We start from the raw sequence: 132,765 nt of genomic DNA, 5'->3' as shown, positions 1-132,765 counted from the left end.
AAAAATGCCACCCGATTCGACAAGAGGTATCAAAATTTCTCCATCAATCCATCCATTTTCTAACCACTTCTTCCAATTCAGAACCACGTGGGAGCTGGACCCTATCCGGGTAAGCAATGGGCTCAAGGCAGAGTACACCCTGGATGGGACACCAGTCCATCGGAGAGCAGATGGCCAGAAACATTGTACATTGTACCTGCCATGTGAACTGAGCTTACCACATCCTTGCCAACATGAATACCTCACTATTTATGGAAATAATCTTCTTTTCTAACTGTTTCATCCAATTCAGGGTCGCAGAGGAGCCGGAGTCAATCCTGAAAAACAACAGGCGCAAGGCAAGGTACACCCTCACAGGACGCCAGTCCATCACAGAACAAACATGCACTCACACCGGCACCACTTAACCTACAAGTATTAACCTACACAGTCTTCGGACTGTGGGAGGAAACCAACACAAGCGTGGGGAGAACATGCAAACTCCCCACAGTTAGCACCCCAGGTCCAGAATTCAACCCGGGGCCCCTACAAGGCAGCAATGCTGACCACTGCGTTTCACTTCAGATTGTGAAGTGACAGCATATAATTCTAAGGGGTCCGTATGTATCGGACTCCATGAAAAGGTAAGATATGGGTCTGCTTGAGACCCCATGTTATTGTCATTTGTTTTTTAGCTTGTAAAACTATTCTTTTTATTGTTACTACAACTAAAGGGTTTTGTACCACGGCTCAGACGATCATCAAATGTAGGAATTGAATGCCATTTTGAGAACTTTTTTGATATGCTGCTCCGATTTTCACCAGCCGTGCTTTCAGCAACTGCACCATGTTGTTTAGGTTTTAATAATGTTCGGAAATGATTGCATATTAAGTTGCTCAATGAAATCAGTTAGCAGAAAAGGTCTTGAAAGTGAGGGGGAAGTACCTGTAACTGTAGAATGCTAGCTGTTTCAGCCTACAATACCAGTACATTTTTATCTCAATAATCTCATTGTGCCAACGCTTTATTGCACTTACAGAATCAGGAACTGGAATAGTAAAAAAGAGCCTGGGGTTTGCACCACAGGTGAACTTATCATTGAAGGAGATCTGCGTTTTTTTCCAGTGCATCAATTCTAATCATGTTATATTGGGTTCGTTAAAAAAACATAAATGCAATTTCTTTCAAATATAGAAAAAGCTTTGTTCTCTGTAGTTAGGATTTGTTTAGGATTCACAAAAGCCCTTTGTTGCTGATTTTTAAATAGAGAATTACACTGGGTTTATGCAGTAAGCATGATACACAGCAATCACTCCTCAGAGAACTGGATTCAAAATAGAGCTCCTACGTTTTGCAGCAAGAGTGGGATTACCCTTTCATGTTTAATATATTTTTTATTATCTTGATCACATCTTGGGGTGAGGTTCACCGCCATTATCCACAAGAAAATGTCTTCAAACTGCCCAAGGACATAATTATGGAGGACAGATACAGAGCCTGGAGTTTGTATGTTCGCATGGGTTTCCTCCAAGTGCTCCGGTTTCCTCCTGTTTCCACAGTCCAAAGACACATTCTGGTAGGATAATTGGGAAAACTGGCCCTGGTGTGAGTGTGCGTTTGTCTGCCCTGTGATAGACTGGTGTCCGGTCCAGGCTGTACCCTGCCTTGTGCCTGTTGCTTGCTGGGATAGGCTCCGGCTCCATTGTGACCCTGAATTGGATGATGCAGTTAGAAAATGGATGGATGGATGGATGCAGAACCCATAGCACATCCTTTCCATAAACATTTTAATTATTCATGTTAGCAAGGGTGTAGTTCACACGGTAGGTACAATGCAAAAACAGTTTCAAAGTTTACTGCAGCTCTGAAACTCCGCAAATCTGAAAGGCTTGCTTTCGGTATCTTGCTTGTGAAATGGTTCCAATTTTTGGGTTGTTTTTTTTTAAAGGAAAACATTTTTCTTCCCTTCCACTGTTTTTGTAACTTTGAAGCTTTGCAGCAGGTCCACCTGATTGAGGTTTCAATGTAAACTGCATCTAAGAACTACTCTTTGTTATAGGACAGCAAATTTAAAGAAAAACTTTTTAATTCAAACTTTTACCCTTTTATTTACACAAACAAATTGACTGCAAAGGTTTGAACAAATTGCCAATTCACTCTCCAACACCACATGCAATAGTGCCATGCCAATCCTAGATATATCATTATAATTTACTGAAATAAACTGTGACCAGGATATAAAAGTACTTACAGCTACTTAAACTGCCCTTAAAATTTTATTATACCATAACTAAAACTGCATTCTGAGGCAATAAAGCCGTGTGCATTGTTCTGTCACTGCACTTTTGCACAGACTTGCATTCCAAAACAGAGAAACACAGACGCACTCACACAAACACACAAGACACAAAATGATGCTGAGCCCCCCAGTCAGAAATTGTATATCTGGTGCACAAATACTAAAGGAAGCCGCTTGTCACACCCTGGTAGCCTAGTATTAACACACAGCTACACACTGATACAGAGTGGCTCTCACACACTCACACACGGTGGCACAGCTGTGTTTCGAGCTTCAGTGTGAAGTTTTCCCCCAGGAGTTACACCCTGACAGCTCACCGCTGCTCCTGTCACTGCAAACGGTGACCCCCCCCCCCTCCGGCCGTTTGTCTGCTGGCTCGCCTCCCTCTCTCTGTCTCCCTCTCCCCCCTGGAGTCTCCTTTACCTCCCTAAATAACTGTCTCGGCTCCAACTTTCATCCCCACCCTCCTCCTACCCATCCTAAATTCTAAGATTTCACCATTATTTTAACGGTTAGTAATTTAATTAATATTGGCATGAAAGGTTAAATACAATACTGCTCAAGCAGTAACAATGAAACAATGAGAAAAAAAACATTTAACATACAGTTATGTATGAGAGAGGCTCATTCCCTGTTTCTGCTGTCAGCCTCTGACAGGAAATCACATACTGGCTAGCTCTATTGAGTTCCAACCCCAGGAGCAGGATTAAGAGCTGCTCTGACTCGGCCTGTTGTGAAGCTCTGCTTCTCCCTGCTGGCATTGGGAGCACAGTCTGTGTCCTCTGAGTAGCCAGGTCTGCCTGTGTCCAGTTTCTATGGCCAGGCTGTGGTCACTGAACTTGTGTTTTTTCTGGGTAGCCAATTCTGCCTGTGTCTAGTTTTTATGGCCAGGCTGTGGTTACTGAGCCTGTGTCCTCTCTGGGCGGCCAGGTCTACATGTGTCCAGTTTCTGTTATTGTATGCTAATCCACATTGCTGCACTGCATATTAACGTTGATTTTTCTCAGGCGTGGTGCTAGTGATGCAAAAAGATATAAAGCTACAAAAGAGTCACAGAAGACTGCAGTACAGACAGAGAACATGTTAATTGTACCCTTTAAGTATAGCAATATTAAGGGATTATCTGCTGTTTTAAACGAGCAAATCGCCAGATTATCAAACACAGCCTCAGGACAGAGGGAAACAGGAAGGCCAAACAGTTTCCTGTCGGAGGGATTTTTTTAAAGAAGTTTGCCGATCTCACAGCTGTGTGGTCGAACAAAAGCAAATCCGTACAACGGGCCACCACAAGGCAAGAAATGGAACGAAAAACTCAAATCGGTCAACGGGCGCACTGCAAGTGGGGCTGCAGTAGCAGCAGGGGTGACAAACACTCCAGTATGTTTTTCACTGGGAACTGGGCACTGCAAGTCCGTTATAAATCACGACAGACATGATAGCTGCCTTGTGTCCAAAGGAAGACACTGGGGGCCACTACCTCAAGAGGGCTGAGGATCTCCCCCTGCATGGAGCAGCTATCCCTCTGCCCTCCATAAATCCCTCATACTCGCACTCGGGGAAGCTTCTCCGCTGTGAACGTTGCCTTTTACAGTGCTGTGGTTCGCGCGGGCTGTATAAATATCTCCTCACCTGCTGTTGCCAGTGCTCAAGAGGGTCCCAACCTTCCAGGCAGCGTCTCTCACCCCCACCCCCTCTCCTGCACGTGAGAGGGTTTCGGGAGGTGGGCCGTCCCGGCACCTAGACCAGCTCCGCCACGATCCCGGGTGTTCCCTTTCCCAGAGCCGTGACAGTCGGGCTCTGCCTGCCTGTGCCGGGAAGAATGATGTGCGGTTCTGAAACCAGAAAGCCCCTTCAAGGAGATGTCCTGACCCATGTTTAGCTCAGCAGCAGCTGGAGAAGGCAACTTTCCACATAAATCATCCCGTGAGCTCTGAGACGGCAGTGGCCAATGGGAGCATCTGGATCCCAGTCAGACAACATGATCGACCCCTTCTTCCACACAGACAGCCTTTCATTTCACAAGAGCAGGGAAATCAGGAATGGTATCATACTGTAGCCCACCAGGTAGGAAATAAAAGCTCACTAATGCATTTCCTAGTGGGCTGGTGGAGCACACAGCAAGAGTGCTCTTGAAAACTCTGTACCATGGCTGTATTTGGAGTGCCCTGTGGCTCAGCTCTACTTAAAAGAACAGGTTATTACGTCCAAAAGCTGTCCTCTGTGGGGTGAATGAAGGAGTGTTCATACTGATTAAAATGTGGAGAGCTGTTTAATGAGGAAGGGTTTTACATCTGACCCTTGAATGGCTCCTTTCCATTTGTCTACCTGCAGGCAAAGGGTAAGTCCCAGTACACCTCTGACCTTTAACCCTGTGAGGCTGTTTATTGACAGCACCTGAGCTACCAGCCCCTCCTAGGTCATGCATCGTTCTTCTGTTTTGACATCATGATACTTGCCTAGGGGCTCTAACGGAAACCATATTGCATTCATGATTACCACTGACAATCACCGTTTTATTAGCATGCTGCTCGGATGCCATTTGCTAAATGCTGCCGCTGCCCCCATCCGTACTACAGGTCAATCAGCTAGCGCTAAAAGGAAGGAGCAGAGCACGTCATGAATACATGGCATCCCCATGGGCCTGGAAGCCAAAACAGCTGGTGGGCAAACTTTAAAAACAGAGTTACTATGGTACAAAAAACAAAAATCAGAAAAAACAAGAACATTTTGACCAAACTATCATTACTGTATTTTCTCCAGCAGACACTTCCCCATTACAAGCCCATGTGAGGTTGTGCCAGGCTTCCAAATAGTACTGTGGGACAATATTCCAACTGCAGCAGAAAGGAGATGCTTGAAATCCAGGTGACGAACCACAGCAGCATCTGAGGATTGGGGAAAAATACAGACGGACTTCATTCCCTCATCAACGCCTTCATTAATACGTTTTCTCAAATTAGCATAAGTTTCTTTATAATGGTGACAAACATTGCATATCTGTTATAAGATGTACCTACAAAGATAACTTTTTAGCCTCTTCTTTTAAGAGTATGAATAACATACACATTTGAATCTGGTAGCCTTTCTGCACCTCTGTTCAATAAACACAGCAGTTTTCCAGCAGACTTGTTATTTCAGCTGGTTAAGTGAGAGTAAAAGAGGCAGGTGATGACTTTATTCACAGGCTTTGCATAATTAAGTGAAGTATAATACTGAGAACATTTTGCAAATGTGGTGGAAATAGAAAAGTTAACTTCCAGAACAATATTTAACTCCGTTAGCTGGCATTTCACAGACAAAGATTCAGCTTCCAAACAAAGATACAGGTCTGACTCAGGTGTCCGCTCAGTCTAAATGATTAAACCAAGACAACATGAGAAAAAATATTCAGACTTCAAATTTTAACTGATGTTTTCTGCACTTCTTTCAAATTAAATAAATAATTTATATTACAAAGCATAAGCTTTATACTTGCAAATACAGTCGGGTCCAGCAGTACTGCAGATGTCAGATGGCCTCAATAAAGAGGTGGGCTGGATCGGAGCACGAAGAAGTGAAACACAGTGGTCTGTGCTTTTCCAGGAAGACGTACCTTGCTGTGACGCATCCATGGGATGTTAAAGAGAAAATCGGTTATTCTAGGGCCATGTCAAGATATTTGTCTCCTGACGCCCCCCTGTGTCTCAACGCGCTGCCCTGATCGGAATTCAAACCCCCACAGCATTGATTGGGTCCTGAAGCTCTGTGAAAAAAAAAATGGCATGAGGGTGTTTCATACTCCGCAGGTGTTAGGGGAATGACTGACTGCCCGCTGTGCACATGAGCACAAGAGCTAGCACAGTCACACAGACGCTCCTGCAGACTCAGCCCAGAGGAATTCTCTCGGAGAGCTGTCGGGGCTGTAAGTAGCTCCTGTGTTCATCCATCATCCCCCTGTGCCGGTCCTGGCACCCTTTACTTTGAACTTTCAATTATTTACACTGCTCCTCTGTCTGCCAGCAGCTCAGGGGCTATTAATCAACTACTGAAACCCCTACCTCCCCCCCTCCTCCTCCCATATGCCTGTCACCTTCCCTCCACTGCGGCCCCTCCCCCACGCCAGTCCGGACGGCAGGAATCCCACAGCTGGAGTGGCGGTGAGCCTGTCACTACAGCCCTGGCCCGATCAGAGGCAGGAAGGCCCAGAGTGAGTAGTGATGGAGGTGCTTCGCTGATGGGTTTCATTTGTTGTGTCTGGGGGGGGGGTTATTTCCACAATCCAGTGCTGAATCGCTTGCTTCCCAGTGTTCCAGTGCCATCAGCGGGAAGCCCCCCCGGCTGACCAGCGGATTCTGACTCAGCAGAGATGCTAAGACAGAGGAAGCTTGCAAGATCCTGGCTCGTCACAGTAGCAGCAGCAGGCAGGAGCTGGGAAGCCGCAAGCCCTCCTCGTGTTATAGCGCAATAGTGCTCAGTCCTTGTGCGCTGGCTGAGTGCACATTGCCGTTCAGGCTCACTGTGTTTTTGCCCTGCCTACCCTCCTGTGCCCCCAAGCCCGCTGCACAAATCCCAATGCACGCCACATCCTCGGAGAAGCAACGGCAGGCAAGCTAGGACTGGGTATGACAGTTCTGCCTCACCCTTTTTCCCTCCTGCTTCACTGCATTTTAACCATGCAAAACACAAAAACGTTTTCTGAATTTGCCGCGTGATGTATTGGAATGAAAGCCCAGGGGCTATTTTAGGAAATTGGGCTGGGCTGCACATAATTCAAAACTACTGTACCAGTCTGAGTTGTACATACAGTACGAACATAAGTTCTAGTGTAACATAGGAGAAAATCAATTTTATGTGCTGCCTGAAGGAGGCTGCTGTACCGTAAGTGAGAGTTCACTGTACAGATGACTATATAATGCTTTCTGATTCAACAGAAGACAAAAGACAGGTGGAACTCTTTGTGCTGATATACGGAAATCACACCATACAAGACAGGTTCAACTCTGTGATAAAAGACACGTTCCACTGTACGAAGCAGAGCACAAGAGCTAATAACTCCCGACAAAAGCATGACCGTGGCTGACGCATTAACACACTTGAGGGGATCAGGACAAGAAACACCGTTTTGACTTTGCTGAGACTTGCCAAGTGCGTGGCAGCTCCTACATCAGACATCAGCCGGGCGAGTAGTGGGTAGGGCACGGTGAGGAAGGGCCATGTGTAACAGCGCACACTTTCTAACAGCGGGAGTGATCACATTTGTCATTTTCAGGAAAAAAAAGGTAGCTCATGGTCACATGGCTCGAGGAAAATCCCTGCTTTATTACTGCTGTCGGTCCGCATTTCATTACAGCCTCTCTCTTTAACATTTTAGTGCAGCTCTTCGCCAGACCCCTCTGCCAGCCAATCTGTACTCGCAAAAGGGCAGGCCAGCTGTGCTCCACAGCTGGATTTCCAGAACACAGAGCCATCGGCATTCCGGGAGGAAAGCACAATGAATCAACATTCCATAATCGATTAGCTGACGAATGGGAAGCCGATGCAGATTAGGGAGGCTCTACAGGCAGAGTATCATAATTCACCCCTCTGCTGGGCTCACATCCTACGCTGTCTATTGACGGATGGTTTCCTCTGGCCAGGCCTTGCTGACGACACCACTCTGGAAATGCACTAATGGGAAGAGGTTAGGTCTCTGTGGACCCGCCGCGATAAATATTTTATTGCACACTGTATAACGTAATGCCCACTCCTTTCTGTCAGCTACCACCAGTAGCGAAGTAGCAAAGTATTTATTTGGGTTTAATTTTTCAGTTTATGTAAGGTCTAAATTAAGTCTTTGAAGCACTCTGCTGCTATATTCTGTATTGCATGCTTATGTTAGTCTAGGGCAGTTCAGAGTCTGTATATTGTGTATGCGACGATACAAAACAAATACAAATGGCTCAAATTTCCTTCGCTATCCTATTCCAAATCCTGGGCCTGTAATTTAGATAGAATCCCGGCAACTAGCAAATACTTTGCGCAACTCTTTCACTCGTGCAACAATGTGACAATTTCTTGATTAACATTCTTCCTTCAACCCAACAGGAAACGGCTGTAACAAGGGAAACAGACAAATACAACACCAAAAATAAAGAGTGCACAGAAATTCAATCAAAACCTACAACTGGACCTTAAAGCTTTGTTTACTTTGTCTGCTTTCCCACAAATTTGCTTTCAAAGGACGTGAAGGATATAGGATGGTAATATTTCAGAGTTTTAAGATATATTTCCAAAGCTTGGTTTTACCCTTCTGTATTAATGTTTCTTAAACATCTCACCCTGCGCAGACTGATCCAAGTGCACAAAGCACATAATGTCACTCTCATATTGGCCAGGCTGTCCTCTGGCTCGATAAGTCAGTCCACACTCTGACATCTCAGATTTTGAAACTCACTTCTAAAACACAAATCTGTTTTGTTCGGCAACGTGAGAACTGCATGGAATTTCTTTATCTGCTCTGTAATCAGTAAATTTCCATCACCCTTTACGATCTGAAATGTCTGCGCCAGCAGGTGTCTGATATGTTCCTGAACAGAACCAAACCAGTCCAAAAACTTCAAGAAACAGAAGTTGACCATACAACATAAAACAGCTAAATCTTCAACATTTAGAATTAAAATCCCAGCACCTTTCCTATTCATTATCTTATTATTAAAATATTTTCTTCCATTTCCCTTGTGCACAAAACCCCCTGCTCCTGTTACTTCATCTCTCTCTGCCTGGAATGCATACGATTTCCTTGCGTTTGGTGTACAGCGCCACTGTATGTGCCTGCTTTTTAAAAACACTACCCTGGCCTTTGAACCAGCACTCTTAACAATGGGGTGGTGCTAATAAAAACTATTAATTGAATGCATCAAACTCCTTTGTTGCGCCAGTTACCTGCACGCCTTTAAAAAGAATAATTGTACCTCCTGGATCTTTCCAGCTGAAAGCCACTGGCATGCTTTTGCAATCCAATAATAAAACAATGATTAGAAGATACTCCGAAGCAATGCAAGCTGTGCCAAGCAAAGTGTGGGGCCGGATTATTCTGGCCTAAGATATGAGGGCAGACATATCTGCTCTGGTTAGGGACCCATAAATCCATAGAATGGCTGCAGTGTTGATGTGGTTTTGTGCATTCTGTTAGCCATCAGTGCCCACGTTGCTGACAACCTCCTGCGCATGCTGGCTAGGATGTTAGAAGACCACCGCCCCTCTGTTTTTCTTCTGCTATCACCTGACACTGCCAGCGGCCCTGAAAAGCTCCCAGACACCCACTTATTACATTCACAAAAACATGGAATGCGATTCCATTCATCGCTGAAACATCACCGCCACCTTAAACATGCTCTGACTGCATGGGCAGAGCTCCTAGACTGACCCCGATCAATTTCAGCTTCAGTGAGGAACAGAAAAGAAATGGACCAAAAACTGCACAAGTTCGAGTGCGATAGGCCTTTGGGCAAATCTGGTCGTGACCAAAAACCTCTAAAAGTCGTTGCAGTCAACCTGCAAAAAGGTCAGAGTTCTCGCCTTTCTTGGATTTGTGGAACTGTGGGACCTGGCATCGACCACACGAGCGCCAACACTTCAAATGCTTCTGAAGAGTCGGCACCCTCGTTCCGCCCACGTTTAATCCCTTCTCCCCCCCTTCCGCAGACACAACCCCCGAGTCACTGCAGCCAGGGGCCCCCGCTTTGATACAGAGCGGCGCTGACGTCGCCGACGCGCAGAGAGGAGCAGAGAGGCGCGGGGAGGAATGTGGCTCCACGCTAAACAACGCACCGACCAACGCCCCTCCCCTCCCGGCTGGCGTAGGCCACACCAGGCTGGCTCTAGGCACAGGCAACGAGGGCTGTGTTTTACATTTTCCGTGCTGTTTTTTCAGTTGTCGAGTCAGGAGCAAGGAGGAAAAGCTAGGCCGCAGGCTGTCCATCGACTCAACCCCAGGCCATAGGCCGACATGGGGGGGAGGGGTAGACAGGTAGTCAATCACAGCACAAAGGCTGCAGCAGGAGACCTGATGTGCTGTGTTTTCATGTTTAAACACCATTACGGGGTTCCAGAACAAGTTTTTTTTTATCTGTCTTACTGTTTGGTCCTTCTCGGAAAACCTTTTGTCCGCAGACACTCTCAAGGGCGTGCATGGCTCTGTGGACTGAGAGTGGCGCAGGTGAGAGAGAGGGAGCACATCGGGTGGCTGCGTGCTTGGGCACAGTCAAAGCGACTGTGTGTGCACGCGCACATGTGTGTCCAACATGTTCTAGCCCTTGCATCTGCGTGTGCCCATGTCCTACTGTCATCTGCCACTCACTCCTTCCTGATAAACACTGACAGGAGAAGGATCTCATGTTAAATTAGGTAAATTGGAAGAAACCGTACCAAAAAAAACCTGCAGTGCAGGGTCTTGGAACATTACTGTGTGCTAATAATTTTTATCATTTTTTTTCCTTAATAGATAGCAGCAATCACTGTACAAATTACTGCACAGTAGTGGGCACATGCGGTTCCCATGGTAACAGGAAGGCACATGCAGATGATGGAAACCCTGCGACAGGGTCCTTTGTCATCTTGAAGAAGTTGCCTGAAAACAATAACAGAAAAAAACTGGCTTCTACCGCTTTCTGCTCCCCACTGCCCTTCAGGGAAAACCCAAGGACACCCTATTTTGCTCCCAGTCCCTCAGCAGTAACCACCAGGCCACGATGCCTCCATCTGTCACAGATTCAAGTGCTGCCCTCAGTGCCACAGCTTCAGCCACAAGGCCATGCAGTTGTCTGTCGTCATGGGGACAAGGCTATGTTTCTTACTTAAGGTGTTGGCCATCTTGCCTCCCATCTCCGTAAACCCAGCTCAAAACTACACTTAACTTATTGTTGTGTTAAAATATAAAAAAAAATATTCCACCGCCTCTTAATGGAAGTTCCTCTTCCAGCATTGCCCTCACAACACACTTCCAGAAAAAGGCTCAGCGAACAAGTTCGGGTTCGTAGGCCCGGGCACCATAAACATTGCTGTATTTATATGTACTGTATGTATTTATATGTGAAGCGTGTTTGTCCTTTGTTTTTTTAAAGAAAGAAGTAGGTGGTGGCTGCTGATAAATTCCTGTGCTTAAAAAATTGTGCTGATCCACAAGACAGCTTCGATGTAATGGGTCTCTGAATAGAAAACTACTTGAGAAAGAGCTGTTTCTGCATCAGGGCTTGACTCACAGCAGGCTAGCCTCTCCTAAACCCTGGGGTAGAGTTGTTATGACATTCAGGACACTCTAACCCTCACAGCTCCACAGGTTTAAATGCTACCTTTTCATGCGTTTCGGGGACTCTCTCGGACATCAAAACGAGAGGAAAAGGCAAATTTTGCAGAGTGGATGAATAGGTGAAGGACAGTAATCATAATAATAATAGAAAGAATAAAAAACAGCTTGACTTTGAAAACCTTTCACTACTACAATATATTCCTTCTTGCTCCTTTTAGCAAAAAAGTTCTACTTAAGGTTCATTACCAAATAATCTGTATGGTCTACGATAATCATCAATGAAAATTACTAGTTGTCTAGAATACCACAAGAATGTAGAAAACCTAAATTCGCCGTCCATGCCCCCATCCTGCTTAGTTTTATTCAATAACTCTGAACTTTCCTGGCTGCAACAGAGAACTAGATCAGTTTGCAACTCTCCGATCATGACTACAAATAAAGAGTTCAGGATCATGACTTGGACGTATTGCAGGAGGCTGGATTTAAGTGTAACAAATGAAATACCAAAGATATTCTCAAATTACTAAACAATAACAGGAAAGAGGCTGCAAAAGACCAATTCTGTGAGGTTCACAACGGTTCGGAAGAGAGGCCGCCTCAGAGCATCAACAGTATGATCTTCTCCCTCCCTCTTTCATTTTTCACCTGTTACTTACAAATCGCATCGCCGCGGCCTGACACCATCTCTCTCATAACCTGTCAGGAAGACTTCTTTAATGAGAACGCGTGTTTGACAAGGAGCCAGCGTGCTTCATTAACATGCCTGTGGATGGGGGTAGGGGGGGTGCTGGGTTCTCCAGAGACCATCAGGCGAAGCTGCAGTCTCGCTAATTTATCTGTTCATTTATTAACCTTTACTTAACCGGGATAAAAATCTAATTGAGACAAATCGTCCCTTCGTTTTTACTGTAAACCCCAAAACCAAAACCAAAATGCACGGCAGCCAGGCCAGCTAGCAGTTCTCAGCGGGGGCACATCAGACACTCTCTACCAACATCCAAAGGCTGTTTTGCTCCAGAAAAGAAAAGCAGAGAGTATCCTGGCAGAATAGGCTATTTGCAAGTGCTCTTCTTGGCACACACGTACTTGTACTTGCATCTTGAATGAATGCTTTGAAACTACAAAAAAATGGAAACGCCAAACAAGTGAGGACAGATTTTAAAACGAACCAGGAAGCTGAGGCAGATAATGAGACTCAATTTTGGATTTTTTCAAGGGGAGATATTCACAAATCCCTTAAGCTCATTGCATGTACTGACTGTTTAATCCTACATTCAGGGAGCTCCTTACCCCTTTCAATGTGCTTTCTGAGCCTGTTTCTTTCTCCAAACCCATGAACCTCAGCCTGAAGGGGGGGAGTACAAGATGGTGAGCTTTGCTCTGTATACAGTTGTGGTCATTACTTTGCCTCTGTCATTATTTTTTGTAAGAACAATAAAAAAAACTGCTGATTAGGGAAAGAAAAGACATCAGTCCAAGACCTGGAAGCATCAAAATAATGATGCCTTTAAGGCGTTTTACAGTACCTTAAGAAAACGCCAGAAAAACAGAACAACATAATTTAGCACGAGAAAAACAGCTGACTAACCGCTTTGGAGACAGAAGGGGAGGGAGTGGTGTTACAGCAGCTTCCTAACACCTGTGTTCTGGGACAGCAGCCTCGGGAGACCCCATCCTAGAATTCCGCTGTGTGATCTTGTCAGTGTAATGAAGGTCCTGGCTGCGTGTTGCTGCTCAAGCTGCGTGGTTTTCCTGACAACAATCACTGCTCTAGGGCCTGGCAGACGCCTACCCCTCTGCCCCCACCTCAAGCCCCATATCTGCAAGATCCCCTGCCCAAGCACACACAGGAGTACGGCGAGGCACGCTTTATTGTAAATGCAAAAAGCTGTCCGTCAAAGGATCCGCTAGCTGCCAAACTGATGAATTGGCTCACTCCTAAACCCGCACTGCTTACAGCCATTGTGCTCAGCAGATAAACTGCCTTAACATGGTCCCGTCGCTGCACGCAACTTTAATTGCTTGCAAGAGGAAGCCATTAAAGCACTAATGTCAATCTGTTATTCATACTTTAAAAAAAAAATTAAAGGTGATGAAATGCTACAGATTCTTGAGATGTGCAGTATATACATGTATATTTATGAACAGGAACAAACTTGCATGTCTACTCACTTCACTAGAATTTTGAAGTCGGAACTGTTGGGGCGGCACATGTTCAGAACTGTGCAGCTGAATTTCAGCACAGCTTGACAACTGCCACCCATAGGCTCACAGACCCTCCTTGACATCCTCACTGCATGTGACAACGGCATGGCTAACCCACTGCGAAGCACAGGTCAGCCTGCTCCCCGACTGCAGAACGGACGGCATTCCTGTCAGCCTTAGGATCAGCCTTAGGATCAGCCTTAGGATCAAAGAGCTGACAAAACGCCACACTTTAAAAAAATACAGTATTAAATGCACAGAAAACAAATCAGAAAGGGTTTGGCTGTTACACATGTTTTTCAGGTGTCTTCTTCACTCCTGAAGAAGACTCGGCAGCTGAAACATCACGTTTCCTCTTTCTGCTTTTCAGTGTGGAATTAACTTCTACAGTACTTGTTTCCTTGCAGCAAACACTCTGCTCCCCACTGGAGCACAAACCATGACACATCAAATCGCAGAGGACATTTTTCTGGCTCACCTTTTGCTTATATGACTGTATAAGTGTATTAGGAAATGAGGTAAAAGCACCCTTAATGACCTCAATGAATTATGCAACAACAGAAATGTATACAAATTTTTAGAACTCTAAACCTCTGATGGCTGTGTTTAGGTATCATCATTTTCTGAGCTTAGCCAGGATATAAATAATTCTGCCTCTTTGCCAAAATCAATCAAGGCAGCCAAAATACTGTACTTTATGGATAAGAAATCTATTATTGCAGGTGTACAGAACAGTTTCTTGGCCATGTTTGATGGCAATAAACACTGGTAATTACTAAATTTGTGATAGAGCCTTCCAACTTTAAATTCCTCAACCGCATGGTTCTTACACGTACTGTATGTCCAAACACTCCCCCAAGTGCTAGTGTACTTTGCATAAGAACACTCTTGCTCAAATGTCCCAGTATCCAAGATCAGAATCTGAAAACAGACACTTTTACCACCTTTCAGAAAGGTTAGATTCCAAATCAATACTCTCACCTACCATCCTTCACATTTTGTACAACAGTTTTAAATATTCATTTCTGCTCTGACAGCATGATATTTTACTAAAGGATTTCCTTTACCAGGGCCTGTCATTTTGACAACCGTGGCGCGAGCAGAACAGTGCAATCTGGATGCCAAAAGCATTATAGTTAACCACAGTAAAGCCCCTGGTAAAATACTCTGAAAGCTCTTGCAAAACTTCAATAATACAGAGAGTATGTTAAGGTAAGGCTCCAAAATGCGGATGCCTGAAAGTTTTTGATAACCCTAAAAATGTTCGATCAGTAAAGGACAAACACAACAACTGATCTACCTGGGTAAAAGCTTCTGAATTCCTGACAGTGGGCTGCTGTAAGGGACAGGCAGGTGTGGTATGTCTGTTAGATAGAAGGCGAGCAAGAGAGGTGATGAATGAGGGACAAGAGCCTTAGGGAGGGATAAACAATGTTCTGTGGCCCGGGAGTGATAACAGTCATTGTGTGGCTCTTCAGGTATTTCAAAAGGGGGTTTCAAGAACACCACCACCAAAAAAAAAACTGACAAGAAGGAACACAATAAGATTTTCATAATCGACAAAACAAAAAGACCCTCAACACGCCCTAACCCCTCCTCCCATTTCTCAACTTCCTCCCTGGAAAGAAAAACAGCCATTGTGAGAACACAGGTGTGCATGACGCCCCCCTCCCCCCAAGGCTCCAGGGATGACAGACAAATGAAACCTGTTTGTGGCCGAGCCGGCCTCCTGTTCCCTTCTCCCTCTCTGCCAGGCTTGCCCGCGGCCCTATTTTGAGCTGGTTCTGCGTTTACAGGGGGCCCTGCGCACGGCACTGGCCAGTGGTTGGACTTGAACGACTGGGGTTTGAGTCATGCAGGATGTGGGTTACAGCAAGAAAGAGTTGTTCAACGAAATTGCAGGAGCAGATGGTTAGCTCAGAAACAATGGGACACAAAATACCCAGCAGGCCGGCTAAAGACTGAGCGGTAATAAAAAGGGAACTAGGAAGAAGGATGTTGCTTTGTTTTTAATTTAGAGAACTAAAAAGCCCTTTAGGAAGTTGCTTTCAAAGGATATTGAGGCAGGACTGTAAATTGAGGAGGATGGCCTAATGGATAAAAGGTTTAAAGTGAGAGACGGAAATCGGACTGGGATAAATTTCAGAGTGGGAGTGCGTGGCAGAAACTTGGGGCTTGGTCTGTGTTTCAAGCAGAACGCAACTGTGGCACCTGAGAACAAGGCATTCAATAAGGTCTGGGTTCAGCTCTGTCTTGGCTCCTTCCAAGCATGGGCAAAGCCTGAAAGGGGATTTAAACTGACCCATTCAGCTGTCAAAGAAGAAGCGGAGGAAATCACCTGCAGGCTGCCTTGTGCTCTGTTTGCGTCTCCATGGAAACGAGGCCTTCTGAGAGGGAGAGCCTCAGGTCTGGGTGGCAGCAGCTGATCCCAGCGATATTGATTTTAATGTTCTTTCTCTAGTCAAACGGCAAACCTGCGGAAAACCACATCAAACAATGCCCCCAAATGGGTTAGTTGGAATCCTGGAGGGATTTCCTGCATTTCTTTTAAGATTTTTCGCAGGAAGCCCTCTGTGATAATGCGGAATATAACACTAGCACAAACGATTTTGACTCCAACGTCATTGAAAACAAGAGCAAGAGAACGCATGTGTTGAGTGTTGATCGTGATTAAAGTACGGTACCTAAAACAAGGACAAAAACTACCGGGCATGTATGGAGCGCATATCTGCATCATCCAGGAGTGTGATTGTTCTCCCTCTGACTAATACAACAGTTAAAACACATATAACTGAATTTGTGCCGTTTGCCCAATGTATAACAATCAAGATTTTTTCACTCCACCAGTGTGAATAAGAGGGATTTTCCAGTAGAGCTTAATGTTTGTGATAAAGCACAGCTATTTGCTGGTGACATTAGCAATATAAGAGTATAGGAAAAAGAGAACCATTTCTAACAACCCAAGTCTTACAATGTGGATACTGAAACAAAGTAATTACATAAACAATACACAAAAACCTAAACTGCTAAAACACCCCTTGGCTTGACTTAGCAGGTGTACTGCTTACACTCAGTCGAGAGCAGGAGATCGTGTCTGATGCAGAGTGGTGGGTGTAAGTATACTGAACAAGTTATCAAGTTCTGATGCATCTTCTGACTCATTCTGCTCCTTTAAAGAAGCTCTGGGATCAATTAAGTTCTAGTAACAAGAGTACCATTGACGAGTCAAATAACCTTTTCTCATTTCGTTAAGTTTTCTAATTTGCTTAGGGCGTGCCTTCTGCAGCCTTTTTCTGCAATGTCTGCAGTAAAGTATAGATTCTTCAGATGAGATCTGAAATTATTGGAGGATTTAAAATATCAATAATTCATTGATAAGGACGCTTTACAAACTATTTTAAAAATGCTTTATATCTTTATATGGTGGAGTCACTGAATCTGAGGCACTACAAAGTCTCAGGCAAAATCTCCTGCTTTTGCCTATGGGCTGTTCTTTATCACTATCAATGTATATTCTTTTGTTAAAATGCCAAAACAAACTACTGTCAAATATTGTCCATTCTCACAGACTGAACCTGTTGAAATATTCTGTCATCTTAAGATAAAACATTAGAAAAATGTACATACCTGAAAACTGGAATTTAAAACAGGTTTGTTTTTTTGAGAGAACCATAGCTAGTTTTAGCCATTCAGTCATTATTACAGCTTACATCATTCTAATCTTGTTTGAATGAGAAACAATGTCATTGCACTTCACGGAGTGGGCTTATTGGGCAAGTGTAACCAAATGTTCAAATGGATCCCGCATTTCTGGAAAGTTAAATTCAGTCTGATAGTTCTGTCATTTTCCACCTTGATTACCTTAAACAATTAAACTGTTTCAATACGGGGCACATTTCAGCTAAACCAAATCAGTGCAAAATCATCCCTTTCAGTCATGTGAAGACATTATCAATACTTTATTGGGCAGAAAATCTGCAAGCATAAAATCACAGCGAGTACACAATGATCTCCAAAGTTTAGAAAGAAAAACCCAATAGCTGCATTTTGACAGCTGAAAAATGAAGAATATAAGCCAACGTCTTAATTTAAGTAATCACATTTATTTAACAGTTTGCCTTGCGCCTCCTACAAGGTGTCTGTCTGAGTAAACAGAAATATGTGTCAGTAGCAGACGTTGCTTTAAGAATCTTCAGTTTACTGAAATTTTCTCGCCTATTTTTGCTTGCCCTTTCAGGAAGTGACATAGGAACTAAATTTGGACAAATAAAATTAAGAGACTGCTTAAAATATCCGTTGGGTCCCTTTTTATGCTAGCCTTCGCATATTCGCTCCTCTCATATTCCACCATTAAAAAACAGTAATAAACATTCATGCTGTGTAATTACAGCAATGTGGCATAAATCGTGTGAGCCTTCTTCACGAGTTGGCCATGATTATTAAAAAACATCACAGACACAGCACTGAAACACTAGTCTGCCCTGCCACGAACTGTCTGAATCCCATTCCCTGCCACAAAACAAGGAGGCACTTTGTTTTAAAAATTACAATTTTAAAAGAAATACATTTGATCTCTTTCCAAGAGACAGTTTTCCCTGAAGGCAAGCTGTGAATTCGAATGAAACTAAACAGAATTCTGCTACAGTTCTTGGAATTCTTTTCAAGTGTGACTGTGGCACAGTCAGGTGTTCTGTCAAATCCTGGCGACCCGTTTAATGACCCGTTCATTTAAGAATTAGAATACCAACTGTTCAATATTTTCATCTATAACTCATATATGTTTGGCATATCGCAGGCCCATACTACAGCATGTGTACTCTGTTTGAAAACACATTTTGAAAGCTTTAGTAGAATGTTTGACATCAGAGGCCAAAAGGCAATGTAAAGTTCCACCTTTACCTTCCACATGTTCATGTTTTCATGTTTTGGTGAAACAGACTGTAATGTCCTTTATACAATATTGTCCATTTGTACATTACACTGGGTTTTCCAACAAAAATCCTTTGCACAATGAAACTGGCATTAACAACAGAAAACTATCTTCCATTTCCATCTTAAAATATGGTACAGCATCGTTTTACCCACGTCAATGGAAACTGAGCTCCAGAAATGTATTCAATAGGTGTTCCTGGGTGCATATTGTTGGGAATATTATCATAGAGCCAAATGGCTTCAAGCATGAATACACATAAGCAACTTTCGATGGGTGCCGAGGACATTTATCGCCAGTCAGCGCTCCGTTTAAAATCCACAAGAAAAACACACAGCAAAGGGTTAAGGTGCGCTTTATCAGCAGGATCTGCAAATATCACTTTACAGACAATGCTTGATACACATGCACAGTAATGGAGGTTTTAATAGATGATTAGAGTTGCTCAGGCAAACATTTCGTTGATTTACTGTGGTTTTAAAGAGCTTAATGACTAAAACGCCTGAAGGCTCTTAACCCTTTGAAGTTCAGAGAATAATGGAGCACACTGAGGGAAGCTTGGACAGTGCAGATCCCATCTCAGGATTCCAGAGCATGACTGAAAAAACAGTTCACCTCTCCCCCCACTCCTCCCCCAGCCCACCTCAGGCAGAAGGAAATGAGCTCCAAAACCAGGATAAGCAGGTTCTGCCGAGTTGCAGAACTTGTTTTCTGAACCCACTGCCGTTCTTCCACGACCGCCACCTCATTGACGCCTCGATTTTCAGCACGAAACCTTGCTTTCACAACCCTTCGGTCCCTCAGTTACATTGCAAGACCAAGTGAGGCGAACAAGCCCACTCATCCAGAAGCGACTCGCCGGGCGGCAGGCTGGCGCAGGAGCTAGCTTAAAGGCCCCGGGTTCAGTTCCGGACTGGGGTTCTCTGCGTATTCATGTGCATTTTCAACAGGTGTTGCAGTTTTATCTCCTGGTTCGCCAGAGGCTCCTAGTCCTGGTTGGCATCTAGCAGACAGCTCCTAGACCAGCCCCATCGCTCTAACAATGAGTTCACTCTTCCTTCGATCTAACCATTAGGACAACCAGTGCCCAGTTCCTCACAAGTAAGTATTAGGTCCCAAACCTTCCTCTGGCTTCTCCAGAATTCCCTCTGACAGCCTTTCAGCTCAGAGTAGTGGGACATCCTTCTTCATGTATTCCTTCAGCACAAGGTGCCATGGATCCTGAGCAAAAAAAAACTCTCAATTTTTCCATCCCTCAGAACCAAATACCACGTTCCTCCTAAAGAAACACCATAACCCAAGTGCGTCTCCCTTGCTGTGAATATGGTAAACCACACCTACAGATGTGCTGCACGGCATCCAGCCTCCCGCTGCTAAATAGATCAAGACCAAGGTGAACAGTGACAATAGTTTTGACTGCATCAAGGTAGATCAGCCTGTGTCAGTACTGGTCAGTACTTGAATGGGAGACCTCCTGGGAAAGCTAAGGTTTCTGCTGGAAGAGGTGTTAGTGGGGCCAGTTGGGGGCGCTCACCCTGTGGTCTGTGTGGGTCCTAATGCCCCAGTATAGTCATGGGGACACTATACTGTAAAAATGGTGTCATCCCTTGACAGGACATAAAACTGAGGTCCTGACTCTCCGTTGTAATTAAAAATCCCAGGGTGCAAAAAGAGCTGGTAAGTCCAGTGTCCTGGACAAAATGCCTCCTGGCCTTCACCAATCATGGCTCTTAACAATTCCCATCTATGAACTGGCTTCATTACCCTGTTGTTCTCACCCCTGAGAGCTGGTGTGTAGCAAGTGTATGGGCACACTTTAACTTCCTTCTTAATTATTCACAAGCTGGGCAAAGTTGGGTCTGATCAGCGCTGGGATGAGAGACCTCAAGGGAGGCTGCTACTGTTATTGGTGTTGGCAGACCAGTAGATGAGACTCTTCCCTTTTGACCTAAATTTCCAAACAAATGCTTTTTGTTTTGTTTTTTCCATCCCGGTATGATGACAGGGGTCACTGTGCTGCAGGAGGAGGTGTTTTTGATTAAATGATCAAGCGGAGTTCCTTAGTACATAGTCATTTTCAACCCCATGACATTGGTTGTACAAGTAGGGGTGTAAACTCTGGTAAAATTCTTTTGGGACTGGCCAAACTAATCTGGCTAATCTAAACTGGTAAAGTTTCTCACTTCGTCCCCCACAGTGCTGTGCAGTGGGGCAGGTGGCGCTGAATGGCTACAACACATTAACTGGATGGGTGCTGCACTACATTGGTGGATTAAGTGGCTTCCCTCCCTGTGTAAAGCTCTTTGGGATCTGTATAAATACGAGGAATTCATCTGTAACCTCTGCTTCACTCTCACGCACGGAGCCCTCGTGCTTACAGCAGGACCACAGCTAACAAAAGAGGAAACTGTTAAAGCTGCCCTAACTGAATCAATGAATGGTTAGCAGAATCCATTTCAGGTGCACACGGACACGATTTCTTCAGCGACTTTTTAGCAATAAAGTGCTCGCATTACGAATCAGAACCTGCATGTGAAGAACAACCATTAAAAACATTGCATCTTTAATGTGAATCTTTTTCCCATGCACGAAGCCATCTCATTCCAGCACCTGTTTAGAGGTTATGGCTGTTACACATTTAGTTGTCTCTCTCTAAAGTGGTGGCTTAACTTTAAAGCAATTATTTAAAGAAACCAATTAAACCACAACAGTCTTTTTGACTGCTGGAAATTCAGTCAAGCCTCAGTTTACAAATACTAACTTGTCTTCAGTGGTGTTAGGCCTGTTCTAAACCCTCCTGTGCTTTAATCAAAAACAGACTCAATCATTTTAGGAAAAGCTGAAAACCTACAGTAGCTGGATTTTTTCATTTAGTCAGTATTAGGTACTTGTCTACATCTAATGTTCTTGCTGAAGAATGGGCCAGCCTTCTCCTTCAGGGTGCCAGATGGGAGTGGGCCAAAAACCCTTCTTACAGGATACAACAGTGATTTTTAAAAAAAAACTGTGATCCAAAACAGTTATTATTGAAGTTCATCTTCAGCTTGTCCTAACACTTCCAACCCCAGAGACACATTTCCCAATTAAGCAAGTTTATTACGAGTCAAAGTACATGCCAGCAATACATTTGTTTCACATTATGTTGCTATTCTCTCTCCAAGCTCCCACAATCCTCTGGGCTCCCAATCACTTGAAGGGCATTGGTGATTTATCTTGGACATGCAGTTAGCTACTTTTTAAAGGATTGTGGCAATATATAACAAGGTTTCATTACAGCACTTAAACTTGATAAGTTAATAAGTCAGTTTTTCTCTGCTAATTCGGTTTGCTCTGTTTAGTTCCCTTCAAGAACACGGTAAACAAAATCCATTATGAACAGAATTTAACTGGTCGGGGAGCGAGCGGTTCAAATAGTCACGTGCACACTGTGCGCAAACAAGAAAAGAAATTATATTTAATCCTTCATTTCCATACAATTCTGACAATATTCACTAGCAGTAGTGATAAAAAGACATCACAGTTGAAATTTGTGACAGTGCTATACTATTGTACCCATTTTATCAAGTTAGACATTGGGACATGAAATATTTTACACTGTAGGCCTCTTTTCATTGACCACAACAATAAAGCAGGCAGTCCAGTACACAGAAGACAGCTGTTCATATACTGTTATATATTCCTCTCATACCACAGGCTATGTTTTTCAATTAAAATGAACTTGGATAATAGATATGCATATCGCTGTAATATTTCTGCATTTCTTCTTGAAACGGTCCTTTTACATTCTCTTTCTGTTCCAATAAAGCTGACAGGACTACAACGCAGTGATAGTATGGTCTGCCTGCCCAGTGGCTGATCTCGCATATAAACCTGCAGTGTTTCTCTGGAAAGGCCGCGCCCATCCCACACACCTGCTGCCTGTAATTTATATCGTGGCTGGGTGTGAAAGAGACACTCTTCCATTAAGAGACAAGGCACTCGGTCCATATATTTCAGGCGTGTCAAAACCCCAGTGCAGAGAATCACAACAACATGCCCATTATATACTGCATGTGCCCCACTGTCAGATGCTGGAGACCTGCGTCTCTATTGACACTGGGAAGCAGGCCAGTGTCCACTGAGTTCGGGGGTTAATAATTGAAGACCCTTCCTCAGCAAACACTAGCAGAAGTAAAAAAAAAAGAATTAGGCTTTCACCAATGTGCCTGGTCTGCTACCAAAACCATAAAACAGCTAGTTTGTACACAATGAAATTGAAGTACAACAAGTAGACATTCGCTTACCATTAACGCCAAACAAAAAATTCACCCCAGCAACATGGCATTAAAATCAGTGACATTTACAGAACGGCATTTAATCACAGATAGCATGCTGTTTTCTCGGCACCCTATTACAATGGGTAATAAATCTTTTAGTGCAGGGTTCATTTCTCTCTGAATTAAAACCTGGATTAATTGATTGAATGAATAAATAAATAAGATATCAAGTAAACGCAGCAAATATTCTAAACATGCACTAACCAGTACCCTGCAGCTACAGCATCTGCACTCACTCTAGAGCAGCACAGGTGTTTTTAGTGGGATACACTCTCGTGCGTGTGAGCTGCCTTCTCAAACCATGAGGTTGTCTATGGGACTAGGTTGAGAAAAAGGGTGTATCTGGGATATCAACCCACAGCACTGCCCTCCTGGAACGGCTCCCAGGACCTGTCTTCCGCACAGTCTTATCCCTGCTCAACGCACATCAAAGATTTGGGGAGGGTGCCACAGGAGAGAGCCCCCCTATGGTCAGAAATAAAGACCACAGGCACTCCCAACAGGAGATAGGGGGTTTACTAAAAGACAGCGAGCACTAAAGGATGTATTCTGGCTTGAACCAATTCCGACCTGGAAGAGCCTATAAAATGGGTTGGCGACTATGGGATTGGTGGAGAGATGTGGAGTGAGGAATGCTGGGAACGCCAGCCATCCAAGAAGAAACTTCCTGCAGCGTGGGTTTCATATAAAAAAAGGGAACAACAGAAAAAAAGAACTTATTAGGAGCTGTATCCCCACACTTTGTACAATTTCAATGAATATTTACACAGGAGACATTCGACTAAAGCTTCAATTTATCATGGGCTTTTTAGAAACACTTCTCTTCTTGTGTTCATGACGGACAGCTGCAATCAAAGAGAACTCAGCATTCTGCCAAACCTTGTCAAGAGAGTCCAGGAAGTGCCTAATCAGTATTTATATACTTCACATTGAGTGCATCCCTTATATACAAGGAGTGGAGCAAACACCCTACAGCCCAGAACAGGGACATCAAACTCAATTCCCGCTGGGCCAGGTGTCTTCTTCCTTTTTCCTGAGCTAGCAGTCACATGCTCTAGCTGGTCTTGTTATTCCATTAACATCATGATCGCTAAGACTTCTAACCAGTTCTGAACGTGTTGGATAGCTAACTGTGCTTTTACCGAAGGGCATTTTTTTCAGTAATCAACCGTAAAAGGTAAATTTAAGAGTAACATACATACGTCTAATTGAGATAATAATTAGGTCAATTATTTAACTCAGACTGGACCACAGAACCAGAAGATAGTAGGTCTTCCAAGAATTAAGCTTGCTATCCCTGGCTTAACAGCATTAGAGAGAATGCAATTGACTGGGGTCTGCCTTCTATCCCCAAGTTTCAGAAGCTTGATTCAAAACCCTGCCTCCTTAGACAGTCCTAGCGGGGCAGGAACTCAGTTCAGACACCATACCCATGCACCCTCAGACATTTTCCCAGAGGGAGACCCTCAGAGCCACAAGGCACATCCCCACCCACAGCAGAGCAAGTGGGGAACGTGCCAGAGCGTGGAACAGACCCCATAACTCCGTAACGCTGCGCCAATGAAAACGAACCGCGAGGCGCCCTCCACCCAACTGAAACCTCTAGGGACTCGGCTCCAATGCCTGATGGCACTGTAACGGCTCCAATTCCTCTGGTCTAATTCCATCTGTGGCACGCCTCGGGGAACGCCCGCCACCCTCAGTAACGCACATGTGCTTTAATCGAAGGTGCTCGCAATAAGGAACCTACGGACCACGGGCAGGTTCTTTTTTTCCTTTTACCTCCTTGCTCTGTAATAAATTCTACAGCAATGTTGGCCACGTAAGGACAGAAAACGTCAATGGATCGGCCTGCTCCTAATCGTGCCCACTGGCGCTAAGCGATGCTGACGGCTGCAGGTTTGAATCACACAGAGTGACAGTCTAGCTGTGTGCAGCACTGACGCCCCACACTGCAACAGGGTGGTCTGCTTTAGGAGGAGAATTATTGTGCATACATTAGGCTGAAATAATAAAGGCCATATCTTGTCATTTTTATCACATTTTTCCTTCTCTGTTATTGCTTCTCTTATTACACTCCCATGATAAGTTGGCATTTTGCAGATACAGCACACATGAACAGGCAAGTGCCTTATGAAAGGTATCTTGGGCCAGAATGATTTCTATTATATTTATTGTATTTTCCGATACTTTTCATGATAATGTTCACACGGCATGCAGCTTACAGGAAGACCCTACTGCCTCTATGGAATGAACTGTTGGGAAGGTGATGTCATCACAAAGTCATGAGCAAACTGGGTTGAATGGCCTCCACTTGTTTGTGAGCATCGGAAAGCAAAGACACGTCTTCTGGGAAAATTGCATTTTTCCCAGAGTTCTCCGACATGCACAGGTGAACACCAACCGGACGAGATTGACTTCTGTCAAGCACAGGTGTATTTGTAGTGCTTCCCTGTTGCTACAAGCTGACCCCCCCCCCCCCAGAAAAATGCCTGAGAAAAGATGGGATCAGAGCTGGGAAATGAATGAGGGGACAATCTGGAACACAAGCATGTCACGGCACGTGGCAACGCAGAAACCTGCTCCACCGCCCGTGTCTGAGACAGTGACAAATCACGCAAGAGAAACCAGGAAAACGAACAGTAGACTTTCGGGTATCTACCGGAGCACAATGCAATCCAGGTATCACAGCTAGGGGTTCTGACATCTTCCGCAGTCTTCACAAAACCTGGAGACATGCTGCCTTTTAAAATCAGACCACTGCTCTCTTGCCACGCAGAGCAGGTGGGACTAACAGCCCTGCCCTAGCACGGCTTCGCTCTAGGGAGCCGTGCAACATGTGTGTGTTGCCTTGTTGCTTGGTACATGCTTTCCCAGGTATTATGTGCCCTTGTATATACATTTATACATACAATTCCAGAAGAAAGGGAAGGCGTGCACTGTATGTCAAAAAGGCGGATTTGGAAATTTGAGCTGCATTCTTTCCTTACACGAGCCTTTGAACTGGGAACAGCTGCACGGGATTTTCTGGAGCAGATAACGACGGAAAGGGCCTTAGGGCTGGGAAGAGGATTGTTCTCCGGCGACGGCGCAGCCACCACCCCTGTGAAACACAAAAACATCTCAAACACGCTGCAAACTTATGTTTATGTGTAAATGCCTCCTAAGCCGCGCGGAACACTTTTTAAATGATTTATTCCCTGCCTAGCCATAACTTCTTTTACGATTTGAGTATGTCTCCTACAGCATATCTAGAAAGTTCCGGGAACGATACGACAAAGGTTGAGGTACTAATCTTGCTACCTTTCCCTATACCCTTATTAAATTTACATATCAGTAGAGTATGAGAAATGCCCTTTAATCACCAACATAATGCTGTGGACACACTCCCCCAGGCAAAGCCAGGCCTCATCCTTGGTCTGCCTCAGAGTACTCAACCTGAAAGAATTCTTTCCTTCATCAGACGGTATTAACACGGAGCAGGGAGCTGCTGGAGGAGCTGGGGGTTGGTTTGATCAAGACAAAGTGTCCAGCTCTCTTGAAACAACAAGCCCAGACAAATTATGACATTGAGCGTCTTTCATCACTGACACTCTTGCCTTCTGTCAGGAGGAAAATGACGTATGCGGTTATTTTGTTAATAAGGTCACAAACCAAAGCCGGTTATTGTTCCGAGGCCGTTGTGCAAGGCCTCCTGGCCCTCAGGGGATACGAGGCAGGCTCTGCGGGCAGTTTTAGGGCCGAGTGTGACCTGGGCTGGAGACAGGGAGGCTGTGATTGGGCAGCCCATCAGAAGCAGCAGGCCTTAACTAAGTGGCTTCCATGGCAACCCCACAACGCGGTAAAAAGGCGCAGGCCTCCGTCCTTTGGGCTGAAGGTAGCACAATGGCGACGGCATGAGAACGAGGTAGGGGCCGCGCGGTTTCCGTCCGCATTTCCTGCTTCGCGGCGGCAGCCCCGCTCGCAGATGAGATGGGGAAAAAAAATGTTTCCGAGCACATTTTGCTGTTTGGATCGGGGAGGTCTCTCTAGAATTACAAATTACACGGGCAAGGGAGCAGGACTGAGAAGGGATACGACCGTCAAATTGGAAAGAAATACCGGCTTTGACGAATTAATGTTTTAACATGGCAAACAAATATGCGGACCACTGCTCTCCATAATGCCTAGGGCCACGATTTTGAGGCGGGTATTTTTATCAGACATCATAAACAGGTTTACTGGAAAATTACCATAGTAACACAGAAAAGTAGGTGCAGGAGGGTTTTCACTACATCAATACAAAAGCTTTTTAATACCACATTAAACAACAGAATATGACTCTGACCACTGGTAAGATTAATTGTAGAGTGAAAAATGTCGATTTACATACAATTACAGCTTTTCGGAGATGACACAACAGGCATGACAGAAGCTTTTTTAAGGTAATGTTTTTGGTTTCCATATAGGCTTTCATAGCAGGGTTGTCCAGGACAGGCAGTGAAATGTTACTGGTGCAGAACGTTTCTGTAAATCTTTAAACCTCTGTACGGAGAAGTGTCTGGTCTTCGGCTCTTCCAGTAAACTGCGTCCTCGTTTTTTTACACTTTCACCCATCCTGTAGACAGCAGACTTAAGGCCCTGCATCTTAAGCCAGCAGCCATATCACCCTGCAACTCACAACTGGCAACCCACCGAAGCTCAGCAGGTGTGAGCCTGGTCAGTACCTGGATGGGAGACCTCCTGGGAAAAACTAAGGTTGCTGCTGGAAGAGGTGTTAGTGGGGCCAGCAGGGGGCGCTCACCCTGTGGTCCATGTGGGTCCTAATGCCCCAGTATAATGACGGGGACACTATACTGTAAACAGGTGCCGTCCTTCGGATGAGATGTAAAACCAAGGTCCTGACTCTCTGTAGTCATTAAAAATCCCAGGGCGTTTCTCGAAAAGAGTAGGGGTGTAACCCCGGCGTCCTGGCCAAATTTCCCATTGGCCCTTACCAATCATGGCCTCCTAATAATCCCCCTCTATGAATTGGCTTCATTAGTCTGCTCTCCTCCCCAGAGGAGAGCTGATGTGTGGTGAGCGTTCTGGTGCACTATGGCTGCCGTTGCATCATCCAGGTGGATGCTGCACATTGGTGGTGGAGGGGAGTCCCCATTACCTGTAAAGTGCTTTGAGTGGAGTGGAGTTTGAGTGGAGTGTCCAGAAAAAGCACTATATAAGTGTAAGCAATTATTATTAATTTTATGCAAGGCACTATGTTTTTGTTGGAGCTTACTTTTCTTACTTTTCTTTACTTTTCTTTTGGCATCTACGGGTACGCTGCACGCTTTCAGGAAATGTTCTCTTTGGATCTCCCTTGCATCTCGGCTTGCCCGCCCTAGTCTCCATTCTGCTCCACAACATCCCACCCTCCCCACCTCACACCTCTCTGCTCGGGAACAGGAAATCTGATTGGCCCAGCCCCCAAGAGGGGCAAGAAAATGTGTGTGTGTGTACGGGGGTTTCGAGTGTATTTGTCAAGAAACAGAAGAGGTCTTTTATTCTGGAACCTTACACTTGTTGGATCTTTCAGGAATTCGTGGACGTCTCTTAAAACTGTGCTGTGCCCTGACCTCTGTGACTTCCGCGCTGACATCGTAGCCCTAGCTATAACCCAAGCCATGGCCTTTCCTGTTTTTGCAGCCAAACGGCTGCTAGCAGGGGGGGGTCCAGCTTTCTAAACAGACATTTACTGGAAAACTTCTTTTAAGATAGTTTTTTCCCTTTGCAAGCGACAGGCCTCAGCCCAGCAACTGTCTGCAGGCAGCTCACTGGGGGCCATGTGACTGGTGTGCCCCCTGCCCTGATGGGACGGGGGCAGGGAGCTGCAGAGGAGGGCTGGGAGTGAGCGGTACCGGTTGGCAGGGAGGCTGTCAGGCCATGCAGCAGCACAACCACAGCTGTACCGGTACCACTGCCTGTGGCTGTCAGGAACACCGCGCCAAACAAGACCGACGGGCAAGGAGCTCACGAGGGCTGGTAACCACAGCCCTGCAGCCCAGCCGCCCTATCACATGCATGTCGATGCGCGTTTACTTCTACCCTGACATTGCACGCAACTGAAGGCAAGGCAGCTCTTTGAAAATCGTCCAGAAAGATGGCTTTCCTCACATCCTGAACAGCTGCCAAAAGCCAAAGGCTCAGAGGAAACTAACCTGTTGGAGAAACAGCAGTAACAGTCAGGGGAAAAAAGGAACATCTTTTTGTGTGGTCGAAATGAAGTGATCGGAACTGTACTGCCTTATTTCAGTCATGCATAAGAATAAAGGAAACAAGGAATGATGAGGTGTGGGTGTTTAAATTGCTTTGGCTGTACTGAGCCACTGAAGGAGGAGCTGGATAAGACACAATGGGAGATCATGAACAAATGAGGGTGTTGTGTCTTTAACTTTGAAGCCCTGTGCTTGGATTCTGTAAGGTAATAATGGTTAGCAACCTGAATAATGGTTTTATCTGAAAAGACCCAGGACAGTAATAAATTAAATAACTGCACTAAACACATTAATCCACGTCCGGGGCCGGAGGGGAAGGCCTGCGCAGATTGCCGAGCGGCGAAGAGTGCGTCTCTCTGCCAACGGTGCGTTCGCTGGCCGTGCCTCTCGGGGAGGCAGGGATCCCCGTTAATCCGACAGGCTCTCCGAGTTTCCACAGCCAGAGACTGAATGTTTGTGTGTGAGCAGGGAGACACATTACACACTTAGCGCGCGCGCGCTCACATAAACAGGCCTAGCGTGCACAAACGTTGCAGTCTGCTGGGACCGCCACAGAAAGGTGTGCAGTATTTAAACGCTTTAAATCACCCTTACACCTCACGGAAGAGCCTACCTAACAAAGAGCGCTGTGCGTGTGCAAATCCAAACAGCTGGAGGCTCAGATATAAAGCATTAGTTCTCAGACAGGCTGTGCTCAGGGGACCCTTTTCGAACTTGTTCTTTCAACAGCGCTCCTCAACCTAAACCCAACAAAATATCAGATTTCAAGAGGGGGAAGACAGGCCCGAGAGTGAGCGATTCAGTAATGTTTTAGTGCACAGTCCCACCGTTTCGCCATGAATGCAACCGCAGAGCGCTAAATTTGGACGGGCGCGGGACGCTGACCTCTACAGTACATGTGACCCAGCAAGCGCTGGTCTTTAATCCTCAGCCTCACTTGTGATGCGCTTGCAGTCCCAGACTGCGGCTCACAAGTTTTACAGCTCTTGGTTTCCCAGATCCCTCTCCGCGGCTGCTCGGCTGGGCAAGATGAGCCTAACAGGCTACACATGAAAATCATGGATGTCACAGACCTCTTGCGGATCATCGCTATTAACATGCTTTACAAAGACCCTACTGTGGTGCCTACACAGGCATGACATTCCACAGTCACAGCCCTTCAGAACAATAGCCCGCACACAGTATTTAAAGGCAGAGGAAGCCCAGAGAGTACAGTCAGCTCCTAGAGACCCCAGGGGAAAACAGAAGCAGCTATATTCCACCACCTAGTGGATGAATCTGAGAAAAGTGCACTGTCACGGCACTGTGACAGATATTCTGGGATTAGAAAAACATTCTTCCCTAAATTCAGAAATCTAATCTCGGAGTTCCCACACCTGCCAGAATCACAACGGGTCCCAATCCTACTGGGAGAGAAAGGAGGGAACTCAGATGAACTGGCAGCCCAGTATGTGATCTCCTGTCCCAGCCTGAGGAACAGTGAGTCTGTCTCCCAATAATGCTCAACATATTTACAGTATATGTAAATATTTTATGATATGTCTTTGTTGTAACTGTCTGTAATAAATCTGTAGATTTTATTTTATTTTTTGTTTTGTTTAATGTAAATATCATTACTTTTATTTGCTTTGGCAACACTGATTGTACCCATCGGTCATGCTAATAAAGCACCTTGAATTGAAAATTGAAATTGAACAAGCAGCACTTTTTGTGAAGATAACTGCTGAGGGTTATTGGGCCTACCTTGTATTACCTGTACAGTGTGTACTATAGTTCCAGGCTCTGAAGACGAGGTAGAGCAGGATTGCTCAAAACGGGTGAGGAAAGTGAAGTGTACCACTATAAACGCGGAAGCCCCCTTTTTAGAGTTTTTGCATTAAAAGATCAGAAGCGTCGTGTATTTTCTTAGAACCTCTGTACTTACAAGTTCCCTAAAACTCCCAGGAAAGGAAAGCACTCTCGTGCCCCCCCCATTTAGAAAATGCAGTTTCCACTTTTTTTTTTGCGGTCATAAAAAAAAGAATGAAAAGTTCCGGGGAACTTCTGCACCTGCGTCTGAACAAGAATCAGAGACTCTGAAACAGCGCGGTTCTACCTGTTCTGTAGAGCGGGGCTTGGGGCGCACAACTCGCGTTAAACTCGCCGGACCACTGACAAGATGAGCACAGCAAGCCGCCTAACGCACCTCAAGCACCGGGTGAATGTCTCCTAATGCCACGCTAGCTTGAAAGCGTCGCAGCAAAATATGACGTTTCCCACACCTCATTCAATTTTCTCCGTGTTAAAAGGCGGAAGCTGATTTCAACTAATTAAGGAGTATTTGGTCATTAATTTCCCCCAAATACATTGCGGCTACGCCTGCCGCCGGCGACCTCCTACCTCTGACCAGGCCGCAGCCCGGCGCTGGTTCCGCCTCGTCCGTCTGGTCCCGTCTTCCCTCCGCGCACCTGCAAGACGGCACCGCGCTTCTCGACCAGGAACCGCTGCATGGCATTGACACAGAACTGCGCAGGCGGGGGATAAGGACAGATGTGTAAATCACTGCCGTTTATGCATTAAAATAATTTTTAAAAAGTGCGAGAGCTGCCCTTGTAACTGCTGTGAAAAAGTGCCAGGTCTTTGGCGTCATGAAGCCCTCCACTTTCCCCGAGTGTTTCACGAATCAGTTTGGGCTGGTTTGAGCCCCTCGTGGGCTTGGATAATGGGGATTTCTGGCCCGTCAGGCCCACTAATGGAAAATGAGCGAAGAAAACGCGTAGCGCTTCTCCCAGGTCTCATTTCCAAGGTTTTCGGGGACCCTTACACGTGTAATTTCCTGTGTGCTTTAATGTTCTGGGTTCGCAACCACTCCATATTTGCAAACACATCGCTTTGCCCGATTGTCTCTGGGAAAGACGCACTACAGTGGAGGGGCAGAACATGAGGGAATCGGTTAAAAAAAATAACACCATAAAACACACATGCCGACAGCGGCATTTGTATTGCAGGCAGAAACGGGGTGGCGATGGAGAGTTAAATATCATATCTAATAATCATGTTTTTTAAAAGAAGTCATATTAGGGCTGTTAAGAGGTGCGGTACAAAATGTCAGAGGCGTGCTAGTTTCACGCACTGGCTGATAGATGCGAGGCGACGAGCCGAGGGCGCTGGCTTTGTGCTCGCGCTGGGATGTTTCCGCCAAGTGAGAACAAGGAGCGGGGAGGGGCCAACGCAGGGGGGGGGGGAGTACCCAATCACAGCTCCCCTAGTGCCGGGGCCTGACGTTCGCGGACCCCTTTTAACCAATCAGAGCGCTACCATCGGCTCGTACCCACGTGGGGTCCGGAGCCGCTGACAAAAACAGCGGCCGGCCTTTCATTCCGATTCCGCCAATCAGCGGCGACCGAGGTGTTAATCTGAATCCTGATTGGCTCAAGGGGGATTTCTTACGGCTCGCGCTCCGTCCTACAGCATCTTTAACCCCTTCCTACCATTAAATCAGAACCGGCTCGTACAATGAATCTACGCTTAACGAAATATTGACACAGGACCTGGGTAGCTTGATATATTCCCGTTATATTTGATAAAACGCGAAGAACGAGCCACACCTTCCGAAAGGGGAGGAAAAATCGCCTCGTTATACGTTTTCCTCACCTCTGACTTTGCTTACGTCCATGGTTCACAAAAATGTATTCGCACAGTTTCTGGTATAATCTGAAATTTAAGAAAGTCACACGAACTTTCTGTGTTTAAAAAAAAAATTAATACGCGGGGGGGGAAGTATTTCAGTGGTTTACAGGCAGTCCCAATGAACGCTGTTTCCCCCCAATTACCCTGCCTGACGCCTGCTTTGTATGAGACTGCTGGGGGTACAACCCACGGGTGTTTAACACACGTACCATCACCACTTGACTTGTTTTATTGTCAAGCAAGCGAAGTCTGCGGCACCCGCCCCGGCCGCCGCAGAGAAACTTTTCCTCCGTTTTTAGCGCCCTGTGTGTATTATCCCCGCGCTAAAGCTCGAGACCAGGCTGTCCTGTATTTTGCAAGTCGGCAGGATTCCAGCAGCGGGGCAGTCTGAGGCCCATATTTAATGGGCCGGCTTAGTTTCCCTGTGAGTGTCAGGTGGGACGGAGAATCGGCTCTGCAGCCGAAGGATTTAATACAGCTGGCAAGCTGTCGCTGTTTTATTGTGTTGTGGTGGGACGCTGTTTTTATTGTGCAGTGCAGGAATGCTTTAGACGCCCGTCAAAGTGTGTAGGTGACGCGAGTTTGCTCCGAACGTACCTAGAAGGGCGACTTTAATGCGAAGCAATAAAAGCAGTTGCTTGGCGTTGTAGTCCTGCTGTTTCATAGCTACGCAGAGCCCCACCCCCGGTTCACTGGACACCCGTATTTTATGTTCTCAATAAGTGAGGCAGCAGCCGATGGGTCTTGGGGCTGCGGGGTGCAGTGTGGACTCCCATCTTGCGTGGAGCGGTCCCGTTGAACATTCAGGCGAGAAACTGCACCGACACTGCTCTCGCGTCGGGGTGCGAATTCTCGGGGCCCATCGTGGTAACTGAGAGTGTGTGCTTAATTGACTCAGATAAGGTTAAATAGGGGAATTCGAAAGAAACGAGCCCGAAGGCCTGAAACGCCGAACAAAGAAACTACAACCCTGCCACCTCGTGGACACAGTGGCGAGTTGCACGAGCCCAGGAAACGAAGGAACTTCGGCGTCACTCGCCCCGGTGTGTTCGGATCAATAACAATGGACCTATCAGGCATTTACTGCTACTGCTGCTTCTAATAAATAATAACTGATGCTGTTATAGATCTGTTTTGGAATTTATTCCAGCCTAGGTCGCAGGGCTCCTTGTCACTTCCGTGTGCTGAGCAAGGAGTGTGTCCAGTGACTCAGATCCAATTTCCCAGCGCAACGTGAACATATAGCGTTTCACGATTAATCAAGGGATGTCATTAAAAATAATAAGATAAATACGTAATTTTTACAACCTAGTGATGAAAAGGAATCTAATTTTCTTAAAATTCTTACTCCTCACTTATCCTTACTAATATAATATCCGTACGCCTTCAGTCTCGGCCCTCGGTCAGTCTGAATGCAAAGACTCAAGGCAGTGTCGGGTGAGCTCTGTGTGTGTGTGTGTGTGTGTGTGTGTGTGTGTTGTTTGTGAGATCTTCCTGCTGCACAGTTTGAGATCCTATGCTTGCCCAGGTCATGTGTGTATGTATGCTCTGGCTGATTGCACGGGTCGTGTGCGTTTTTGTGTGTTTGTACATCCGTGTGTGTGATCCTCTGACTGTGCTGATCATGTGTGTGTGTTGATTTGTGTATGTGTGTGTTTTTTAGATCCTCTAGCTGGCTGCACAGGTTGTGTGTGTGTTCATGTGTGTTTGTGAGATCCTCTGGCTGTGTAGGTGTAGGTTGTGTGTGTGATGGTATGTGAGTGTGTACATGTGTGTGCACTGTTTGCGAGATCCTCCGTGCAGGTCCTGTGTGTTGATGTGTGTGTCCATGTGTATGTGTGTTTGTCTTGGTGTGTGTTGATCTGTGTGTGCGCATGTGTATGTGTGTGTTGGCGTATGTGTTGATGTGTGTTGTGTTTGTGTGTGCATGTGTTGATGTGTTTGTGATGATGTGTGTGTTGTGTTTGTGACGGTGTGTGTGTGTTGTTTTGATGGTGTGTGTGTCGATGTGTGTGTTATGTTTGTGATGGTGTGTGCGTGCGGGTGCTGTGCTGCCATGGTCCCAGTCCTCTGGGCGTGGTGTCGGGTGACAGGAGCAGAGCCGCAGCTCGCCACGGCGATGATTCCGCCTGGGACGCTGTGCCCGCAGTCCGGCTCTGGGAGGGCGGGAGACCCGGCGGAGAGACGGGGCCGGGGCGCTGCGCCTCCTGCCGTGAAGTGGAATGGCGGTACAGCGGTTAATAGGGTAGAAAGAGCTGGGGGCTGTTAACTCCGAAATGTTCATTTTAAACTCTGGTGTCTCGTCGATTGCGTCCCCTCCTCTGGCGGCGGAAGCGTAATGATGGCCATTTGAGTGTCATCAGAGGCGCGCAGTAATGGGCTCTGAAGCACCATTTCGACGTGAACCTGGCGGCTTCACTCAGGAAAAACATCTGGTTCACCATCCCGCGCCCCTGCCTGCGCCAGATGCAGCACGGGAAGAGGGCAGCGCCTCTCTGCCCGCTAATGTTGCATGAAATACCAGGAAGGCGCCCCACGAGCAGCACACATCGACGTGTAAATACACAGCACACCTGCGTGTGTCTGTACGATACACTGTCTGTGGAGAGGTAATGGATGTGGGTAATATTAAATGTGAATAGTTATGCTGGAGTGCCACACGGAAGAACGCTAGGAAGATTGCAAAGGAGGCCGTTCAAGTTCGTCTACCCCATTAATGGAAGTTAGTCCAGCTGTCTTCTGAAAGGAGCCGGGGACCCTTCGACAACATGGCTGGGCGGCTTGTTCCACACCCCTACAGCCCTTTGGGTAAAGAACCGCCACCCGTTCTTGGTTTTAAAAACACTTTCAATTAGTTTCCACTTCTGTCTTCTGGTTCGTGTTTACTGTACGTACAGCCAAGCCTCTTGAGTTCACTTCATGCAGCCCTTTGCTCTTCACCGTGTGTGTGTGAGGAAACTGCTTCGGCCGAGGGGCCCGAGCTCAGCAGTAGAACCTTGCGCTGCTGGGAGCCCTTCTTCCTTCTGCATGACGGTCAGGATGCAGCAGGTTTTCTAACTCTTTAAATCATCCACAGCGGAAGATTTCTGAGAAGTGCTAAAGCCGTCTAGTCAAGCTAATTATCGGCTCAATTAGGTCATTAAGAGCAGAAATGGAAAGGAAACCCACTGACACCCTAACTCCGCGGCCCGCCAGGACAGGAATTGTGCACGAGTGCAGCTAGTGAACATGATGGAAAAACTCACTAAGGATTTTAAGAGCTTTGCTGCCCTCTAGCGGTCAGTCCCCCACATTGACAGGACGGGCAGGACAACGCTGTTGCACAGCATGTATGGTCACCGCAAGGCCGCCTCCCACTTTCCTTACTAAATTAAATCGCTGGGACTGATGCTTGAATCCAATTTACACCCGAGAATAATTGCAGTCTGCTTAGTCGCAAAACACATGTAGAGAATAAGAGGATGAATAAACTGAGCAGTAGATATTTTGAGAGAGAGGTGGGGGTATCAGTACTTAATACACGGATGTTCTAATTCCAGAGGACTGGACACAGGAGTTTCAACTCTTCTATATGCTGATCAATCATCTGATTGACATTGCAGTGTGGGTAGTTCTTGGACCTGAGGTCAGCATCCTCTGCATGCACCAGGGTTGTAGAAACCTAAAGCATGCTGGACATGCACCTTTGAACGGGCTACTGCATGCAGAGGATGCAGCTAGATGGCTTGTGTGCACAGGCCCAATCATCCCCAGGGGTACAAAGCCTGCTTGCTGATTTGTGGGCCTCAGCTGCTGTATAATAGGATCAGAAGGACCCTGCAGTTCTCCTCCAGTCAGGCCAGCAGTGTTAAACCCTGCTGACAGCAGATTCGGTTAGCTCACCACCCTGGAGTGATGAAGAACTGGACAATACTGCCCCCTAGTCAACCTCCACCACTGCAGTCTGCCAACACTAGCACACCATGCATGGAAACAAGAACTTGTCAAGGCACAGGACAAACCCAGCACAAAAAAACCCCACCAGGCATCATTTTCTTTAACTGGAAAGAAAAGTGGAAATGTTGCACATTTGTTTTGCTGTACCTGCCCCTATATGTACAAGTACTAAACCATACCATTTTTAAAAACATTTGGACCATTTACTGCACAGCTTCAGTTTTCAAATGAGCCTCAACAAGACCGTGTCCATATCTGAAGAAACTGTGCTCCACAGATAGCACATCATTGAGCTGTAGCATGCATGGAGTTAAAGAGGGAAGAGCAAGTCATTTTTCATCTTTTATTCCAAGAGCAACTGTGGAATTTTACATCAGGGAATGTACACCGGTTTTGTGGGGGGGGGGATTTGGGAAGGCAACATACAAAAAAAAACTATGTATATAATGTACAGGCAAGATGTCAGGACTTGCCGCTTGGGTAATCAAAACTCCAGCCCAAGTCACAGGAGGGGGGTGGAAGGGAATGCTTGGGTGTGCAATGTCACAATGGGGCACCTGCTTTGAACAGCAGTGAAGCATGACGCAACAGTCCAACTAGTGTTCGCAGGCTTTTCAAAGTCATTACATCACCATCCTAGGTTTCCTCATTATGCCACCATGATGAACAGGAACAAAAAAGTCACAGTCCAGTCAGTTAGAAGCATTTGCGGTGGACGATGGAAGGACCGGACTCGTCGTACTCCTGCTTGCTGATCCACATCTGCTGGAAGGTGGAGAGGGAGGCCAGGATGGAACCGCCGATCCAGACGGAGTACTTCCGCTCCGGGGGGGCAATGATCTGGGGGGGGGGGAAGGAAACCGTTTTGACAACTGTTGGTAAGCTGAGGAAGAAGATTGAATAGAGACACTAGCTTGCTGAAAAGTGTGCTGCACCATGGCAAATAGGTCAAAGCATGCATTGGTCACTGAACATCATCTTGCACTTGCAGTACAGCTGTAAAAAACACACACCTTGATTTTCATTGTTGCAGGTGCCAGAGCAACAATCTCCTTCTGCATTCTGTCTGCAATGCCAGGGTACATGGTGGTACCACCAGACAGCACTGTGTTGGCATACAGGTCCTTACGGATGTCGACGTCACACTTCATGATGGAGTTGAAAGTGGTCTCATGGACACCACAGCATTCCATGCCTGCACAGAGGAAGACAGTCAGGATTAGGAAAGAAAGCTGTACAGTTAGTATTTCCCCAGTCTGTTCTATTGCAAAGAAACTTCATCATACCAAAAAGACTATGCATTTTAAGTTTTTCCTCTTGTACTCCCCACCCCCCCAATCGCAGGGGGAGTGGATAGACCTAAAACATCTTAACCATAACTAGCATCCATTGAAAAGCCGCTGCAATGTCAGCAGGTTGTGAAGGTATCAGGGCTTCCACAGATATCAGGAGTCACAGATCCCGCAACATCGGACTCGGGTCTGTGGTCATTACTCCTTACCTGGCTTGAGGGAATTTTAAAGACACCCACTATTGTACATGACACCTCAGGAATAACCATCAGGAATAGCCACTGGGCCATAAGAGGAATGAGCACTCTTATACCCCCATTTGCGATAGTGTGAACATAGCCGAATCTGAATAGAAGACCCATCTGCAACACCATTGCAACTAGCGGCACTCTGGAGATCCACCTTGTGCACATCATAATTCTCCGGCCATCCTCGTTACAATTAAACAAGCCCCAGACCCTCACTGGACTGCACCGTGACCGCCCTGCATGCCTACACTGCTGGGTGCCACCACCTGCAGAAGACCTGCCACCTACCCAAGAAGGAAGGCTGGAAGAGGGCCTCTGGACAGCGGAAACGCTCGTTGCCGATGGTGATGACCTGCCCGTCGGGCAGCTCGTAGCTCTTCTCCAGCGAGGAGGAGGAGGCCGCCGTCTGCATCTCCTGCTCAAAGTCCAGAGCCACGTAGCAGAGCTTCTCCTTGATGTCGCGCACGATCTCGCGCTCGGCCGTGGTGGTGAAGCTGTAGCCGCGCTCGGTCAGGATCTTCATGAGGTAGTCCGTGAGGTCGCGGCCAGCCAGGTCCATACGCAGGATGGCGTGGGGCAGGGCATAACCCTCGTAGATGGGCACGGTGTGGCTGACGCCATCGCCCGAGTCCATGACGATACCGGTGGTCCGCCCCGAGGCGTAGAGGGACAGCACAGCCTGGATGGCTACGTACATGGCTGGAGTGTTGAAGGTCTCGAACATGATCTGGGGGTGGAGAGGGGGAACCAAGTTACACAGGTGAGCATCACAGCAACTGAAGGCCAACACCTCACACCATGCATGTATAACATGGGCAGTGTTCAGGGCCTGCTAAAAGCATTGTTACAGCACACCCATGTAAGCAGTGCACACAGGTGCAAGTTACTGCCCAGAATAAAAAAAAAAAAAGATTCTCTTGCACTCAAGCTTTGTACTTCAGTTGGGGACAGCAAGTGCATGGAAAAGTATAAACCAGGGTGGGTTTAAAAGCCTAAGCTCACAAAATAAAAGCCAACATCACAAAAGGGAGATGCAGGATTGTTTGCCAAATTGAAAATTCATTTAGATCCAGCAAGGATTTTATTTCACCCAATACACAAAATGGATGTGGGATTGGATAAACACGGGGTGACCAACCATCTCCAGAATGACAAATTAACCCCTGCCCAAGATAAGATCCATTCACTGCTCCTTATGGGAGTACTCTGGACCCTCTGAAAGGACAGCTTCCTTCAATATAGGAGCTTTAAGTCGGACTTTGGTCTGGGACAAATACACCGGCCACACAGGAAGCAGGTATTGTTCTGCCACACCTCTTCTCCCAGGGTGAGAGGGACTCAGGTAGGTCCCACATACACCCACCACACTGAGGGCAAGATTACCTGCGTCATCTTCTCCCTGTTGGCCTTGGGGTTCAGCGGGGCCTCGGTGAGCAGGACGGGGTGCTCCTCGGGGGCCACGCGCAGCTCGTTGTAGAAGGTGTGGTGCCAGATCTTCTCCATGTCATCCCAGTTGGTGACAATGCCGTGCTCGATGGGGTACTTCAGGGTCAGGATACCCCTCTTGCTCTGGGCCTCGTCCCCGACATAGCTGTCCTTCTGGCCCATGCCCACCATCACGCCCTGCGGGAATTCAGCAGCAAGTGAGCCGACTGCCACCGCTCACTCCAGCTGCGTCATCTCGGGCTACTCCGCCATCTTAACAGCCAACACCCGCTCATGAGCCGGACCTCACGCTAAGACCCCTAAAGCCTTTAGATCAATGGCGTCCACCGCCACCTTAAAAAGCTACAGGAGCAAGTCTGCTCACCTGGTGTCTGGGACGTCCCACGATGGAGGGGAACACCGCACGGGGGGCATCATCCCCGGCAAAGCCAGCTTTGCACATTCCGGAGCCATTGTCGATGACCAGAGCAGCAATATCGTCGTCAGCCATTCTGTGGGGAAAAACAAGACGGATCCTTTCAAAACACTTCCCCCAGACCGCAGCATCTCAAGCACTGGACAAATGCAGACTAACGGGGGTCGGCTGTACCTCGTTTTCTGGAAGCAGGCTAATGCCAGAAAAGCTACGTTTTATTTAAAACAAGGCACCGGCAAGAGAAGAGCAAGCGTCTCTCCAGTCCAGCGGTAGACATAGATCCAGTAAAAGGGAGATCGTTTTGAAAGTTCAGACTACCCTCTATGCCCGAGTATCCTCCCTCACTCGTGCAGCCGTCCTTTTAAAGCTCTGAAGTCTTGTTCTCGACACCTAGCATACACTGAATGAACAGAAAATTGAAAAGTGCACGGCACCTGTGTGGGTCGCGTTCCTTTTTGGACACGACGAGAAGTCACAAAAAAAAGCAACGTCTGGTTTAATATTGTGAAGTGCAGTCCACAAAAGCCACGTGTGGACCGAACCGTGTAGAAAAATTTAAAAAAGTACAACAAAAGAGGTAGTTGCTCGGGACGCCGTAAACGCATTAATAATGAAAGGATAAAATATGCGGTTACTTTATCTCTGGGAACAATGGCCTCGTTAACTTAACAGCCAGCACTACAAAGCCGGGTTACCCCCTTTCACAAAGCAGGAATAACCCCACCCTGCCGGCCGAGCTGTCGCCCGCCAGCCTGTCGGACATGAATAATTCAGCTCACCGAATCTGCAACCCGCTGCGGTTACTGGCTTTTTGTTGCCTTTTAGACTATCAACTTCCCCCTCAGCGCCAAAAAAAAAAAAGTGCTTTCCAACCCTCACTGAAGGAGGCACGCTCGTTTTCGCCACATCTACCCGCTTTTAAAAGCGAAGTGCGAGCTCGGGACCCAGCCCGGAGCGGACGGAGGAGAATGAATGAGGAGCGGACAGCCACTCCCCTCGCCGCGGCGCGCCGGAGAGGATGCGAGAGCCAGACAGCTCTTTAAAGAGCCGCCAGCGCGCATCTGGTGTCAGCACCGCAAGGCTTGATCATGGGGGTCGCTTCCCCGTGTACAAGTCGGACAGCCGTGAAACCAAGCCCTTCGTTTCGTTATCGAACGATTTGCAACATCTTCACAGTTTACTGGGGCTGGGGGGGGGAAATCAATTTGCCGGTACAACACGACTGCACTCAGTTTTAAAGTGAATTAAGAGCGGTAAACATGTACTTCTAGTGGAGGAGCTTACTGCCACTTATACAGGCACTCCGGAATTCATATTCCAATAACGGCACGACTTGAGTACAAGTTTTTGTTCTACACAGGTTATCGGCTAAGGCAGACAGCCTTTCGCCTCCAGAAAAGGCAAGCCGAAGACAAGCAAATAAGCAATTAAACGCGTCTTCATAAACCACCCGCAAACATACCCAAACGCTAAACGAAGCCCAAGTTGAAGCCCCAGTTACCTGTAGCAAGAGGCGGTGTCCTAGTGCTTGCGGGTGGATGGAGGCTCTTGGATGTGTACGAGCACGCTGAGATGTCCGCAGCCGGCGGGTGACCGAGCTGGCCGGCTCCTTCTCCCTTTTCAATCTCACAACAAGAGCCCGGCCCTCCCTCCGCGCGCACCTAACCTCGCCAAATATGGGCATCTTTCACAAAAAAGCGTCGGGATTGGCTGCCAAGGTCCCTGTTCACGTGACTTCCGGACGCTGAACGTGGCCTGAACCCCCCCCCCCCGCCGGAAGCTACCTTGGGAACGCTGAGTTACCTGTTTGGTAATGACCGGTGTAAAACTGGTTGATGGGCGAACGGGGAGAAATGAAAATAAAAATAAACTGATGATGAAAATCAGGGTCCGGTTAAACTACCCGTGTTGATCAGTCTTTATCTAAAATGGCAAACTCTTATTATGGAAATGAATGTTGCTTGTTTTATTGACGGTCAATAAAGCCGATGCTTCTAGCCTTTCTTTTCAGAATTCGCGTTTGTAATTCATAGTATTCACAGTAAAGTAAAACTTTTAGTGTGTGGTTTGGATGCTTAACTTTACACGGTGGGGGGGTCCTATTTTGTTGTCAAAGAAGTTACAATAACATCAAGTAAATGAAAAGGAACATAAACATCAGATTTATATACAGTAATTAGCTCGCTGGGAGGAAAGGCCTGCTCTGGGATACCTTTATTACTGGTAACCTAATAATTCTGAGTGATAGTCTGGAGCAATTGGGATGTAGTAGACCCGTCTGATAGTATAACCGTGAGACATTCTATTCCAGCTCTTTAATAATGAAGTCAGCTCCTGCAGTTGGCTGGCATTTAACAGGGCGTGTTATAAGAAATTGTCTTTAAAAAACAGGTGTTTTGTATCTTGACTTTTTTAAAAAAAATAACGTTAACAAGAAACCTTGGTATTTTTTTCAGAGTTGCCAGAGAATACCGATGGAAATTCCCTTACAAGGCAATGAGGGTTGTGAACAAGATAACTTGTGTGTCTTGGGTTTATCACTGAGATAGGAATTATTAGTACAATAAGTCACAACCCAACAGCCAGGGGCCTCACACTTTCTTTCAGAAGAGGGCTTGATACTCTTAAAATATCGTGTCAAAGGCTTACAAATTCTCTAGTACTGTTTTTCAGTCACAACAGCTCCACAGGGAAATATGTTTGACTGAAGAGGTTATAGATTTAAAATAACCATATAGAAGATGTATTATTTTAAATGCATCCTTTCTGAGAGACATGTAATGCCAGACCTTTGAAATACACATTTTTATTACACTGATAATATTCCACAAGCTATTACTCACCAGTTACAGCACGTGTTTCATATTTTGCTTAACAAGCCTCTTCTTTCGCCCCAGTTATGGAAAAGTGTTCTTTTTAGGTTTTACCAGTCCAAGCCGGAGTTTGGTATTAATCACATGGGTTGGATTGTAGCCTTTTGAAGCCCGATTTAATTAAAATCACCCCACCCAAAGAGAAACAACTCCTTCAGTGTGGATCAGTTTCTGTATTTTAGGTCTCTAATTTACTCAGTACTACGCTATAATGTAAAAAATTGGGCAAAACATTTTTTTAGGCAATGGAGTGGTAGGATGCTACCTTAAGAAGCATGAACTTAAGAAGCTTTAATCAACTCCATCTCTAGACAGAGACAGGCATGGTGCTTGAGTTTCAATTTTACTATTAAGAAATGCATGATAATAATGAGTGATATGTGATAATAATGAAATGTTTGATAATATGAGTGATATAACAGCCCAAAGATATACTGGTAGGTTAACTGGCTTCTGGGAAAACTGGCCCTGCTGTGTGTGTGTGTGCCTGCCTTACTCTTGGCTACAACCCAAAGATACCAGCAGAGCCCGGTACTTCCCGAAGTCTGAAGGTTGGCAGATAACTGTACTGGGGTGTTTCAGAAAGACTTCAGACACTGGTTGTGACTGAATATCATGCTAGCTGCAGTTTCTTTCCATCGCATATAGGCAATAAGTGGGAAGCAACTTGAGAAAACATGTTTAACCAGAACTCAGATCTGAAACTGGTGGACATTGAAATGCTGGGAACGTCTTGAAAGCACTACTGCCATCTCTGTCCTCGAATCCCTTTGAATGATATCCAACCTGTTGGGCAATGTTAGCCTTGAACTAGTATTGCTCCAGCACGTGGTCACAATCAATGTACACAGGCTCATGTTGCTCTGGCGTGCTGTCAGACAACTGTTGCTAAGGGTCAAAGGTTGGGTTGCTAATGACAGCAGTGGAGTCTCTGGTGACTTTGACGTTGCAGTTGGGGAAAAAGCTCAGTTGTCTCACTCTGGGCAAGGTCTTTGAAACCTCTCTGGAGGGCTGGCTGCTTTATAGATACAAGAGTGAAGAAATAAACCAAAACGCTGACTCATGGGCAATAAGACAATGAGTCATTAAAAGTAATGCACATATTGCCTGTTTGAAAATATTAAAAGCTAGAAGATATCCTGAATCATGTGTCATATTTTCCGATACACGTTTTAGTATTAGAATTTGATTTGTACTTATAATTATATCAACTTGTTTACGTGTATTTCAATGATGTTGTGCACATCTTGGGTAAAATGTGCACAATAACAATCATCAACTCCAGATTTTGCTATCACAAGCTTCAGTTTAAGATTGCTGACACAGATAAAGAAATGATGTTCCTTTATTTCCTGTGATTCAATGGCTTTTCAGAGAGCATTGTGGATTTAGTCAATCTCAGTATTCAAATCCAGACTGAAGACCTACAGTATTATGTCAGCCAAGCCTACTCACACCTTACAGTATAGCCTGCTGTAACCATGGCTGCAGGTGCTGCTGTACATGCCATTGTGTGTCTCTGTGTTGGCCCACCAGGTAGAGACATCTGTTCTGACCAAACTATCCTATTCTCCTCCCCACATGTCCGGATGGCGCCCGGACTGGGCACCATCTGAGTTGGATGCTGCATCACTGCCATGGATCCAAGGGGGACTTCGTGGATATAGCTATCGTTTAGGAGGATTTTGCTGGTCTACAGAGATCTGCATAGAGTACTGACATACAGAAGACATGATGGATGGATGGAGTAATACCTTCATTCATTTATTTCCTTTTTTTAATTATATAATGTTAACATGCCCAAAGGGGTTGGGCAGCCAGTTGACCTTGGACCCCTAGCGGTTTCTTTTCTCCTTACTAAGGATCTTTTGGTTCCTCTCCTCCGTTGTCTTTTGGTATTTTCTGTTCTGTATTGACAAAATGTATGGTTACCTACATTGTTAAGCACCTTGGGGCAACATTGTTGTGAAAGGCGCTACATAAAAAATAATTTGAAATGAACTGATTTGAACGTGCGTCGTTATTTTGCTGTGACAAAAAAAAAAAACCCTGGAAGTGAAAGACATACATTGATCCACACTCATGCAACCTAATGTAAAGAATATTTCAGCACTGACATGCCTTTCTCTTTTTTCATTGGTTTCTGCACATTGTGCACACTTTTACAATCTCAGCACATTATCAAAGCGAAGAGTCTGCCTTTCATGTAGGAGCTCAGTAGTCATGCATAATGCTTGATCACATTCTTGGTTTGCCTCTAAATTATCTGCCTGGATTTTTCAGATCCTTGAATACTCAGATCATGCATACTCAGATGAGGCTGACAAAATGTTTAAAAGAAAGTTCGGGAGGAATGAAGGCAGCCGAGCTCATTCGACACAGCTGCCGCAATTCTCACTAATCCTGACGTAAGCAACCGGTCTCCATAAATATCAAACGTCACCCTCTCCTCTTCCTCATTCGTTTTCTGCATCCCTCCTCCACCCCCTCTCCACCTTTGCAGCTGCCCAGTTGGTCGCATGGGGGTCCTATCCTCCCCGTCCAACGGCCGGGAGGTTGGCCCTCAGCCAAGCGGGTTACGCCAAATCTCCACATCACAATAAACGATTCTAATTTCTCCCAAGCTTTCGGCTGCTGTCATTCCTCGTGAAAGGACTGTGTGTTACAAGTGAGTGTTCTTACTAGCGAATGGTCAGGGATGCTGCAAAAAAAAGAGGCAAAAGCAATTAAAAAAAATAATTTGTGAGCTTGTCAGGAAGGACAACGAATTTGGTGCAAGCCTGGTACTGTACAAATATGTCTGTCCCATTGGTCACATGATGCAGGTTACAAATTAGGGGAGGTTATATGGTTTATGCCATTCACTGGATTCACTTGGATCTAGATTCAATTCCTGATGTGCTTTCTGCATGGAGTTTGCATGTTCTCTCCATATTCGCGTGGGTTTCTCCTGGGTGCTGTTTTGCTAGGTCTGTTTCCCCTGTGACAGACTGGCGTCCCATCCAGGGTGTACCCCGCCTTGTGCTGGTTGCTTGCAAGGATAGATTTCACCTCTTCCACGATCCATGTATTGGATAAAGTGGTTAGAAAACAGAGGGACGTACTGCTAATACCTAATTGGTCCATGAATCTCACCCAGATGCGTCTGGAAAGATGCAATGATTGAACAGCACGACTGGGTGCCATGTTCCAGACACCCATCACTCTTTGTGTAAAAGTCCGAAGTGCACCTCCCGTTAATTTTCCTTCTGTGTTCCTAGGTCCATGCCTGATCCTGAAATAATCTGTTGCTGGCCAAAGATAAAAATAAGGAAGAAACAAGTGAGACATTTTGAATTTTTCAAAAAGGCCTTATAAGAATTACCAGTACTATGCAAAAATACAAATAAGAGGACCTCATGTATCAATGGCGAGAGAAATAATAATTAGTTGTTATTATTAATCAATAACTGTTATTAATTATTACACTGATAAGTCAGGGAGAAACCAAACAAACACCTAAAATAAGATATATTTATTAAAGAGGACAAATACAGTACATCTCATTCAATTCTAACTCCAGTTTTTATACCTAAACACACATTAAAGGACCAATGTGAATTGTGCATTGAACAAATGCCACATTTGAAACTTTTGAGTAGTGGGTGTAAAGAATGAATGGCTTTTTCTGATTTTACAGGAACTGGTGCATTATATTAGGCAAAATTGTGGTTTTCTCAGCCACCAGGCCTGTTCTTCTTCCTACAGACTGCAGCCTCTTCAAGACATCCGTAGTTCTGGTTACCCATTCAGAGGGACCAGGAACCTGGCTCCAGAGATATGCAAGAATGAGATAGGGCCACAGAGATAGAGAGCAAAAAAACAGGTTTGTCTGCATTGGTCCTGGTGAGGCAGAGAGAGTGAGAATCGATGAGGAGGTGAGGTAGGACTTGTTTGTGCCCACAGGCTTGAAGACATCTGAAGAAAAACAAACAATAATTATAAAACAATCTAACAGCACCTTTTATGCCCTTATTTGGCCATTCTGAGTCATGGTGTGGGGAGTGTCTGTCGTGGACGTACAACTGTGAACAGACACAGGGAGGAGCTCACACCCTCTGAGCTGTAGAGGGACGCAAACGTTATTAATACAACCCACAGAAACCTAGCTCGTACTGTAGTGAAACATACTGAAAATGGCAGAAAAAAGATTGTCATTCAAATCTGGTTTGGATCTGTTACAATATTGATAAGACACTGCACAAAACAGCACCTCTGTTATTCTTGTCACCCATTCTAATGCCAAAAAGAATGTCACGTTCTTAACTGCTTTTGATCTTAGTGAGTTTCAATTTTTGGATTCTACAATATATTGAGAAAGGGAATAAATGGAAGACAGGGGTTATACGTCTTAATTGCTCTCCCTTTACAAGCCTGGCCCAGGTTTGAAAAAGCAGCACTGTGTTTCTAAGAGTACCCTGCAGCTGTCTAAAGTACACAGAAGAGAGATCCTGAAAGGGTTAAATGCATGATGAGAAGAACTGAAGTCAAAATTGAAAGTACATTGTCAGGGAGGTAACAGCTCTCCTTTTAGCTTAGCACCTTACAGTGCGTTGCACTAACGGAGCCTGTTTCAAACTCACCTTGGGTATTAGGTTAGCAAACACATGTTGCATGAGCTTGCAGATTGACCGGCTGTATCGCCGGTTATTCTTGAGGATGGAACAGTGGTTTACTCAGCACTATAGGGGTATATATGTCCAAACCTGATCATGGATCTTCCCTAAAGTCCATGCACTTTATCAGACAATATTGTTTTATCTTTGGCATTAATTTTTGGAAGAATCCTTTGATATTTTTTGTGCCGTCTCAGCATTCCATTCGATACCAATGCAAGGCCACGAGCAGTACGATTTGGCAGAAAAAGAAGCTTATAGTTCTTCTGTTTCCCAGATCTAGTTTTACACAGCCCCATTTTACACAGTTTCCAAGTGAACTTTGTGATCTAATCACCCCTAGTTTGTTTTGTATTTAACAGTTTGGATGGGTTTAAGAAGGGTGTGTTGAAAATAAGGAGTTTTATGAAGCTGGCAGTGCAATGTGAGCTGGCTACACCATCTATACACAGCAGGAATTGAGCAATAATCAGTCTTGCTCACACACTGCTGGCTGATGGAATATTTGAGCTGGTTTAGGTCATCACTTGAGCTTTAATAAAGAGACAGGGCAATTAAACAATATGGGTTCTGGTGAAGATCTGTTTGATCTGTCAAAGGTCAACACAAATAATACAACAGACAAGGGGTTTTTACTTCCAGGACATAAAAAGCCCCTCCGAAAGACTTTTGATTGATTATTAAAGGACACACATCTGACATTTTCTTTAATGCAACTGAGAATAACAGACACAGCTCTGTCCTTCCAGTATATGTAAGACGGCAGGAATACATTTAAAATCCATTGTCTGAAATAGACTGGAGCCCTAAGGTGTCTCTAAACAAAACAGAAGCTCTTTCCTAGAGCAATGCAAGACAACCCAAAGGGTCAGTTCGGGTTAGGGATTAGTGGGAATGAAACTGTACTTCTTGGCTTAACTACTGTTCGTGACATATCCATGTGTGCTGAGCAGTCTTTAAGAGAGATTACTCCTGCAATTCAATCTCCCCATCAAAAGATCCTCCAGGTGTCTGCCCCTCCAAGTGAGACACGCTCCCTCTGGATTTGACTTTAGCTGTGACCTAGAAACACAAGGGTCTAGGCGGGTGGGCAAGGGGAGCAGAAGGGCACATGGAAGCCATTTTGTGGTTTTTAAAAACTACAAGAAAAAGGAGACTGGACAGTGTAATGGACTGGAGAGCACGCTCTTGGGTTTGTGTTCGCCTACTGGACTGCGCCCCTGTCCTCAGACATTCAGGCTCCCCGGGTGGGATCAATTATTTCTGACTGCTCTCAGCTTCCTTTTTTATTGGACAGCTGGGCTAGAAAAGTACGTCATCTCCACAAAACAAAACAAGATACCACTTTGGTCTCAACAGTGGAGACTCGGAAAGGCAGGGAATGTGATAACCTGGACAAGAAGAAATAAGGAAGCATGGGGTCTGAGTCATGCACGAGGAAACTAATTTACAGTTGAACAGTTCAACTTTTAGTCCTTTTGGTTTACAGGGCAAAAAACTTGAGGGAGGCTGCAGGGAGAGGTGTCAGCCACTAGGGGGCTGTCTCAGTATGGGATCCAGGTAACTGAAAATTAGCCAAGTGCCCAGTTTCTGCAATTGTGTGCAGTTATGCAATTATGTAGTGCACAGATGGCATGTGTAGTCGCTGAACTGTACGTGAATTCACAGATCTGTATTCCTGAACATTTCAAAAGCAGAATGAATGCATTACCAGTAGGTTTTGCCCTAAGTACAGGATTCGGTTTCTTATGTGCGTCTTTAGCCATGACTTCACAGGAGGACAGAACTAGGGACATCTGCTTGTCAAGCATGGGGACCTGATCCTAAAGCATGCTAAAGCAGCTGGAGTGTCTCTATCTAACACCCCATCAATCCATTCTCAAAAACTTCTGTTCTGAAACATTCTTCAACATTTGGTAAAATATCATATATTTTATGACATTGCTATGACATGTTAGCCTGGAATTAACCAGTATTTGATTATTAATAGCTCACATGCTGACACGGTTTCCGACTTGAACACTTCTGTCTATATACAGTCTATAGATCTTGGTGCTGTATTATCTGTTCCACTTCTGCCAATGAGAGTCAACCAATCAGTAGTTCTAAACAATGAACTATGAGCTTAAAAGAGGCACTTACTGAAAAGACTGACATCTACATTAGTGCACTAACAATTTTAAGTGAATCAGAAATATTTTCCTTCACTTCTGCCAGAAGGTTTGGGTGAAAATGGGATGATTTCCACTCTTATATATTGCAGTTATTACATAGGCAGAAACACGTTTTGAAAAACCTCACATCCATTGATTAACCCATCAAATAATAACAGCGCCTTCGCCCTTGTGCATGCACAAGCCTTAACAAAAACAGGCAACATCAACATCAGGCTGTGTGTCATGTGAGTTTCACTTACAGAAAGTGAGCAACTGAAGAATTCTACAGTCGAACGCCTGCAATAATTATGCCCCCTCCTGCTCCATAGAGATCTGTGCCTTCTCTGATTACAGGAATGTGGCAACAGTATATATTAAACCCCTGTGCAATAATGGAAACCTAAAACAGGTTAAGTGCAACCCTCCAATGAGTTGAGACACAGAACACAGCCCTGGATTTGGTGCAGGTCTGAGCGCAGTAGAATGCAGTGAAATCTTGGGAATGTTTAAGTATGTGGAACAGCAGTCAAGTGCGATGTGAGCTTCTTGCAGGAAAACTAGTGAGCCTGTGAAAGGAGTACAAGCCTCACAAAGGCAGAGCAGATTTCAGCATGGTAATCTGATCAGTTTTATGAAGAGGGGAGAGAGCAAGAGGAGCAGGGAGGGAGAGGGAGGAAGAGAGGAAATGGAGAGCAGGGCAATGAAATAATGATAGGAAATCTATCCAGGTCCGGAGGGATGCACAAGGAAGGAAGGAGTGTGTCTGACTGTGGGATGGGTAACTCAATACTTGTCATCTCGGAGATAAAAGACAGGAATTAGAAATCAGAACCTTTTTATTAGCATACCTGAACCTCATTAACGCCACACATTGTCCCTGCACAATCTCGCTTTCCAATTACGACAGGATCAATAACCCAACAAAAGAGATACAAGGGCTCTTACTTTCCGACCAGGCAACTTGTTTGAAGTAAATCTCTGGGGCCTTTGTCTCACATGCCCGTGGGGGGTGTGGGATTGACTTGAAAAGGCAAAAGCAGAAATTTGAAAATAAATTCCTCCTAACTGCTTTACCAAGTTGAATGTTGAATTCCATTCCAGCAGTAACATGCTGAGTGTATTGAACTTCAACTTTAGTTTTCAAATGATGTCCTGAAAAAGTGTAATTGTGCGTAACATCAGCTTTATGCTACATATGAAATTAAAACTAATATTTATATGAGACCTGTGATGGACTGGGGTCCCGTCCAGAGTGTATCAAGTGCCCCCTGCTGGTTGGGTTGGCTCCAGCTCCCCCAGCCTCCCTGCACTGGATGAAGCAGTTAGAAAATCAATGGATTTTTATGGGATTTTTAAAAATACATACAAAAAACTGTAAAAAAGAGTTCTAGTGGAGCTGGACACCAACCAGTAAATTAGATCAGTTTATACATCTGCAACATATTGGTAAAAAACAGTCAGCATTAAAAGAAATGCATCTTTCTATTTTTTTAAATAAGGCATAGTGATATTGAATGCTTTTTTGGTGTTATTTTGATTAACCGAGCATTTATGAGCAACTTCAACTGTTCTGTAAGTAATAAATCACCTTGTTAGTGAGAGAGTCGATTGGGCAAAAGTGATGATCTGACGTAGCCTGTCCAATGTCAAGCCTGGAGAGAGTCAAGATGAGCTCAGGAAGGAATTAGTGTGGCCCTCCCACAGGAGAGAGAATGGCTGCTTCATCGCATCAGGATTGTCCAGGTTGTCCAGGCTCTCCTATAGGAAGGGGACAGCACACTAGACAGATAGAAAGTGCATACAATGTGTGCATGATGGCGGTATAACCCGCAGTTTTTCCAGCGTTGGGCACACACAGCAGACAGTCTGTTAATACAGCTGTTGTTGACAAATGTTAGTCAGCATAAATGAATCTTCCTATGTCATGTTTGAGCAATAAAACATCAAAGCATCAGCTACAAAGCTTTGCAATGGAAGGGATTCGGATCCCTTTAAGTTAAAATCTCAACCTAAATTTGACAATCTTTATCTGCGAACGTTTATAAAAAAACAGGGGGACAATATTTCTGTCCATGATAAATCTGAACAGAAATCCATCATATTCTGTCATTATCATAATTAGTAGTTCCTTACATTTACAGTACACGGTGCTTTTCTGGAGACTCTGCTCAAAGCTCTTTACAGGTAATGGGGACTCCCCTCCTCCACCATCTGGAGGATGCGATGGCAGCCAGAGTGTGCCAGGACAACAGAGTGATGAACCCAATTCATACAGTGGATTGGGATTATTAGGAGGCCATCACTGGTGAAGGCCAGGAGGACATTTGGCCAGTAACACCATTATTATTTTCTAGAAACACCATGGGATTTTTAATCCCAACTGTGAGCCACCACTCAGTTTAATTAACTCGTCACCCTGTCCCATTACAACAGCCAACAAACACGAACATCTCCAGGAAGTGGATAAGAAACAGCTAAACACAAGAATGGTTACAAGCAAGAGGAGACCATGGGGCCCATCTGGTCTCTTTGGGAATTAACAGGAACTATGTGTTGCTTTTTCTTTCACCAGATTTCTCTTTTTTGTGTTGAGGGGACATATTCATAAAATGTGTTTTCTGTCATAATGCCTTGAATTAATACAAAGAAAAGAGCAAAACAGGGAAAAAAACAAAGGGACCATAGTGATGTTCACATAATTAGCACCCTGAAAAACAGAAGGGCCGCTTGTACAAGTTCATACTGTTGCTCCTTTAATAGGAAAACCCAGATCTGAAATAATGGAGGTGAGTGTTTTCTGAATATAGTGTTTTAAGGCATAAAATACCAAAAGGAGCCTTAAAAGCTTCAACTGGTTTATTGATAAAGGACATTCCTCTATCCCAAAAACAAAGAACCTCAAAACATCTCAGAATCTCTTTTCACCTCAAAACATACCTGGGGGTGAAAGGAAACAAGCTTGAGCGACAGTTTGGCTGCACAATTTAACCCACTTTGTGAAAAACAGGCAACAGGGGTTCCAAGTTACTGGCGGTGGGATTGGTTCCAGCTGTTGCCCCCAAGGTTAAACACAGTCACGCCTGAGGGATTCTGGGAAAAGACCAGGGCCTTGAGACTCTTGTGTCTTGTCTTTCCCCGGAAGAACTCTCATCCCGGATTGTACTTCCTCTCTCTCCACTCCGAGTCTGCTCCCTCTCCAGGCACAGAACAGATGGAAGAAAGTTCGTTAGTGACATGAAAGAGGGCTGAGAGGATTAGAAGAGGCTAATGAAGTGGCAGGATAGTTGTAAAGAAGATTAGGGATGGGTGGAATGGAGAGGGCTGTTTTCCAAAGCGTGCGTGTGTGTGTGTGTGTGTGTTTGTGTGAGTGTGTGTGAGCGAGCATGTGTAGTGTGGATGGATGTGTTTTAGTTTTGGAATCAGAGACCTGCGGTAACTTTATACGGTAGTGCGAAGGAAAGCAGACACCCTTGGTTGGACTAGGACCACTGACGCTGGGGAGGAATCGCATTACCTGGCTTTGTAGCCAACCTGCCTTGGCAGAGTGGCCGCAGTGGGGAGAAGAGGAATAGGAAAGATGAACACAGGACAAAAGAGCCTCTGGGGGATGTCTATGGAAGTCAAGTTGGGCGAAAGGGAAATCGGAACCAAGTTGTGCAGAGGCTGAGTGGAGGAAATGAGCTTGGTGAAAGAGGTCTTTGTGCGAAACAGGAGTGCAAATCTCTCTGTTACTCTGTGCTACTGATTCCCTACATAACGTGGCACTCAGGCTGGCTTATTGAAATCTGGGAAAGCTTGTAATCCAAGATGTGCCTCAATTAAGGGGGCCCGCCAATCAAGCCACGGCCGTCCTTCAGGGAGATGAAACGTGTAAGGGACGGTGAAGAAGAGAGCCAAGAGAAAGCAGAAGGAAACCAGTGATGCTCCTCCTGGCTGGGTCTCCCCCATTGTCGGCAGACTCTCGGTAGACGATCAGCAGCTCAGTCGTCCCCAGGGTATCTGGAGCTGCAGGGAGAGCTGGGCTGAGGCTCGCAAGGGACAGCAGACATTGACACAGAGAGAGTGCCGGGGAAAGAGGGAGGTCAGGAGAGAGCTGCCGGGGATCAAGGTGACGTCAGCGGCTTGCCTGATTGAGGTGTTGAGTCCTGCTGATTTTAATCCGAGCTGATTAGGAAACAAAACGGGGGGGGGGGGAAGCAACAGCAGCAGCCTGTACGCGGCGCGTGCCACCGGGAGAGAGAGAGGAACAGAGTTTTGAAGGGGAAGGAGCAGCGAAGGGAAGAAGGGAGGTAGAAAAAAAGAAGAAGGGCTGATAAAAAAAAACAAAAGAGGAAACAAGCAACAGGAAAACGTCAAAAGGGAAAAAAGAGGAAACATTGTAAACATTGGAAGCCAGAAACTAGGACGAGAAGTGGAAAGGAACAGAAGCACAAAGATAAGAAGATTAGCAAAGAATCCACAGGGCTCCTTTCACCTAGTTCGAAGGCACAGCTAAAAGAAGGAAAGAAGAAAACCCAGCTTTCAATCCATTTTGCTGACACTTGTTGACTCTTCCCCCATTTCTCCCTCCCCCTCAACCTAACCTCCCTTTCCCCACCAAACTCAGTCCCGAAACTCGCTGCTTCGAGCAGGTGGCCATGCCTACCAACGGGATTCACCAAGCCCTGAAGCTGCAGTTCGGGCTGATCAATCACGAGAGCCGCTACCTAACGGCCGAGGCCTTCGGCTTCAAGGTGAACGCTTCGGCGCCCAGCATGAAGAAGAAGCAGATCTGGACCTTGGAGCAGGATGAGAACGACAGCTCCGTGGTGTACCTCCGGAGCCACCTGGGCCGCTACCTGGCCGCCGACATAGACGGAAAGGTGAGCTGTGGGGCGGAGAAGCCGGAGGCCGACTGCCGCTTTCTCATCGCCGCCCAGTCCGACGGGCGCTGGGCCCTGCAGTCCGAGCCCCACGCCCGCTACTTCGGGGGCTCGGATGACCGCCTCTCCTGCTTCGCCCAGGCCATTGGCGACCCCGAGCTGTGGGCCGTCCACCTGGCCCTGCACCCGCAGGCCAACCTGCTGAGCGTGAGCCGGAAGCGGTACGCCCACCTCTCCACCCAGGAGGACGAGATCTCCGCCGACAGCAACATCCCCTGGGGGGTGGACTCCCTGCTCACCCTCCTCTACCTGGACGGCAAGTACTGCCTCAAGACCTGCGACAGTCGCTTCCTCAACAGCGATGGCAAGCTGGTGAAGGAGCCCGGCCGCTCCACCAGCTACACCCTGGAGTTCAAGTCCGGGAAACTGGCCTTCAAGGACTGTGAGGGCAAGTATCTGACGCCCATGGGTCCCACGGGAACGCTGCGGTCGGGCCGCAGCTCCAAGCCCGGCAAGGACGAGCTCTTCGACCTGGAGGAGAGCCACCCCCAGGTGGTCTTGCAGGCCGCCAACGGCAGATTCGTCTCCATCCGCCAAGGTAATCAAGACTCACTGGCGCAGGCTCTGTCTGCGCAGCTTTGCAAACTTTTGCATCTTGTGAACAAGATGCTCTGGTTGTAAACATCCAAAACAAATGTGTGCGTGCGTGCTTGTGTGCATGCGTGCTTGTGCATGTGTGCGTGCTTGTGTTACTGTAGATTCACAGATTCCATTCTCGGGTTTGCTCTGTGCATTCGCCTGCTATGCGCTTCTTAAACCCATGGAATGAAAAAGAAGATTTGCACATTTGCATGTTAACAGAAAGACCCAGATGGTTACACCATGCATGTTGTGCAAGTCTGGCAGCTCCCTGCTGCTGGAAATTGGCTACATTTCTAAAAAACTGGTAAGGGTTAAAGTCATCTTAGGTCCTCCTGAATGTTAAGAGTGTCATTACAAGGCCTGCACTCTCAAACACTTGTGTCAGGGATAACGAATGAGCCAGGATATGAGGTGATTAGCTCCTCCTCCAGGAGGTTGCTTTAATACAGGGTCTTTCCAGCACTGGAATTATGTCTCTTGATATGTCTTTTTTGAACAAGAGCAAGAGTGATTTTTCAGCTTGAATCCTTTCAAAGCCCATTTTTGACTTCCTCCAGATGTCAGTATGGATGGTCAAGGATGACCTTTGGTGTACTCATTTATCTTCACCCACCTTTTGAGTAGAAAGACTAACCAACTCTTATCTAGCTTTCAATACTGTTCATAACCTAGTGTTCAGAGTGCATGTCTATGAATGAGGACACAGTACCACCGTATTTTCAGAAGCTCTATTGTACCTATTAGACATAAGTAAAACAATGTTTTTAACTTCCTTGGTGTATAAACCACACTGTCGTCTTAACTAATACCTGAGACAGGCTTTCAGGGCTTGGACTGACATTTTACCATTGAGCCACGTGATCAGGGGCACGTACAGTACATAGGCTATGAGTATGTATGGTGTACAGTATATAAGGTATTAGTATGTATGACTGCTACACCAAAGTAATAAAGGTGACAGGGTGTTGAAAGCCCATTGACCTCGCACCTGTTTTTAATTTATTTGATTAATATTTCCATCTGATTAATAATATTTTGGTTTGGTTTGATTGCGGTTGAATAGTCTGATAGTAAAGGATTGGAAATCCAGGTGCTACTACTTTATACAGAACAACAGCTGTGATGAGAAACTAGGTGAGAACAGAGAACGTGGTCTGGAACTTATCTAGGTCATTTTTAATCCTGGAAAAAATAATCATTTTCATGCATTTCATTTTGCTTTGCTTCTGCAGCTGTCTTTTCTGCATCTGCAGGTCAGACGCTAATACATTTCGAGTCGCTGCTTTAACATGAACATTTAACATGAACAGTTGATGGAGATTAAGCCCCCATCAACTGGAACTGTCTGTGCAGAGGCATACTACACCCTCTTGCAATCCAATTACCTTGCATTGCATATACAGTAGGTAATGCCGGGCTGCTCTCTGGGTACAGTGCTTGTCTAAGTCATGCTCCAGGAGACTGTGCTGTGAACAAGATGCCCTGGTAGTAAACATGCAAAACAAAGGCAGGAAATGTTTATCTCCCTGTTACAGTTGTTGGTGAAATTTACAACAGAAGACACAGCCTTTACAAGAGACACTATTCCCTACAGTGCACACCAGTAGATAAGAGAGGCGCATCTGTACTGCCCTTTACCTACCAATTGTGATAAACTGTCAAAGGGAGGTCTGCAAGAGGGCCGGAGCCCAACCAGACAGCCACACAAAGGTGGGGCCCAACACACAACGCATGCACAAAGCTGGCTCATTGATGGAGCAAACGCAGCCCTGGCTTCCTTTGAAAAAACGCTGACCTGTAAAGCAGAGAGGCCTGAGGGGAGGGGAGGCACTGCAACTGATGGGCAAACCTGAAAGAGGAAAGACAATGCTGTGTCAAAGTGCTGCATCATAGAAAAGCCTCAGTAAAAGGATCGGATACAGGCCACAGTAAGATACGATCACTTGATTGGCCATACATAATTTCTTGTATTAGGAATTTGTCTTTTCACATACCCCAACTTGCTCTCAATGAGACACACAGACAGGGAGAGAAGCTTGGGGTGAAGGGCCTTGCTCAGGGGCCCAACGGAGTAGGATTCCTCTGCCGGCTGCTGGTTACAAACCGGCAACCTTCCAGCCACAGGTGCAGATCCTGAGCCACAGAGCCCCCACCAAAGATTTACAATTTGGCTGGGCGTGCCCAGGTGGAGCACACTGCTTTGCCTTGTCACTTTTGCACAGTGATTAATCAATGACCTGCTTATTTAATCAATAATGTCTGAAAGGGACAACAGACCCATGGACAAAGGGAGATCTTTAATATTGTGTTTGTCTCCTTGTATCTGTTAGTGTAGGTGTGCATGCTTGTACAGTACATCACTGTTGACAACATTCACTACATCACTTATTTCTTTATACCCTTTGTCCTTGTGGTCACAAAAACACTGTCCTTGAGGTGAACAACACTCCATTCCCCCTTTTAAAATATACAGTGAATATACTGGTGACAAAGATGCATCTCAGAAAACATCCAAGAAAGAGGAAGATTTTAAGGCACTGCGGGACTATTCTCCTTGCAATTACTGTTCAGTTTGGGTAGAATTTACAAACCCAGGTCTCACAGAGTTCACATGATTCTACACACTAGGGCAAGGATGTTAGCCCATTTCACAGGCTGCAACTACTTGATTTCGGGAGCATTCATTACAGCCTCCTAAAAGCACAATTAAACCAGCTAATCAGGAAAAATCTGCATGATAAAGAAAAAAAGGAGATAATCATATAAAAAAAACACACAAACACATTTGCAGCTAAATAAAAGCAGTGGGCACGATCCCTGTGATTTCACTGGCCAGTCACTGAAAGCAATTAATAGAAATTCCGAACGTAAGTAATCATGCTAATGGGTTTAGGTCATTTTCACCAAGTGACTCAGGGAGATTAAAGTCGGCGCAACAAATGACTTCAGGCAGGTCTGGGGAATGTTTCTTAATTACTGAGGGTGAGCTGAGGAACTCTGGCTTCATTAAACAGAAATTCTTAAGCTTTGCCTTGGACGTATTCCCTAATTAATGGGATTAGTAAACAATTCAAGCTCCAGAGAGGAAACGCGGAGGTGGGGAGAATGCCTGATTAAGGACCCTGTAATTTCTCACTTCGTTATCTCGAGGGAAGGTAACCAGAGGACGTGCCTACAGACAAAACTATTACAGTGTATCTACATCTGTCACCAGCCCCTTCTTTCTCTCTGAGAATGCCCAGGCCTGGTCTGGCCTGTCCACCTGGAGCGTGAAATGGAGACAGACCTCAAAGCCCAAAGAGACACACGCCTGCAGCTGGCAACAAGCGAGAAAAAGGAACCAGAGAGAAGGATGGAGTCATTTTACAGTAAATTATTCAGTTCCAAGCAACTTAGCGATGAATTAGAAATGGCCACTACAATATGAGTGGCTTTTTTTCAATGTAGTACAATACCATGAACTTGAAAGTCCTGCATGTTTAGGCCACTCTGGTTTTTTTAGTTTTCACAACCCCCAACAGCTTTTATGTAGTTGTATAATATGTGATATGGTTTTATGGTTCATTAAGGTGACACATAATACCTGTGATATACCTGTATCAGTTTCCATGTGCTGCACCAGTCTGGCACAATCAGCTAATTGCACAGAATGAGCTACAGTATAACCTAAAAAGCATTACTAAGGGTAAGGTAAGCAACAGGCTTGAAACAAGCTCGTTGACTACCTCACTGCTTTGCAAACTAACTGGAGGAGGTCTCCAAACAAATGTGCACTATCAGGTTTCAAGGATATTTGTTTCAAGACATCCCCAAATTGCACTGTATTAAATGCAATGCACAAATTGCAAAACAAAATAGCATCTTTAATAAGTTTACCATGGATTTCTTGCTTTTGACTCCTGTGGGCTCATCGTGAACAACTACCCTGAGTTAAGCTCAGTCAAGTGAGGCAAGGTGGGACTGGCTGAGCATTGCCCTGGCAGGGCCAGAGGAAAGAAGAGTGTAGAAACAGCTAACGTTACTCTGAAAATCAGAGTCCAGGACAAGCAACATGTCCCATTCTGAGCCAGGAAGGTGGCTGAAGGAAAGCCTACCAGTTTTGGGTAACCCTTTAGTTTGGGGTTTTGGAAATGGCACTTTATATTGCAAATGCACCAGAGAAGCTGTAAATAACTTGCATGAGAACATAAGACATGTTAGAAATGAGAGGAGGCCATGTGGCTAGCCTGTTGAACAGTCAGTAACTAATTCACCCAAGGTTCTTATCCAGCCATTTCTTGAGCCACGTCAACACTACGTTGTGCATTAAAAGGGCCTTTAGGAATAAGAGAACAATTTGATTTTTATGAATAAACAAGCGGTTACAGCAGGTACTGTAGGTGTCTTCCATGTTACTGGCATTAATTCTCCATTAATAACGGAATTTGCCATCTCTAATCTAAAGGCCTCTCCTTTAATGGACAAGTCTGGCCTCTAGAAAGAGCAGAGGGAGAAAGAGCAGAGGGAGATTGCTGCCAAGAGGATCTAAACCACCTGTGCAGCAGGTGGATGCTGCACATTGGTGGTGGTGGAGGGGTGTCCCCATTAAAATGTAAAGCGCTTTGAGTGGAGTGTCCAGAAAAGCTCTATATAAGTGTAAGCTATTATTATTATTATTATTATTATTATTATTATTATTAAACTCATGCTCCTAAAACTCAGGAGAAGGCGCCTCTCTCTGGTGGGCACAGCGTGGCATGGGTGAGAGGACGCAACCAAGAGATATACAGGATCAGGCAGGCAGGAGACAAGGTCACTAGGTTCGCTCAGTCTGACGGTCAGTGCGAAAAATGCATTTAATGGCCACAAGGTTGGAGACAACTCAGACCACAGCTCAAACCCAGCTATTTCCAGGGCCTGCGTCCAGGTGCAGAAGGGTCTGCTCAGGGCTGCGCTGTCCCACGCCAGCAAGGGAGTTGTGCCTACGTGTTTCCAGACTACGGTAAAATATCTCAGAAACAACGAGCAAAGCTGCTTAAACTCCCCCCACACACCAGACAAGCCTCAGATTTGCATTTCACCACCAAAGGTATTACAGCTACAGGGCATGGAGGGGGGGGGCGTTTTCACAGTAAAAGGATTAAGGAAATGGTTGAGGGATATTTCTGTGGCATCTAATTTAGGCATCAGACACAATCTGCTACATTCGCTTTCATTGGTGCACTTATTTCTTTACCTGATGAGACAGGCGATTAGGAATTAAGGACAGTGACTGAGGGAATACTGCGCTGTGGGCTGCAGTAAGCGCAAAGCAAAAGCTGCTGAAGAGCAGTGTAGCAGACAGCATTTACCTCCAGTGCACGCTTGGAACACTCTGTACAGCAGCACTTTAGCCTTAATATCACTAATGGGCCTGATTTACACTCAACCTTAGGATTTTTCCATTAAACCATGGAACAGAATATTGAATTTCAATGTAAATCCACATTAAACCATCAGAAAGATATGCTGATAAGGAGACTTGTTCCCTCTTACTTTTATATTATTTATTTGTACAGCTGATGCTTTTATCCAAACCAACTTATTTTTTACTGGAGCAATTTGGGTGAAGTATCTCACTCAAAGGTACAACAGCGGTGCCTCGCCTGGGATTTGAACAGCCTACAAAATACAGCCTTCTGGTAATGAAACCTGAAACCTGATCACTGCTCTACGTCTTAATAAATGCTTGGTTTTCCTTTTGATGCAATTGAAAGTGTAAGAAAGTGAAAACTAATTTCAACGTGACTTCAAACAGAGGAACAAACAAACGTTTTGAATGTGACATTATTCCCCACCTAAGCAAAGATGTGAGCGGCCCCTACATTTTTAGGGTGCATGAATAACTTTTGTTTTGCTTGAAATTCATTACAGATTCAAGAGGACACAGTAGATTAAAGAGCAGTCAAAAGTAAAAAAAATCATAGCAATACTCCCTTTGTTCTCTAAAATTATTATCTTCACCGCACTCTTAATACTAGGGTTCTCAAAACAGTGTGGTTTAATTCGATAAAACTCATTGCGAATCTCCTGTGTGTTCCCTGCATATTGCTGCATATTCAGTACAATGATTTTTTGTCTCACATTTCATTCAGAAATAGCTGAAACCTTAATCCACACTTGGCTGGCTTTTATTGTTTTAGGTCACTGTAAGTTGAAACGGGAGGCTTGTTTCCCTGCTTCTTCAATTCCGAAAATATCCTGCGAATGCTGGTTTGATCAATAAAGCGTCGAAAAAACAAACAAGACAGAACTGTAGCTGGTGTTTGAGGGCTCACAGTGTGCGTCCGTGTTCATGTGTGTGTGGGCGGGGAGGTTGTGCAGTAGGTGTGTCAATGCCCGTACTGGCAGGAGATGAGGACTGTCCTGCTGTGATGAGCTGTGCAGTGGACAGGAAGACTAAACCACAGCTTTCCAAGGGCACAGCAGTCCCAAGGTCACGGGATAAGAGCCAGAGCCACGGCACAGGAAGGTGGCTGGGGAGGGGGGGGGGGGAGAAGAAATGTTGCACCACTAATTCGGCGTCAGATGGTTGTAACATCAAAATACCTCCCCCACATTAATTTCCTGGTAAAATTGGCAAGATTAAATCTTGGTGAAAGGCTTAGTTATTGTGAAAGAAGAAAAAAAGAAAAGCAGTTTATAGAGTATGGCAATGCATTAAAAAACTGGTGAAAAACTAGGAAACTGCACTTTTTTACCACAGTGCTGAGCAAAGCTGATGAAAGGGCTGTGGTCCCCTTGTTGGTCTCTCCAGCTATGCTCTGACTCAGCAGCAAAACCGAAGACGAGCTTCACCTGTCCTGTTTTCTAACATCTCTAGGTGTGAGCATCTCAGCCAATCAGGATGACGAGACTGACCAGGAGACTTTCCAGATGGAGGTTGACAAGGAGACTAAGAAATGCATGTTCAGAACCAATGGGGGCACCTACTGGACACTGGTCTCTCATGGGGGCGTCCAGTCCACAGCAACCGAAATGTGAGGAGCCACTCTGTACCCCTCTACATCCCCTCTCCTTCCCTTGTTGAAGTGTGCACTGCTTTACCTCTCACCCAGACACCCATACGTCACAAAGTCCAGAATGCCCGCTTGCAGGAACTGATTGGGAGAGCCACTAGTCCTTGAATGTGGGTTTATCAGTGCACGTGCATAAACATTTTCTGCAGATATCAAACACTCTTCTGAGCAGCCCCCTCTAATTCCTTAACAATATGCGTGCCTGCCTGTTTAATTTTGAATAGCACAAAGTGAACAGATGAACTGATTCTTTACAGACCTGAATAACCTCATGACCGCATACAGTTCCTTCCTACACACAGAAGTAATCAGAATACAAAGCAAAACATTGAACTACAAATCTACACTTTTTCTCAAGAGAGTAGAATGATTTTCCCAATTACAGGGCTTCCTATGAGCTAACATTCCTAGTCATGGCAGGTCAGGAAATTTATTTAAAATCAAATTTTAAATTATTTTTTTAAATTCAAAATATGGAAACATGCCCTATAAAATCAAAACAGTGAAACCAGATGCTCAAAAGCTGGAAAGATCTTTTTTAGCAGTAAGATATTTTAGCAATGTTGTTCTAATTTCTGCACTTTACCGAGTACATGCTTCTGAGATGAAATGAAAGGCTTTGGCATTTCCCCTGCGCTTGGTTTGAAATCCTGACTACATACTGTACCATAAGCACATCCTTTTCCGACTGATCCCTCGACACTCTCACACATTCGCACACACTCACACATACACTCTCTCGCACTCACACAAAATCTCTCCTGCACACACTCGCACTCTCACTTGCACAAACGTATTGCACACATACAGTTCACTCACACACACAATCACGCTCACACAAAATCTCATTCACACACTCGCTCAAACACACAAAATCTCATTTGCACACACACACTTGCTCGGACACACAAAATCTCATTTGCACACTCACTTGCAACACACTCATCCCACACTCGCTCCCACACACACACGAAATCGCACAGACACACACAGGTTAACATCTCTGCCCGTCTGCTCTCCCTGGCAGAGCTGCCAACACCATGTTCGATATCGAGTGGCGGGGGCGCAGGGTGGCGCTCAGGGCAGGTAACGGCAAGTACGTCTGCACCAAGAAGAACGGCCAGCTGGCGGCGGTCAGCGACTCCGTGGGTGAGTGTCCTGCAGCTGCGGACGTGCGGAGCCGTGCAACCCTTCACTATTCGTATGGCTCCCCTAACAATCCATGATCCCCGCCGTCAGCTGAGGCAGAAAACACACACCTGCGCCCGTGCACACACCCCACTTCAGAGCCTCCGGCAGCTCAGCGCTGGCATGCTCTGTCGTTCTACTCTCAGGTGAGGATGAGGAGCTCCTGCTGAAGCTGATCAACCGGCCGATCCTGATCCTGCGCGGGGAGAACGGCTTCGTGTGCCACCACAAGAGCTCCAACACCTTGGATGCCAACCGCTCCGTCTACGACATCTTCACGCTACTCTTCAGCGACGGTGCCTACCACATCAAAGGTACATTAGAAAGCTGACACAGGCTGCAAGCAAGAGGAGGATGTCCCGCCCATCCAGCCCAATTGGCAGTTAGTAGCTCGTTGGCCTGAGGATCTCATTCATCCACTTCTGGAATGAAGCCATGGTATCAACTTCAGCAACAGGGTTGGGTAGCTTGTTCCATACTCCCACAACTCTTTGGGTAAAGAAGTGCCTCTTGTGTAACTGCCACACGACCACCCAACAAGCAGCACAAACACCCAGGCCATACTGCACTACAGACATGATGACATGACTGTGTACCTTGCAAACAACCATCCAGTGCCAATGGTCTTCAGTGACACTGGGATAAAGAACAAGCACTTTGTAGGAGCTTATACCCAAACATTAACGCTGGTGACAATGAGGCTTGACCTAAGCCCTGGACTATGGTCCTAAGATTCTTTCAGTATATCACAACATCACAGCTGACACACTAGCTTTAAGATAAGATTTCACGTGTCTGACGCTATCTCTGGAACAGACCTGTCAGGCAAATCACAGGGCTGATATAGTTTAGGTAGTAGTTTGTTCAGAAAAACAAAACCTGTTGCAATGTAGGATGTCATATGAGTAAATGACTCATGCTTCATAGAACCTTCTCAGATATTCCCTTCATAAATATTGGCTCTTTTTACATTGCTTTAGTATAAAAGGGTGAAGATTCTCATGAATCTGTTTGGCCGCCACAGCGCTGTTTAAAAAAATAAGACTGTTTTTAATCACTGTAACTGATTTTTGGCCTGCGATTGACACACCAATTTTTTGCTGCATGTGTACAGAAAGGAAAGTCAAACAGACAAAAAAAACTATGTAAGGAAGCATTCCAGAGAACAGCAGCCCAGACTCTCCAGAATGAGTTATTCTTCTTGGAGAGGTTAAAGGAACGCAATCCAGTACCAATTTTAGTCCAATTTTAGTTAACAATGTCTGAAAGGAAACTTCGGTGATCTTGTCATTAAAGGCAAGTAATAAAGCTGGCTTACATTCCTCTTACATTCAAATTAAGTTTGGCAAGCAGTAATTTACCTTGAACCTATAGAAAGCACAATTTGAAGCAGTACACGAAAAGGGAGATGCCCCCAGCGATGGGCTGGTGTCCTGTCCACTGACAGAATGGTTTTGCACTCTCAATCCCAATATTTGCTCTATTATCCTGGGATAGGCTCTGGGTTGCCATGACTCTTTCCAGGAATTAAGATACTGAATGGCTGCAGTGCTCAGTGAAGGGAAACTGGATTACCAGGGTATGTTGTGGATGCAGAGATTCTGGGATCTTTCAAGTTAAGGCCTGATGCTATGATAAACTTTTAGTGTGCTGGAAAATGATGAGCACTGATGCGCTGAATGGCCTGCTTCTGACATTTGCCTTTTTGTCTTTTCTTCATTTGTCCTTCAGATGAGACATTAAACTGAGGTCCTGACTCTCTGTAGTCATTAAAAATCCCAGGGTGTTTCAGGGTGTCCTGGCCATATTTCACCCTGGGCTTTACCAATCATGCTCTCCTAATAATCCCCAACCCTTAACTGGCTTTATCACTCTGTTCTCCTCCCCACTGAGAGCTGGTGTGTGGTGAGTGGACTGGGGTACTCTGGCTGCTGCTGCATCATCCAGGTGGGGATGCACACTGGTGGTGGTGGAGGGGAGTCCCCATTACCTGTAAAAGTGCTATATAAGTGCAAGAATATTTTTTTCTTGTTCTTAAAGGGGAAATGCAGTCCCAATTTCTCAGACCGGTTATTGAATCTTGGTAGCAAAATAAATTCAGTGACAGTATAGAAAACAATTTCACATTTGGAATTAAGCACAAAATTGTGAACTTTTTGAAAGTACTGCAAGTGTCCATGTTGTTTGAGATTGCAAGTCGACTCCCAAGTCGAGAGCAAATTTCTATTGGATTGAAAGAGATGTATTCACAAGCCTGCTTTATATAATGTAATAAGGCCGTTGTTTTGTTACCTCATTCGGAATCGCAGAACATGGCACTGTGCACACCTGGAAACTATTTTGTGATGCAAGTTGGAGGTTTAACGAGTTACCGTGTACATGTTACTTTCATTGGGGCTTGAAATGCACACATCAGTGCTAATTCTTTCTAACCCAGAAATATAAAAATAGCGCTGCAGTTCCCCTTTACGTTTTCTTGATCGGGACAAGCACATTGGAAGTGTCTGCGACGGGGCTGCTGTCCCTCTTCGGCGAGGGCTGACGAGGAGGGGTTGGCTCACCTGTAACTCCCCTCTCTCCTCCCCATGCAGGCTCGGAGGGGAAGTTCTGGTACATCTCCAGCTCCGGCCTGGTGTGCTCGGACGGGGAGGTGGCCGAGGACTTCTTCTTCGAGTTCCTGGAGCACGGGCGCGTGGCCATCAAGGGCAAGAACAGCAAGTACCTACGAGGGGACCAGGGCGGCACCCTGAAGGCCGACACCGACTGCGTGGACAGCTCCTCTCTCTGGGAGTACTGACCCCCTAGTGGACGGGGGGAGAAAGGCCCCACACCAGCAGCACAGGCAAGGAATCCCAGGCTGGCGGCAGAAAAGCGCACACACGTGTAGCAGCGAGGACCCCAGTCAGATAGGATTGTGTTTAGGATTTGGGGGAATCAAGGAGAGCTATGGATCGTTCAATATCACTGTCACTTTTTCACAGTCATTTGCTTCCACATTATGTACATCTGAAAATACCAGAAAGCTAATGGTGATTTCATGCTTAACCTGCTACTTCCGAATCTACGTCTAGAGAGGTGCAAAACACTTTCAGGGCAAGGTCCACAAGTGAGTGGACACCTCACCGTCTGGTGCCTGGTTGATCAAAGCGAAAGCTGACTTTCTGAATCATGTTCTGGTCAGGACCTCCCTTCCAAAGCACTGCAAAAGAAATACTGCTACTTGCACAAGTACCGATTAGCTCGAGAACCCAACACTCGCACCCCTTCCACAGTCCAAAAGGTTTCATTCCTCTTCCAGTGTGTTGTCACTACGTAACGAAGACTCAACTCTTGTTGACAGTAGTGGGAGCCACAGCACCCCAACCCCCCCCTTAGCCAAAAACTCGAAGAAGAAATCCCTTTAAAATCCTCAGCCAACTCTTCCCTGTAGAAGCAAATCTCTCACTAGGACATTTCGGGGGATAGCAAGGTAAGAGACGCCACAGAGAGGCAGGCGCAGAAACAAACTCAGAAGCAGCAGTTCAGTCACTCGGTTCCCAGAATTCACTGCAGCCCCCTCTTGTCAGACGACTCAAAGCGTGCCCCACTCCTCGCTCTCAGAACTGGGGAACCGCTGTCGAGACCCTGCCGTTCAGTAGAGCCCCTTAAATAATCCTCCTCCTCCTCCTCAGGGTTTTTGCCCAGCCGATCCTAGCTGAGCCTTCTCCCAGCGCCAGTTTACAGTATGAAGTTACAGGCAGTGCTGCAACCATAGACTCATCACGGACTCGCAATCAGAGCCGAGAGTAGTGTCTCAATGGAGCCAGTCATAGGAGGACTATAAAGTTACTTTAAACACCAGATCCAACACCTATCAACCTGCAGTTTAATGTAATGAGAAACAGAGCCTGTTAGCCTTTAGATTATCTGTGAGGAGGTCTGGCATGCCATGTCAGGAAAGAAAAATAGTGGAAAGGATCTTTTTTGGGGGGGTTTGGTTTATTCCTCGGATGATTTCACAGTGATAATAAAAATCAGCTTTTCTCCCATATCTCGGGCTGGCATTTTTATTTTGTATCCATCCATCCATCCATCAATCAGGGTTGACACAACACCTTTCCCAGTCCCACCTTCCACACCAACACCTACTGTATCATCTGCCAGCTGGAAAAGAAACATCTGTTCTGATTTTTTTTAAAAAAGGGAATGCTGCAAGGGAGGCCTCCATTCAAAGAGGTTCGGGTGTGAACGTCACTGGTCTGAGGGTGTTTATGGAAAAGTCCAGTGTTCTTGGCAGCACAAACAGGAGTTACAACAGGGCAGTGCAAGGATGTCTTAAGGGACAAGGAGCTTACCTGAGCTTCTGTCTGCAGCTCTATCTTGAGATATTATAGCGCTCACTAATTACTATATTGCACTATAATGTATTGCTTACATAATGATGCAATGTAAACCTGTTGGGAATTCTAGTTCTTTATGAGGTAAAATTGCACAAGCATTTTTACTCTGAAGGCTTGATGACCTTGTCTAAATGGAAACAGATATTCAAGTAGCAGTGCATACAACTAACCTGAACAGCTCTCACGCAGTATTTAATATTTTAATACTTTTGCCACTGATGTTAAAATAACACACAAAGAAAGCTGTAACAGTACATAACTCTAGGATTCCTCCATAAGACCTCCAGGAAAAAGCTCTTGAATCCTACATCTTTACCCCCAAACCTGCCCAGGCAGGAAGGAGTTACACACTCTCTCTGTTTGAGACCCAGCAACTGTCATTTCTATCATTTCTGGGCTGTCGCTTCAGAATTTCCTTCAAGGGCTGAAAAAAGCACACCCTTTGCAGGCCAGCCTCAGCCCTCAGCACTGCACAGGTCCTGTGGAATCATGCAGAGACACAAATTACCTAGAGGTCTCTGAGGACCGGCTTCAAGTATCGCAAAAGGCAAATGCACTGCATGAACAAAGTTAGAAAAAATAACACTCCTTTTTCTGATTTTTTTTAACAAGAACAGCAATCCTGCAATCAGCACCTGCCACTTGCATGGAATAGCAAGATTATTAAACTGGATCAATTCTGTCACCAGAATTCCAAATCGCCTCCAAGAAAAAAAAAAGCCAGAGTACTCATTGGCATGACTTGTGGATTAAATATCGCTGCTTAACCCAATGTGTTCTGCAAATCAGCACAAACAGCCTGCAGAGGCATCGCCTCACCCCACTGAAACCCCATACACTTCAGATCGACTCTCGATACACCACGGCTTTTAGTAATCTCATGCATTATTTCCTCAGAACGGAGAGCTGCTCTCATTTAGACCATGGCTTCTTTCAAGAAAACAGACGGATGAGATTCTTGGATCAATTAGCTACTAACTACCAAATGGACTGGGTGGGCTGAAGGGCTCCTCTCATTTATAACCAATATAATCCTATGTTCTTAGTTTTAAGTGTGTCGCTTGAGATAATGAGCCACAAGCTTTCTAAGTGGTTATGATGATGCCATTGTGTTTATTGGCCCTTGGCAATGTTCCTAGAACTAAATCAGTCCTAAAGCAAACTATAACCTGACTCAGACCCCAATATCCTGCCTACCTGATACCATGAATGCGATCCATTGCTTCTGAGGGAGTGCTGCAGAAGGTTTAGCATCTTATTAAATGCTCAGTATTATAAATTTTCTATTTAATTCCTCCACCTGGTTCTGAGTTTTAGAAACTTTATTGATCCCATGAGGGAAATTTAGAGGAAATGCATGCCTATATGGTGATGTGACAAAGGGTTTTGCACTTTGTGCCACTGCTGTTCTACATAATAATATCAACGGCACAGGACTCAAGTCCTTTAACTGACCCTCAGCTCTCTGGGATCTCAGATAATTCTCTCCCGCTATAAATAAAGGAGCCGATGGTCAATGTCAGGAAGAATTAGCTCATGCGAACGGTTCTTTACCGGCTGGCTGGAGCAAAGCGCAGCCCACACTCTGTCCAGGGAGCTCGTATCCATCCCCCCCTGCACCGCACTCAGGCCACAGCAGCCAGCACAGGGCGAACTAAAACTGACCTCGTCGCAGTCCAGCAGGGTCGGACGGTTCCCGTGTTTGAGAAATGTAAACTGTGGTTCACCAAAAAAACAAAAGAGGGGCAGGTCAGGCTGAAGAAAGGAGGAGAGTGATTCCAGTTAGTCTAGTCAGAGGTTCACCTCAGGCCTTCAGAAGCTGGTGAGCTAAAGAAAAAGTTGGAAAGAGGCAGAGGGGTTCAGTCAGTCTGAGGCTTGCAGCCTGTCGCCCAGGCAGCGCTGGTTTGAATCTGGGAAATGTTACTAGCCGACTGTGACGGCTCAGACTCACACTTAAGTGCACCAGAGAGTAGTAGTAGACAGGCCCAGGGTAGGACAGAGTGGGGGTCAGAGACAGCAGGTCCTCTTAGCATTTGGGAACACACTGACATTTGGTGTCGTGGCACCCCTCCACTTGGTGCTACCTCTCCCACCAGGCACTGCGGAGCCTGTTGTGTGACCAACATGGAAGAGCTCAGAGAGGGGGACCCACTCCCAGTCACAGTTTCCCTCCTGCCGTACGGGACTCGGTGCCAGGAAGTCCAATCTCAAACACGTGGGAAGTCCATACTAGGAAGGTGTAAAATAAATAACTGGCGAATCCAAATTTAAGGTGGAGCGTGGCCAACAGAAGCCAGGGATGTAGTGGACAAACAAGGTGAATCGTCAGAAAGAAGAAGAAAAAATAGTGGCCTCATTTTTTTTTCTGCACGTAATGGCAGACCAGAGAGAGAACAAGGAGAAACGGCAAAGAGAAAAAGAAACTTTGATCCCTCTTATTGATGACACAGGATAAAAGAGCGAACGGACACAAAGGGGAAAATCAAAAGCAAGTGATCAAGTGCATGTGAGAGAAGGTTTTGCTTAGAGGATAGTAGTACAAAGCCATTTGTCTCGCACAGCCCTACTCACTTAGAATTTTTTTTAAATTAAAAATCTTGCAGAAAATCAGCAAAACACAACTGAGAAAGTTAAACTCCCGAGCTGTTAATGAAAACACTGAGCAATTTGTGACACAGCACTTTTTCTTTATAGAACTAAAGCATATGTAATGTTAGAACACTGAAGGATTGAAAGAGGGAAATTGCCAATAACAAGGCAAGAATTTAGCTCTGGGAGGGAGGACACAGGATAGGGATGAGTGTCTCTCCCTCCTGCTCTCTTGGCAATGCCTGGGTTAATGGTTATACCCCTGCATTCCACAGAGCCATTCCTGCACTTATTATAATCATTTTCATTATTCAAAAATGTCGCCTTCCAGGAGAAAAACAGAATGTATTAAATGGCCTAGATACTAATGCACAATTGTTTTTGAAGGAATTACATGCTACCATGTCCCACTTTATAATAAAGAGGCGTGTGTGTCCTGGAAAAGCTACCATTTTCATCAAAGTTTTATCTGCAATATTTCCCAGTCCCTGAAACTGGGTAATGTAAAAGAGCGGGCAAAATGTTTTGATTGTACGCAAACCCACATAATTCATGGATCAGAATACACAGCATTCAGCACACTGCCTGAAAATACCTGAAAAGCTAAGAGGGGTTTATCTGCAAGTCCAGAGGCACCCAGCAGCCACACTCAAATTGACAGACGGTCTGGGAAGCAACCATGCACACTACAATCAAACCAGACAGAGCACTTACAGAACACATCGGCTCTTGCGGCTTAACCCTTGAGAGGCAAGTTGGGGCCGATTATGAAGTCTGACAGCATGATGAAGTAAAATGAAAGCAAAAAAGCAAGACGCATGGGGTATGATTTGAAAGACAAGTAGCTTGAAGATATGAAAGACAGGAGGAAGAGGCTCAGGGTCATAATCACAATTACCTTGTCAGGGTCATACCGACATTACCTTGGGGACCAAACATACCCCAGCTATCCACTTAAGGTTTAATGCAACCACTTTTGAGATTATACTAAACTTATCCTGGGGTAACACTGTGGTTTTAACCCATAAACCTGACATGCATGTACTGCACGTCTTTGATTTTTCACTCCTGGAGCCAGACAGTTCGACTGTGTATGTGAGTCTAAATTCCCAATACACATTACACGACAAAATGATAACATGGAACATGTTTCAAAAAAGCCGATGATTTCAGCTTCAGGACTAGGTTCTACTGCCCTCTGCTGATGACATAATATTCTGTGCCTTAAATGAATAAAATCATTAGAAAGACACGCTAAACCACTACTTTTGTTGCAGTGAATGATGGACACTCACTATAAAGGCTCAACCAAATCATTTTAGAATGCAAAGTTGAGACCGTTTAACAATACTCACATACATCATATACGGCTTTTCAGTGAAAATTATCAGGATTTAGCCAAAAATGGGAGAAACTGTTAAAAAAGTAAAAGTTTGTATATCCAACATCAACATACATTGTGTACCTGAACTGAAAAAGATCACTGCAATATGTCAGCTTTTGATTTGCGTAAGTTAACTGTAGTTGTATCTACTAGACACCTAAAAACATCTTGATCTTATTGCCCTTTGCTAGGTTCATGCTGCTGTTACCACCAAGAGACAGTTTACATCTTAGTTCAGTTTTCAAAGGCAAAAGTGGAAACTTTATTTTTAAATGATCTGGCTTCTCGACGTGCTGAAAAGAGAGGAAAAAAACCCGTCAGTCTGGGAGAACTCAAAGCACAGAAGCCAAATGCAGTCCGGCGCATCTCCTCGTTGAGGTGTGGAGGGCTGTAGTCAGTGCTCTCCTGCAGCAGGAGAGTGTTTTCAGGGACAGAGAGGAGGGGGAGATAATGCCACAGTCGCACACGAGAGGGGCACGGGTTTCAGCAGCTCCATGGCTGCTCAACTAACTGCATGCAAAACACGTGCAGTATAGACTACAGTGCCTGTCTGAAGAGCAGCCTGTTCTGCCCCCACACAGGGATCATTCCCACAGCTCAGGTGTCCAGGCCAAAGCACCAACACCCTGGATTCTCCTAACAGAAAACCCCAGAAGTTAAGAGGAAGAAACTCCCAGTCTCCCCTCCGCAGCAACACTTAGAACAAATCAATTCCATCAGGATTAATTTCATGTGGATGGGAAAGAGGCCAGGAATCTGGCTGGCAACCTTACAATCCCCTAAGCTAGTGAAGGGCTGGCTATGCCTAATTTTAAACATTACCAGTAGGCTTTTTCGGCTGAGGACTTTATTCGGATGCATCTGATTCTCTTGGCACCGAAATGAAGAGCTCATAGTCAAACCAATTAGAAGTCAGGATCTTCTGGTTTCTTCTGCCAAGCCCTGGACTCATCCCCTTCAAAGGGGCCCGGTTATCACTTGTTCACTGGGCAGCTAGAGGACGTTAGGCCCCTGAAATGCGAAGGGACACTGTCCTTTAGGATGTCGACTGATGTCAAAATAGTAAGGTGTCCCCCCATGCGTTTTGTTTTTGTTTCTGGTCCTAGACTGGAGTAGTTTATTCAGCCTATTCCTATTCTGCATGAGACAGCCAGCACTGCCCTCACACTGCCCTGCTTCTAACAGGAGGGGAGCTGGCTGGTGCAGTGCTAGTCCAGAGCGTGGAGGGAGCTCCCGTCAGGTGGGTCAGGATGAGTCTTCTCTTTTCCACACTGTCCACTCGTGGGACATGGGCGAGGGGCAGACTGACACCTGGAGCCCCCAGGTCGTACCCTCAAAGGATCAGGAACGGGCTGTCCCTCAGCTGCTGATAGGTGTGGAGCAGTTTCTCGGTGATCCTACTTGACATCCCCAGTCCCAGGGCAATGTGTCCTCGAGCCTCCTGGACAGCCTTCGATAAAGCCTGCAGCAATCAGACAGCACCATGTCAGTGCCTTTGGACGTGAGAACAGGCTGATTTGCACCATAAACATCAATGAATTACATTCACACAACAGCTGTTATTCAGGGAGCAGCACCACAGCTATTAATGTCCCTGAGTGTGTTGACAGCCTGTCCAATTCATTCTGACTAATCATTCACAGAAATCACTGGTGCTATCAAACAGGCCTGAGGACACGTCCTGTACCCTTCTGAGAGTGCCAATAGTTGTGATTTCATTAGGCAGGTTTCATATTCTTAGCAAGAAGGTCTTAAGGGGAGGTGCTTTGGAGAGGTACACAAAAGCATAGCTCTCAGGTGCAACCTGCCAATTCAGACATCCCTCTAGTGGACCTGAAAGACCTAACCTAACCCCTGAAGACAGGGGAAGTACGTACACAGCAGGTCTCACTCACCTCCGTGTGCTGTAAGAGCTGTACAAAGCTCTGTCCTTTTAACCGCGTTGCAGCTCCAGCCTCAGGGACCCCCTCCTTGAGCAGAGTCTGATGCCATCAGGAAAAAAGAGAGGCGCAGCAATGTCAGAGCACACCCCAGATATGTGGGTTAGCTTGGTGGTGAAACAGTTTACTCAGAAACAGTACCTGGAATTACAATCATGTCACTCCAAAGGAAATAGCACAAAAAAATGCACACTCAAAGGACAGGTTGAGCCCTAGAGTCCTGGTGCTGCTGGTTCATGTTTGGTCTGTGTCATCAGCGGATTGTGACTTGACTGCCGCAAGTGGCAGCACACGACTGGCTAAGCTCCGCAGGAGTAAGGCTGGAATTAATGAACCATTCTTTCTAGCACACAGTTGACCACTGTGACTTGCCAGGTGCCTGCAGCACCATCAGCAAAAGATACGCAGCTCCTCCAAGCCGTACCAGCTCTGTGAAAACAATGCACGTCTCAGACAGATGGGAGTAAGAGAAACATGTCTACATGGCTCATCCTCCAACAAAAAGAACAGGAGTTATACCCATAAGGCTGAGTCACTTACAATCTGCTAGGAGGACATAGAGGCACGGGTGCTTGAACTGGTATATTTATGGGGCTCTGGCCTCTGAAGAACCAGACTGAAATTACAGGAAAGTGCACAGATTCTTCACCTGGAGACGCCGTAACACGGCAAAGTGCAGCCCGCACACTTCAGCCAATGAGGAGCTCTCAATCCGGATCTCCACAGCTGTGATCGGCCCATCAGCGCACAAGTCGCTCACGGTTACCTGCAAGATGGAATATTTTTCCAGAGCTCACAAAAGACACAGGATTGCTCTATACAACAGGGGGCGCAGGGGATCATGCAAGCCACCTTATGGAAACACAATATAACACGTAACACAAGCACAAGAACGACAGAAAATGCCCTGTCAAAGTGAGGATGTGCAGAGATGTGTCTCAACAAACAGAATTGAAAGTCTGTTTTCAAATCTTACTAGAAACATGTACAAAAATAATAACGAAGGTAAAAAAAGTTAAATTTGATTGTCAATTGCAAAGAAAAGTAGTGCATAAATTTAATTAGTTGCTAGCTTCTCTAGTAGCCAGAGATGAACAAAACACCAAAGGCACACGACAGTACGTTTACCTATTAAGGCGAAGATCAAAGAAATGCAAGGGAATTCCTGGGTGGAATGAAGCTCGCGTTCTGCATTCACATACCTCCTGAGCCAGCAGCCTCAGAGAGGCCCCCCCAGGGCAGACAGCAGACAGCACAGGAATGTCCTCAAACGCAATGTTCTCCCCAGCAGGGCTGCAGGACACCAACCAGTGCAACACTGCGCTGGACACAGAGGGACCTGCAGCAACACAGACTCAATGTTACAACTCAAGAGCTTCCAATTGAAACAACAGTTATCCAGAGGCAAAGATATCTCTATTACCTATTTATCATCAGAGACAAGTTTCTTTTTAATGTGACTATTGCATTCACTTAGGAGAAAATAGGATACCACCTGGTATTGAAATTAGAATTCTAATCATGACACAAGAGGATGTTAATGGTTACAAAGCAAAAGACTAAACCTAAAATTTAAAAGAAAACATTTAAGGTCTTAACTCTGGGGTTCTGGGCTCGAATGCCAGGTGCTGAGTGTGTGTGGGTTTGTTTTTTTTTTGCCTTGCATCTTTTGGTCACATCCAAGGTGCAGTCCTGCCTTACGCCCAGTGCTTCCCAGATCAGCTCCTGGGTCCCACAGCCCTTACCTAGAGTTAGCGGCTTTCTGGAGAAACTGATAAACAGTACCTGAACTGGAGAGTTGCAGTCCAGTTTTCAGCAGGTCTGAGGACACTTTGAGGGACACTACAAAAGGCCCCCCTTCCGTGCTCAGCTGTGGGAGTGTCTTCAGTGGAGCTCCCTCAGAGTCCTGTTGCTGGGCCTTTCGGGACGAGGTCAGGAGGGTCTGGACCAGGTCAACACCAGAACCTGAGCTGGGCCTGGAGTTGCTTCCCTGAGTGGCAGGACAACCGACCCACAGACAGTCCAACCAGTCCACCGTCTGGGTGTCTAAAACCAGGCTGATGTAACCAGAGTCTTTTACCAGCTGGGAGAGTGAAGGCTGGCTCCTAGGGGTCCATCTGCACTCCTCCTCTCCCAGGATGCTTTGCAGAAAGTACATGAGGGAGCAGCAGACCGTCACAGGGAGGGCTAACTCACTCTCTGCGGCTAGTGGCAGGGTCACTTCTAGGTTTTTACCTGGAAGCAATTTATCGAACGGGAAGGAGTAAGTCTTGGTAGGACGTTCACCCTGCGCGGTCAAAGGGTAAGGGGGATAAATCAGCTGTACACACAGAGTCCAGCCCTGTTCCAGAATGTAATCGCTGGAATTCTGCAGGACGCAGCTCAGAAACAGCATCTCTTGCTGCAGTATGCAACTGCGTCTGACCCGGACATGGCAGCTGATAGGACGCACAGGGCAAGGACCACCCCCTGCACTCCTCTGATTGGGCAGCAGCAAGCAGCAGATATTGAAAACTTGGTTGAGGTTCCTCAGGGCGTCATTTTTCAGGTGAATGCAGCTTTTTAAAGAAGAAACTCTGGAAAGGTAAGGAAAGAAAAGAGCACTGGCAAAATCCAATTATAAAACACACTGACAATAGTGGAAAAACACTGAGATCTAACTCCCCTAAAGATATGAATTGATGAGCTGAATAGACAAGATAACAGTCATAACTTTCCTACGCATACATAAATGATGCAGAAAGATAATAATAAAACCACAGGTCACAATACATTCATGGACTGAAATAATGAATAAAATTATTCAAGTATAATACAAACATATACGTGCATTATGGTATAATCCTGTTTTATGTAATCCACACACAGTTTGACAGTTATTCTGGTAAATATATAAGAATTTATATATTCGGCCAAATGACTTAATTTTGTGTAACTGTACATTTCCTCTTTTAAGCATATGCGGTACACTCCCAGTAAGATTACTACACTTCATTCTGAACACATGCATGACATGTTGTTTTCTGTCCTCACCTATCCGAGACATTTCCAATGCCAGCAAGAAGGTCCCTCACTTTCTGGCCCACCTGTGCTGCTGACAGTGTCCCATGAGCCCTGTGTGACTTCTGAGGCAGAGTCACCCTCAGCAGCCTCCCCTTGAGTGATACAGCGAACAGCTTCACAGCCCCTGTACACCACAGAGACACACTCTTCAGCTGCACGGGCCTTTAAAGAAACACCAGCACGATCACAGACTGTACATTTAAAGAACTAAAGTGGGGACTCAACAATTTTGCTGCCTTCGCCTCGACACTTGTTGTCTTTACCGCGATTCCTTCAGAGTCTAAATTTGCAGTCAATGTGAGAATCTTTTCTTAAAATTTGTTACATGTTAATTGCTCCACTGGAACTGCTTCCAAAAAAACACGATTCACCACTTTGAACTGCAAAAAGGATAATCTACCAGCTACAGTTAATTTGTGAAAATCTGCCCGGTGCATTTATATTTTAACACCCGCACCGCATCAAGACTGTAAAGCCTGGATGTAGTCTCCAGTACCTGCAGGTGTCTCTGTGGGTCTGGACAGTGCGATGAGGCTGCAGACGTTCAGGCTGACAGGGGGTTGCAGGGCCGGGGTCCATAGATCTGGTCTGTCCCCAGAAGGGCTGGGGCAGAGCTGCACAGCCAGGAGGTCAGAGCCCGTGCTGTAAAAGAGTTGACTGGTGCCGAGACAAGCGCTCTGCACGCGGATAGAGAGGTGCCTTTCTCGGAACTCCAGAGCACGGCCTTCCACCTCGCCCTCAGCGAGCATCAGCAGAGCCCTGCCACTGCTGCCAACCACCAGCAGGCAGCTGGATCCCCTGTCGTCGCCCCCGGCGCCCCACGCTCCAATGAAGGCGATCGGCTGGCCCAGATGGTGGAGCACTTTCACCCGGGACTCCCCGCCCTCGGCCTCGGGGTTCCCCGGTCGCCGCAGAGGCAGGCAGCAAAGACGCCCATCCGGCAGGCCGCACAGGATTATGGGAGAGGACAGCAGAGCCGCATCCACACCAAAGAGGAGCCTGAAGAGGACCTGTTCCAAGAACAAGTGACTGCTGCTGCTGCCTGCTGTGGCCTTTGCTTTTGCTCCATGAGGGTATATGCAACACAGAACAGGGGGTACGGCCTCTTCTCCACCCCCGTAGGCGCTGGAACACCCTGCTGACAGAACGGGGATGCACAGCTCCTCCACTTTCTTACAGCTCCCTGTGGATCCTGCTGGGACTTCATAAAAACCCATCTGCCACGCCGTGCCACTGCATGCCACTGCCACCAGCGCATTCTCCAGCACAGCAAAAGAGCAGGCACCTGGGTCTTTCAGCACACAGGCATCGGGAGGCACCGTAACCAGGACTGGGCTCTTAGGTGCTGCCTCAGTAGCTGTGGGAGACGGCTCCCTATGTAGGAGGAAAAAAAACAACCAGATTATCAATTAGAAAGCTGATCATAAAACAGGGAATTTCAGGGTAAGCCTGCTTCCCCATACTAATCCTCAGTGTTGAAAAAAAACCCACTTGTTTCTTTAATTGTATCCCAGCTTGCCATCTGAAGAAAATAGAACCGATAACAAATGAGAAGACCATCTGACCCATTGGGAAGTTAATAGCTTATTGATCCAGGGATCTCATCCAGGCTTCCCTGAAGGAGTATTGACTTCAACCACACAGCTGGGTAGCTTGTTCCAGACCCCCACCACTCTTTGGGTACAGAGTTGTACTCTAAAGAACATCCAGGGTCTCGCACTTATGCTGGTCTCACCTGCCGATCTGATGCAGCGAGGTGCAGTAAATTCCATCGTTTTGGCACAGAGCAAAAATGCATCGACAGTCGGGGCTCTCCAGCAGCTGAGTAACACGGCCAGCAAAAATATAGACGGCCTGCCGGAAAAAATAGACACGGATTTACCACCCAAGACTCAGTACAGACGGTATTAACAACCTATTCAAGACACCGAACTTTGTTTCCTTTTCGAAATCTTTGATAGAATATACTCCCCCATTTTAATACATGACAGAAACCCCCTCAGCTACTTCCCAGCAGCACTATTTTTATATATTTTTTAACAAACCCTCCAGAGTGTTAAAATCATATGGAACAGAAACATTTCAAGTTCTGTGTGGTTCAACAATTTGCAAGTAAGGTAAAAGAGAAGAGAAAGTTTCTGGCCTGGTCCCTGGAATAATGCCATAGGCACAATCTTTAGTTAGGACAGGGGGAGACTGACAGCAGATGAAACAGTTATTCCCGGACACGGCTGCAGCGCCTTTGAGAGCTCACATAAAGGCGAGACCGATAGAGTCGTACCGTGGACCATCAGAACCCCACCGAAAATTAAAAAAAAATAAACCACTGAAAACAACAGATAAACTTCCTTGCGCTTTCGAAGAACTGTGTTCATGCCCTGATCTGCCGTCGTGCGACACCGAGGTTTCTCCAGCACGTCGGGTACTGTACCTGCACTCTCGCCTCACGGCTGCTGTACACGAACACTCTCTCGCTCCCGTTCCGCAGCAGCAGCAGGTCGGGCCCGCAGGTGAGCACCTGCGCGGAGCCTGAGGGGCGCTGGAACCCGGCCAGGGGTTCCACTGTACACCTGCCGTCTGCCATCGCCGCACACCGGGAAACACCGGGCTCACTTAAAAAAAAAAAAGTCCAAGGCTCCGCAGTCGAAACGTCGTGTCGCTTTGTTTTTCTTTTCAGCATGGAATAAATCTTGACTTGTCACTTAATGAAAGGACCCGCATCCAAACTCACATGTGACTCAACTTTTTATCTTGCACGATTATCACTGTCCGTCCTGTGTACTGCAATTACAGAGTGCACTAAAGACCTCATGTTATTAAAACATGTTATTATTATTATTCGTATGAGCTTAACATACAGAAGCTACATAGTTAGTCCCCATTTTTTAAATTACGATGGAAATTACGTTAACAATAAGGTATACAACATTATATAGGATTCACGTACTTTCTCATTGTACTACATACGTCTACATCACCACCTAGGTAAAGCGATTGTGAAAACATTGACGACATTCTCACACCCCGTGTAGTTACTAACCAGCTCCTTCCTCATAGTTACCGCTCCGGAGAGTACGCACCAATCGCAGTTTAAGGCGTAGGGTCGAAGGTCAGTGGGCACGAAATAAACCAATAAGAGGATAGAATTACTTTAAAGGGGTGGGAGAAATGTTATTGACGGTTTAACGTCCAATCACCGCTCTTATTCTGAATTTGCGGTTTCGTTAGGACGCGGACGCACACAAATCTTTCTGAGAACCGCTTGGTGGCGGCAGACGTTAAGTTATTGTAAACTAAAGATTAATTTTGTGTACTTCGGAGTTGCTACAATTTCAACACTTAACACTGGTACTGTTCAGCATGTCAAATACAAGAACAGCGGAATCCAATATAACCAGAATTTAACAACATGGGAAATGTTATTTTAACAGAATTTGTCTAATAAATTCAGAGGGATGTATGTATTCGGAGCCTTGTCGTTATGTAATGTTATTGGACCTATGTTCTGCTTTTTATATTCGATAATCAATATTTACGTTGTTTCTTTTCATTTAAACATTTACAATGGATTGTATCTTTATTGGGGTTGGAGTTCTTGGAAAAAGTGATTCTTGGGCCAGAAAACTTGTGAAAAAAATTAATGTAAGCGAACCGCCTACAATTCCCAGAAAACAACAGGGGAATGGGCGCGTCAACGGAAATGACGTTTTAGCCAATGAATAACCGCGCTGGAAATTTAAACGAATATCAGAGGCGGTGTAAACAAGTGTGACTGAGAAATTATAGAAGAAAATATTTTTTAAAGCATTAAAGTTTAACATTTTAAATACTTTTTTATTATTTTAAAAGTTAGAATATGAATGTGATGCAAGGAGATCATATTAAAATGTACTTCTATAAAAACCGTTTGGATACTTTTTCAGGATGGCCTTTTCAAGAGGGTTGTGCTTGTACGCCGGAAAATGTAAGTCCTGTATTCGTTTTTAAAAATAAAATACTCCAAGAGTGTAAGTTTTTACAAGAATTTGTTATAAATGTTTTAAAAGCTCTTATCAGTTAACAGTTGATCTGCCCGTTATAAAAGCCTAAATTTAATCCTCTATTTCTGTAACCGTAGCTTGGCCTGTTTAATTTTTGGATGTCTCTTCAATTGTTTTCTTAATCTACCTTGATAATAATAATGGTAGTAATCGGCTTTGAAGTGTGTTAGATCTTTTTTTCAGGTTCTAACTGTTCGACGCGAGGCGATTCGTACCTTTATCCGAATGCTTGTGTCATGGTTGGATTCGCCCGGTTGATTAGTTATTACTTATCTCGAACACACAATCATCAGTTTGCGAGACGCATTGCAGTTTATAATGCTTATAATAGACGACTCCGCCGGGGGCTTCACTGGTCTTCATCCGTAATGTATGCTTTATCCGATGATCTGTCGATATCTCTTAAAACGTTGCAGTGACTCGATAAGAATCAAAACATTATTTTCCAAGTTGTTCGTCCCCAAAATCTTAACACTCCTGTTTTTCAGAAGAATAGCCTGATTAGGTATCGGGCAGACTGTAGTTCAATGCTTGGTTATGTTTTCACGTTTTTTTTTTATTTTTATGTGATTTATAATTCAGGAAAATGTTGGCCCATCGCTTCCATTTTATTATAGTTAATGGATACTAAGCACTAAAGTTACATTAATGGATACTAAGAGCATGACATTGTCAGAAGGTATTGATATTAACAGTAAACGTATCAATAATTATTGAGTATAGGAGTCTCTGCACAGTAGCTGAGGTTGTTGGATTTTTATAGCTCTATTGCTTTTACTTTTTTTATCTGCACATCACAAACGTAATCACTACGGATTTTTTTTTTCACTAGCAAATATACCAGCTGTTTTTGGATTCCTGGGGAACATGATCTCTTATTATACACATGTGTGCGCACTATACTACACACACAAGCTAGAATAATGAGTCTTGCAGCTTGTCATATAGTCTATGATTATTCCTTCAGTACAGTATAATACACATGGTGGACTGTAAATGTACACAAGGTTGGATTTTTTTTGTCTTGGACATTTGCTTATTTTGGCTTCTGTAAATATGGCCTGGTGAGCTTTAGAAATCCCATATCCCACAACTGGCACGTCTTGACTTTTTGACAACGTTTCTGAAAGCCGTTTTCTTCTCGTGGGTAGATGGCGAAGGCAGGATTTCTTCACACTCCCACTGACAACAGCCCCGATGTGGCTCAGTGCTTCGTCTGTTATAAGGAGCTGGAGGGCTGGGAGCCGGAGGATGACCCTGTGTGAGTAACCAGAGGCGTTGCGTTACTCAGGGAGTTGACGCTCAAAACGTTTTCAAATCACTGTGCATCAGAGTAGCGTCTTGCCAGCAGTCAATGGTCAGTTACCTTTTTCTTCTTGTGTTGTAGCATGTATTCATGCTTTCCTAATCCCAACCTTTAGATTTGGCCATCTTTTACAAGATAAACAATGCAGTGCTGCTGGATAAGGAGTTGGGTTGGTCCACTTGAACAAAAGGGTCACCATTTAACAGGGCTGTGGAGGTGCAAGAGTTAAAAAGAAGTGAGCAGCAGTTTCTAACAAAGTTAAATTTTTCCTTGGTCTTTTAAACAAAAGCATTACCTGCATCTACTAACTTAAGAGAAGCCTGCAAAGGTTAATTAAAAGCATCTGATTATCTTCCGAAGAATTATATTTTGTGTAGGAGCACAAATATGGTAGCACATCTGTTTTTCCATAACTTTGTTAGGTAAAGATGTTAGATTTTCTTAATGTGACACTGTAGTCCACATGAAGCCAGCTGTCTTCCGCTAATTGATTTTAAGGCCATTAATGTAGTTCAGCGACAGCCAAGAACTGAAATTTGCGATGCTGCTCACAAGAATTAATTTTATGCATCTGGTATAGTGCAGCTTAGCTTTGTGACCTTTTCAGTTTTATTTGAGAAAAAAAATTAATCCTCTTTGACTTTTTTTTTGTACATAGGAATTAATAACTTGTTTAATGCCTCTGTCAGGAAGGAACATAAGTCCCATTCCCCGTCTTGTGCTTTCATTAACCTGAAGAAGGATGTGGAGGAGCTTACAGTGGAGGAGTTCATCAGGCTGCAGAAAGAGAGGCAGAAGTCCTACATTGTGAGTACAGCTGCGTGACTGAGCGTGGCCTTTGCCACTGAGGCTTCCTTCCCTGTGCTCGCTAAAGCTCCCAGTGAAATGTCCAACTGGTTATACTGCAACACCTGCGAAGGAAAGACCTACAGCTATCGTTGATTACGTGGCATTTTGTCTAGAGTCATTTTAATTAGTGTTTCTAAAACTCACTGTTGCTTGACACCGTTGGCACGCACAGAATGCTGCACTGAGGGTCTGAAGAGATCAGCTGAGCGTCCTGAATTTGGTGCTCGTCAACGTGTCCAGCGAGTGGGTTCCTGTCCTATTTACTGTGTGTGTGAGAGGAGGCGCTCCCTCATTTGTGTGCTGTTAGCCTTGTATCCTGGCTGTTGGCTTTTGATTTCTACCTCGGCGGCTAGTTTTTTTCATGCGAGTGTTAACTCCTTTTGTTTTTATTAGCCTTGATATGTACTGTTTTGTGGAGGAACGAGTACTTTTTTTATCTAACTTTTCCCTCTAAATTTAAATTGCATTTTTACAAGTTGAGATGGAAGTATTTCTATTACATATTCGTAAGTGTTTGATTCCATCAAACGATGAATGTTGTGCAAGGCGACTATGTAATCAACATGATGAAGGTTATTCCCGAGGGGTGCGTTATAAACTGCAAGCTGTTTTATAACTGCAAATGTAGTCCTGTCCATCATTGTAAAGATCAAATTTGAATATAAAAGCAAATATTTTTAGGAACTGCAAAGAATTAAGGTATAAGTGATGGGTTTGCTGTGAGGCCCTTGAGGTATTTTAAAATTCAGTAATCCCTCATGTCACTGTGGCCTGTTGCTGTTCTGAAAGTGCCGTAGCCTGTGCACACCTCACAACATGGGCTACACAAGTGACATTCAAATGGACCTGGGGAAGACAGGAACAGGAGCTTATTTCAGTAATCTGATTGACTTCGCATCGGGTTTCTTACTAAATAGCATGGCTTAGAAGAGGAAATGTGGGTGTTTAATCTCGTTTTGTGATATTGCATAAAGCTTGGCAATATTCTAAAACTTTAGCGAAAGTACATTTTTAGTGCTCACTGTGAGTACATAATTGAATATTTGGGTTCGGTATTAAATAATGAATATTACTGTCTGAGCATTGATTCAGATGATTTAATTAACTGTTCCATAGAGAATGCATTACTAAGAAGATGCTGTATTTCTGCGATCCTCTGACTTACAGCAGCCTTTTACTTTTTTAGGTGGTATCTGGGAATATAATTGCGGGCAGACCTATGGTCATACACTTGTACAATAGCCTGTGGTAAGAAGTGCAATGCATTCAACTCCCAGTGTTGAGAGAAATGTTCTTTCCCATTACAGAGCAAAAGATGCAATCAAATCATTGAGAAATTCGAGGGAGCGGCTAAAAACACACGGGCTGAGGTGGTTAAATCTGCAATGGATGAAGAATGAAGAGAATGATGAGAGGGCTGCAGCTGCAGGCACTGCGTGCTTACGTCTCCTGTGGTGAAGGGCATACTGCTGAGCCAAGTGCTCTGCTATCGCAGCCCACGGCTTCAAGTGTTAATTGTGCTTCATTTCCCTTAGTGTGCTCATCATTTGCAAGCGTATGTATATATTTATTTTTCTGAGACACTTCAGATGTTCTTGCTTTCTGCCTTGTAAATAGTTGTGTGTCCTGTCACGCACTACAGTAATAAAGTACTTTTAGAAAACTCACTTTGATCTCCCCTGTATCAGTCAAGGATCCTTCATTTAGCTACCCAAAATTCAAATCTAATTTTTCATCCTGTGCCTTTTATAATGAAAGTGTAATGCTTCCAATCATATCTCTACTATCAGAACTGCATTTAAGAGGACATCACAGTTGAAAGTTGCACTCGGTAAGAAAAAGCACTATCTCACCTACTCTGGTTGAGCTCAGTGGTCTTACTGACAGTTGGGAGCATTGCAGCGGGTTCATTTTAGACAAATCCTGCTGTAAATATTTATGAAATTCTTTTTCTTCATAAGGCCTGTCTATAGTGGGAAGATGTTAAATGGATAAGGAGATTGTCAGACTCTTAAGGTCTATAGTGGTGGGTAGTGTGGTTGTTCATTAAGCATCTTTAACCAACTCCTTGACCTTATTTTCAACCCTTGCTGGAAAACAATCTTTTGAAATGGAACAATCCTCTGAAAAGGGAAAAGGCTGCTGCTGTAAGCAAGGTTTTTTAAAGGACCTTTCTGTACTCAAGGAAACGAATGAGCAAGGAGCTGTTTGTTTAATACGTTATTTGTTTTAGCTGTCTACTTGCATAGAAGCAATTTTAATTTTTTTTTCTCTCATATAAGGCTTTCTCATAATAGTGAAAGTTAGTTGTATGACTTTTATTAAAGCTTTTTTGAAACAAGTCTGTTATTAAAGTTCAGGTGCAATGCCTTTTGCAGGAGAATCTATGTGCAGCTACAAAATTTTCGAGTGGAGTCTAAAATATCCTAAGGTCACATTTGTGTTCATTTGCAAAAAGTATTTTAGATGGAGGAACAACTTGCTACTCTAGTGACTAGTCAGCTTTTTCTATAAAACTTGATTGTAAGATCTTTTTTTGCATGATTCACATTTTTCAATAACATGAATATATAAACCTGATTGGTCTCTGGAACTTCTACTTTAGATCTGAGTTTTGCATTGGACCACATGCCACTATTTAAGCAAAATACAATATACATTTAGAATACAAAATAATTAATATCCATATGTTTTGGATGCAAACATTTTTTTTTCTGTTGGGCGCCTAGCTTTAAGCCAGTACGTTAATGCTTAAATAATCCAGCTACGCTATTTACACAATTTCTGTTTTTAGCTCCCGTTTGTAGGTTTATGTACAGCATGGAGCAGTGATCAGGGTTCTGGACTAGTAATAGAAGGTTGTATGTTCAAATCCAAGCTGAGACACTGTTGTTGTACCTTTCAGCAAGATATTCACTCCTATTGCTCCAGTAAAATACCCAGCTGTGCAAATGTAACGTGCTTGGGATAATAGAATCAGGCAAATAAATTAGTAATTCATTCATTGAATGTCTGTTGTCGTTGCTTTCATTCTTTACCTGGAACTGGGGTGTTGCACACTCCTTTCTTTGTAGTTTATCAGTTGGTAAGCACTAATTAGTTGGCCTTATTAAAGTGCTTCAGAAAGATGTACCATATTATCCACAAAAACCTAGTTTTATATTATCAGCCCTTATTTTCGAAAGTCAGTGCTATCTGGTCCATGCACAGCAGAACTCATATTCATCGGGAGATGAAATTGCTCAGTAAATTGCGCAGTAATTTGCACTGTCTTGCCTTTGTTGTGCACACAACAGGGGAGTGTACAAGTGGGAAGAAGATCATTCATCTGTACAATTTTGTAGGTTGAAGTGCCCTGTTTTTTTTCCCCACATCCTATAGAGTGGGGGGTGGGGAGCAGAATGCTGATGTAAGTTGTCCAGGCAAAGACCCGATTCTGCACTGGGGGTCATGAGCTATTTAGTTTGACTAGAAATCTGGGAAGAGGTTACTAAATGTCTTTTCTGGTTTGAGCTACATATACAATATAGCCTTCTAAATGCCCCCTGAAATGAACTGCAACCTAAAATACTATATGGGTGCTATAGACTATAGACATAGTCATCTAAATTAGCAAAACAATTTCATGTGACTGTCTCCTTTTTGTGTATTATACCTTCTAACAATGCAATACTAATTTTGAATTTTGTGCTTTTGTGTGTTATATAGTACTGTTTACTCTGAAATCCCAATTTCAGTTGGCAATAGATTGAGAACCTGTTTAAAGTATGCAGTACTGCTCCAATTCTTTCATTGCTGTATGTACATATTTGGAATTAATATTCATTAGGAAGGGCTGCCGCTTCATTATGCCTGCTTAGTTTCATTACAGGTCTACATCTTCATTCGTTTTGCCATATAACTTCTAAATCCAGCTATATGCTGTAATTGCATCGTCAATCCATGAAATTGATTTCATTATTTTTAAAACTTATGAGAAGCACTCACGATCCACTTATCCTTCTGTGTCCCAATCAAGCCTTATAGATTAGTTCTTGAAGTGCTAATAAGAATTGGTTCATGATTTATAAAGGTCGGAAAAGGTTACTGAAATCTGCGGCCGCAATCTGGTACTGCCTTTAACTTTCATGTCACAAATTTTCATGCTAAATTTTGCATGTTTTTCATTTTAGGGGAAGATAAAGCCTCTGTATTTGAAGAATTATGAGGCAGATATTGAATGAGCTTTTCCATTATTACATATTTTTATGCTCTTGAAGCTTGTGCTCATTAGCGCGTGCCTTTCGCAGGTCAGTTTGAGCATGTGTGTTAGTATGAGCTAACAGCCTGTTATGACCTAACAGCCTGTAGATGGAGTCTGTATCTCACTCCTAACGTTAAAAAAGACTGTCAAAAATGTAACTAATATCATTCAGTGTATCAGGTCACTCTGTATGCTTCCTAAAGAAAATCCATCTATCGCAGAGCAGCTTCATTCTACCGATACTTGCACCAAGCTGAAACCAGAGCCAGCAGACCGAAGAATTAAGATAGGATGACACCTTGGATGGGATGCCAGTCCATTGCTGGGCACACGCATGGGACAGTTTAGAAACACTGTTCAATCTGTGCAGCATGCTTCTGTAATGTCGAAGGAAGCTGGAGCCCATCAACGTGAATGCAGTGAGGACATGCAAACTCCACACATAGTCCCACAGCCCACACAGTCCAACCCAGGACCCGAGAGCTGTGAAACTCCAGCACTGATGGCCTGGCCACTCGCTTACAGAAATAAAAAACTTCCTTTTCAAGTTCCAGCACGGTAGTTCCTTCACCTGCAAGAAAGGCTTTTCATCAGCTGAGCCTTCTAGCCTCTTTTGAAGTGCACATTTACATGCTGAGCACTCTTCTCATGTTCTTTCCGAACATGTTGGACAGGTGCTGTCTCTCCTAACCCCTTTGTCTCCCAGACACCCATTCATCACCTTCAGAGAGAGGCAGGGGTGACGATCTTTACACTTCTTGCCATACAAATGTTATCAGTGTCACAATGTCTTCAAGTAAACCCTGCAGCTTAGCAGGAATGGGAAGTGATATATACAGTATATTACTCCAAGCAGAAAGAAAATAGGAGAATAAAATTCAGGTTATTTACCAGATTTCTTAATGAAGCGAATTCTATAACTAGGGACAAATATATTGCAAATATTGTAATGGCCCCTCTATTGGGCACCTGACCTTCCTGTTCCTGTAGGTCATCTTTATGCTGATTTATTCAATTTCTGTACTTGATTATACATTTTTTCTACATTACTCTGTTTATTTACTGAACTTGAATTTATATTACTGCATGTCACCCTGGATAAGACTATCCCTGAAGAAACTAATATCATCAGTTTGTTTAGCTGACATTTAGCAGCCACTTAATAGCCAGAGCAACTTACAAGGATTACAATTTCTTATTTTAGCACGTCAATGTGGGGATCTGTTTACTCAGTCAGGCTTGCTGGAGTATTCTGGAGAAAACCCCTGCTCAGGTATGCCGCGCTAGTGTGTACTTACCTGGGATTCAAACCTTGGGAAAGGAGTCTACGGCTCAGCTTCTGCTCCATATCTGTTCTGTTCATGATCAAACAAACCTTGAAACATCAGTAACAATGCCCTGTCATCTTGTATATTAAGCGAATGCATGCACCCATTTGTTTGGTGCACCAGTGCAGAATGCAAGCGTGTTCCCATATTGTGTAACTACAGATCCACTCAACAGTTCTGGGATGGTGTGTTCATTTCACTTGGACTATGTCCTGTTCCGGGACAGCAAACAGGGGTGAGCAGGTACAGGTAAAGTGAGTTTGTGTCGTGATATCATTACTAGACAAAGTGAGAATCAAATGATATTACATATTCTTTCAGGGAACTGAGAGAATGGGTGTTATCTGCAAGACCTCAGTCATCTCTTTGGATGAATTTTCCCTTTTTCACTACAGAGGAAATGCATGCTTTCCGGAATGCTTGTGAGTGCTTTATTTAGCTATCTACATTTGAATTACACCAGATGCAGAAGTATAGTAGCAGGATAATTAGTCTCCAGGCATATTAGTCTCTGCTTTATTTTGAAATAAAGGCATTTTTTTTTATTTTGATGTGCGTCATGTTTTTTTGTGTTTTCCGATTTGTTCTGTGGTGGGAAATATGAACAGAACTTCAGACCCTTTTAAACCAAATGAAAAATACATTACGTGGGCTTGCGTTCTTAACCCACTCATTTTGCACAAATTCACTTGTTTTTATTCCATTTTTTTTTGTTCTGCGTCCATTTTTAAAAGTGCTTTTCTATTTTTATTTCTTTGAGGAATAAATGGAAATGTGAGGCTTTGGACGAGACCATAGCATTTCAAGCCATTTGCCAGTAATGACTATAATTAAGGTACATGTCGAAAAGTAAAAGAAAAACCTTCTGGCCTTCTGAAGGCATGTGAATGAATGAGGGAGTATGCAAAAAATACACGACAGCAGGGTGGGTAGAGTAAAAAGAAATAGCATGTGAGAATGGATGCGAAAATAGCCTGGAAATGTGAAATAAGAATGAGCAGTTTTGATCCACACTGCTCTGACATGGTCCCTGAAACAGATGGCCTTCTTCTTCCTGTTTCGCTAGTATAAATGTATAAATGCTAGAGCACGCTCTGCAGGAACTGCAATTAATGAGCCAGCGGGAAAAACAAGATGCCCTCTGGGTGATCTGGAACTGGCCAGAGGGGCCATGTGTCTGCAGGGTGGGTGTTTGAGGGTGAATCTGTGGCTTCAGCTATCTCACCCCACAGCTCCACTGGAGCTCAGTGTGAGTCTGGTCAGTACCTGGAGGGGGGACCTCCTGGGAAAACTCAGGCTGCTGCTGGAAGAGGTGTTAGTGGGACCAGTAGAAGGTGCTCACTGTGTGGGTCCTAGTGCACCCAATATAGTGAGGGGGACACTCTTTTGCAAAAAATGCACCATTCTTCAGAAGAGATGTAAAACCGAGGTCCTGACTCTCTGTGGTCATTAAAAATCCCACGGCGTCTCTCGAAAAGTGTAAGGGTGTTACCTCGGTGTCCTGGTCAAATTTCCCCCTGGCCTTTACCCATCATGGCCTCCTAATAATCCCCATCACTGAACTGGCTTCATCACCCTGCTCTCCTCACCACTGAGAGCGGGTGAGTGGTGAGCGTACTGGTGCGCTCTGGCTGATGCACACTGGTGGTGGTGGAGGGGAGTCCCCATTACCTGTAAAGTGCTTTGAGTGGAGCATCCATAAAAGTACTTTATAAGTGTAAGGATTATTATTATTATTATTATTATTATTATACGGGGAACTCCTGATCTAGAGTAACAGCCCTCCTTCTCTTAGACATCCTGTCAGCTCTTGACTTTGGTGTCAGAATGGTGGCGCAGTGGTTAGTGGTTCAACCCTGGTACTGGTGTTTGTAAGTTTGCGTGGGTTTCCTCTGGGTGCTCTGGTTTCCTCCCACAGTTCAAAGACATACTGTACAGGTAGGTTCATTGGCTTCTGGGAAAACCAGCACTGGTGTGCATGTCTGTGTCTGTGTGTTCCCTGTGATGGACTGGTGTACCCTGCCTGGTGCCTTTTGCTTGTGGGGATAGCCTCTGGCTCTCCCAAGGCCCTGAATTGGACTAAGCAGTTAGAAAATGGACAGATGGCTATTTGTCTACTGGACAGGTGAGTTTGCTTTATTAGTTCAGGTGGGGAGCTGCGTCAGCATGCGTAGGCTGCAAAGGAACAAGTAATAGGTTTATTCCATGCTGAAAAAAAAGAAGAAAGAGAACACAACGTTTCGGCCGTGGAGACTTCTTCAGGTGTCACCTGAAGAAGGCTCCATGTTTGCATTTCCCTAGCAGAGACGGACCCTCTACTCACAGAATTAGATTTTTTTAATTTGTGTTTTTATCATTATGTATTGTGACACTGACTGAAGTTTGCTTCTCTCTTGTTAGGGTAACCTGTCTCTTGCGCAGAACAGTAAACAGGCAGGAATTTTTCAGGTGCAGGAAAGAAAATTCATTTGATTATCACCGTTATTGAAGTGGTGATTGAAGCTTATTCCTTCTTGATTAAGTGCGGTTGCCGGGTGTGGGATGAGAGAGTTAGGCACAGTGGCGCAGATCTGAGTGTGCTAAGCTCTCTTGCTGTCGGTTTCGGAAGCTGCAGACTCACATCTGTGTTTCTTCGCACAGGAAAAAAAAACCTTTTAAGGTGTCTGTCTTGGGGAGGGTGTATCGCCATTGGAAGAACACATTGCTTCAATCCGAAAAACCGTGAAAATACCGTTCTTCGCATTAGACCAATTTTATTTCTAAAACAGAAGGTTTTAGAGCAAGGGTCGTGAGTGGGGCTAGTAATTAGTTAAGAGACAACACGTCAGCTACTCCAGTTGGCGATTCGAGGAAAGGCATTCACAATACTTCTGCTCCAGGAAGAGAGAGAGACGGAGTGGAAATGAAGAGGAACGTCAACCAGGACACGGAGAGACTGAATTAAAGTCCGTAAGGCGTCGCGATCCCGTTCGCTCTGATCTGTTCTCGCCACCCGCCGTTAATGAAGATGAACTTCGGGGCAGCGGTTGTTCTCGCGGGCTTAATGGGGCTGCTCAGTTTCAGCTTCCTGGCAGCAGCAATAGCGAGCGAGTACTGGTACATTCTGGAGGTGAATAAACCGAACGGAACCAAGTCGGAAGAACTGAGCTCGCATACTGGACTGTGGAGAACTTGCGAAGGTATGAAGGTAGCGTACAGCACGACAGACCTCAGCAGTACGGGCAGAGGTAGTACACACCTATCGCTGTTAAACCTAATAGTAGAAAAAATGTCATTTTAGTTTTCAGCATATTGAACAGTGACTGCACACAGCTGTTGAGATGCAACCAGAGCTAGCTAAACAAGCTCATTTACCTCTGTAGTCCCTGAGCAGGACACAACCCACAAAAAATAGAAGACAAAAAATATAAAGAAATAGCGTATCAGGACATCTTGTATGATAAATATATTTGTAGCAATGGATTTACAAAAAGAGATGTGCCTAACTTTTCTGGCAGATTTAAGTTCAATATTTAAAGCGCAATTAAACAATTAGAAGGCAATATTAAGAAGAGTCGGGAAAGCACTGAGAAATATTGTCCATTGCTTTATATATATGTGTGTGTTGCAATTTATGGATGTAATATATTCACATTTTTGTTTATTCATAAATTAACCATTTTAAATTTACATCCAATACAGAGGTTCTTTCTGAATGAAGAGTGTGCTGTAACTGAAAGTGTTAATATTACACTCTGAAGAATGATTTTCCTCCGATCAGCAGATGGAAAATGACTGCGACGTTGAGGTTTTTGAGATTTTTACAGGCTGGAGCGTGGGTCGCGAGTCGTGATAATCAGAAACAATTCGTATCAAATGAAGGCGCGATAAATTGTTGTACAGGCGGCTTTCCAGCTGTTACCCAGTGTAACAAAAACATATTTACGTCTGTTGTGGTACAGGAAGGTGTTGACATGTTAGCTGCCTCTCAAGTCTTCAGGTTTGTGTCTTTTCAGATGCTGTACTTATTTTAGAAAGGCATCTTGTAACCTCACGTCAGTGTTTAATTGTGGAGGAATATAGAGTCCTGGCTGCAAGGGCTAATTGAGAAATATATCTTAGGAAGGCTGACATATTTATTTAGGGAGCATATTCGGGGCGGCACGGTGGCGCAGTGATTAGCGTTGCTGGGGTTCGGGGTTCACCACTAGAATTGTGCGTGGAGTTTGTATGTTCTCCCTCGTGTTTTGCGTGGGATTCGTCCGGTTGCTAAGGTTTTCTCCCACAGCCCAAAGACATTGGTGGGTAAACTGGCTTCTGGAAAAACTGGACCAAGTGTGAGTGTGTGAGGGTCTGTGTCTGTCAGTGCCCTGCGATGGACTGGCGTCCCGTCCAGGGTGTACCCCGCCTTGCGCTCGCTGCTTGCCGAGATAGGCTCCGGCTCAAACCTACAGTGTATGAAAAGGTTGGAAAACGGATGGATGAATTGACGGACGTATATTATTATTGTATATCAGTTACAATCACTTGAAACATTTTCTGGCTACTAAAATGCTACGAAACGTATTGCATCGCATTAACTCAATTAACAATTAACAATTAATTAATTGATTGAATTAATAATGAATGATAAATGAATGAATGACACACAATACGTTTAACAGTACGTTTCCTTAATCGACTTTCCACATTGCAGGCAAATATGCTGTCATGACTTCGTACCTGTACAGTTCAAAGCTTTCCGTGTCCCACCTGACATCATATTGCGCCCGTTGGGGCAACCTTGTTGTGAAAGGCGCTATATAAAAATGAATTGAATAGCGCTTTAGGCTCGTTCTGCATGTTCGGACTACGAAACTGCAAGAAACGGATAGAAAGGAGACTATAGCTAACCCCAGCTACACCCCACAGTGCCGGAGGAATGCGGACGTCCTCTGTGCAGTAGGTTGAGATGGGGGACTGGGGGAGGGCATCGGTAGGGCTCCATTTCGGTATATGGACCAAAGCAAAACCACGCCCGCCCTCCTCCTCTAGCCTCAAGGGGCGCGGGGTTGCGTTTAAGTGGGTCCTGAATATCAAGACTCGACCAAGTGCCCGCAAAGTGTAAACATCCCCCGCTGCTGTTAGCGGAGCGTGTGAGGAAGCAAGCACACTTAGAAAACCATTTAAACTTTCATTTACAATTCAAAAGAAATACACACTGTTCTTTTACGGCTTTGGGCTCTGATCTTGCTTGTATCACCGCGCTCCCCGCGGCACATGTCTGAGTCGCACAGCTTTCCCTGATCTGCGAGTCCGCTGGCTCACTGGAGAACAGCAGCTGGCATCCTAATCCCACAATTAAAAGAATATCCTGGGGATTTCAGCCAGCTGCCAGTTTAGTTCTTACTGCACGTATGTTGATCAAAGTAATATTAATAACGTACAGTATGTGGTAGGTGCTTTCAACTAAAGCAACTTACATGTGTACCGCAATCCGACTGAGGCACATTGCAACAGCACAAAATCCGACAACGTGGGTACAACGTGCGCTGACACACCATCATTTAAACGTCCAATTGCTGCCATTACAGGACCATTGAGGCATCTTTGCAGCTGATTTGTGTCATTAGCTGAAGCAGGATTGAAGCTGCTCCGCCTGAGTGAACAAGCATGTTTCTCCAGAGGACCCTACACACAGAATCGTGCACAGGCATACAGCACACTTACACTGGCCAGTAATCTGGTAATGCACAGCATCAAAGAGTAAGGAAAGTGCATTGAGGTTTAATGAGATTTAATGAGAGCTGCCGGTCAATTAGCTACTAGAGAGCAAACGAGTTAGGCTTCTGGATCTTTAGACCATTAGGGAGAATATGACTCTCGGTTGGATGTTAATTGATTTGGATTTGTGTCTCTTAAGAGGGAGAAGCCTGGCAGGTGTCTTGAGAATGTCAACACATTTTCTAGTTGATCTCAATGTATTGTATTAAATCAATAATAATAATAATAATAATAACAACGAATACAGTTATATAGCGCTTTTGCTAATACCGACAAAAAATACTGGACGATGAGCCTTTCTCTTTCCTTTGCCTTGATCCCTTGATTTGACTTAAACGGGACCAAGATGAGCATCTGAGTATTTCTGTGTCTCCTGCCCAATAAAAACAGTGAATATTAATTCAGAGGTAAGTTTAGGTTTGTACATTCAGGTTTGCAAATGCCAATTCGATACAGAAATTTAAGGGGCCTCTTGGGATTTGTGTAATAAGAGGAATTTAGCTTTTAACGGCTTGGCGCATAATTAACATGGTGAGCAGGATCCAAGAAGGAAAGTGCCATTTGCCCCAAAATAATTAAGTCATTTTCAAGATCATTACAAATAGTGAGGAGATTGTAATGATGAAATATGCACATCAAATAAGCATGCTAAATCGTTCAGAGTAATGTAATTATGAAGTCAGGGCATGCCTCTAAAAATACATCAATATGTTTGTGCCTGAGGCCTTGTGCATTTAGGAAAACATATTTCTTCTAGGCGAGGTCTTGAATTTTATGTAGGATTTAGTCTGGCCAGCTCTCCTTCCAAATAATTGAACTTGTTGCTCGACAGAACAATCAAAAGATAGGCAAGCACTTTGAATGAAAGCAACCCACGCAATATGATGTAAATTTGTGGAGAGGCACATGCAGATCGATGCGATATCCTTCCAGAGCCTGGGGTGGATTATTAAATCAAAGTTCTCTAATTGCATTCCATGTGTCTTAACCGGGCACGGCGGTTATAGCCTGTCCCCCCGAGCAAACTGTGCTGCGCTGGGAATGTCGCTGGAAGTTAATGGCTTGGCCAGTGTCAAAGAGCTAGGAGCTTTGATGGAATGGAGGTGCTGAAGAACACGTAGCGCTCTTTTTGTGTGTAGAAAATGCTGTGAAGTAATAGGTTTTTCCTCGGGGAGTGCGGGACCATACCTCTTTCTACTAAAGCCTTTTGCTCCATGCTCTTTCTTTGGTCTAGCAGAAAATAACCCGGCTACGAGCTCACACAAAACAAACCTGCAGCCCAGGAACACTAACCGGCGCAAATAGCTTCTGTTTAACTTTCCGGGCCTGCTTGAACTTTGCTTTGATATCATGAATAAGGTGAGGCTCAGGGTGGTGTGGACACTATTGATGTGCCAATCCAAGAGTGTTAAGACTGACTCCTGGATTAGCAGTATAATTTATGTATGAATTACATCATTTCAACTCTCTTTATAATACGACATGAAATTATGTTGTTGCGGTGCCTAACAGAGACTTTGACATATGCACCTAAATGACTGTTGACATGTGGATTTCCAAACAGCAAAAACAGGGAGCTACATCTTACGGACTTGTTTTAATGTTTGGTCATGTATGGAAAAATGTATTCCTGACCCTAAAATGCTTCCAGGTCATTTAGCAAACGCAGTGTATCGGTCTGGAGCCCAGCTTGGAGCCAGGCTGAGCCCAAACGTCCTGGATTGTGCCCTTGTTCTGTTGTGGCCAGGATTCCCCCAAACTGTAGGTCAGTGTGCATATTGAGGTACTGGTCACGTTCAACATTGAGTGGACCCAAAAAGAAAGACAGGGATTTCTTTTAACAAAAAAGTTGTAATGGTTTACTGCAGAGAAGAAGAAGGGTAAGAAGTGATTGGATCTCTTGGCATGCTTAGCTGAATAACCTGGGGCTCTGGGCAGATGCAGTACTGAGTTAGTCCAGTGAATGGAGAAATACAGCGTGTTCGATAGAGATGCTGTATAAAAAAGCATAAGACCTTGCTGATGGTTTTGTAAGATGGCTAGTCCTTCACTTCTTTTAGAAAAAGCATGCTTTATTTCTTTTTATGCCCTCCCAGTTTGGTAGTTTAATAGAGTGTTAGTAGAGTGGGCTTAACTCTCAGGTAACAGATCCTTCGCAGAGACACTCTCAGCATGTCACTGGTGTGGCTGTTGCACATCCAGCAGGGGGCACTCTCTCCCTCGCAAGCCCAGCAGGTCCTGGAGACACGTACTTGACCGTGGGTTGGGGAGTCCTGGTCACTGTCAGACTAACTACCACTCTGACTGGACATGGCCAGTCTGTGATTTCTGTTCCTTGTGCTGATTAAAAGTTACAGGTTAAAATTTAAAAAGAAAGATTTTAATGCTGCTTGTATTTATCCTGCAACAATCAGCAGAAATATAGGAGATGTTTTGTTTTGGTACTGGTTGAATATTTTGAGGTTAATGGAATGCAGAATGTAGGCATTTGAGACACGTGGTTTAAGGTCGAATACAAGTGTAACTTACTGCTTGGCCAAGCATGTCTTCTTTCTCTGGTCCCTTGAGTTCACTGCGCTGCATATTTCTCTTCTTCTGTCTGTGGTCAGCTGTAGGGTCACGATGAAGATCCATCAAAGCCTTAGATTTAGGAATTCCTGTTACAATGTCACCTTATCATTGGGATGCTGGGATATATTTGATCTGCTTCCTGACTTGTAAGCACAAAACACACACGTTACCTTTGAGCAACGTTTAACTCAAAATAATCTGAAGTATTTCTGTTTCTCCACCCACACAAGTGCCATCAGTGTGGAATCACTACAATGCTTTTATGTTTGATGTGGCAACCCTAGTACTCGCTGATAACTCTAATATTTGCTTCATGATTTGTTTCCTTAAGTATTCAGTTAGCCTTGAAGTTTTTGTGCTGTATTTATTCAGAATAGTTGGCATATAGGGCAGCACGGCGGTGCAGTGGTTAGCACTGCTGCCTTGTGCTGGTGGGTTCAATTCTAGTCCTGGGGTGCTGTCTGTGTGGAGTTTGTATGTTCTTCCTGAGTTCATTAGGGTTTTTCCAGGGGCTCTGGTTTCTTCCTACAGCCCAAAGACATACTGGTAGGTCAATTAGCTTAGGGGCAAGTTGTCCCTGTTGTGAGAGTGTGTGTTTGTCTGTGTGTGCCCTGCGATGAACTGGTGTTTTGTCCATGGTGTGCCCTGCCTTGGGCCCAATCCTTGTCTGGATAGGCTCTTAAGAAATCCATTTTTAGCTGCCCTACAGGTATCTAAGAAGACTACTTTTAGCTGCGCAGGGTATACAAAGAGATTTACCAGAAAAACATGAGGCAGTTGCTTACAATGTATAAATTGCTTAAACAATGTGCAGCAGGTAAAAGCTCAAAGAAAATCTCACACATCCCTTTTTCTTTGATATGCTTACAGAGAGAAAATAAACGTAAAATAAATAAGCAATGTCTGTAATATGTCCATAGATTTTATTTTACTTTTATTTTTTGTTTTGTTTCATGTTAATTTTATTATTTTTATTTGCTTTGGCAACGCTGATTGTACCCATCGGTTGTGCTAATAAAGCACCTTGAATTGAATTGAATTGAAAAAAGGGAATGGAAGAATGTTTTTACAACACCTTAACACCTTTTTAAACCTCTCACCTCTCTCCTCTTGTGTTGCTGTCCCAGGTAACAATGCCTGTATCCCTCTCGTCTATCCCTTCACTGAAGACACCTCCAAATTCTCAGACGCTGAGAGGTATTTAATCAGTGAGTACCCTTTGCACTGCTCTTTGTTTCCAGTGTAGGTCTACTGAGAATTGCTTTACTAAGATGACAGCCGAAGGCATTCAAACAAAGAGATTAATAATAATAACTTGCGTATTTCTTTTCCATTAAACGTAAGCGCCGCCTTTTAAAAATATTTATTTTTCAAGCCTTTTCAGGTCTTCCAGATCCACGGAGTGTGTGTGTTGGAGAAGGACGATGGATATCCCTTCCAATGCTGTTTTCATGAAAGCCAACATCTTTACTTAAACTCTGTCTCTCTCATGTCTAATTAGAGGTTTAATTAATTTAAGCAGTCCTCAAAAAAAGACGTTAGTCTGACACAGTGGTCTTTATTGTACCAAAGCTTTCATTCTTTGCAGTTTTCAAAAAATCCACTTGCATAGTCTTTGTAGTAAATTGAATTGTGCCAGACAAAGATAACCTTTGTTAACTAAAATGCATATTAATCACAGCAAAATAATGTAGCAATTATATGACAGGCAGTACATTTAAATTACTAACCTACACATAATAATTAATGTCTTTCTTGTGATGCACATAGTTATTAAGCTGTACACCCACCTGCTCTGAAATGACCAAATTCCTGCCACTGTTTATTATTATATTATTATAAACAGTGTAAGGTCACCTGTGTCATGGAGTACTGCAGCTGCACGAGAGAAGAACATGCAGTATGAACAGTTATAAACAGGAGGAAGCCATTTGGCCCATCAGGTCTGTTTGAAAGAAGTTAATTGATCTGAGGATCCCATTACTCGAAGGAAGCCAGGGCTTTGGCTTCAGTGACATGGCTGGGTAGCTTGTTCCATGCCCCCACAACCTAGTGATAATTTTATCTTTTGGTTTTGTTCACACTCCTGTTGAGATTACCACCGTTGTGCCGTTTCGGCCCTTATCATCAGTGCCCCCTTGGGTGACGGCACCGGGGTGCCATGTCCAGTTGGCGTTCCGCTCAAGTGGCATCCCGGGTGGACGTGGGAGACTACGCTGAAGGAAATCTCCGAATGATCAGCCATTCAACTTCTGGGAGGAAACGTGCTTCACAAAGTTGATATCATGTCTTTCAAGGGACATCATTTCAGTGCTTCAGTTTTCCCATGCTGTGGATGGAATGACTCTCTCCACTACAGTTATGTGTCCTTTCGGGTCAGAGGGGAAAGCTAGTGCGCCTGCTGTAGCTCACCCAGTGCTTAGCTGGGTAGCAGCAGGACAGATGTGATGGGGTTCTGGGTGCGGGGTGTGCTGTATGTGGTATATGCGTCTGTCTGTGTCCATATGATGTGATTGCCTGCTCTCTTGCCCCTCCCTGCAGACATGCAGAAGGTCATTATCGTCGTGCTGCCCCTCAGCCTGGTGCTCCTGGTTTTCGGGGGGATCTGCGGTCTTGTCAGCTCCCTGGCGCGCAGCTGCCCCCTTCTCGTGGGTACGGGCGCCTACCTCCTCCTCTGCAGTAAGTCTTCGACGCTGGAAGGACTTTCCCTGATTACAAGCATCGCCTGGGGCTTTGCTGATGTTGTGTGTCTGTTGGTAGCTGTCGCTGGGGCTGCGGTCAGCTTTGCTCAGTTGAAAGAGGTCCAGAAAGAAAGGATTGGTTCATACCTGGGAAGGTATTGGTGTGTTTGGTAGGTGTTTTATAACCTCTGATGCAACAAATCTGCCCTATTTAATATTCCCATTACCCTGGTGTATCTACATATTAGTCTTTCCAGAAGGAAAAAGAGACTTTGAATCTGGAATGAAATTAATTACAGGATTTAGAAAGCTGTTTAATACTACTAATAATAAGTCTACATAAAAAAGTATAGTCTTTTTATCTTTTGAATTGTAAAATCCATCTACTAAGGGAAAAAAATATTATCAGTTAATTCTAATTAACAATTCATTCTTATTAAATAATCCTGTTGCTATTTAAGCTTGGTAACAAAATGCAGTTCTCATTATGTAAATTAAGACAAATTGGCTTCAAGTTAATTTTCAAGTTCAAGTTAAGTTTGAGTCTGCCCATCCCAAATGGTGTACAGAAAATGAATCCCTCAAAGCACCACACACTCATATCTTCCCTGAGGCTTTCGGTACCTCATGGCAGGACCTGTGACTTCCAGTAACTCACAGGCTTCGAGATTATTGAAGTTGTCCCGATATGTTGTTATGGAAAAAACACCTTCCCTTGTCTGGCCTGCACATGTGAGCCCTACTGCAAAGCAGGGGGTTCCGTGTGACGTTAAACACATTTGTCAGAGACAAGTAGAAACATTCTGGGTTTCATACCATCGCCATCATTGCTCCTATGAATAGTAGAAATGGTAATGTCAAAAATTGGAAGCATGTTTTAGCCTTGTAATCAGTTTTAATTTGTTTTAAAAAAGCTTCTTCCCGCATTCAAATCATGAGCTGTCTCTTGATGGACCAGAAGAGCTTTTAACTGCATTTTATTTGTTTTTGTTTTGATGGCTCCAATTTGCAAATGGAGTTCTAGATTATATAAATAAAGGTGTCTTTAAAAGCTGATGGTATTTTTGGCAGATGGTCCTCATCTGCTGTGTCTAGCAATAGAGCTACAGCATATGTCAGCAGGGCAGCGAAATGCTATGACTTCTTTATATCCTTCTCAACATTTTTGGTAATTAAAACATCATGCATAAACAAATTATTCTAGCAAAGCCATTAAGCCAAAGACACGGGATGTATTCAGAATGAGCATGCTTATGGATTGTAGCTCTGAGGCATGATTGAAACCTGTACGGATGGTTTTAAAAACATCTCAGAACACCTACATCTGATATGACCTTTTGTAACATAACTAAATATATATTTGCAAACTGTATCACATCAGGCCATTAGGCACACTCTGGAGAGCAAACATAGACTCTGGATGAGACACTTGAGATGCTACCCCTGTTCCCCTGCATGTATTTTTAAAGCTTGAAAGATAACATTCAAGGACTGAGATCTGCCATTCCATCAATCCATTTTCAAGTGCTTCTTCCAGTTCGGGGTCATGGGAAAGCTGGAGCCTATCCCATCAAGCAACAGCCACAAGACAGGGTGTACCCTGAACGGGACGCCAGTCCATCAGAGAGCAGACACACACACACACTCACACCTGGGCCGATTTTCCCAAAAGCCAATTAACCTGCCAGTATGTTTTTGGACTGTGGGAGGAAACTGGAGCAGAGGAAACCCTTGTGAAGGAGTGGAGAACATGCAAACTCCACCCTTGGTCTGGAATTGCCCCTGGGGTCTAGCCCTGTGGAGCAACAGTGCTGACCCACTGCACCATTAGGTTAATTGATTCATTCAACTGGCCTGTTCCAAAGCAGTTTGTATTTGTACCCCTTTATAGAGTTCAGTGTTTCATTTAAATCTGTATGAAATAATTTGTGCGAGAGTTAAACAGCTGTTGACAATCCTGGATTTGGAACTCTCAGCCATCTAATTAAGACTCCAGTGCTCTAACCCACTGTTTCTTTAAGGAAAATAATGACAAACAGAGTTCTTTTTCCACTGACATTCTTTTCACAGAGCCACACATTCCTCTTATTTCACTCTATGATCCAGTAGCTCATGGCCTGAAAGATTTTTCTTGTTTCTAGAACTCCAGTGATGAAGTGGAACCTATTTTAACCCCTAGGCAGTATGTCGAACCAAAACGCAAGGCCTGGTGTGGTATGGAATGATTTGAAAGGCAGTTTGTTTTAAATTGGATGTGCAATAGGCTGCACCTGCTTTCAATATGTTCTGTCTAAGTCTAGTATTGAGCAGGATACAGGACCAGCATGATACAAATTTGGTACAGGTGACCTTATAACTGTATTAGCACGATGGATGTGAGCAGACCCTTTTAGCCAGGCCAGTCGCAGCCTGGCCACACGGATAAGGCCAGTGGGTTTAAGGGGGCGCAGCTGCCAAGGGGGGAATACGGAATGATTAACACTCGGAAAGGAGCGTAGATTTCCTGTGTATTTACTGTACATAACTGAGCACGGCGAGCTGCAGCTTCAAACTGCACTTATGGACTCAAAACGTGCATGTCGAAACACATAGCTAGGTTCAAATAGGACCAACCTCAAACAGTTAACAACTCACAACGGGGCCTTCTCCGGGAGACTTCTGACGGATCAGTTGAGCATGCTTTTGTTTTTACAGTGCTGCTTTTCATGCTGAGCGGCAACATGCAAAAATGATTGACAGGGCATTTGCAGGGGAGGCAAATTAGCTTCGCACAAAGCTGAGACAGGAAAAAAGAAAATGAGGAATGTCTGAAATCTAAAAGAGACGGGTAAAAGCAAGTATTGTACCAAATTAATTTCTGGCACGCCTTTTTTCAGTATTTTGAATTGAATGGGAATTACAGAGTTACACAGACTGTATTAATGGGCACTAAAGAGCAGCTTTGCCTGAGGCAGTCAAAGCCTTTAAAACTGTTGAAATACTTGTCTAAAACATCAGTTTTCTTCTTCTGTAGCAGAGAAGATATCGCTATCTTGGGGTTTTTAAAAATAAAATTCTTAGGGTTTTTAGCGGGGAGTGGTGGTGGAAGGTTGCTGGTTCAAATCCTGTGGCTGGCAGAGGAATCCTACTCTGTTGGGCCCCTGAGCAAGGCCCCTCACCCCCACTGCTCCAGGGGTGCTGTACAATGGCTGACCCTGTGCTCTGACCCCAAGCTTCTCTCTTCCTGTCTGTGTGTCTCATGGAGAGCACACAAAGGTATGCAAAAAGACAAATTCCTAATGCAAGAAATTGTATGTGGCCAATAAAGTGATCTTTTCTGCTAACACCAGCTTTTATTGTTATTTCTCCCGTGTTTGTTATCATGCCTTTTACCATCTGTTGGAGTTATTTGCGCTTTAACAGCATTTGCAAATTTGTTGCTTATTCTTATCCAGGGCACTGAGCTTATGACTATTTACAATGACAGTCGTAGTGCCGGCAGCATGATTATTGTTAAAAGCCCATCTATCATTCCCAATGTGATGAAAACTGCCACCTTCATTTGTTCATTTTATTCCTGCTCACCCTTCGGGCTTCTGTTAGCTGAACAGCAATTTAATATTAAGCAGCAAGTGGGAACACAAGGGCTAAGTCATATTTTTCATTAAAAAAGGCAGTATGAAGCAAAAAGAAGAAAATGGGCTAATTGTAATCTATTCCCCACAGTAACAACTAAAAGAACAAGTCTTCTAAATACATTTCAAGATGAATATGACATTTGAAAAAAAAAATTCAGTCTTTGTTTAAAGATGTCTTTCCACAGACTGTGCGGGCTGAAAAATCACTTCTAAAGGTAACAAACTGGAAAAGGTTTGTTCTTCTACACTGAATTAAGTGCTTTTAATTCATACATGATTGCATGCCAATTCATCTCAATTGCATTTCAATGTTTAGGAGATATTTTGACCAGAAAACTGTTAACTGTTGTTTGCTCCTTGTTTTTGAAGCACATCTTTCATACCTAGACCTTTCAAAGCCCCCTGACAGCTGGGACTGAAGCTCAGAGATGCTACTGTTAACAGAAATTAAATATTATAATTCAATCAGTGAGAAGCAGAACATGGGACTTCTTAATTCAGCTTGACACTGTACCAGAACAGACTAAATACCATGATTAGATTCTCTTATTATGCTATTAAAATAAAGAGATTAAGAATGCAGACACTTTTGGTGCCACATAGACTTGAAAGCTCTGTAATAAACAAGTCAGGTGCTCTGTGTTAACAGAGGACCGCTGGCAGAGGACTGGGATCAGAATTCAATGAACAAGTGAAATGTGCCTTTTAAGTATCATACAGGACAACGTTTTGTTTGTACCAGCTAACAAAAGAATCTTTATGCTATAGACAGAAGCCCATGTAAGTTAATAAGGAGCAAATGAGATGTGTTAAACATCATTCATTTAGAATTTGTTTCATTCACTGAACATATAGAAGTATAATTCAAACCCAGTACACTTTCTAGTAATGGTAATTTACGTTGTACTGTGTATAAAAAACCCCGTTATAGGATATTAATTAATCATTACATTTTCTATAATTATACAGTAATGAGGGGAGCATTTTATATCAATGTTTTTTTTATTACTGTAATTTACTGTAGGAACATCGGCATTGTTTTAGTATTTCATCTCATTTTTATTGCATGCCTATACAATATTAAAACATTTTGAAGCAGCACATTATACATTCTATATATTATATGTAACATCCTATATAATATTGTTCTGATGTATATTAAACTCCAAAATGTTTGTTGCTGGACAGCATGGTGCTGCAGTGCTTAGAATTGCTGCCTACAGCTATGGGATCCAGGGTTCAATGAAGGACCTGGGGTGCGATCTGTGTGCAGTGTGTATGTCCTTGTTTATTGTGGGTTTACTCCGGGTGCTCTGGTTTCCTCCCTCAGTCCAAAGACATGCTGGTAGGTAAATTGGTATTTGGGAAAACTGGCCCAGGTGTGTGCGTGTCTGTGTCTGTGTGTGCCCTGTGATGGACTGGCGTTCGGGGTGCACCCGTTGCTTGCTGGGATAGGCTCAGGCTCCCCTGCGACCCTGAATCGGATGAAGTGGTTAAGAGATGGATGGATGGATGGATGTTTTTTGCTGTTGGGCAACACAAACGCAGCTTGACCTATGCTTGCAACTCCTCACGACAAAGGTCTTGACCCCTCCCTGAACTCCACCACAGCGATGTGTATGACCCAGTAATGTTGACCGAGTGGGGAATCCTTTCCGTGCTCAATCCCACTGTCCCTCTGTGTCCCTGCAGGCGGGATCACCCTGACGGGAGTGAGTGTGTACATTAGCTACTCCCACATGGCCCTGGAGGAAATAGTGCGCACAGTGGGGCCGGCACGCATGACTCATGTCCACATCTCCTTCGGCTGGTCCATGGGCTTGGCCTGGCTCTCGTTTGCCCTGGAGGTCATCACGGGAGTGCTTCTGTTCCTGGGAGCCAGGATCACCTACCTGCAGAGCAGACAGGAGTTGGCGCCGGCCATCTCATTAGCCTAGAATGGGTGGCGCCACACCCACCTCGGGTTTGCATTCAGTCCGATAAACCAGAGCTAATCCGCAGGCTGTTCATGCAGTGAGCCAGAGTGGGAGGCTGCTCTCGTCTTCAGCTGAAACAGCCAGGCTGATTGTTTTTCCAAAAGCCGAGTCTGCACTCGGCACACCAGGGGAGCATTTTCCTTGTCTCAGTGCTTATTTACTGCCATTGAACCTGCATTTCAGCCATACAAAAACAGGACTTGATTAAACCAGTTGGTCATGATGTAGGGCTGCATTCTTTCATTGCTTTTGTCTCAGGGAATGTATCAGAAGTAGCATGAAATATGCAAATGATCCATTAAACCTTCAGCAGCTGCAGCTTTTTTTTTGAATGGATGTGTGCTGTCCCTACTGATAGCAAGCTAGTATGCAGAGTATTTTTCTAAAAACAAAAAATATATAACTTCTATTAAAATTATGATTAACACCTCTACAGTAAGGGTATGGTACACTGCTGTGAATTCCATGACTGTAGGGCTGTATGAAAAGACATGACAATGTCCGGGCAGCTGTGTAGCTTCAGTGCTATTTTATGCAAAGATAAGCTTTTTGCTTGTGGATAACATGCAACCATTCTGCAATTCTGATGCAATTCTTAAAGTTTTACATTGCTTTTGTGTCTTCGGCCACTGTTGATTCAGGTGCTTGACAGGGTTACAGTTTGGTGTTAAAATGTCTGTGTGTACAGCTGGGAGTGGCAATTGCCTTTCAAGCTCTGTCCTGTTTGGAGTTACGTCCTCTGAACTTTTCCTGCTTTTCTCCCAGCTTCTCTTACTGATACTTTCTCCTCCTAGCGAAGCATCCATGAATGTGTATTACAAATAGTTTACTTCTAGGGTATGAGGTAAAACACTTCTATTGATTTTGTACATAGCTGCAGAAGTTCCCAATACACGTTGATCCTTAAAATGGTTTCAGATGTCAAAGAACACCACTAATTTGTCATTCACACAAGAGCAATGCTATGCTTGGTGTAGTTGCACCATAAACACTACACCATCTTTTTTTAAAAAACAACAACAAAATAAGCCATTGCCAAATAGCTGCAATGTTCAATATTTAATAACACTAATGCCAGAATAATTCACATTCACTATTCCTTTCTCCTAGTATCATTAGAAGTCTTTCTGCTAATGTGAAGAGGAGAGCTGAAGTGCCAGATTACACTGACTAATTAACTGGATTGGGGAGTCATAATTGGCATTAATCATTAATTCCTAATTAAAACTAGCTTGTACATTTTAGGGATTAATGCTCTTACCTCGATTTGACTGCACTTTATAATATGATGGGAGCCAGTGATTTAATTATGCAAATACAGCTAGAAAGAGGTACATTGTATTTCCTGTTTATTAAACATTCACCTTTGAAACATTGTTTTTTTATTATGTTTAGAAACTGAATTAAGGAGGGATTTGGAATAAAAGATGTCGTCTGAGATTTCAGAAGCAGAGGATTCCTTGACTTTTCAAAACTCTTCAGCTGTCAGTCAGAAGATTATTAATTATTTGGTATGTTGCCAGATGTGGAGAAGTTGTTCACATTTCCCAGCCCATCCTTAGTCTCGCCTAATATTCATGATCAGAGAAGAATCTTGAAAGTTTTTTAAAGGCAAAACTCAGTTACATGTTAACATGTTTGTATTACATCAAATTTAAGAAATATAAGAATGTCTTTTACTCTCTAGCACTGCAGAATCAGACTGCTCCATTAAAATGTATAACACTTGGTCACCCAGCAGTGTAGTCATCTTACATTTGCATCAACTGTTACTGATTTAGCAACAAGAGAAAAGAACAGGTAAGACTTTATGTTCTGGACATTGTAATGAGAAATGCCTACGTGATTAAGTTCAGTTCTGGGAGCTAAAAAGCATGTGAAACCTGTGGAGATGTAGATGATTACAGCAAATCAGTCATTTCTTGGGCATACCAGAAACAATGCTTTCCATATCAGGTTCAATGTGTTCTGTGGGGAGCACACAGCCAGCACCTAACCTCATTTTGTCTTGTAATGTGTGTGTTTGTGTAAGCGCGGCTGGTGCTATCAGACTATGAGGGTTCCTTTTTAAAATGAGATACTAATGTAATGTACTGTTTAGCTGAAACTGAACTAAACAATTTCCTTCTGCTGATGCATGTGGCCCTGTTATGATTACTGTTCTCTTCGTCTTTCTGTAGCTGTTCGTCTTTCTATCTAGGAATACTAATCAAAGATAGGCTGTTTTTAAAACCAGACAGAAATCTCAAAATCAATGGAAGTGACTAAGCATTACAGGATAGTTTACTAATAATTAGTCATCAAAAGGCAAGAAAGTAGAACTGTCTAAAGAGACTTATAATTAGGTTTGTGTAAAGCTACATCTAATACTACAGCAGGCTGAGTGGTATTATTATCAGGGCAAACCATAATAATCATAATAATAATAATAATAATAATAATAAAAAAACAATTTTAATTCCAAGGGGATAACAAAACACAATTGTGCACCAGAAGCACAGAAACACACTATCTAGAAAACAGTGAGACATTTCTTCACCAGATGAATTAAGGAGAGCTTTGATTAACACCTCATTCAAAGGGTGGTTTGACACCTACAGCACAGTGTCTCCCGTTATTATACTGGGGCATCAATTTCCCAACTTCACTTGCAGCAGCAAACTGTTTCTCACACCCCATTACTGACAGGCCTTGCTTAGCTTTTGTGACTTGACGAGATCAGACTACAAGGTTGTTACACCGCTAATAAGGCTGATATGATCACTTTATTGGCAACATATAATTTCTAGTATTAAGAAGTTGTCTTTTCACATACCTCAACTTATCCTCCATGAGACACACAGACAGGGAAAGAGAAGCTTGGGGTCAGAGCACAGGGTCAGCCATTTATATAGCACCCCTGGAGCAGTTGGGGTGAAGGGCCTTGCTCAGGGGCCCAACAGAGTAGGATTCCTCTGCCGGCCCCAGGATATGAACTGGCAACCTTCCAGTCACAGGCGCAGATCCTTAGCCACAGAGCCACTGCTCTGCCACCACCCTGTTTGGTGGTATACCTTGATTTATTATGTAGTGAGCACTATTAAAGGTTTCTTGAGACCATTAAGCTTTCTGGTATTGTGGAACTGGTTAATTAGTATTCATGTGTCTAACATTCTTCTGCTCTTGCAGGGTTGTATCAAAGCCTGAAAGGAATTTATTGTGGCATTCATATAAAAAATACATTTTTTAATAATTGAATATCTATGGAACACAACTGAGATTGATATACAATGGCAAACATTCTTGACATACCAAAGTGCTTTTTATAAACCTTGGACTGAAAAAGCTCCTTTCCTGTTGTGTCTTTGATTCCTGCTGAGTCCTTCACCTACCTTTCAGCAAGATGTCTGGGAAATATCCAGGCTATTTTATGGATCTTGCATTCCCTGGGATTTATTTGCAGGCTTCTGTTAAAAACCCCACAGTCACACACTTTGCAGCTGACCTCCAAGGGCTTTGCCAAGCAGCTCTTTTCAAACGTAAGCAGGTAAGTAATGAAGCGTTACCAGGTGAAGAAGGTTAATCCTGGCCAGGCTGCGCTGCAGCGCATTGCTTATGAATTAAACACAGAGATTGTGGTAAACATTTATGAAGCACTCCCTTTTGTGCAGTCACCATAGAAACAAGCACCTCACGGGCTGACATTGTGCACACTGAACTGCCCAAGGCTCCTGAGACATGAGATGAGCTCTCCCTAATCAGGGAATAAGCTGCCAGTTGCCAAGGTGAAAGGAGAGAGAGAAACTGCACATGGTACAGGGGACTTTGCTGATCTTCCACATTTAATTTCAGACCCAGAAATAATGATATTTTGCGTTTTCTGTCATTCCCCCGTGCTCACAGACCTGGACTAGGCAAAGTACCGAAGTGCTGAACTGAAGAGCACGACTCTGCACTGCCCCGTTCCCCTGTTGCACACAAGCACGCGCAGTTACTCCTGGCGTAGGCGGTAGCTGTTGAGCATCTGCAATATGAGCAATGAAAAATTGCACCTGCGCGTGGAATTGAATCTGCATGCAGCCTTGGTATTTACGAACGGGCTCTTCTGATAGAAACGTGTGGCGCAGAAGCAAGAAGAAGCAGCAGAAGCAGCAAAAGAAGCACAAGCACAGCACATGTGCCAACTCGAATGGTACCTAGTGGGCAAGGAAATGATGTGGGAAGAAAGTTTGGCTGTGCTCAGATGTCTTTGTTCTGCTGTAAGTACAGTGGGTATTTACATTAAACACAAAAACATTATATTGAAGACTTTCGAGTAGGTAGCTGCGTCTGAATGTGTAAATGTGCAAAGAAACAGGTAAAGGTTCACTCCATGCTGAAAGGAAAAGAAAAGAGGAAGGCCGAAGCACAGTGTTTCTTTACCTTTCAGCATGAAATGAACCTTCACCTGTTCTTTCACAAATATTATGGTAATGAGTTGAGGTTACCTGTGACTTCATTGATAATTAATGATTAAATCAGATGTTTAATTGATCTCTATTAATTAAATAGAAGGTTTTGTTGGTCAAACTAGCTATACCATGCTTTTGAACCCGAATAAGGGAGATACTGGGGCTGCTTACTATGAACAGATGAGAAGCTGAATTAGAAGCACAAAAGTAGGAATGGATTATAGGTGACCAGCTAGAGCTTTAATAAACTTTACACTGCAGAGGACTAAACCTGGAATCAGGCTTGTTTTACTCAACAATGTCTATTAAGAGCAGGTTCAGGTCAGGCCAACCATGATAAAGGGGAACCGGAGCCAGGAGAGTCCGGAACCACTTAATGCAATACACACGCTGGGAGTTTGTGGGTCTTGGGATGAGTGTCACCTTCACACAGATCTGAAATCGAGCGGCTCCTGTGTGTGGTAGGTTAGTCACACTCCTTTGAATCTTTCGAAAAAAATATATTTCATTTTAGGTTTGAGGATCAGCTACTGAAGCTGCGAGCCTGCGTCACCCTCTGTCCTTCTGTTCACGTCTTCATCGTTTTTTTTAATGAAACATCCTGCAGTGTGGCCTGTTGAGTACAATTTCCCACAGGTGCATGGAAGGCTTTGTGCGCAGAATTACCTAACAGGTGGAGCCTTACATCCGTGTCAAGGAGACACAGAAAAGTGCTGTTCTACAAGCATGTTAAACCCTCAGCCTCAGGTTTTATTATAAAAGGGAAATGACAGCATGTTCCGATGAATCCCATTTACTCTACAGGGTATTTGCTCAACCTATAGGTGCAATTATAGTGAATCTATTTACTTGGTGAAAGCTTAATTGACTGTGCACAGAAATGCATTTTCACTTGAATATGTTATGATCTCTGCTAGCTAGCCACTCCACTGGATAATGTTCCAAGCCTGAGCTCGGAGGTATGTCATTAATGTTCTTTTTGTTAGCACAGATATCATGTCTGAGGCCCTTCAGAGCAGAGTAGCATAGAAAGCCATGGTAATACCCACAGAAGATGAAGGAGTAAAGGCATTATGTAGTGGAATTTATTTCAGTGTAAGAGGGCAGCTGAAAGGTACTATTTCATACAATTCTTATGTGGCAATTGAAGAACAAGCCATTGAGAGATCAAAGCTGGCCAGGAGAGGGATACAGGAAGAGAGGGAGAGATCTTTGTGAACTGCATGATGGGTGAGCCACACTCCAGGTGACAGACTAATCACTGGCTGAAGAGACTGTGGCAGCACTGTCCTTGGTCCAGCTAATGAGATGACACAGTGAAAATTCCACACTCTGGGGCTGCCTGCTGTCACCCCTGTGGCTTTTATAAAAAGAACTGGTATCCCTTCACAGCCAGCTTTCACTAACCTTCAATCAGACAGCCATTGACTTGCACTCCGCCACTAGATCATGAGATGAATTATCTTATTTATGCAGGGATCACAGTTACTGTGAATTGTAAAAATTATGAAAGAAGTTTAGTTCAGACTCCGGTAAGGCTGGAGGTGTTGTTGACACAGACATCAACAAGAAGGCAGCCTCATGTTGCTGTGTTGATATTACCCCATCGACACGTCTGTCGAGAATACTGTGGAATCATGCAGGCACGTGCTGCAAAACACTCTGAACCAAGTGTTGCTTTGGCAATACTATTTACCTATTTCTTCCTATGGATTATTAACAGGGGTCTTCGTGTTTGAATGGGCCCGATTCAAACGTTTTGATTTATGACATTTTATTATGAATGATTTTAACTCGAAACCTACTGCACCAGAATCACTGAGGTGTAAATGAAATTGAATACATGACTGACACCTACATACAACATGGAAAGGCATTTGAAACCAGAAAAAAGGAGGCATTTCTTTACACGGGGTGTTGAAGGACTATGAAACTAACTAGTAAGCCATGTTGTTGAAGCCAGTTCCCTGGATTATTTCAAGAAACAGCTGAATGAGATATTTGGATCAATTAGATGCCAACAACCAAACAACCTCTATAGGCCTAATGGCCTCCTCTTGGTTCTCTTGGTGCCTTGGTGTTTCTTGGTCTTCCTTGGTCAAGGGCTAAGGACCCTCTGACAACTGTCAGGACAGTGGGACAGGAGGCAAATTTGTCCCAGGGATATCATCATTGGAAGGTCAACCAGCAGTATGGGAGATACACAGTGAGAACGATTCTCTGAGCAGAAGGAACTGCACTGTAGTCTGTGCAAATCTATACAGTATATAAAATCTTTTTTTTTACTTTCTGCCCGTTGATTGATAGAGGCAGCAGTTCAAAAGATTCATGATAAACTCTCAGTAAAGCATTGAGCAAACAGGCAGCTGAAAACTAGGATAAAAAATTATTTCCAACTGGAGACAATCTTTTTTTTCTTTTATTACTTTTTCTTTTTTCTTTTAGATTTATAAAGAATCAGATTCTTTTTTCAGCAGCAACTCATTCATTCTTTCAGCGTGGCTTCTAACGCATATCTTCTTCATTGAGATGCAGGTCCTTTTCCACTGTCTGTGACCCTGAATCAATGGTCTCCAGTTGCCCTGCTTAGATGGGGGGTGGGGGGGGGAGTATATTAATTTCAATTTTAAAAGAAATGTCACTCCAACGGAAAGGCTCAAGGAAAATATCAAGGACGGTGCAGCACAATGGACTGCTTTACACTTAAAAAACCATTCTCAAAGAAGGCCAAGTGAACCTTAACAATGAACAAGCACTGTTGGTCAGACTCAGGTGCTCACTGACGTCTTCAGGAGACAGACACATTTTATTCAAGGTGACTTGTGTGTGTCTTTAGGGTTGATGATTCAGATGACAGAATCCAGAGAAACGGACCAAGAAACTGCAGTTTGTTTTCTCAGTTTGCCAGGCAGTTACTCTACAGAGAGGTTCCAAGTGTCCCTTCTCACAGTTCCCTACAAATGTGTCTCAAGTGCTACGGGCTTCCTTAACTCTGAGCCTCTGTTTCAGGCTTCATGGTTTCCAGTCCCACGCAGGACTTAAACTGAGTGACATTTTCGATTACACCAGTCCCACATCTCCTGTTCCAGAGCAACCTGTGGGTTTCTGAACTGTTCAATGAATAGGTCAAGGTAAGGAACCTACACCAGGGTCAATAAGAAAAAAATGGAAGAGAGCAAATTCTCAATCCTTCTCCAGTACATTTTGAATGCACACACGTAGAGAACAATGAAATTGTTTCTCTGTGCCTTGATGTTAGAATTCTTGCAGCCACCTTCCACTTCCAACACGAAACAGGAGTGTAATGACATACAGTGATCTATTTTTAGAACTTTTCTTCTGTGAAATAAATATTTGAATTTTCCTTTTGAAAACAATGGGTGCAATTAGACTACGCTCATAAATCACTGACCCTTTGCCAGGCAGTTGAGATGTACGGGTTAAGGTGTTGACCGTACCCAGGGTGTTTCTTGAAAAGAGTAGGGGTGTAACCCCGGTGTCCTGGCCAAATTTCCCTTTGGCCCTTACCAATCATGGCCTCCTAATAATCCCCATCTATAAACTGGCTTCATCACTCTGCTCTCCTCCCCACTGAGAGCTGGTGTGTGGGGAGCGGACTGGTGCACTATGGCTGCCGTCACTTCATCCAGGTGGGGCTGCACACAGGTGGTGGTGGAGGGGATCCCCATTACCTGTAAAGCGCTTTGAGTGGAGTGTCCAGAAAAGCGCTATATAAGTGTAAGCAATTTTTTTTAGCCCATTGGCTATAAAAGTGGCAGGTTAAGGCAAAATCCTCTTCCTTACTTAAATTATTCTTCACTTTAATAGCGACCACTTAGGCTCCAATTTAGACATCTTCCTCCCCAATCAATTACATTACAAATGCCATCTGCCTTTCATGCGAGACTGACATTTCAGAGCAATTAAGGAAATTGTGCAGAGCGGGATCACGCGGAGGCAGGGAATTTTCTTTAAAAATAGCTCAGCCCTTTCCCTTTCCTTTCCGATATCCACACCCGGAGGCGACATCTGTCCACTGCCGGGGCTCAAGCCTGGCGGCGGCTCTCCTCTCTGTACCGCTGAGTGACGTAGCGCAGTTTCCGGATGGCGAGCTCGGTGTCCTCCCGACTGACGCCCAGGTGCCACACGGCCCGCACCGAGCGCCCCACGTGGGGGAACATCAGCACGCGCACCGCCTGGCCCAGAGACTCCGCCTCCTCGCCGCAGGCCCCTCCCATCCGCCGGCAGAACTCCTCCGGGGTCAGGCCGGGGTCACAGAGGCGGAAGCGGAGGATGTTGGTCTCCACAGCCCCGAGGTCCAGCTGGTACAGGGAAGGGTCGCTCTGCAGTAACGCTGGGGACAATAGGGATGCGGATGGATCATTCTTTTACCACTCCGGACTGTCAGATAAGACAAACCGCGGATATTTGTCCTGTCACTAACGCTACACTTACCCACTGTCCTTTGCACTCTCACGTTTACATTTTAAAACATCTAGGAATCCAGACCCTGGCTTGTAAAGGTTCACTTTTCTGACTTGGCACTTGTTTTATTGTTGATAAAGTCCAAGTGTGCTTTGAATACTGATTCAAAGTGATTTTTTTTTCTTCAGCCTTCGTGGAAGAAAGTGTTTGTTAAAAGAAAAGGCAAATGTGAAACAGTTGCGAGTACTCTGCTGTGCCAGTGTGGTTTCCTGAACTTGTTTTCATTCCCAGACTGTCACCATCAAGCCAGATCTGGTCTCATGGTCTCACCACCCCACCGTGTGCTCCAGCTCTCCCGGCTACCAGAACGCACCTCTGGCAAAGGCCTTGGCATTGCAGTGGTCCTCCTCCAGCCTGGCCACCATGTCCGTCAGGGCAATGATGCCAGCTGCTGCCAGGATGCCCGCCTGCCTCATCCCTCCGCCCAGCACCTTGCGGGCACGCACCGCTCTCTGCACAAACTCACTGCGCCCGCCCAGCAGGCTGCCGGCTGGTGCCCCGAGCCCCTGTCGGTGACAGAGCGTCAGCACAGACACAGGCAGACCGTGGCAACAGACTACAGCAGCTTTTCACCGGGACGCCTGCATGCTGGCAGGAGATTGATTGCATCACTCCAACAATCCGCTCACTCGAACATCTTTAATGCCTGCTTTGCTTTAACACATCTTTTCTGTGCTACTCATTGTACCTTTCCGTCGCCCTTTTCCAGAATAATGTTCACTATCCTCTTGTACCATTGAATTATTTTTGTGACAATGCACCTTTCTTTTACTCGAAAACCACAAGAGGCTCCTGTTGCCTTCTGCAAATGGCAATTCAGTGCATAAGGAAAGGATTCTGCATCTCAGCACGGACCTCCCTGTACGTTAGCCCTAGTTGTTCTGATGCTGCTGTCTCCCTGTGTCGAGCTGGGTATTGGGGCCGCGTTACCTTGGACAGGCACACGCTCACAGAGTGGCAGTGCTGCAGGATGTGGGCAGGGCGGACGCCCAGCGCCACGGCCGCGTTCATCAGCCTCGCTCCGTCCATGTGCACGGCCAAGCCGTAGCGGTCAGCCAGCAGGCGCAGCTGAGGGGGCAAAGACAGAAGAGCACGCAGACCTCAGGCCGGGAGAGTCAGGGCAGCCTTCTCTGTAGCAGCACGCCGGTGCGTCTCGTACAACACGGCATCATCAAGTGAGCTCTGCTCTTCTGTGCACGAGGAAACGTGTGTCTTTGGAATATGCGCTGCTTGTGAAACAAGTGCCTCCTTAAAAAAATACTAGAGTTCGCTCTTATCATGTCTATGTTTAGCCCAGCTGCTCTTTCCCTAATGCACAACATGTTTACCACATCTGTTAAAGCAAAGACAAACATTTTTCAGTAAGTGAATTTTCTGGAGAGGAAGCTTTCAGACGAGGCACGTGCAGCAGCTGAGATCTGACATGAGGCAAGGTTCAGTGTGAGTGTGAGTTCAGTGTGAGTTCAAGTTAAGTCATTGTGATAAAAGTCTATTCAGCCCTGTGTTCTTTATACTCCAACTCCCTGGTTATTGGCCTCCAGACTTGCTCATCCAAAACAAACTCCCCCTTGAAAGTATAGAATCAACATGGCCTTACAGACTCAGCTAAGACTTCATTTGCTGTAAGATATGATTCTCCCCTTCCCAGACAGGGGAACATCACGGTCAAGGCATGGTCAGCGAGGAAAGCTGCAGACAGTGTGCTGGGCTGACCCCCCCTGGGTCTCACCTCTTGAAGGAAGGAGAGAGGCAGGACGCACCCCCCACAGATGTTGTGCGTGTTCTCGACACAGACCAGACGAGAACGGGGGTAATGTGCATCAGGGTAGCCGTGCCTGATCTTGGATTCCATCTCTTCCAGGTCAAAGGTCCCGTCAGGGAGGTTGGAAACAGTAGTGGAGTGAACGCCTGCACACTGCGAGGGGAGCAGAAGTCAGGAGAGGAGGCAGCAGAGAGGAGATTAAAGATGAGGAGAGGTGAACACTAGCAGACATGCTGAGGTGATCGTCACAGTCCTACTACCCTAGAATGCTTTAGATAGATCATGTTTATTCTTTGTCATGGTCATTAATTAAGGACTTGTGCCTCTAAATCAAATCATAATTGATGGCATTCAGCATTCAAAATGTTTATGGTAAAATACAGATTTTGCTGGGTGAAACACTAAGATGCCTTGATAAAAGTTGTTTTTTTTTCCCATTTTTCTCAAATGCAATCTTCTTGTTATTTTTTGAAAAATAAACAACTTCATAAATCGACGGCAGCGCTAATCAGAGGGGCGCTGGAGCACGATTTCCGCTGGGCGGAAACGAGACTCACAGGGGTGCGGATTTGATTGCGAGGCAACACAGAAGAGGCGAAAATTGAGCTTCGGCAATTAACGTATTTTGGAGTGCTTCTTAAAATAATGAGCTGCGGGGCTGGAGGTAGAGTGTGAAAACTCAAAGCACGCTGTGCACTGTTTATTTATAGGACTGCGCAGGTTAACAAAAATTAATTTCCTGTCTTCTACAACTCAGATAGGAAGCGGGATTAAACATACTGTAGACTGAAAGATATTATGGTACAAGAAATGTAAAAAACAATACCATGTTTTTGACCCTAAACAATACCATGGTGCATTTTTAACATGGCTACTGGCTACATTACCATTCAGTCTGCATCACCCTGAAGCTAAAGCTGAGCCAGTGAGCCTGGGCAAACACTGTCAATCAGGGCTGACACCTGTAGTTTTGGGTGCCACTAAATTGTCTGATGGGCTGCCCCCTCCTCTCCCACCTCACCCCAGAACACGTGGCAGGGGTGTGAAGGGTCAGATATCACGTACCTGTGCGCTGCCTCCTTGCTCGTAGACGTGCAGGTGTGACTGATCCCCCACGATGATCTCATCGCCTCTCTCCGAGCAGTGCACCATGACTTGAAGGAGATATAAGCACGCACACACAGGCACACGTCAGCACAGTACCGATGCAGGACATCTGTTAGCAACACAAACCTGCTTTGTTTAATACACCGTGAATCGAGAGAGAAACCTCAAGCACAATACATCACACAGGCAGATGCGGGTTCGAGTTTCAGTTTCACCTGCGATGAGATTGCTCATGGTTCCAGTGGGGACAAACAGAGCTGCCTCCATCCCAAACACATCAGCTGCCCTTTTCTGCAGTTCTGGGGAAACACATAACACACAAGTCCTGATGCTCACATAAATACTCATGCAAGGGCCTATGATTGCTCGCAGTCTAACTACTGCCACACCTGTGCAAGACACTACACCCTGGTGTGTTTGTGCCAGCTCTAATTTGTATTTGGGGGTCTGATTTAGTATGATATATTTCATATTCTCTTCATATGGATAATTCTCATTTTTCCTCATTTTAATACAAAAGACTGCAGATTCTGACAGATGTTTAAAGCTCAGTATTAATCCCTAAATGTTCAATAATGTTCTATTATATTACTACCAATATTAAGTTAAGAATAAGAATACGAATTTGCCCGTTATGAGAAAACCCTTTTAATCCATATTTTGTTATTTCCTCACTGTTTAAAGTGCTTTGTAAAGAGGAGGGCACCCAGCCCATCCCCCCCAAGACTGCACCATCACCTGGGTGACCCTCAGCAATCATTTGGAACCATTAGCTTCAGTACACAGCAGATCAGGGAAAGAAGCGAGAAACTGCTTCCCCAGTTCAATTAAGGGGAACTGGGGTTTGGCCACACTGCTCAAACCCTGAGCGGAACTGAGCTGGGACTCAGGGATCAACACCCCTATTCATACGGACAGGGGTTTGGGTTAATTACTGACCACGAATGAGGACTTCTGTTTAAACTCTTTTCCACAGGGCTGCAGTGCTTACACTTCAGTATCACCATACTGGGGCGCTGGTTAGGAAGTTCAAGGCCAGAAGACAAAGCGCCACCTACTGGTCGGACAACAACAGGCAGTAATGCAGTTTTCCTCAGGCTTCCCATTCCAGTATTGAGCGGGCTCAGCCTTGCAGGGCCTGTGAGAGCTAACGAGATCGGGCTACAAGGCAGGAAAGCTGTTGACATTTTAATTAATCATCTGTAGACCACAGCCTGCCCGTTTCTAACTTTTCTAAGAAGAAAAGGCTTTTTTTTTGCCTGAAACAGCTTATGAGTCATATTTCATTTCAGATCCCCAGCTGGTCATTACCAAGTTTCTATTTGCTCGTTCACAGGGTACTTCTCTACAGAGGAAGTTTTACAGTGCAATTAAGCTGCTTGGAGGTTTCAGCGTTTGATTGTGACATTTGTCCACTTCTGCCCTCTACTGGAGACGAGCGAGGCAATCACTAAGCCAATGCAACATTACAGCCAACAATCTGGCCAGGAACCACATCTCACAAAGAAACTTAGTCCAGAGTAGACCATTTAGAGCAGCTGAGTTATAACAGTTGTAATATGAATTCCTTACACCTATATAGCGCTTTTCCTGGAATCTCCACTCAAAGTGCTTTTCAGGTAGTGGGGACTCCCCTCCACCACCAGTGTGCAGCCCCACCTGGATGTGCACCAGTCCGCTCAGCACACACCAGCTCTCCCAGTGGGGAGGAGAACAGAATGATGAAGCAAATTCACAGAGGGGATTATTAGGAGGCCATGATTGGTAAAGGACAGGGGAAACTTTGGCCACCCTTACACTTTTCGAGAAACACCCTAGGATTTTTAATGACAGCAGTCAGGACCTTGGGTTTATGTTTCACCCCATTACTATACTGGGGCATTAGGACCCACACAGACCGCAGGGTGAGCGCCCCCTGCTGGCCCCACTAACACCTCTTCCAGCAGCAGCCTGAGCTTTCCCAGGAGTCTCCCCTCCAGGTACTGGCCAGGCTCACACCTGCTGAGCTTCAGTGGGCTGCCAGCTGTGAGCTGCAGGGTGATATGGCTACCATTCTCCACTGCTAATTGATTATGTAATTGGTATTATTGCCTGATTAGACTTTGTTTAACTTGTTTCTTTGGTCTGTCCTGAGTGTTAAAATACCCTAGTTCAAGATAAAGTTTCTAACAACCTCAGCACACAGAGACACGTGTGGGAATGACCCTATATCAGACACGGCCACGGTGAGTCTTTCCTCCTACCGCGGAAATGAAGCTGGTTAAATGTCAGTGAATGAGTGCAGTTCTGAAACTCTGATATCGGTACGGGTTGATACCAAAAACAAAATCACTTGATATTTTTAAGAGTTGAAAGTAAATATATACATATACCCCAATCAGATAATTGAAATAATGAGAAGAACTCGTCTGTGGGGGGGAGGGGGAACAAGTGTGCTTCTACAGAACCGGGATGGTGACCACTGCGACCCTGTAAGTTTACATAATTACCCCACTGTTCAAAAATGACTTTCGAGGTCTCTGGGTTTTGTGGGCTAAGAAGTTTTTCACTGGAAGTGACATTTCAGTTATCCAAACCAAACGGCCAGTTTTGTGTCGTTCGGCACACTGAAAAACCCGCCTGCTTTAATAACTATTTGATATATTCTGAGCGTGTGTGGGGGAGAAGAGGGGGACATTTCTCTCACCGTTAACAGTCGGATCCTCCCCAAAAACATCGTCCCCGACCTCGGCTTCAGCCATGGCCCGGCGCATCGCAGGTCCGGGTTTGGTAACGGTGTCGCTGCGGAGGTCTACAGTCCGAACTGGAAACGAGCCTGGCTGTATCCGATCTGCACCTTTAGTTTGCTCGTAGTAGTATCTGACTGAAGTGCCCCTTGCAGCACCGCCGTGCACAGACCACTGTTTCACAGAACCGCCATTAATAATGTTCGCTCGACTGGTCCTGCAATGCAGCAGTCTGCGCGCCGAGAAGGTTAGAGGTTTTAAATTCATGTTTTGTTGTTTGAATAAAGAGGATAAAGGCGCCTCCGCTGTTTTTGCTTCTCTCGAAAAATGAACTTTGGCTCATTGCAATTGCGATCAGAGGATGCTGTAGGGAGTCATGTTTAAGGCAAGTGTAGTCGAACGGGCACCGTCGATGGCTCGTGGGATCGTTTTTTTTTGCAATTAAGCATTTGAACGCGAACATGTATTGTACTGTGTATAGTAAGCTTATTTGGCATGTGATATTGATACGGTGAAACTGGTTTAGGAAGTAAAACCGATTTAGAGTCTCACATTAAAACCTATCTTCCGACAACAGAAAATAGACGCAGTTAAACTGTTAACACAACTGCTTGCAACCTGTCAGCTACTTTACAAAGTATTACTGTACTTCGTTCATGTGGGCTGCCAGTTGTTTATCGTTTTGTATTTATAATCTAAATACCACACAAATCTATCGGCATAAGAAATGATGGAAGTTACCGTAGGATTACTTTTAAAAAGTGGAAAGAAAGTACTGTACTTCTCTACACATTTCATTATTCGCAAGTGAAAGCATTGCAAGGAGAAAAGCACGGATATTGATTGATAAGATTATTCATGATTTTGTGCAGGATTTCACTGGGAACACGCACCAGACCTGACCGCCAGGGGAGTGTGATGTCAACCCAGCACAAGAATACACCCGTTTGAACTGAGGTGAGTGGAAACCCAGCTCTAGACACAGCGCCCCCTGCCGGAGCAGGACTGTAACTCCCTGTTGTAGACACAGCGCCCCCTGCCGGATCAGGACTGTAACTCCCTGCTGTAGACAGTGCCCTCTGCAGGAGCAGGACTGTAACTCCCTGCTGTAGACAGCGCCCCCTGCAGGAGCAGGACTGTAACTCTCTGCTGTAGACACAGCGCCCCCTGCAGGAGCGAGACTGTAACTCTCTGCTGTAGACACAGCGCCCCCTGCTGGACTGGGACTGGGGAGCCCTGCTGTGGACACAGCGCCCCCTGCTGGACCAGGACGGGGGAGCCCTGCTGTAGACCCACCTGATGCACGCCAGCGTGGCACAGCTATGCAGAATGGTGGACTAGCTTGTTGAGGATAACAGACCAATTGATGGGGAGATCCAGTCGTGAGAATGGGCAGGAGGGACTAGTCGCTATACCAGTCCACTTGTAGTGACTAATGGCAACCTGACTGCATGGAGCTTCGTTGTTCAAGTCCCTGGGAACTCACTTTTTGGCTCACCTGAACGTCTGTGGAGTGAGCTGGGAAGACGTGGTGTGTCTAGTTTAGAGACCAGTCGATAGGCTTTATACTCCTGACCAGGCTTTATGACAGGAGTAGGAGAAAATCCTGCAAGACCTCAGGTGCAAACTGCATCACAGAAGTACAGCTTGTGTCGGTTCCAGAAGTGACCAGCTGTGAGTACCCCAACAGGCCTCCTGCTGATGAAACCATCCATCCATTTTCTATCCACGTTATTGATTACAGGGTTTCAGGGGGCCCAGAACCTATTCCTGATAATGAGTTTGTTGCTTTGTGAGGGTGAAGTTCCTTTCGAGGCGCACGTATTCTTGCTAGAAGCGCGAAGTAGACCTGCAATATTATTTCCTCCCGCCTGAGGTCGCTGTAGGTCCAGATATAAACTTTTGTTTCTTCTAGGAGTCACCTGAGAGGAAAACTTTTTGCATCGTATTTTTATAATTTATATTTTAATGATTTCTGTTGCAATTACAATGTTACTACCTTTAATTTTGGATTTTATTTTGCAATTAATGCAGACAGGTCTCAAAACTACACAAACGAAAAGTATTACAAAACCTATGACTTTTTTTACTTTCCCGTGCAATTTCTTTAACTTCAGCAAATAAAACTTAAATATATGTAATAACTGAATATGTGGTGTCAAGTTTTGCCCCGTTTGATGATGTATTTATAAGAGAAATATCGCACAAATATATCAAGTGATGGAGTTGTTGTCTTGCAAGTTAGGATTTTACAATTTAATGGGTCAAAAAGCGGTACTGGAGCACAATATCGATTCTTCTGTCGAAAATTAAGGTGACCGAAGAGGAGCTTGTGTACTTTTTGAGACTAACAGTAAAGTCAACCTTAAATAGAACCTATTAAAACTTGAGAACATTTTGACTGATTCAGCAGTTTCCACTGCCGGTGTTCAGTATAGCCCTGCGAAGGTTGTCTGTGTTTCATTGTCCGATGACTCAGGAGGGTTTCAACATATGGAGGCAAAACAGCACTGGAAGCAGAGAGTGCAGGAATGATCTAATACAGGAGCTCCCAGTCCTGGTCCAGGACTCCACACACCTGGTTTTCCTTCCAACCAAGCTTAATTACTTAATTGAAGTCTTGGATGCATGAACTGTTCCGTGGTGGAAGTACAGGCTCTCTTGGCTCTTCCAATGCAGCCAATGATAAGGGAGTTTCTGCAATCCAGAGGAATTGCAAGGAGAGAATCCCCTTCCAACTCTTATTTTAGGACAAAGCAGCACAGATTTAGGGCTGACGTAATACAGCATCAGGGGGCATTTATTTTTATTTTCAGAGCTGGCATTTAATTACATTGCCATAAATGCCTCCACTTCCTTTGCATTTACCAGAAAATGTTTATGGCAAGATTTCCTTTAGGAGGAGTAATGTCTCTTCAGCGTTGTCTAAAAATAGTGGCGCCCAGCTCGAGTGCTGGAAGGCTGCAGTCCAGCCTTTAAATCAGCAGTGCTTGGGGAAAAAAGGTGTTAACTTGGTCTGGTTAGGCCAGCAATTAGTTTAATTGGGTCATTAAAATTGTGAAAGAACACAAACCTGTAGAGACAGTGGCGGTTGGGTGCCCCTATTCTAAAACCTCTTTATTAGTAACTCCTGATTTGTATTATAACTTTTGACAAGTGATGAATTAAAAAAGTGTATTAATATAAATCTTATTTTTCCATAGCCTTATTAAAGAAAGTGATTTCTTAGATCAAGGGAGCCATAGTCCCTAGGAGCGGATAGATTTTCAGTTTCGTCTTCCAGACGATCTTTAGAAAGTGGTGATTTAGCGTTGACTTAAATACTTCAGGATCAGCTGGAACAATGACGGAGTGGACTGGAGTGGCTGACTCCTGACCTAGAACTCTTGAATTCTGGGGGAAAGGGAGGTATGCAAGAATTTTAGGATTGTTAGTTGTCTTTACAGTGGTTTGTTGAGACTGAATGCGTCAATCACCAGCCATTTGATGCTAAAATTGTCCAAGATCAAGGGGAGTAAACAGCACCAAATAGGCTTAATGTTAAGAATAGTAATATATTGAAAGACATGCATGTACTGTGTTTCTGCCCTTCATGATTTATCCTGAAATAATAACAAGTTCATTTGTTTCTAGAATGTTATAAAAGGAGATATGTCTCTAGAAGGTCCTTTTTTGTGTTTCTTCTTTATTGGTGTGCATAAATGTTACAGTACACAGGCCACAAAACATACCGTACAATGTTAGAATACTCACCTGTGGAGTAATGCAAGGAACTGTGCACATCTCAGAGAATGCGATTTGTCCCACAATCCATCCAAGGATTCAGATCTAAAGTTTTTCTTTAAATCTGAAGTCCTGTCCTGGGGGAACTGGTTCACTGCGGCGGACGGATCGAAATTTGAAGTGTCAATTGCAGAAACCAGGAGCTGCTGTGCAGCCTCGTCCGTGTTAGTCTTCGATAAATCACTGGTGACACAAGGAAAACAATGAGTGTGAGATGTGTACGTGGCAAACCACGGTTCCTATTTAATCACAAACAACTGTAAAACGTTGAATTCCAGAGCAGGGCTTCTCAATGAGCAATCCTGACCAATCTTCGGCAGTTTCCTAGTCAGTCTGTGTGAGGTTTCATTTCAACACAGTTTTAAGGGGAAAAGTTTGATGAAATGTGTGTGTTTATTGGTCAGAAAACCCCCACCCTGCTCTTCAGCATTCTTGTGCTCTGCTTCATTATCTCCGCTCTGTAATGGAACATGAGCAGACGTTGAGCCACTCTCACCTCTGTCGGTCGTATCTCCTTATGTACATACTCTTCAGTTTTATCCAATTTTTAAATAAAGTTAAATGTTGTAAATTTGCAGAGGTGAGGGTTTTTTTGTCTCTGCAACCTGCAGCACACTGCTTAGCAAGTGTGTGGAACAGTGATCTCTGTCTGCCCTCCAGCCTGGCAGATCAGGGTAAAGTTGAGGTTGGGTTCAAGCGAGGACTCTTCTCTAGGATGCTGGCTGTTGCTTTGGTCATTGATGCTTTAAATATTGTTTTAAATCACACCAAATGCTTAAGCGTTGCTCTGTTGTATTTGCCTTCAGAATCTTCTTCATCTGGTTTGGTTGAGATTAAGTAAAAGACAGCTTAAAATTAAAATATTGGTAAACCTATGTTTTATGCTGTTATTGAACAAGTGCGACTTCATAAAGTGGTGCGCGTTGGGCGCTGTCATTGTGTGTATTTTGTTTGGGGTGTTTGTCATTTAATTTGCCTGTTTCAGAATGTTCAGCTTTTCTGTTGACCACATGTACACGTTTATTTCGTATGGAGCATTAGCATGTAGGGTTCACGTGGAAAAGGTTATATAATGATATCCCACCATAATGAAAACAGGTTAGGATGGCCTGGATTTTAGAAAGATCAGGCACCCCGGGACATTTCAGAAAGGCAGTCAGCCTGTCCTTGACATAAAAAATATTGAGAAATACAGTCATAGATCAGTATTCCTAATCAATAAGAGCTATAATACAGTGCAGTTACAAAGCCAACATCATTGCTGAAGTACTTCTAAAATACATTATAATGCCAGTTACATTACATCTGCAATACTGTTGACTACTAGCATTACTAAGCTTCAACAGAATTAAGCTATTATTGACCAGCTGTGGAAAAACCAGCCTAATAATGCAAACTGTTTCTGAAAGGGTTACTAAGGACCAATTGTGGTACAAATCAGCTAGCTTTTTAAATGCAATTTGTTTTGGAACAAATTTGTCACAGAATGACCCTTAAGTGATATTTGTCAGTCTCAATGATGTTAACATCAGTGCAGTTAGTTGCATGTCTTGCACTTTTCTAAAATGTTCTTGAAGATTTGATCGCTCTTGGACAATGTAGTTATTATGTTCTTGTACTCCGAAACTTGCTTTGCATTGATCTAATTGTATTTTTTAAGATAAATGCATCTTTCTGTGTTCTTCTGCAGGATACGCACTGGTCAGCCTCTTCCGTGGAGTTAAATCATGATTAAATCATGTTTTTTTTTTCAATTGCTCTTTATCCCATTAGTTCTGTTAATGACATTGTTTTGGAATAACTACTTATTTCACTACAAACTAGGAGTTAGGCTCCTGCTTCCGGCTCAAAGCCACTATAAGTGTCAGGGTGACTGCCTCAGTGCCAGACAGACTTTAATAAGAGCAGGTGGAAGTGTAGGGCTGTGAAATTCAATAGCGCAGCTGTCTGCATTTCCAGTAAAGGAGAAGGGGTGTGCCATATTGGCAATGGGAGCCTGTATTGTAGTTAAGTCATTCTTGCTGAACTGCTGGCACCCTTCGTTGACAGGTTCCCCTTATTAATTGCAAAGGGCTACTACTGTTCAAAAGAGACAGGCTGCTCTTAGAAATGTTAGGGAAGGCTTCTCAATGTTTAATAACATTTTTAAGTACGTACATGAATGCATGCAACATTAGATTTTTTTAAAATATGCATTAATATACTTTTATATGCATTAATTTATTTTACTCTTGTAAAAGCCTTTTAGTACTGTAAAACTTTTACCATAGTAATATTAACCAGTATTTATTTAACTCATAATGTCAGTGGTATAATTCCTAGTTAAAATGTAATTGTGTGCGCTTGCTTTGAGATAATGAGGACAAATGCGTACTTGCATGCATTGGTAGAAGGTATTGCACATGAATGTTAATTATGCTGAAATGGTGCAGAATAATATGGAATTATTTAAGTGCACCTGAAATTGCTCAGTAATGGCATAGCCAACATAAAGTGTAGGGCGTTACAGTTACAGTTGTGTGCGCGCGTATGCATCAATCCAAAATTGATTAATTAAATCTTTCTAAAGAGGACTTGAAATAGTTTTATAGCATATTTAATTGGAATAAATGAATAACGTTTTTGGCATGCTTGTGCGGCTTTGATTTTCTTTGTTTGGAACTTCCTTAGGGTGTAATACAGCACAATATCTAAGTGCTCTGTGAAACTTCTTCTGAGTATTGTGACGGCATCATTGCCTTACGCAAAACCACATTAGCTGTGGCATTGCCAGCCTTTCTGTGCCCATTCCAGCCTCAATGCATAGGATGAAACTCTTGGGGCTCCTGGGTTTTTCTTCTTGAAGCCTGTTTTCCTCGCTCTGTGCCTGATCCTGGTACCCCCATTCTGCAGGGTGTTTTCCAGAGAAGCCACAACAGAGCCGGCAGAGCACAATACTGGACACTGGTGAGTTCCTGCTCTCTCCGTGGCGATACAGTACTTCTACGTTTGTGGAGCATAATGAATGTATTATCCTCTAGACCCAACCTTTCGTTCCTACAAAACAAAAAGTCACACACTGTACTCACTGGAAGCCCGTATTTGAAAGAAGCTAATTTTTTCAACCTCAGCGTTGCCGTTAATCAGCGCCTGCATTGTCTGTGTACTTTCCTTTTCCCCCAAGAGGGCCGAATCCTGGACAGTCATCAGAGATGCATTGTGCTTTCTCCAAAGCAGGGGGCCCATGTGTCCTCTCCAGGCCTGTAGTTCAACACGACTACTTCCCTGTTCTCAGAACTAGTCCCGTACCCTCAGGAATTGTGCAGTCTCGCCGTTTAACTGGCTGGAGCGCTCACGCTCCCCGGCTCTCAGAGCTGCCATCACCTCGTCCCCCTGTCTGTTCAGTATATGATGTGTTCAGGAATTGACTGGCTTACAGCACCTTCGCAGTGAAACTCTCACTCTGTGTCCTCTTCTCAGTCTTACTTTAGAGCCATTCGGGCTCGTCGGTGTGCCTCAGCGGTCAGGGAGGTGTGGCACATTGTGTAATGTGGTGACTTGCAGACGTTGGTGTTTGTTTCAATTTATCAGCAGTGGCCTTATCTCAGGGCAGTGACCTGACCCTGCCCTCCTGCGTAAAGGAGTTTGCAGTGCATGCGGTCACATGCGTGGCCTGTCTGCCTGGACAGAAGGGTCAGCTGGTACAGTATCTGGCTCCACTGGACTGTTCGTTGTCCTCCTGAAACAAAATGTTACAAAATCATCCCGACGGTGCTTATGATACCACATATTGTGAGGAGCAGTGGTATTTTCCATTCCCTTGAGAGCATGTTTTCCATGACATTTCCCTCAAGCAAAGTCCTTGTAATCTCGGAATGTTTACACGTCTTGTATCATCCTGTGAACAGCAGCAGAATCTGGCAATAAAACACAACCTTGAGTTTCTGGTCTCTTTTTGGCTGTAAGTCTCTTTAAGAGTTAAAACTGTTGTCATTTTAGCAAAAGTTTACATATGATATGTCTACTTACCTTTCCAATAGCCTTGAACACGTTTTACTGCCATCAGAATTTTGTACGGACATCCCTTTTGCCATCTGGTGGTTTCAATTGGAAGTTCACACATTCGTGGTAGCGTTCTTCAGCGGGGGCAGGCGGCGCCCAATGGGGATCCTGGGGATTTAAAGACCAGTGGCCAGGTTCCACACCACCCACGTCTTTCCTGGCAGAGCTGCAGCCTTGGAATCATCTCTCTTTGCCCTCACGGGGTATGGCTGGCACAGATGTGAATGCAGACCTGTGGTAAATATCTGGTCACTGCAAGCTGAAGTATGGCCAAGGTTTATGGTGCCAAGAAGCATGAGCTCATGCCCGGGCTGCGCCAACATGCTCCTTCAGCAATATTGCATTAAAAAAACAGATTCTGAGTGACTTTCACTTGACTTTTCAGGAAAACCTAGCCTGTCGTCTTACGGTAAATGTGGGCCATCATCTTAAAGTTTTAATAACAGAAATGTCTGATATGCCCGCGGGCACATGTTCCTCTTATTTGAAAGTTTACACTTTCCTTTGCTCAGCCCTTTCTTTATAAGGCTGATAAATGTGTATCCTGTACTGATATTTATTTCCCTGTACATCAGGCAATTATTTCTGCTAGTCCAAAACACTCTCCTGTTCTCCTTGTGTGTAGTGTCAGTATGAAATATCTGATCTGCTTGGAACATTTCATACTGACACCACACACAAGGAGAACAGGAGAGTGTTTTGGACTATCTAAGAGATCCTGAGAGTCTGAGCAGTGCATACTGTACAAGGATATTGGCCCATGCCTCTGCGCTGCAGCTTTCTGGTCAGACTTGGGAGAGCATGCATCTGTTCGATTCCATATCTTTATCAGATCTGTTCTGTGTCATGGCAACCTTACCCCTCTTATTTCATCTGCTCGCGAGAGATCAGTCATTCATTCAACCCGCCAGGCTCTCAATTTAGACGACGCGTTACAGTTTACAGTACGTCGTGCGGTGTGAAGGCACAACAGAAGGTTTCCAGACTTAGACCCTGTCAAGTGGTCTGCTTTTTAAGAAATCTAGCTAACGCGCCACAAAGAGAGGACGCGAGACAAAAGCCACACAGGAAGCTCACTTATATATTTATAATAAAAGTTGTTTTTTTTTCCGAGGAAGTTTACAACTCAAATAAAACACGCTTCAGCTTACTGGGTTCAGCGAAAATCAGGAAGCTTCTGAAAGTTTTGCGGCTGGTATAGATGGGGAGAAATTTTGAGAAATCGATACACATCTGTGCAAAGTCTCTCAACATGGAAGTAAACAGATCGTGCTAATTTTGTTTCATGCAGCTACTGTGCTGGTGTTCAGAGGAGTTTAAAAGCACTGTGTACTCGATGTGCAGAAACGCACACGACCACAAAATAAGTGCACCGTATGCACACGGAGACTACGGAAGGATGCAACGACTTCATGACTTGAAGAGCCTCGTTATTTTTAAAAACGAAGTCTGAAGACATGCTTAGCCTTACAGATTCCAATACACACAGGCAGACGCGCGCTCCTGTGAGGGTCAGGAGTTTATACTGCCACACACGTTGTCGTCCTCCACACACTCAGACACACATGCGCCCCCACACAAACTTTATCAACAAAGGCAGATACTTTCCGTGTCCCTTTCTCACTTTGTCACACAAACCTGCACCCCATTCATGCAGGTGTTGCTCTTTGGGGTGGTCAGCACGCCACTGACGTGGGCTCTCGTTGCCTTGCACGACCAAGCCCTTAAGAAAGCGTGCTTGCAGCTCTGCTCAGCACTGGTGCATGCCCCGATCTGGGACAAGGGCAGGTGTTCACCGCACGCCGCGGTTAGACGCATGGCGGAGGGGAGTGTGGTTTGTTACGAGAAGAGCTGACAGCTAGGTAACGCATGGTAGAACGACAAACAGAGATAAATTGGTGGCTGACAGTACCCTAAAGTTCAATATTAGGTCATGCTCTGCCAGGAAGAGCATGAATGACAGTAATCACCCGTGACCTGAGCAGTTTTCCAGGTCCCCCAGGGCAAGGCTGCACGCTGTAATTGGCATCTAAACTCGTGTGGCTTCTGTGAAGACTGCATTGTGCACCATCCTAGCTCACAGCTCAGAACCTGGAGAATTTCATTCATTTACAGAAGGGCTTCCAAAGCCTGCTGCCCTAGTGCATTCTACCCTAATTTATCAAATAAAAAAAACCACGGAAAAAATTGCAAACGTGCATGCAGGGGCAAAAAAAAAAAACGCGCATATCTGTGTCTCACAACAGCTTTGTCTCTGTTGAGATTTGTCCCTTAAAACATTCAAATGGTTTGATTTACATACAGACCTTAATGGTCAAGCCTTTTCCAGGATGTCTGGTCTGTATAGCTGTTGGGAAAACAACCTGTGGAACGAGGACAACCGGGTTTCTTTTAATATTGTAACGCATACGGCCGCCATTGCAGGGTGGTCGAGCCGGCTTACCAGCGCATGAGCTAATGAGCGCTACAATATTAAAGACTAAAATAAAATGCAGTTTAGCTTCCCGATACACTAAGGTGCTTAGTATTCACTTTTCAGGTGGATGCTAACTGAGTGATTTAAGCTGCAAAGTTGTCGATTCACATCATTGGTGTGAATCTGTCATCCAAATGTCTTCAGGCTCAGTCTTGTGGATTCCCTGCTGCTGGGGTTGGGTGGTTTGTAGTTAGGTTTGTAGGGTATCATCAGGTTGCCTGTGTGTTTTTGAAGAAGGCTGCGATAAAAACGAACCGGCAGCTTGCATGCATGTGTGCCAGTTTTGAAGCAGGACTGTAATAGGGACTTGGAGGGTGGAGTGGTGGCTCTGTGGCTGAGGATCTGCGCCTGTGGCTGGAAGGTTGCCGTTTCAAATCCCGCAGCCGGCAGAGGAATCCTACTCTGTTGGGCTCCTGAGCAAGGCCCTTATCCCCAACTGCTCCAGGGGCGCTGTACAATGGCTGACCCTGCGCTCTGACCCCAGGCTCTCTCCCTGTCTGCATGTCTGTGTGTCTCATGGAGAGCAAGCTGGGGTATGTGAAAAGATAATTCCTAATGCAAGAAATTGTAAAGGTTAATAAAGTGATGTTATTATTATTAATAACCCGTGTCACGGAGGCGTGCTTTGGGATGCACAGTGCAGCCTGTCTCTTCTGCCACTAGGGGTTCAAGCACGGCGAGCCAGAGAAGACTGGATGAGATCATGGCTAGTAATTTTAGGATCTCCACAGTGACGTGTTTTGACAAATACCAGGCACCATCGACATTGATCAAATCCAGCTAAAGTTAGTTTGCACTTCATAAACACCCTTTAAGGATTATCACGAGAGAGAGTTCTGTTCACAATGATAGAAGAAGTGCCTGTTCTCCTGAAATGAATTGCATTTCATATTGGTGGAATACCCTAAAAAGAGATCAGAGATTAGCTGCAATTTGCAGGTTTATAAATAGCACTAAGTATTCCGGTAACACAGGCAGGTACATACTGGCAAGGTTAGAATTACACCTGAACCATTTCCTCTTCAGTAAGGAAGCAGCCGCAAAGAAAAAAAACTAACACTTACTACACCATAACCTTTAGAGCTGATGGGAACAGAGGAAGAGTATATATTTCTGCAGCCTTTTGTATCTGTTCATGAGCTTTTACACTTATGTCTCTGTGTATTTAAGGCTACATTTTGTATATTTTTTACATGTGCATTGATGCATGTTTCTGCACAATCTAAGAACATCGGTCTCTCAAAAAAGTGTTCTCCACGACCTTATGTTTGCAAAACAGAAATCCATTTTTTTAAAAATTAAAAAAACACTTCCTTTCCCATCACTGGCAGTTTGCATATTTCAGAGTCAGCAATCCCCATGAAAGCTATTTTTAACATGGAGTCAATACACAAAAGATAAAAAAAATGCTTGCAAAATAAATCAAAGTGGCAACTGTTATGCTGGTGTTTCGGTGAGACCTGCAGGAAAATGAAAAAAGTGTGTGATCTTAAAACGGGGATAAGGTTTAATTGCCTTAAAGGGAATTCAGGTAAATGCAGTCAGATATGCTCTTACTCAAGTTTCAAACAGCAGGGGCTCAATGACAACATGTCATCTTAAGCTTTCAAGTGGGTGGATAGGAGTGTGAGCAGTTCTCGTTTGACTGAGTCCATTGTCCACAGCAGTTCGAAATGGTAGCAATTATCAAAGCTGTTTTCCAGTGCATGTATGAGCCTGCGCAAAGAATAATCTGACTTCTGTTTTGAGTGCTTCAGTTTGTCTGCTGCAGGCCCAATGAAGTATCGGTGATTAGTCTGTAATCATCGTTGCTACCTGATCCACTGTGGCACAGTTCTCTGAAGAGCTCCTGGAATGACCTCACTATAGAACAGCTTGCGTTTCTCACACCAGGCCAGACAGATTGAATTCTCCTTCACAGAGCACTCGGCAGCCTGTCTGAGAGCCAAAACAGAGCTTTCCGAGAATCTACTGCCGGAGTTAGCGTGCCCTCGGCTTTTCAGACTCAAACGAGAATAAACTCTTGGGCGGCGCTTAGACCTTCAGTACCGGTAACTCTCTTAAAATCACATGCTCAGAGCACCAAGGTGCCCAGATCTGATGTTTGTGCAGTATAGTATATTTTGTTAGCTGTGTCCTACAGAATCCTTTTTTGTTAATGCCCTGGAATAAAGGTAGACATGATCTACTGGATCATACAATACTTTAATGTAAGATGTGATGATACTTTATGACCCGATTTCTCAGAAATTTGTTTGGCATCAAAGCAGCTATGTTTTACTCCATAGAAACATACAAGACAAACAGCACAAGTAAACATGACTTTACAAGTGTCACTTTACATAACAGACATGTACCGATGCATATTCATTTCACATCACTCCTACAGTAAACCACACAACTGCACCAGAACCCTAGAAATGTACTGCCTCCACAATTACACTAACCCCCAATAATTTCACATCACCCCTTCACTTCTGCACATAATCGACTGATATCACTGCCAATAAACCATTACTCCTTTACTGTGAACTCATTTTGTTGAGTCTCCAATGAGGGACTCTAAATCATTGTAGAATGACATCAGTAATACAGAAGCA

The 132,765-nt window shown here is 44.6% G+C and overlaps 6 protein-coding genes and 1 long non-coding RNA gene across 8 annotated transcripts; 4 read left to right on the top strand and 3 right to left on the bottom strand.

Moving 5' to 3' along the window:
* Positions 1–37,163: 37,163 nt before the first annotated feature.
* Positions 37,164–41,912, bottom strand: LOC148824147 (actin, cytoplasmic 1). Its single transcript, XM_088927097.1, has 6 exons — positions 41,736–41,912; positions 40,184–40,310; positions 39,757–39,996; positions 38,662–39,100; positions 37,847–38,028; positions 37,164–37,673 (listed from the first exon to the last, which is right to left on the bottom strand). Exons 2-6 carry the CDS (start codon positions 40,307–40,309, stop codon positions 37,530–37,532), a joined length of 1,131 nt encoding a protein of 376 aa, XP_088783223.1. The 5' UTR covers position 40,310; positions 41,736–41,912; the 3' UTR covers positions 37,164–37,529.
* A 12,643-nt stretch (positions 41,913–54,555) lies between these two features.
* fscn2b (fascin actin-bundling protein 2b, retinal) lies at positions 54,556–67,623 on the top strand. Of its 2 annotated transcripts, none has more exons than XM_088927400.1 (5): positions 54,556–55,372; positions 62,264–62,420; positions 63,487–63,608; positions 63,794–63,961; positions 66,239–67,623. In XM_088927400.1, exons 1-5 carry the CDS (start codon positions 54,556–54,558, stop codon positions 66,442–66,444), a joined length of 1,470 nt encoding a protein of 489 aa, XP_088783526.1. In that variant the 3' UTR covers positions 66,445–67,623. The 2 variants fall into 2 exon arrangements, with proteins under 2 accessions (XP_088783526.1, XP_088783525.1); XM_088927399.1 differs by having other exon boundaries at positions 54,556–55,378.
* A 4,614-nt stretch (positions 67,624–72,237) lies between these two features.
* On the bottom strand, positions 72,238–79,762 carry faap100 (FA core complex associated protein 100). Its single transcript, XM_088927397.1, has 9 exons — positions 79,434–79,762; positions 78,738–78,856; positions 77,499–78,376; positions 76,973–77,126; positions 75,725–76,515; positions 75,142–75,278; positions 74,589–74,705; positions 73,895–73,981; positions 72,238–73,461 (listed from the first exon to the last, which is right to left on the bottom strand). Exons 1-9 carry the CDS (start codon positions 79,680–79,682, stop codon positions 73,333–73,335), a joined length of 2,661 nt encoding a protein of 886 aa, XP_088783523.1. The 5' UTR covers positions 79,683–79,762; the 3' UTR covers positions 72,238–73,332.
* Positions 79,763–80,742: 980 nt separating this feature from the next.
* On the top strand, positions 80,743–84,864 carry birc5a (baculoviral IAP repeat containing 5a). The gene is made up of 4 exons (XM_088927827.1): positions 80,743–80,966; positions 82,194–82,303; positions 83,038–83,155; positions 84,505–84,864. The coding sequence occupies exons 1-4, from the start codon at positions 80,859–80,861 to the stop codon at positions 84,595–84,597; spliced, it is 429 nt and encodes a 142-aa protein (XP_088783953.1). The 5' UTR covers positions 80,743–80,858; the 3' UTR covers positions 84,598–84,864.
* Positions 84,865–91,769: 6,905 nt separating this feature from the next.
* tmem235b (transmembrane protein 235b) lies at positions 91,770–107,092 on the top strand. Its single transcript, XM_088927646.1, has 4 exons — positions 91,770–91,947; positions 98,209–98,289; positions 99,623–99,760; positions 105,072–107,092. The coding sequence occupies exons 1-4, from the start codon at positions 91,770–91,772 to the stop codon at positions 105,314–105,316; spliced, it is 642 nt and encodes a 213-aa protein (XP_088783772.1). The 3' UTR covers positions 105,317–107,092.
* Positions 107,093–109,454: 2,362 nt separating this feature from the next.
* On the top strand, positions 109,455–122,004 carry LOC148824141 (uncharacterized). The gene is made up of 3 exons (XR_016093739.1): positions 109,455–109,593; positions 116,132–116,270; positions 120,738–122,004. It is a non-coding gene; the product is annotated as an uncharacterized LOC148824141 (long non-coding RNA).
* Positions 113,590–120,282, bottom strand: tha1 (threonine aldolase 1). The gene is made up of 7 exons (XM_088927317.1): positions 119,826–120,282; positions 117,355–117,438; positions 117,098–117,186; positions 116,000–116,185; positions 115,201–115,338; positions 114,584–114,776; positions 113,590–114,139 (listed from the first exon to the last, which is right to left on the bottom strand). Exons 1-7 carry the CDS (start codon positions 120,130–120,132, stop codon positions 113,832–113,834), a joined length of 1,305 nt encoding a protein of 434 aa, XP_088783443.1. The 5' UTR covers positions 120,133–120,282; the 3' UTR covers positions 113,590–113,831.
* Positions 122,005–132,765: the final 10,761 nt, after the last annotated feature.

This window comes from Atractosteus spatula, chromosome 11, assembly GCF_055471065.1.
Source record: "Atractosteus spatula isolate fAtrSpa1 chromosome 11, fAtrSpa1.hap1, whole genome shotgun sequence".
Lineage (NCBI taxonomy): Eukaryota > Metazoa > Chordata > Actinopteri > Semionotiformes > Lepisosteidae > Atractosteus > Atractosteus spatula.
This window is presented reverse-complemented; position numbering and strand designations above follow the sequence as displayed.

What these genes read in the sequence shown, in the direction of transcription:
- tha1 (XM_088927317.1), bottom strand. Translation starts at nt 120,132, where the DNA reads ATGAATTTAAAACCTCTAACCTTCTCGGCGCGCAGACTGCTGCATTGC. An exon ending in AGCAAGGAGGCAGCGCACAG is followed by an intron (nt 116,186 to 117,097) that starts GTACGTGATATC and finishes CTCCCCTCGCAG; the next exon opens with TGTGCAGGCGTTCACTCCAC. An exon ending in TGCCAAGGCCTTTGCCAGAG is followed by an intron (nt 114,140 to 114,583) that starts GTGCGTTCTGGT and finishes TATTGTCCCCAG; the next exon opens with CGTTACTGCAGAGCGACCCT.
- tmem235b (XM_088927646.1), top strand. Translation starts at nt 91,770, where the DNA reads ATGAAGATGAACTTCGGGGCAGCGGTTGTTCTCGCGGGCTTAATGGGG. An exon ending in CGCTGAGAGGTATTTAATCA is followed by an intron (nt 98,290 to 99,622) that starts GTGAGTACCCTT and finishes CCCTCCCTGCAG; the next exon opens with ACATGCAGAAGGTCATTATC. An exon ending in CGCCTACCTCCTCCTCTGCA is followed by an intron (nt 99,761 to 105,071) that starts GTAAGTCTTCGA and finishes GTGTCCCTGCAG; the next exon opens with GCGGGATCACCCTGACGGGA.
- LOC148824147 (XM_088927097.1), bottom strand. Translation starts at nt 40,309, where the DNA reads ATGGCTGACGACGATATTGCTGCTCTGGTCATCGACAATGGCTCCGGA. An exon ending in TGGGACGTCCCAGACACCAG is followed by an intron (nt 39,997 to 40,183) that starts GTGAGCAGACTT and finishes GAATTCCCGCAG; the next exon opens with GGCGTGATGGTGGGCATGGG. An exon ending in CTTCCAGCCTTCCTTCTTGG is followed by an intron (nt 38,029 to 38,661) that starts GTAGGTGGCAGG and finishes TCCTCTGTGCAG; the next exon opens with GCATGGAATGCTGTGGTGTC.
- fscn2b (XM_088927399.1), top strand. Translation starts at nt 54,556, where the DNA reads ATGCCTACCAACGGGATTCACCAAGCCCTGAAGCTGCAGTTCGGGCTG. An exon ending in GGCGGTCAGCGACTCCGTGG is followed by an intron (nt 63,609 to 63,793) that starts GTGAGTGTCCTG and finishes TTCTACTCTCAG; the next exon opens with GTGAGGATGAGGAGCTCCTG. An exon ending in CGGTGCCTACCACATCAAAG is followed by an intron (nt 63,962 to 66,238) that starts GTACATTAGAAA and finishes CTCCCCATGCAG; the next exon opens with GCTCGGAGGGGAAGTTCTGG.
- faap100 (XM_088927397.1), bottom strand. Translation starts at nt 79,682, where the DNA reads ATGCTGAAAAGAAAAACAAAGCGACACGACGTTTCGACTGCGGAGCCT. An exon ending in GCCGTGAGGCGAGAGTGCAG is followed by an intron (nt 78,857 to 79,433) that starts GTACAGTACCCG and finishes TTTTTCCGGCAG; the next exon opens with GCCGTCTATATTTTTGCTGG. An exon ending in TGAGGCTGCTGGCTCAGGAG is followed by an intron (nt 74,706 to 75,141) that starts GTATGTGAATGC and finishes TCCATCTTGCAG; the next exon opens with GTAACCGTGAGCGACTTGTG.
- birc5a (XM_088927827.1), top strand. Translation starts at nt 80,859, where the DNA reads ATGAATGTGATGCAAGGAGATCATATTAAAATGTACTTCTATAAAAAC. An exon ending in GTGCTTGTACGCCGGAAAAT is followed by an intron (nt 80,967 to 82,193) that starts GTAAGTCCTGTA and finishes TCTCGTGGGTAG; the next exon opens with ATGGCGAAGGCAGGATTTCT. An exon ending in GAGCCGGAGGATGACCCTGT is followed by an intron (nt 82,304 to 83,037) that starts GTGAGTAACCAG and finishes TGCCTCTGTCAG; the next exon opens with GAAGGAACATAAGTCCCATT.